The sequence below is a fragment of the Phacochoerus africanus genome, chromosome 8 (genome assembly GCF_016906955.1).
Source record: "Phacochoerus africanus isolate WHEZ1 chromosome 8, ROS_Pafr_v1, whole genome shotgun sequence".
Lineage (NCBI taxonomy): Eukaryota > Metazoa > Chordata > Mammalia > Artiodactyla > Suidae > Phacochoerus > Phacochoerus africanus.
This window is the reverse complement of record NC_062551.1, coordinates 60,033,065-60,174,606: the sequence shown is the minus strand read 5'-3', so window position 1 is coordinate 60,174,606 and position 141,542 is coordinate 60,033,065. Positions and strand designations below refer to the sequence as shown.

The following is a 141,542-nucleotide window of genomic DNA, read 5'->3' as shown; positions in this document are numbered from 1 at the left end:
GCACTGGCACACAGCAGGGGACAGAGGTGGGACTCCACGGCTTATGGGTTCTGCTGTGTGACCTGGGCAAGTCACTCAACCTCTCTGAGCTTCACACCCTCATATCTGAAACAGAGAAGGTGAGCACCGCCCTCAGGACTGCGTGGGGACAGACGGACCATGCTGACAAAAGGATCTGGGGGTGCTGAAGCCAGGCTGTGTCAGCTCAGCCCGAGATTCAGGTCACGGGGTAGTCAGCTGCATCCACACCACAGGCCCCCCAGGCTGGGGAACAGCCCTGGATGACCTCCTGGGAGAGGACACTCCGGGATGGTCTCTTCTGGGCCCTGCCCCACCCCACCCACCACGCCCCTCAGCTGACCTTAACCTTTCACCGCAACGAACAGCAACTTTCCAAGAGCTCTGAGTGCTCCCCGTCAATGACTGAACCTGAGGGTGGTCCTGGGGACCCCTGAACTGGCAGCTGGTATCAAAGTGAGGGTGGCCTGGGGGGACCCCCCCGAACTCTGCACACCATCAGAACTGCCTGGTACCCATCCGTGTCCAGACTGTTCCTGAAAAGGGCCAGAGAGCAAAGGTTTCCGGCTCTGTGGGCCCTCTGGTCCTCGTCTCAGCTGCTCGGCTCTGCCCTGAGGACAATGTGGCCACAGGCAACTCATACATGATGGGCGAGGCCGCGCCCTTCGAAGGTGTCACACTAGAGCCCCAGAGGCGGGCGATCCGGCTCAGGCTGCAGTCCGTGGACGCCTGGGGCGCAGCTAAAAAACGAACTCTACCCAGAGAGAGGTCTGGCCTTTGCCCTCAGCTGCCAGGAGGGGACCATTCAGCATGTCCTGCCTGATAGGACCTCACTGGACCTGCTAACAAGGTAATTTATGATGGAGGCTTGGGCCACACGGTATGTGCTTGGTCCTCCAGGGGCTGGAGCGCCAGCAGCTCCAGGTGCTGAGGTTCGGGGAGCACCTGGCTGGTGACCATCCGCGTGTGTTGCCATGTGCTGTCCCCAGGAGGGGACGACAGCAAGCTCCATGGGTGGAACTCTGCTGGGCCCGGCCCGCTGCCCCCTCCTTGGCTGACTGAATCGGTGTCCCTCTGCTGTGACCAACAGACACCACAAGCACAAAGCCTTCAGCGAGCTGAGTCCCTGCAGTGCACTGTCGGCCCCGAGGGACGTCAGGGACCCCAACCTGCAGGTGGAGTCGGAGGGTGGACGGTCCCCTCCAAATGTCACCGCTGCTCTGGCCCTGGCCCCTGCCTGGGTGTCCCCGCCTCCACCACACCAGGACCTCAGGGCCCCAGGCACCGGTGAGTTGTCTCAGTGGAGCTGCCGACCTGTGGCCCTTGGGAGGGGAGGCTACAGGCCCTTGGGACGTCTGGTGCAGGCCCTCCCGCCGGCTGTCCCTGCTCACCCAGAGCTCCTCCAGCAGCGCCACGGCCTCCTCCCCACTCTGGGGCTGCCGGCTGCACACCCAGGCCTGGAGGTCGGCAGGCAGGGCGCTCAGGAACTGCTCCAGCACCAGCAGCTCCAGCATCTGCTCCTTGGTGTGGACCTCGGGCCGCAGCCAGTCCCGGCACAGGGCGCGCAGCAGGCCCAGCGCCTCGCGGGGGCCCGGAGCGTCACCCAAATGGAAATGGCGGAAGCGGTGCCACGGCGAGTCCAGGGTCAGGCCCTCGGTGGCCTGGCACTCCTGCTTCACGGGCTGCATGGCCAGGACCTCCATGGGGCCTGCGAGACTGCAGCGCCTGTGGGGGGAGTTCAGCAGTGAGAGCCCAGCTCCATCCATCCTTCCGGAACCCACCGGAACCCACCCTCTCCCTCCATCTGTGCGCGCAGCAGACCCCCACACAGGACCCCTGTGCCTCAATGCCCCCCTCGCCCCACCCAAGGTGAACCGCTTGCCTTGCCAGCCACACCATCCAAGGGGCGACCACCCGGCAGGGCCTGTGCAAGGGGTTACACCCAGCACACAGCGGGCGCTGGAGAAAGGGCGATTGTGACTCCGCTCAGGGACAGACAGGTTCACGCCCTGGATCCGCCCCTCCCTGGGTGACCATGCGCTCCCTGCCCTCGCCCTCCCTGCAGCTTCCCCGTGAGGACTGAACAAGAAGGCACATGGAGGAGTTCCCGTCGTGGCTCAGTGGTTAACGAATCTGACGAGGAACTATGAGGTTGTGGGTTCAATCCCTGGCCTCACTCAGTGGGTTAAGGATCTGGCATTGCTGTGAGCTGTGGTGTAGGTTGCAGACGTGGCTCAGATCCCAGGTTGCTGTGGCTCTGGCGTAGGCCAGTGGCTACAGCTCCTATTTGACCCCTAGCCTGGGAACCTCCATATGCTGTGGGAGTGGCCCTAGAAAAGACGGAAAAAAAAAAAAAAAAAAAGGCACATGGAGGACTGGAACGGGTCTGGCACGGTCACCAGCAGCATCGATGCTCCGTGATGTCCCAACCCCAAGGCAGACAGCCTAGAACACATACTCCAAAGTCCCCAACCTCTTCCTTCCTTCCTAACTGCTGCGGACACAGCCATGGCCCCGTCCCCGGTTCTTACATGGAAACTCTACTCCCAACATGGCTGTGTGTGGAAATGGGGCTTTTAGGAGGAAATGGAGATCAAATCAGATCATGAGGGGGGTCCTTCTTCAATAGGGCTGGAGGCCTGACAGGAAGAGATCACTCCATCCCCTGTGAGAGCCGCAAGCCAGGGAGGCGGCCCTCACCAGAACCCACACCCGTCCACACCTGACCCGGGCCTCCTCGCCTCCAGAACCTCAAGAAGTCAGTGTCGGTGGTGCTGTCACGCTGCCCCCCGGGCCAAGGCGCTAATGGGCCCCCAATCAGGTCCCGGTATTGGGAAATGGGACAGGCTGCAGGGGGCCCCCACATCCGCTCTCCCCTCTCTCCTTTCGCAAGACCCTTGCCCCCCAGGAAGCTGTGTGCCCTCACTTCCTCTTCCAGGAGTGACAAAGACGCACAGGGGCTTCAGCCATGAGGGTGACACGGGAGCCCGAGGTGGCAGCCCTCAAGCTGAGCGATGTGACCCCAGGGGAGACACCTGGAGACATTTTTGATGGTTAGATGGGGGTGGGGAGAACGGTTGCGGGCATCCAGCAGGTGGAGGCTGGGGATGCGGTAAAGAGTCCTCCTGGGCTCAGGACGGCTCATGGCAGACAAGGACCCAGCTCCAAATAAACCCCGGCCCAGAGCTGCAGTTCTGGAGATCCTTCTGGGGCACCTCAGGGCCAGAACTGTTTACCTACTAACACAGAAGGTCACTGGCCTCTTTCACTGTCATCCTCTCCTGAGTGTAAGGTGGCGCCCAACAGAGGTCACAGGTGCACAGCAAAGGCAGATGTAAGAATCCAGCTGTTCTAGACAGTGAGGGATGTGCCAAAAGACGATGCCATGTTTCCAGCATTTCATTTGGGAAAACGTGGTTATTTTTCATTTAAAAATGTTATTTAGGAGTTCCTGTCATGGCTCAGTGGTTAACGAATCCGACTAGGTTGGGGGCTCGATCCCTGGCCTTGCTCAGTAGGTTAAGGATCCGGCACTGCCGTGAGCTGTGGTGTAGATTGTAGATGCGGCTCGGATCCCGCGTTGCTGTGGCTCTGGCGTAGGCCGGCAACTACAGCTCCAATTAGATCCCTAGCCTGGGAACCTCCATATGCCGCAGGTGCAGCCCTAGAAAAGACAAAAGAAAAAAAAAGTTACCTCCCTAACATGTTAAGAGCTGATTACTGCTATTTTTCAATGCAGTAATATTTTGAAACTTTCTCTACCTTGAGATACATACCAACAGATATAACTTCCATAAACACAAGCATCTTTGTGGGGGGGAGGGGTCCTAAGATAATATTTTCACATATAAAGGGGTCCTGAGTTAAAAACCTATGAGAACCACTGGCCTGCAGCCTGTCTGTTTAAATGAAGTGTTACTGGCACACAGCTATGTGTGTCTGCTGCACATTATCTTCTAGACTGAGGCCCATCCTACCGCAGGGCCTTTGCACCTGCTGCCCCTCCCCCCCATCTTGGCTCAGCAGGCTCCTTCTCACCCCCAAGGCCCTGATGCCATCCTTTCTTCCTTGGAGAGCCGCCCCAATCACCCACATACCCTCCCCTGCAGCTACTTTCACGTTGCCCTTATTAATTCTATCTCGGCATTTAACACAAGCGGGTTTTCTATCTGTGTGCCGTCTTCCTTTGCTGGGATTTAGGCTTCATGAGGAGAGACCACTTACACGGAACCTGGCATGCTGGCTGGCACTGAAGGAAAACCAGGTCCTGTGTGACTTGCGCTACCACCCCCATCCTGCAAATGGAAAAGAGCCTCTAGACCAGTCACCCTGCTAGTGAGCGGTAGGTTTGAACTCGTGCCTGTCTGTCGGCCCAGCCTCCCACTTCATCCTTCCATTTAAGGACTGACTAGCCTGGGAGTGGCAGGAAAATGGTCCCAGAAGACCTGGGCCCAAGCCAAGTCTCGAAAGACACAGAGAAGCCTGCTCTGCTGGGAGAACCGTCCCTCTAGGACAGGAGTGGAGTCTGACCTGAGTGAGTGAGGCCCCGGGCAGCGAGGGGAAGGGCCCGGTGACCTCCGGGAGGGCCAGAGGCACCCACGAGCCGGTTGACCACAGGGAGCTCCTGAGACCCCCGTCACCTGGCTCAGGGTCTTCCCTGAGAAAGCATGGCCTATCAGAGGTCACCCCAGGCAGCCACTATGGAAAATAGGTCGGAGGCGCCTCAAAAAATTAAAAACAGAAACACCCTTTGATCCAGCAATTCGACTTCTGGGTATGTATCCCCCCCCCCCCCAAAAAAAAGAAAACACTAATTCAAAAAAATACATGCACCCCACCCCCGCCCCGCTCATAGAAGAATCATTTACAACAGTGAAGATATGGAAGCAAGCTAAATGTCCACTGAGGAATAAATGAATAAAGAAGATGTGAGGAGTTCCCGTCGTGGCGCAGTGGTTAACGAATCCGACTAGGAACCATGAGGTTGCGGGTTCGGTCCCTGCCCTTGCTCAGTGGGTTAACGATCTGGCGTTGCCATGAGCTGTGGTGTAGGTTGCAGACGCGGATGGGATCCCGCGTTGCTGTGGCTCTGGCGTAGGCCGGTGGCTACAGCTCCGATTGGACCCCTAGCCTGGGAACCTCCATATGCCGCAGGAGCGGCCCAAGAAATAGCAACAACAACAACAACAAAAAAGACAAAAGACAAAAAAAAAAAAGAAGATGTAAGATATACACAGTGGAATACACACACACACACACACACACACACACACACACACACACACACACACACACACAATGGAATATTATTCAGCCATAAAAAAGAATGAAATCGGAGTTCCCATCTCGGCTCAGCAGAAATGAATCTAACTAGTATCCATGAGGTTGCAGGTTCGATCCCTGGCCTGGCTTAGTGGGTTAAGGATCTGGCATTGCCGTGAGATGTGGTGTAGGTCACAGATGCAGCTCAGATCTGGTGTTGCTGGGGCTATGGTGTAGGCCAAGAGCTACAGCTCCGATTTGACCCCTAGCCTGGGAACCTCCACATGCTGTTTGTGTGGCCCTAAACACACACACACACACACACACACACACGAATGAAATCCTGTCATCTGTGAAAGTATGGATGGACCTTGAGGGCATTATGCTAAGTGAAATAAATCAGACAGAAATGTATAATTTCCCTTATATGTGAAATCCATCCCCCCACAAAAAAAGCAAAGTCATAGATACACTGAACAGACTGGTGGTTCCCAGAGGTAGGAGTGGGAGCTGTAGGCAAAATGGGTAAAAAGAGTTAAAACTCACAAACTTCCAGTTATAAAATAAATTCCTGGGGGATGTAGTGGACACCTTGGCAGTCACAGTTAACATTATTGTTGCATATCTGAAAGCTGCTGAGAGAGATGTTAAAAGTTCTTATAACAAGGAAAAAAATTCCAGGAGTTCCTGTTGTGGCGCAGTGGTTAATGAATCCAACTAGGAACCATGAGGTTGCGGGTTCGATCCCCGGCCTTGCTCAGTGGGTTAGGGATCTGGCGTTGCCATGAGCTGTGGTGTGGGTCGAAGACACAGCTTGGATCCCTCGTTGCTGTGGCTGTGGTGTAGGCCGGCGGCTACAGCTCCAATTAAACCCCTAGCCAGGGAACCTCCAAATGCTGCGGGAGCAGCTCAAGAAAAGGCAAAAGGACAAAAAAAAAAAGAAAAAACTCCGCTATTATGTCTGGTGATAGACGGTAACTAGACTTACTGTGGTCATCCTTTTTCAGCATATACAAATATTAAGTCATTTGTACACTTGAAACTAACATGAGAGTTCCTGTTGTGGCGCCGCAGAAACAAAATCCCACTAGAATCCATGAGGACGTGGGTTCAATCCCTGTCCTCGCTCAGTGGGTCGGGGATCTGGCATTGCCATGAGCTATGCTGTAGGTGGCAGAGGTGGCTCGGATCTTGCGTTGCTGTGGCAGTGACGTAGGCCAGCAGCTGTAGCTTCAATTTGACTCCTAGCTTGGGAGCTTCCACAGGCCACAGGTGTGGCCCCTACAAAGCAAAAAAAAAAAAAAAAAAAAAGGAAAAGAAAAAAGAAACTAATATAATGTTATATGCCTATTCTAGCTCAATGAAAAAAAGTAAACTCAACAAAATACATTCAATAAAGGTCACTCTGGAGTTCCTGTCGTGGCTCAGTGGAAAGAAACACATCTGACTCGTATCCATGAGGACACAGGTTCGATCCTGCCCTTGTTTGGTGAGTTAAGGATCTGGTGTTGCTTTGGCTGTGGTGTAGGCCAGTAGTTACAGCTCCAATTCTACCCCCAGCCTGAAAACCTCCATATACTGTGGGTGTGTCACTACAGAGACCAAAAAAAAAAAAAAAAGAAGTCCCTCTGCTGTGAAAACCCATCCCTGTTATCCACTGAGGGTCAAGTGCCTCCGGTAGCTGTCACAGTGCCCTGTGTTGTCTCCATCAAAGTACCTGTAACACAACTGTCTATGCCCACCCAGCTGGACCGGGGACCCCGGATGCCTACGATCACCACCAAGAGGCCTGCATCTTACACTGTCCCACCCATCCCTCCCAAGAGCCCTGCTGCAAAGAAGAGAAATGGGCAGAGAATGGCAGAGGCAGGATTTGAGCCTGGAACTGTCTGACTCCAGGGCTCACAGTGCTGCAACTACTTAATGGCTAAAAGACAGACCCTGACCGGCTGTGTAGCACCGGGAAATCTCTCAGTATTACTGTGTGGCAATGGCTGTGTGTGTGTGTGTGTGTGTGTGTGTGTAAATGAGTCACTTTGCTGTCAGTGGAAATTAACACAACACTGTAAACCAACTCTACTTCAATACAATTTAAAAAGAGAGAGACCAGGCTCTGGCTCCCACTTTCAACCCTACCCCCTTTTTTTTTCCTTTCATGGCTACACTCACAGAATATGGAAGTTTCCAGGCCAGGGTCCGAATCCAAGCCGCAGCTTTCACAACTGGGAAATGCCAGATCCTTAACCCGCTGAGCCAGGCCGGGGGTCACACTTCCCAAGTGACCTGAACTGCTGCAGTAGGATTTTTCTTCTTTTTTTTTTTCATTTTTGGCTGCCCTGCAGCATGTGGAAGTTTCCAGGTTAGGATCAGCTTTGAACCACAGATGTGACCTATCCTAAGCTGCAGCAACACCAGATCCTTTAACGCACTGTGCCTGGCCAGGGATGGAACCTGTGTCCACAGAGGCACCACCAATCCCGTTGCGCCACAGCAGGCGCCCCTGGACGATGCCATCTCTCCATGGTGCGACCTTGGACTTGTGACTGGCCTTCCCTGGGCTTCCTTCGCCACCTGCAGTATAGGTCTAACAGTAGCTTTCCCAACAGGGGTGCCAGGAGGATGAATCAGAAGGAAGCATTCAATGAAGACCTGCCTGTCTCCCCTGCGTTTCCTACTCTTGCACTAGCGCTATGTGGGGCTGGATAACTGCGTTGTAAGAGCCATCCTACAATGTTTGGCAGCATCGCTGGCCTCTTCGCAACAGATGCCAGCAGTATCTTCGCAACTGTGACTCCAGACAGCGCTACAAGTCCCCTTGGGGATGGGGGGGTGGCACAGTCGCCCCTGGTTGAGAGCCACCGGCCCAATGGACAAATATTTACTCAGGGCAAAGGGCTCTGGAGCAAATCCCAGTTCTGCCACCTCCCAGCTCTTCGTCCTTGGACAAGGTACGACGCCTTTCACACAGAGTTGCCCTGCCCGGGGTGTAAAATGGGAAGAGGAGTCCTACTAACCCAAGAGTCGCGGTAAGAATTCAAGATGTGGGGAAAACAAAGATGCTGAGAACAACACTCGGCTGTGCTAACCAAGCCCCCAACCGAAGCGAACCTTTCCTGTTACTGTTACTTTGTGAGGTGCTGGGGATACCGCCATAAACAAAAACACCTGCATTACACCGAAGTTCGAGCTGGAATAAGGGTTAAAACAGGAAATAAAACTGGGTGACTGGGGCTGAGAGGGAGGAGGGCAGCTTCAGATGATAACAAGACCAAACACAGCCTTGAAGCGCTGCACGCCCACGAACCTAATCCCTTGCAACAAGCTAGGCGGGGGGGAACCCTCCATCGAGACAGAAACAAGGCAATTCGTCTCATCCGCAGGAATCTCACAACTCCATGAAAGTGCGACCGAACTTGTACTGACACGCACGAGGGGAGCCACCTGCACCCCGCCCGCGTGAGGACCACCCCCCCGCCCCGCCCCGCCCCGCCCCGAGCCCCTTTCCGCAAACCTCTCTGACCGGCTTGGTCCTGCGCCCCCAGACTCCATCGCAGGGCCCAGCTCACCCCCCTCGACCCTCCCCCGCCCCCTCCCTCAGTTTCCAACTCTCCCCGGCGTTCTCCGCCTCCGGGGCCCACACCCCCTCCTCCTTCCGGGCCCTCCCCCTCCCATCCGCGCTTCCCTCCCCCTCCCCCTTCATCCTGGCCCCCTTCTTATTCCCTCCCGCCAACTCTCCCGTCCCTCCCTCCTCCAGACCTCTTCTCCCCAAAGCTCGCCCAGCTGCCCCCCTCCGATCCCTCCCTCCTTTCCTCCCTCGCTCACCTTACTCTCCCGGGCGAGGCCCCCCAAACCCCCTCGCCTCCTCGCACATGCGCACAGAGCTCATCAGAACTCCATGCCCCGGCAGGCTTTGCGCCAAACTCATCCGTCCCCCTCCCTTCAACACTCCCAGAGACCCAGGGATCTGTTCCCCTCAACGGCCCCGCCGGCCTCACCTAGAACTACATCTCCCAGGAAGGATCGCAACAACGGTGGCTTTCTATTGGCTCTCGCCGTGGCGACCCACTCACGCCCATCTCCGAATGGCTCCACCAGCACCAGAACTACATTTCCCAAGATGCACCGAAGCCCTTCCAGCGACCTATTGGCCCTCGCAAACATGGCCTCTCTTACCGCGCCAGGGTTTTTTGGACTACATTACCCAGAACGCACTGAGGCCTTCCCATTGGCCCGGGCCTGGGCCCCAGGCATGCGCAAACGTGCCAGGATGAGCAGCCGGTGGGCGGAGAGGGGGAGGAGCTATGGCGGCGTTTCCATGGAGACCGAAGGAGGCGCGGAGCGGCAAGCCCTCGGGAAATGAGGGCCCCCAGGCCCGAGGAGCGGGCGGGCGAGGAGGAGGGGCCCAGGCCAGAGTTCTGCACCAATCAGGGCCTACAGGGTGCGTCTCCTTGACAACGGGTCAGGTTTCACCCCTCCCCCATCCGGGCAGAACAAGTGAGTGAGGTGGGAGAAAGGAGCCGGATCGCGGTATGAGGCTGCAGCCGGCTGGAGGGGAGTGTGTGGTTCGAGGGCCGACCCAGGCACCTTGCTCATCCCTTTGGAGAATGGCAGGCGGTCTCTGGCCTCCGTTTCCCCCGTGTGAGTCGGAAGGGTGCTGCCTGCACGTCCCCGACGCACCCTCGTAGGTCAGGGTCTCAATCTGCACGTCCCAACAAGGGCAGGAACTCAGAAAAGATGAGTTGCAGTTCGATGCACAGACAGTTCCAGGCCTGAGGACAGTACAGGAGCTGCTTGGACCTAAGGCTGTGATTGCCTCCTCCCCACCTCGTCTCCTCGGGGCAGGGTGAGAAGGAGACTCCCCCGCCCCCACCTTCTGGACTGATGTGCAGACAGGGTGTGACGGTGGCTGGCACATCACAAGCATTCATTAGCTGGACAAGAACTTTTCCCCTGGTTTCACAAGTGGTCAGTGGCTGAGTCAGAACCTCCTGTCCGAGACTGGGTGAAAGCCAACCCCCTCATTGTCACCCAACCTACCCTGGCCCACCTCTCTGCCCACCTTGCCTCTCCTGCCCAATGTGTTCCAGCCACACCGGAGTCTTTGCTGCTCCAGAAACACGATGTTCTTGTTCCCACTCACATCCGATTGCCCACTTGATGTCTCCACTTGGATTTTTGAACAGGCATCTCAAACCATAAGGTGGGCAGAAGGGAATTTTTGCCCCTCCCCCCAGCAAAGAATCTTGCTTTTTCCCCCAGTTTTCTACCATGTTAGATGATAAACCCATCATCCATACAAATGCCCACCCCAAATGTGGAAGGGTCGCCTGTGATTTTCTTTTTCCATCACCCTCTTCCAGGGTGGGGATTCATGAGTGAATACATGCAAAGCACTTAGAACACTGCTTGGCAGAGAGTAAGGAGTCGGTCAATAAACATTAGCTCTTTTTTACCTACAGCTGAGTCACTAATAAAAGCAAGCCCAAGGAGTTCCCTTCGTGGCTCAGCAGTAACTAACCAACCAGGATCCATGAGGTTGCGAGTTCGATTCCTGACCTAGCTCAGTGGGTTAAGGATCCTGCGTTGCCAGAAGCTGGGGTGTAGGTCGCAGATGCAGCTCAGATCTCCCGTTGCTGTGGCCGTGGTTTAGGCCAGCGGCTACAGCTTCTATTCGACCCCTAGCCTGAGAACCCCTATATGCGGCGAGTGTGGCCCTAAAAAGCAAAATAAAATAAAAATTAAAAAAAAAAAAAGCGAGCCCAACCCAGGTGCAAATTTGACTCCCCTACTCCCCACCCCAACCAGCCCAGCCACCATGTAATGAAATAGCTTATTTCACCAAAGAATGCCCTCAACTCGTCACCTGTCACATTCCTGTGTCCTGGGCACCAATTATAAGACAGATTAAGGAGTTCGCTGGTGGCCTAGCCAGTGAAAGATCTGTCCTTGTCACTGCTGTAGCATGGGTTCGATCCCTGGCCCAGGAACTTCTGCGTGCCACGGGATTGGCCAAAATAATAATGAGGAGGAGGAGGATGTTGAAAGACAGATGCTGGGCAGGCTCAGAGGATACAGGTGTGGTCAGGGTCCACGGAATCCGGGCCCATCCGGTTTCAGCACCGCTCAGTGGGTGTTTTCAAGGTTCAGAAAGCCATCCAGCACCCCCTAGCTTCCACACCCAGGACGACCAGTTAAACAATGCCTTCATCTGAATTGGGGGTGACCTGGCACAGAGTCCCATGGGAATAGTGAGGGCCCAATAAGGGGCGGTGCTGATTGGCCTAAGCCAATCGGACAATCCGTTCTCCTCGCCAGCGATTGGCTGAGGCCCATGGGTGTGACATCATTCTGACCAATGAAGTGTGAAGGCAGGTTTGTGGGGCACCGGCTGGAGAGGTATCCACGCCAGTTGTCCTTCTGCGTTGTCCTGTGTGTGTGTGGGGGGGGGGCGGGTGCTGGGGGGGAGACACTTTAAACTCGCCTGGCATGGTTAAACTGCAGAATGACTGACTCTCGCTGGAGCTCCCCTACCTCCAGACACCTCTCTAGGTGAAATAAGTCCCCTCAAGCCCTTTCGAGTTAAGCTGTCAAAACTCACACACATAACCAGGGCCAGTTCCAAGCAGTTGCAGCCTGTACGGATGCACAGAGCCTCGGGCTGAGTTTAATGCTCTCCTATGGCCCTCTTCAAATTCTAACGCTTTAACCATAGGGCGCTGCACGTTAAGTAGCCATTCGTGCAACATCACCTCTGTGATTTATGTGGAATCCACACTCCACCGCTGTTTCTCCAGCATTCAAGGGTTCCGTAATTATTGGTGAGGAACAGAAGGAAGGAAAGACTGAAGGAAGGACTCCCTGGATGTCCTCCTGCCACGTCTAAACCTGCTAATCTTGCACATCCTTCATCGATCAGCTCAGATGCCTCCTCCTCCAGGAAGCCTTCCCAGACCATGTCCTCTGCGTGGATGAAGGGCCTCACTTGAGCTCCCATGGCGCCCCTTCTCTCTCCATCTCATGCCTCCACACTGTGTGTGTGTGTGCACCCCGTGCACCCTCTGGGGAAGAACTCAATAACACAGACCCGGGCCTGCTAGCTCCCAGCTTGGGGGCTGCTCCTGAAAGAGCGAATAAGCCTTGAAAGAAAGTGGTTCTTACCCTACTTCCCAGGCCTGAGGGCGAGAATCCCTTTGGCAGCAACTTTAACCATACCTACCATAGCACTTCGGCTCCTTTGTAGCACCAATATAATTATTACTCAAAATAATAATTAACGTTTTCTCTCTGAATGTTGTTCCAAGCAGGGAGATCCTCCAGGGTGGGGAGCGCTTGGGTTCACCTCTGGGGCTCCAGCTCCGAGCACCCGGAGGCTCAGGTAATATTTATTGGATAAACAGGTGTTGGATGAGCTGACGAACAAGGGAGAGGACGAGTCCTGGGATGCAGGAATAACGTGTCCAAGTGGGCTGCACCCCACAGTGAGGGCGAGGCGCGGGGTGGGGGCAGATCGGAGAGTGAGTCATCTTCGGGGATGAATAATGAAATTAGGAATGAATGGCTTAATGATGGGGTCTGCACTGCCCTCATTGTGCTACTTAGCCCACTCCCTCACAGGCTCACCCCATGAGAAGGCAGAGCAGATCAAAGCATCAGCCCATTTTACAGTCCAGGTAACCGAGGCTCTCGAGGTAAGGGCACTTTCCCAACGGACACAGCAAGGGAGAGTCGGGGTGGGGCTACACCCGGGTTTTAAGACCAGCAGTGGGTGTGGTGAGCTGCATCTCCCTCTCACGGAGGAATTTCAGGATTTTCCGAGGCCCTGGCGCAGCCCCAGGGGCAGATTCTGCCCTGGCCTGAGCACCTCTTTTCCTGGACAGGCGACAGGGAGCAGGGTCTATGGCAGGAGGGAGTCAGATTTATTTTCTCACCATTTTGGAGGCTGGAAGTCCAAGATCAGGGTGTCAGCCAGGGCGGTTTCTTGAGAATATGAATTTGAGGTATTGGTTGGGGTAGCACATTTTATTTTTTATTTATTTTGTTATTTTTATTAATTTTTTTTGTCTTTTTGCCTTTTCTAAGGCCGCTCCCGTGGCATATGGAGGTTCCCAGACTAGGGGTCGAATAGGAGCTTTAGCTGCTGGTGTACACCACAGCCACAGCAACGCCGGATCTTAGCAGAGTCTGCGAACTACACCACAGCTCATGGCAATGCTGGATCCTTAACTAGCTGAGCGAACCCACGCCCTCATGGTTCCTAGTCGGATTCGTTTCCACTGCACCACAATGGGAACTCCCGTTAGCACATTTTAGAAAGCAGGCGAGTTCACAGATAAGGAACCCACGTATCATGTGGATCGACTGTTTTTTTCCTAAATAATTTTTAGAAAGCTCCCCTGTGGCACAGCCAGCGGGTTAAGGATCTGGCATTGCCGTTGACTGCGGTGCAGGTTGCAACTGCGGCAGGGGTTCAATCTCTGGCCAGGGAAGTTCCACCTGCCTCTGGGGGCAACCAAAAAAAAAAGACTTTTTTTTTTTTTTTGAGTTCCCCCTGTGGTGCAATCGGATGGGCAGCATCTCTGCCGTGCTAGGAGGCAGGTTCCATCCCCTGCCCTGCACCGTTGGTGAAGATCTGACGTTGCTGCAGCTACAGAGTCTGCTGCAGCTCAGATCTGATCCCTGGCCGGGGAACTCCATATACCAAAAAGAGGAAAAAAAAATTTTTTTAAAGTTTCATTTGTCGAGAGAGAATCTCAACCAGACCTGGAAATGATGTTCTCGTATAAATATGAAACATAGATCTCTGTGGTAAGTGGCCTTTTCCCAGTGCCACTTACGGGATGCTGAGGCCAGGGCAGTAAATGCCTCTTTGGGGAGTCAGGGAGATGGGAGTGAGCTCAGAAGCAGAACCAACAACAAAAAGCATCTTCTGTCCCATGATAATGTCAGGAAAAGCTCCCAGACATAAATAAACATTTATTTTTAAACGAACTCCTTTGGCAACAAGACAATGTTCCTTATAACCTCATAACCATTTGGAATTTATGCTGAACTTTTTATAGCTCTGGGAACAACTCACCACCACCCGAAGAGGAAAGTTTAATGGGTTTTATAGTTTGTTTGTTGACACCGATCTACTCCCTCTCCGACTTCTCCTTAACTTTCTCTTGACATTTTGCAATTGCCAAAAGCGGGTTTCGCTGGAAATGAACTGACATCTAAAGAAGCTTCACATAATTTTGAAATTCCGTAATGAGGATCATAATACAATTTGTAATGAAATACATCAAAATATTATTAGTTTTATATTTAAGGAGGCTTTGGGGGTTTGCTTTGTGGTCTTCACCACTCTAGGCAATCTTTTTTTCCTTGGGTGTCAAGAGTTTTAGGAAGTCCGGGGTGTAGCCCATTCAATCTCATTTGGGGATTTTAATTCTTTAGGAGATGTCTTTGGAAAACCCTTTAAGAGACGCATTTCACTTTCAAAGAAGTACATAATTAGGTTTTCATATTTCCTTTAGAAAGGGAGCTGCTATGGTCTGAATCTTGGTGTTTCCCGCACATTCGTGTGGAAATCCTAATGCCCACCCCTTGGTACGAGGAGGCAGAGCCTCTGCCAGGTAAGCAGGTATGAGGGTGGTGCCCTCAGGTATGGAATCAGTGCTTTTATAAAGGAGACCCCAGAGAGCTTGCTGAGCGCTTGGCCACAGGTGAGGCCACATGGAGAAGGGGCCGGTTATCCATCAGGAAGCGGGCTCTGCCTGGAAGGATTCCATACTGGGGCCTTGATCTTGGACGTCCCAGCTTCCAGAACTGTGAGCAATAAATTTCTGTTGTTCATAAGCCACTCAGTCCGCGGTGTTCCGAGTGAAAGCAGCCCAGACACATGAAACCAAGAATGATGCATTTGTGCGTGTGTCCATATCCCTGCTTATCTTCCATGTCTAGCGTCTCCTTCATGGGGTTAATGTGACAATTAGATGAGATACTGTACGTTGGAGCCCCGCCGAGTCCCACTGGGTAAATTTTAGTTGAGGTTTTTTTTGTTGTTTTATTGTCGTTTTAGGGCCACACCCGAGGCCATACGGAGGTTCCCAGGTTAGGAGTTGAACCGGAGCTGTAGCTGCTGACCTACACCACAGCCACAGCAATGGCAGATCCAAGCAACGGCAGGACCTACACCGAAGCTCATGGCAACGGTGGATCCTTAACCTACTGAGTGAGGTCAGGGTTCGAACTCGCATCCTCATAGATCCTAGCGGAGTTTGTCACTGCTCAGCTACAACGGGAGGGTGTGAACTCCTCAGACAGTGATGAAGACAGCATGAGATGCCTGCAGAGCATCCAGCACACCTACTGGTTGCCACCCTGGACCCTTCCTTGAGACCTTCGTTATTCTCCCCACACCCACGCCCTTCCTCTGGCAACTACACCCCGAATTTCTGTGGAGCTGAGCAGGCAAGCTCTTCCCCTCTCCCCACTCACCTGGTTTTGGGGAAGCTGGCTCCATCACCAGCAATAGGAGTGATCATGTGACTCAGGACTGGCCAATCAGAATATCACCCACCCCCACCCCACCCAGTGCAGCTACTGTGACTGGCTCAGGCGACCCAATCAAATTCAACCATCAGGATGGGACATGTGCCAGGACAAGTAAGAGAAAGGCAGGCACCCAGTTTCCCATCTAACTTTTAGGGAGGTAAGAGTAGGTTGGAAACTATCTTGCCACCATGAGGATGCCTAGAGTGAAACAAAACAGAAGCTAATAGAGCCAAAAGGTAGATGGCAAGAGACTAGGGCCCCATGTCACAATTGGAGCCCCTGGATCAAACCACACCTGAAGGTGTCTATACATATATATGGACTTTTGGTATTTTGATGTTGTACAAGCCAACACAATTTTCTCTGTCTCTCTCTTTGCCTTAAACCTGTCCAAACTGTTTCTGTTTCACACAACCTGAACCCTAACTGTTACAGATCTCCTAGTTTATGATCAGATTCCTGAGGACTGGAATCCTTGAGATTTGCGCCAATTGCATGGAGCAGCCACACACCTGGTTTACAGAATTCTGAAGTGTGAGGACCACAGGAGGCCTTCAAGGAACCCCAATCAATGACCTGTGTCCCCTACATGGGATTGCCAGACTTGGCAAATAAAACCATAGGACCCCCAGTTCTATTTGTTTATCAAGTAAGCAACAAATAATTTTTTTTAAGTATTGGGACATTTTACACTAAAACGTCTCCCATCCAATTTGACAAGGCATCCTATAGTTTCTTTGACACTAGCCTGACTCAGATTTTCACGTGAGTGAGGATCACTTGATGATTGGGTTAAAATGCAGATTCTGGCTTGGGATCCACATGTCTTTTCTGTGCCTGGCTGCCGCCTGAGGCTGCAGATTGGAGACCCACCATTTTTTTTTTTGATCTTTTTGCTTTTTCTAGGCTGTTCCCTTGGCATATGGAGGTTCCCAGGCTAGGGATCCAATAGCAGTTGTAGCCGCCAGCCTACGCCAGAGCCACAGCAACGCGGGATCCGAGCCACATCTGCAACCTATACCACAACTCATGGCAACGCTGGATCCTTAACCCACGGAACAAGGCCAGGGATCAAACCCGCGACCTCATGGTTCCTAGACGGATTTGTTAACCACTGAGCCACTTCAGGAACTCCTGGAGGGCTGCACTCTGAGGAAGCATCTGCATGGCCTCGTGACACGCGTTAACTGAAATAAAGCTCTCAGTGCCATGTCCAGCCACTGGGAAAACCCAAGAGATGGTGGCTCCTTGTCATGATAATTATGACAACTGCAAAAGCGTGTGTGTGTGTGTGTGGGGGGGGTGTCTTTCCCTGTATCTCAGGGGACTTCTCAGCAGCTGTACTTTTAACAGCTGCAAACCCTCCAATGGCCAGTCTGCCTGGCACGGCTGCACCTGTCACTTGGCCATGGAGGAGAAAATATCAGAAGGTAACACGTGAACGGGTGTGTAAAGGGCTCCAGCTTGGGAGCTGTTCCCCCGGCCCTGCACCCCAGAATCCCTCTGAGCACCATACCCCCAAGGGCGTTTGTATCACTTCGCCCAACCTGTCTTCATTCATTCAACACTGACCGAGGCTTGCAATGCACGGTGCTGTGGGGGGCACGCTGGGGTTTTCATTACAGAAGCAGAACCCCAGGGGGAATTTGCTGAGGCCACAGTGGGAGTCTCCTGGGAGGGGTCCAGAAGAGCTCAACGAGAGGGAAGCAGAGGAAACCTCCAGAAGGTTGGGGGTGATGGAGGACACTAGGTCATCCCCTCTCGCCCCTCTCGCCTCTCCCTGTCGATTGTTTTCTCCTCCTGCAGCTCGGCTTCCTCCACATGGTGAGAAGCCAGGCTGCCATCAGCTCCCAAGCAAGCCTCTCACATCCCAGCGAGGAGGACAAAGGCTTTCAATGCCCAAGAGGAAAATCCCGGGGAAGGCGGCTGGGTGGCTCCGCTTGGGTCAGGTGACCGCAGCATCCCTCGGCAAGCGCGGACACCCTTCTCTATCCTGACGGGGAGCCTTGCTGTCGTTTTTTACAGCCTGGCGTCTGAAAACCCTGTATTGGGGTAGGCGGAAGCCTCCATAACAAATACACCCATAGGTCTGAATCCGTTAGGGCTGCTAAACCAAAATAGCACAGACTGGGAAGCTTATGAAAGACAGAAGTGTATTTCTCACGGTTTCGGAGCCTGGCAAGTCCAAGATCAAGTTCCTGGCGGGGTTGTGTTCTGGTGAATGCCCTCTTCAGGTGTGTAGATGGCACCTTCTGTCTGTGTCCTCACAGGGTGTAAGGGGCAAGGGAGCTCCCTGGGTCTTTTTGATAAGGACACTGGTTCCAATCCTGAGGGCTGCACCTGCTTCACCTCTTCATCTACCAAGGGCCTCAGCTTCCAACACCATCACCTTCGAGGCTAGGTTTCAACCCACGAATTTGTGGGGACACAGTGCAGGCCATTAAACCATACATTACAATGGGACATTGGAACATGGTTTTTTTTTTTTTTTTTTTTTAATTTTATTTTCCAGGGCTGCACCCACAGCATAGGGACGTTCCAGGCTAGGGGTCGAATCGGAGCTACACCTGTGGGCCTACGCTACAGACACAGCAATGTGGGATCCGAGCTGCGTCTGCGGCTCACACCACAGCTCACAGCAGCGCCAGATCCTTAATCCACGGAGGGAGGCCAGGGATCGAACCTGAGTCCTTATGGATGTCAGTTGGGTTTGTTACCACTTAGCTATGACGAGAACTTGTTTACAAACTTAATTGTGGTATACACACATAAAACTTATCATCTTAACCATTTTATTTATTTTTTGTCTTTTTTTTTTTGCCTTTTCTAGGGCCACACCTGCAGCATATGGAGGTTCCCAGGCTAGGGGTCTAATTGGAGCTGTAGCCACTGGCCTTCACCACCACCACCACAGCAACTCGGGATCTGAGCCGTGTCTGCGACCTACACCACAGCTCACGGCAATGCCGGATCCTTAACCCAATGAGCAAGGCCAGGGATGGAACCTGCAACCTCATGGACTTCCTGCAACTAGGAAGTCAGATTAATTAACCACTGCGCCACGATGGGAACGCCCATCTTAACCATTTTAGAGTGTGCAGTTCAGGGGCATTAAGTGCACAGTATGGTGCAAGCATCACCACTGACCTCTCCAGAGCTGTTTTCATCTTGCAGCACTGAAACTCTATTCCCATGAAACATTAACTCCCCTCCCCCTCCCCTAACGCCTGGAAATCTCCATTCTACTTTCTGTCACTATGACCTTGACTGAGCACCTCATGTAAGTGGAATCACAGCGTATTTGTCCTTTTTTGTGACTGGCTTCTTTCACTGAGCCTAATGTTCTCAAGACTTATCCATGTTGTAGCCTGGGTCAGAAGGTCCTTCCTCTTTAAGGCTGAATACTATGTCATTATATGTAGATGCCACATTTTGTTTATTATTCATCAGAGGAGGCTTAGGCGGTTTTCTTCTTTTGGATGAATGCTGCTGTAACTTGGGTGTGCAGATCAGACATGTATTTATTTCTTGATCATGTGACAGTCTTGGATGGACGTTGGGTATTGGATGATGGAGAGTGTCTCCATGAGATGACTGTTGAAGGACCCTGTGTTTTGGGGTGGGGTGGGGTTCCACCATTCCCTAGGGCCTTGTTTTCATCTGTATCCAACCAACAAGAGGGGAAGGCATATGGAGCAGGCATGCTCATTTCTTAAGAGCCTTGGCCTGGAAACTGCCAGTGTCACTTCCACTGCTATTCTATTGGTGGGAACCAATCACAGATCCACACTTAGATGCCAAGGGGACTGGGCAATGTAGTCCGTGGGTGGGAAGTTGCATTCCAGGCATCCATCCCTACATTGAAAGGGAAGAGCAGGTTTTGTGGTGAATGAGCCATCTCTCTCGCAACCCTGTCCTACGTTTAGGAAACATTCCAATAGTATTGGTTTGGTTGTCTTACCAGAGATTTGGAATTAGCAATGGTTTACATGAGATAGAAAGCAATTTCTCTCTGGTAACGTCTCAGCCAGTGCAGCGCCTCCTTGTCACAAAGGCACCAAGCCTCGATCTTGCTCCTTCTCGCTTGTTTCTCGGCCATCCTCCACATATGGTTTCCATCTGGGAATCCAGATCTTGCCATTGGGTTCTCAGTTCTGCCAGGTGGAAGGTGGGTAACCGGAAGGTGGGAGAGGGGTAGCTGTCCCCTGCACCAATCGGGCCGTTGCAGGCAAGTCCTGAGTGATCTGGTTCAGAAGAGCACAGACGGGTGAACTTTCTTATACTCAGGTCTCATGGGGTCAAGTTCATACCCATGATAATAATCCATAGGTACTGCTATGGTGATAGCACTTTCTCTCCAGTCTAAGACGCATTTAAAATTTTACTTTTGAAGGATTTCTGAAGGTTAGACACAGACACATCTTACTATTTACGTGTGCATTTTGTACAGTATTTTTTCTTTTTTTCTGAAAGGATGTTATTGAAGCAACAATGCACATCTTATGATTGATGCTGAACGAGACTTGAGGACGGACATACAGCCGCGATGGCAGTAGAAATGATACCAACAGTAAGTAACACTAATCACTACCATTTTCACTGAGCGCTTACGATGAGCCAGGTATCGAAGTAAACAAAGGTACATAGATCGTCTGGTTACACTGAAGCTTCAACAGGCTGATCTTGCATCTACATCTTTGTAACTTCCAAGCCTATGACTGTTTCAGCGATGGCGATAAGAAAATTGTTATAAACAATAAGGAGAATTCATCTGTCGCTTAGGTGAGAGCCAGCCAACTACAGACCCGGGAAGGGACCGGGAGAACCTAGCCTGTAAGGATACCTTGGTCTAAACAAGAATTTTAATAAACATAATACTGACAAAAACAGCTCACATCTAGAGAGTGCTTTACAAAGGGCCTGCCGCACATGCCCGGGAGTAGGTGAATCCGTAGCTGCTCTGATCCACATTCCGTTATAAGAGGCAGTATGCATAGGTACGGTTCAATACAAGACCTTGGAGCCAGACTCCACGGGTTCGAGCCCAGGCTCCGCATTCTCGGTCTGTGACCTTCCCCAAGGTATCTGCAAAGGGGACCAGGTTAACAAAGCCCTTGCAGGCGCACAATGTGTTATCGTTGCTTTAGACCGGAGGAAATTAAGCGGTGGACGCGACATCGCGAGGAGCCTGAAGCGCTCAGTCCGGTAGGGAAAGGACCAGGATGGCCGACGAGGGGCCCCTCCGAGCGCGCGGGCTCCGGCCACTGCGAACAGCGTCGGCAGGGAAGGGGTTACAATGATAGAGACGACGGGAGGATCCGGAGCGGCACGAGCGGCCTCCGCGGCCACCCTCCCCGACGCCTCCCCACCCGGGGCTGACGCGAGGACACGACCGCGCAGGCGCGAGAGCCGGGCGTGGGGGCGGGGGGCACCTCCCTAGACACCCGGAAGTCTCCGCCTAACGGGCCGAGCCCGCGCCTCCTGTCCTGGAAGGGGGCGGGGCCCGAAGCCCCTCAGCGCGCGGCGCCATAGAGCATGGACGGAGGACCCGGGTCCTAGACGCGTCCGGAAGTGGCTCCCTGGGGCGCCCGCTCCGCACCATAGAGCTGGGGGGGCGGCGGCTAGGGGGTCGCCGGGCTCGCCTCCTAGAGCGGCGAGGACGGGGTGGAGGCTGGAGGGGGGGAAGGGGAGGGGGGGGAGCGGCGCGGGCGGAAGCGGCCAGGAAGGTCACTTCCGGCCTGGGCGCCCGTCCCCCTGACCCCAGGGTCTGAGTCGCCGCTGCCGCCGCTGCCACCATCCGCAAGGGAGGAGAGAGGAGGAGGAGTGCGGCACGGCGGCCCCGGGACCGAGGAGGTGAGGGGAGGGCGCGAGGGCGGGGGGCGTGCGCCCGGGGCTGGGTGGTCGCGCGCCTCGGGGCGCCGGGCTGCCGCCGGGGGGGGCGGGCGGGGAGGCGGGAGGCGAGCGCGACTGGGCGGGCCAGTGCGCGTGCGCGCCGCTGGGGGGGCGTGAGTGGGCGCGCGGCCGGTGACGCGGGGCGGGGCGGGGGCGCCGGGAGGGGCTTCGGGGAGCGCGCGGGCGCGGGAAGGGGGGTGCGCCCGGGGAGCGCGCGGGCGCGGCGCTGGGGAGCGCGCCCGGGCCGGATCGCGCGCCGCGCCAGGGGCTCGGGGGGCGGGGCCGCCGCGTCCCCCCAGCCTACCCGGCCGGTCGTGGCCGGAAGTGGTGGCGACTCCCGGGGGAAGTTGAGGCCCCGGTGGGGGAGGGGGCCTCGTGGGCTCAGCCGGCCTGACCGGAAACGGCAGCCCCAGGACGGGCTTGTCTTGGCCCCCCGCTTGCCCCCACTCCTTCCCCTTTTCAAAGGAGTCTGGTCCCGTTGCCGCCCGGGGCGGGCTGCGTGCGGCCTTTGATCCGGCCGGTAATTACGGGCGTTCCGGCCGGTGGGAGGCTCATTCATTCGCCCCAGCGCGGGGGCGGCAGGAAGCGCGTGCGGCGGAGGGGAAGTGGCTGGGCCAAGGTCAGGCACCGCGTGACCCGCGAGGCAGGGCGAGGAAGGCGGCCGGGCACGATGGCCACCTCAGAGCCTCTTGGGCGTCGAACCGCGCTCCCGTATCCCTGCCCCAGTCTTGGCCACAAAGGGGTACGCCCCAGTTTGTAGAGATGAGTGCCTCTCGGGACCACGGGGCCAGGCAAGCTGGGGATAGCGTGATCAGACGGAAAAGTGAGCCACGGCGAGTGTGGACAGAGGCTCTTCTAGTGCCGGCTCAGTGCTGGGCACCACGGACGAGGAGAAGAACAAGGGTCCGGAGGGGGCGGGCCCTGAGGGTCCTGGAGGCATCCGTGCCCCTCCCCTTTCCCGTGCCCATCCAGGTGGTCGAGGGAGCCAGGAAAGACACTCCTGCCAGCCAGTCCAGAGAGGCAGTCGGCGTTTTAGGAAGGGACTGAGTTGGTTTGTGTTTTCCATGTGGTTCTTGGTGCCGGGCCCTGCGTTGAGCTGTCCTGAGGATCCCACTGGGTGTTGGGTTGGGCCTCCCCCGGGGGAGGCAGTTGCTCTTGATCCGGGCTTATCTCCTCTGTAAGACTGTAAGCCTCTTGGGTTAAAGGCAGCTGGCGTTCACCTACCTGCCTCTGCTGCGGTCCTTCTGGTCCTGCCTCAGCCCCAGAGAACATTCAGATCAGATTCCTCCTGTGTTAGCTGTCTTAGCCCTTTTCCTTCTGGAAGCCTTCCAGATCTAACCCCTGCCCAGCGGAGCTGGAGAACAGGAAGGGTTTATCGTGGTGCTGGACCCAGGAGCGGCCTGCAGTGTGTTAGTTCAGAGCTCTGGGGTCAGACAGACCTGGGTTCCACTCCCAGCTCCACCATTTCATCCCCTTTGTGACCTCATAGCACTAGTAACTTCTCAGTTTCTGCTCAAATAGAGCAGGGTTGGTAGTAATAGCATTGACCTTGGTAGGAACGGAGCCAGAGCAGATCTCAGGGAAGGGTGTTAAGTGTGCAGAAAGGCTTCTGGGCCTTCCTGGGCTCCGTCTCTTCCAGCCGCGTGACCTTGGACCTGCCACTTCCCCTTTCCCAGGCTCTTTTTCCTCCTCAGTCCCCCAAGGTGGAGCGCACAGCCGACCATCCCCTGGATAAGGCCAGTCCATCAAGGCCGCCGCACACGGCCGGGCCTGGCGGGGTGCTCTGCTGTGAGGTGGGAAAGTATCACTTGGCCCAGGTTTCCTGAAGCTCTGCTGGGCGGCGCTTCTTGTCCTGGAGCAGCCCAGAGAGATGTGCTCGGAAGGCCCCCGGGGGATGTTTGCCAGGACAGCCCTGGGAGCCTGGGGCCGGGAGGGTGGGCCTTCTGGCCAGGAAGGATGTCAGGGGAGTCTTGAAGGACAGAAGGGACTTGGCCAAGAGAACCCTGGGACTCAGGGGAGCACTGGGCAGGCAGTTCATGGCCTCTAGCAACTGCCTGGCTGCCCCCTGCTGTTTGGTGGTCACTGATGGGCACCGGTGCTCAGACGTGGCTCCCAGCCCCCTAGACCCCACTGTTCGTCCCTTGGTGCTGCCTGAGGTCTCCTGCCTGCCTGCCAGGGCACGTGCCAGGCACTGCCCCTGGGAGTCGGCGGTGGCCCTGGCCTCCTGGTGGAAACACACTGCAGATCTGACCCTCTTGCTGAGCACTTGGCAGGCGTCTGGCCCTGTGCCTGGTACTCACTGTCCTAAGCCCTTGGATGCTCTGGCGTGGAGGTGGTCACCCCCGTCTTAGGGGGTGGGACGGAGCCCGAGGCCCCACAGCAGCTCAGGAGCTCGGACCTGTGTGATTCCAGACCCCGGGCCTTTACCGTGGTGCTCTCACCTCTGTGGACTCATTTCTTTGGGCCAGGCCTGGGTTCTCGGGGAAACAGGCTGTTCTGAAGGTCTCTTAGGTGGGGGACTCTGGGCCCCGCCTCCAGTGGGGCATGCTGTCGCGAAGATTTATATATGTGGGGGGCTGGCTCAGGGGACTCTGAGGCCCAGCCTCTCATTTCAGGTGTCACTTTCCCAAGTGGTGGGAACATGGGTGGCGAGTGCTGAGATCCAGGTGTCGGGAGTCCTCCCTGACTCATGAGGCTGGTGTGGGAGTTGGGGTTGTTCCGCTCTGGTAGCCAGGGGTGGGGAGGGCCCGGGGCTGCTCCCCCCGGCCAGCTGCCTGGGCCCAGAGTCCTGAACCCGCCTTGGTGGGGTTTCCCCAGCTCTGTCTGCCTGGCCTTTGGGTGCACAGAACACTGGCTGCTCTCACGCCGACTGGGGAGTCCTGTGTGGCTGGCCTCACGGAGATGCAGCAGACGTGGCCCCAGCCTCGAAGCTCAGAGTCGGGCAGGTCAGAAAGCCGAGGATCCTGGGGCTCTGTGGGCGCGGTCTGCCAGGAGCTCGACCCTGCCTGCTGGGTGGGGTGGGGTGTGGGGGAGTCTGGTGGGGTGTCGGGGAGGCCACAGGGGCGAGTGAGCCGGGGAGGTCCTGTGACAGTGGAAACAGAGGGAGCAGGTACCCGCGTCCTCCATGGGAGGGAGGACATGCCTGGGAGTCTGCCCACCCATCTGGTCTTGGCACTTCTGCTCTGTGACGTTGGCTGAGCCACTGCACTTGTCTCAACGTGGCTTCAGGTCTTGGGCAGCGATTACTAGGCAGTACTAGGTGCCTGGCTCCTCACTGAGCTCGTTGCATTTACCTCATTGATTCTTGAGGTCGGGGCTTCAGAGATGAGGAGGCCTGGGTGAGCACCTGCCCAGGCTGTGTGGGGGGCGGGGGGTGGGGGGGTGGCGGAGGGACCGATTCCGACCTGGCAGCCAGCCCTCCCTGTCCAGGGGGGCTGGGGAATCGGGATTACGGACCTGCTACCCCCTGTGCCTAGTCTGTGATGTGTAGGCTGTGCTGGACTGTGAGCGGGTCTCATTTGCTGAGCTGAGGTGAGGTGAAAACCCGGGAGGGCTTCCTGGGTGAGGGAGGTGCCGTTTTCCTGGGCTCTGGCAGTGGGGCTGCAGGCAGCAGGTGAGCGAGGTGGAAGGCACCGCTGTGCAAATGCCAGGGCGGGAGAGTCTATGCCCACCAGTAGGTGCAACTCTTTTTTTTTTTCCTGTCCTGAAGAGTGTTTTTGTTTGTTTAAACAATTTTTAGTCTCTCTCCAACATTCAAAAATGTTCACAAACGTTTCTGAATATCTAGAAGTGCTGGCTGGTGGCAGGTGGCCAGTGTGGGGCGGTGGCTGCAGGCCCACCTGCAGGTCAGGGTTCCAGGGGTTGTGGAAGTTCTCTCTTTGGATGGGGAGTCGCGTCTGGGGCTGTGGGTGTCTGTCCTGAGCTCACTCTTTTTCCTGGTGAGCCTGGCCCCTGCTGGGCCCCTGGGGGGGGGACTTCAGAGGATTGGAAGCAGGGGTGGTTGGTGCCCAGCCTGAGAGCGTGGGGACCCCGAGGGGGCCATCGGGAAGATAGAGCAGTGAAATAGACTTTCCTTGAGGGGGCCTAAGCAGAGAAGAGGGAGGGAGACAGAGGCAGGAGGGGCCTTGCTCAGCCCTGTCCCGGCAGCTTTGGGGATCCTGCGAGGGAAGAGCCGCCTACCCGGCTGACCCCAGGCAAGAAGAAAACACCTGCGCATCCAGTCCTTGGAAAGTTGCCCCAAGCAACCCCTCCGTACCCGCAAAGGAGGCACAGGATCCCGATGGCGTCGCAGAGACGTCCCCCCAGGTCCGACGCGGGGAGAGCCCTGCAGGCCCAGCTGGGGGCCTGGGTGGCCCAGGGGAAGGAGGGTCCTGGAGTGAGGGGTGAGGAGGCCCAGAGGAAAGGGAAGTGGGGTAGGAGCTGGGTGGAGGGGCTGCTGAGGAGGGGAGGGGCCTGGGGGTCCGAGGCTGCCCTGTGGAGCCACCTGGCTTGTCTGCAGGGAGCTGGTGTACACAGGAAAGGACACAGACCCCTGGGAGGAAATGAGGCCCATCCCAGGTGGTGGATGCTGGGATGTGGCGGGGCTTGTCGAGCCAGGGAGGTGACATTGGAGCGGGCCCTGAAAGGTGAGAAGACAGGTGGAGGACCGGGAGGGGAGAGGGAGGGGCTGGAGGAGGAAGTGAGTTTGCCGGAGGCCAGAGGGGACTCGGGGTCTGGGGAGGAGTCTGGATTGTGGACTAAGCGCATTGGGCACCTGTGCCCGGTGGTTTAGGCAAGGGGTGATGCGAACGGAGCTGCCTTAAAAAAATAGCTTTGTTGAGGTATGACTCCTGTCTTGTCCGACCTGCCCCCTCAAAGCCTGCCGTTCATTGGTGGCTCACGTGTTCTCGAGGACGTGCAGCTGTCACCACATTGATTCTGGGGCTTGCTCGTCATCCCCCAGAGGTGTGTACCCACCCCTGCATGGAGCCCTGGGCCCCACTGGTCTGTGTTCTGTCTCTGGGTTTGTCTGTCCTGGGCTCTTCATGTGATTGGACTCCCACGGCATGTGGCCTCCGTCTGCCTTCCGTCCACGTGGTTGCTGCCTCCTTTGCAGGGCTGAATAATACTCCAGCCGCGGGGGAGCACGTTTGCATGTCTGCTCTTCAGGTGATGAGCTCCAGTTTTTGGCTGTTGTCGTTTATGTTTCTGTGAACCTGTGGGTATAAATTTTTGTGTGGATGTGTTTTCAGTTCCCTTGGGTACGGGGCCAGAAGCAGAGTTGCAGCTCATATGGTACTTTTAGCTTTAATCTTTGGAGGAGCTGCTCAGCTCTTTTCCATGGCGGCTGCCCCCTTTCGCCGTCTTGACAGCCATGTACCGGGGTTCTGATTCCTCCACGTACTCGCCAGCACTCGAGTCTGCCGTTTTTCTTGCCTCTGCCCTGACGGGTGTGCCGTGGGGTCTCGCTGTGGTTTGGTGACCATTCCCCTGATGGTTGATGATGCCGAGCATCTTGTCCTGTGCCTCTCAGCTCCTTGTGTGGTGTCTGGTGAGACGTCTTTTCTGACCCTTTGCCTGTTTTGAGTCGGCTTGTTTGAACTGAGGAACTTGAAAGGAGTTGGCCTGTGGTGCGGGGAGCAGCCTTTGGAGGGTCCTGGGCCTGAGTGCAGGCCCCCAGAGGTGGGGGTTGGGAGGGGCGGGGAGGAGGGACAGGGCGGGGAGGAGGGGGGGACGGGAGGCCCGGGAGCTCCGGAAAGGGAGGGGCAGCACAGCGGTGCTAGTTGCTGTCCCTGGGGTCAGGGTGAGGCTGAGACGTAGCCCCTGGACTTGGTGCCCAGGGGTTGACTAGTGGTTGGGGGATCAGGGGAGAGGTGATGATCACAGCTCAGCTCTGACAGCGGAGGGAAAGCAGTCAGAGGCGAGAGGTGAGGGCGGCCAGGGAGAGGAGACGGGAGCGGGCCCTCGGGGGAGGGCCTGGGGGTCCGGGGTCGAGAGAGGAGGAGAAGGGGCCCACCGAGGGCCAGTGGGACAGCCAGTGGGACAAGGGGGCAGGTGTTTCCTGCAGCGAGAAACCAGGGAGCCAGGGCGCAGAGCTGGTTGGGGGGGAGGAGGTGCGATTGGCAGCAGAAGAAAGAGCCGGGTAATTGGTGGGCAGGCTTCCAGAAGAGGTGGGCGGGTCCAATAACAACAATAATAACAATAATTTGTCTCCCGGTTAATAGCAGCCGCAGCCGGGGCCGTCAGCTTGGGGCGCTAATTGGATTGCTCAAGGGCCTGGCCGGGGTGGGCCTTCATCTCTGCGGAGTGGGGGGCAGCAGGGTGAGGACAGGGCCACGGCAGGCCCCCTGGGGGCTGCGGGGGAGACGGGTGGGAGGCCGAGGGAGGGCAGGACTGCTGCCCTCCGCCTCGGAGGGCCTCAGATTCCAGTCAGGCTGCTGCGGGCATTGCCCCTTCTCCAGAGGGCGGCTGGGTCCTGAGAGCTGGGGAGGGGGCTGCAGCTTCCCCCGCCCCCCTGAGATCCTGCGCTAGGGCCCTGAGTCCCCAGGACAGGACTGGAGGCCTCAGCAGCTGATGAGTGCTTGAGTGGGTGGGAGAGAGGGGGCCTGGGTGTGCCTGTGGCTCCTCACAGGGATCGCATGGGTCCCTCGACGTGCGCTGCCCGAACCTCACGCGGTTCCAGCAGTACCAGCCGAGGCCAGAGAGGCTGAGCTGCGTGCAGGACCCCAGAGTGGAGCAGGGCCTGCACCAGGGCCTGGCCTGTGAGCCCAGAGCCATGGTAGCACCTTCAAGGTGCCAGCTGTGTTCTCACTGCGGCTGGTTTTAAATCTCCCTGGTAGGTGGTGGAACCTCCCTCTGCTCAGGCCCAACACCGAAATGCAGAGTGGACTGTCCCCAGCTGTCCCCAGGTCCCATGTGTGTGTCGTGCCGGGCAGCCCCTGACTGGCAGCTCTAGTGGGAGAGCCCCTTGACCCCTCAAAAGTCAACTTGAGAAGACATGTCTTTCTAAAGCCTCCGTAAAGTTCTGCCTACTCGGGGTTTCCTGCCGTGTTTGGACCCCTGGCTGGGTCTCTGTGGCCCCTGCCCCAGCCCTGCGGCCTCTCATACCTCATCTCCTGCCAGGGCTGGGTCCGTAATTTTGGGGGGTGCAGTGCAAAATGAAGAGGTGAGTCTCTTGTGCCGCAAGCACGGAAAAAGCTTGTCCTTTCTTCTGAGGGCTCTTGACCCGTCCTGGTGTTTCCTGTCCAGCCCCCCTAGTGCAGTGACCTGGGAAGTGCAGACCAGCTCCTGCCCAGGCTTCGCCAGGCACCAAGGCTGCAGACCCTCAGCCGGCTCCCCCCTCCCAGCAGACTTCAGGCACAGAACAGGGGTCCAGAGATGGAGTGAGCGATAACCTCAGGACGGCCTCCCTGTGGGTGGCCCTGCTGCGGCCCCGCAGGGCCCTTCCTTCCCCGGCTAGTCCCGCTCGGCCTCCCTCAGGCCCACTTCTCCTTTCCCACCTTTAGGCCTTTCCTGGGTGTCCCTGTGGCCCGGGGGGCTTTGCCAAGTCCTAGAGCCCCTGTGCATCCCGGGGCAGACTGTGTTACCCCTTGGAGAGTAAGCGTCCTAGGCCCCCCAAGCCAAGAGCAACCTCGAGGGCATGTGTTGGTTCTCAGCCACCAATGCCAACCTGAGCGTAGGCATGGCGGGTACCTCTCTCTTGGAGGACAGTTTACAAGAGGGTCTCGGTGTGGCCTTCCCTCACCTTCTTCCCTCCCGGTCCTACCGGTCCCACCGAGAGGCCTTTTCCCGCCGCCTCTGGGGGAGCTAGGATCTTCCTCCGCCCCCTGAGAGCTTCCGGCTGGACGAAGGCGGATTAGCGGGAGAAAAGCATGTGAATTGTATTTTCTCGAGCGTGGGGGGCCCTCCGCAGGAAAATCCCGGACCCAGCCGTGTGACCATGCTAGGGTGGCCCCGCGGGGGTACCGGGGGCCTGGGAGATGAAGGACAGGGCCTGTCACAGACCCCTGAGCTGATTCTTCCTCCTGGTGCAGGGAGGGCGCTTGGCCTCCCGCCTCCTGGGGAAGGGGGGTCAGAGAGCCTTGAACTGTGATCTGTGTGCAGAGCAGCCTGGGCGGAGGTCCCGGACTGAGACCTGCCCTTCCCTCCCCCCCTCCCCTCCCTTCCCCTCCTTTCCCCTCCGTGCTCTTCCCACCCTGGAAGCCCCGGTGTTGGTTCCCTCACTGCCTTCTGGGCAGCGTGCTCCCGGGGCTCTGTAAGGACCTATGCGGGCATGGAAATCTGGCCGCCTGACCCTCCCTGTCCTCCATCCCCTCCCCCTAGAGCCTGCAGGTTCCCTGGGGGGAGGATGGGCAGGAGAGGGTGGGAGGAGGCCGGCCCAGGCCTTCTCCCTGCAGGAAGCTGGCCTGAGGTGGACATCGGCCTGGGAAGTCCCTGTTTGTTGGCTTGCAGGCGGATTGTTCCAGTGGAAGCACGTGATAACCGCCTGGCAAACGAGTTTCGACACCGAAGGCTCCAAGCAGCCTCCGTCCTGCCTCCTCGGCCCCCTCAGCCCTTGGCGACGCTTCCTTTTCGTTCTCTTGGGCATTTCTGATGTTGGCAGGGTTGGAATCCGAAGGCCCAGAACAAGTTTTTAGGTCTGTTTCCTTTTTACCTGAGAGAGAGCGTACATACCGTAAGGTGCAGTGTCGTGTCTTGTGCAGTCGAGTGGACTTTAACACACTCACCACGTTGCGCCTCTGTTACTGGTCTGTGCTTCCAGGGCATCGTCATCAGCCCCACACGGCCCCGTGCCCACAAGCTGTCCCTCCCCAGCCCACTGCTGCCTGGCTGCCCCTTAGCTCTGCCTGGGCGCGTCCTGGCGGTGGAGCCGCTCTGAGTGGCCTCGGGGCTGGCGGTTGTCCCCTGCTATGCCCGGCACGGCTGGGATGTCCCCCCTGTCGTGCCTGTCTGCTCGTGTCTCCTGGGCGAATGCCCGGAAGTGGGATCCCGGTGTCACGTGGTAGCCTGGCTCTCAGGCGGGACCAGCCAGGCTCTCGTGCAGCCGCTGCCCTGGTCTGCACACCCGTCCTGCACGCGCGTGGTTTTCATGCTCACCTGTAATCTGAGGGCCCGCCCAGGGCTGCACCCTTGAGCGCCACTGGCTTCCCCGTTGTGCTGCACAGTCCTTGTGATCATCAGGAAAACACCCAGCTTTTAGTCTCGTCCCCTTCTCACCCACAGCAGCACCTGCGGGTGGAGAAGAGTTGGGACGTTGACACAAAGGAAAAGAAAACGTCACGATGGTGCTTCTTGGCGTCCTTGTGGCTCAGCGGTAACGAGCCCAACTCGTGTCCACTAGGACGCACGTTCGATCCCTGGCCTCACTGAGTGGGTTAAGGATCCAGCGCTGCCATGAACCGTGGTGTATGTCGCAGATGCGGCTTGGATCTGGCGTTGCTGTGGCTGTGGTGTAGGCCGGCAGTGGCAGCTCCAATTGGACCCCTAGCCTGGGATCCTCCATATGCCACAGGTGCGGCCCTAAAAATCGGGAAAAAGATGTCTCTTTCTGTTATTGGTGGGGGCACCACTGTTTCTGTGGCCATGACAGCACCTGGACCCGCTGCCACGTGGGCTGTGATTCACTTCTCACACTTTCTCCCACCGCGGCTGGCGAGTGCTTTCCGGTTCTTCCCCTGCTTTAGCTGAGTTTTGCTGCGCTGCACTTTTTTTCCCCTGTATGAAGCATTTTCCGAGGTTTGGGTTTTCCCCGCAGATTAGCTTCTGAAGTGGGCTTCCCTGGGTAGGGGCGGTGGGCTCGGCAGTGGCATCACCCAGACCTCCATGTCACCTAGCTCCGGGCCCCTGGGGTGGGGGCTCGGTGGGTCCGAGGGCCAGCCTGTCCTTCCTGTGTGGCTCTTACTGCTTCCTGCAGTTGTCTTAGAGGGTGGAGCGGTCAGAGTCGGGGGGCAAGTCTCAGAGTTTGGGTCACTGCCTTCTGTTCCTCGAGCGACTGTTCTGTCCGGGCACCACCCACCACCACCTCTTCACAGCACCTGGCTGCACCTGATGCTGCTGCGGGGCACCCACGGGTCTCAGCAGGGTGCCAGTGTTGTGGGTCGGCAGAGGAGGCTGGGCAGCGCCCTCCCACGTCCTGAGGACTGAGCTGCCAGGTTCTTAAGCTGGCACTGCTAGTGCTGTTCCTGCAAGGGACCCCAGGATCTGGCCCCTCTGGGACCGTGCGTCCCAGTTTCCACACCTGTAGAACAGGTGTTGTAACGGTGCCTGCCTGGAGGAGAGCCTGCACGTCTGCACGTTGGCTGGTTCCCCAGTCCCTGCCTGGCCCTCAGGGCCCTGCCTCTCAGCCCTCCCTCTCCCTCCGCTCCTCACTCAGGCCTGCTCCTGTGGCCTGTCCTCCTGGGAGATGCCCCTCAGATCCCCCAGGGGAGCTGTCTTCTTCCATGTGTGTCTTCTTGGCACTTCCCTTGTCAGAAATCACCTGTCCTTCCTGTGTTTGTCTGCTGTCTGCCTCCTGGGCTGGCAGGGACCGTCCCGCAGGCAGGGGCTGGTGCCTTCCTGTGGGGGGCAGGGAGAGCAGGACTGGATTGAGCCCCCAGCCAGCCTGTGGCACGTACCTTCTCATCCGGCTCAGACACGGCCTGGGCCTTGGCTAGGTGTCTCTGCAGGTGGGTCCTGTCACCTGCCAGGGCAGTGACGCTGCTCCCGTTGGTTGTAGAGGGGGCGGCGGAGGCTGGCGGGAGGTCTGGTCATGAGAACCGGCCCAGGGAAGCCTCCGGGTGCTCTCCTCCCGGCTCCCAGGACCCCCCCTGTCTGCTCCCCACTCAACGTGCTCACTTCTGCACGTGCCCCCAGGGCCCTGAGCCTCGGACCAGAGCCTGTCCACCCCCTGCCAGCCTCACCTCTGCCCACTTGCCCTTCCCAGGAGCTGCTGGTTCAGGCCCCCCACCTTCCCACCCCCTTGCTCAGTGTCCCTTTTCTTGGTGTCCTGTCCCTGCTGGGGTCCGGGGGGTACTGGCCTCAGAGGCGGCTGGTCTCATCCTGGCTTGTCTTGCCCTTGGATTGTGCCTCATGAGGGTCTTGTCGTGGTTCCGCCAGCGTCAGGATGGCAGGGCGGGCGGGAGCGCGGGCTCTGCATCCCTTCCCTGCTCCTCAGGGCCGCCCCCTCTGCCCTGACGGCGGCGGGTGGCAGTCCCACAGAGCCTGGGTGCAGGGTCGCGCGGGGCCGCCTCCGGCAGGGGCCTCGGTCCATCTTCCCCACCAGCCGTCTCTGGTGACTGTGCGCTTCCCGGCCTCCAGGACGGGGCGAGTGAGAGCACTGAGGGCCAGGCCGGCGTGTCAGGCTCTCACCGGGTGGTTCTGGGCAGACGGCCTGCCTTTGTGTCCCCACACAGTGCCCGGAGGCCTCTGAGTGGGCACGGCCGCAAGTGTTCAGTCCTCAACCCCGCAGGTAGGTCTGCACCCCCGCCGGCGCAGTGGGCTCTCGTCAGTGCCGGGACAGCGGGGATTCAGGGGAAATGGCCAGGCTTGTGCCTGGGCCGTGTGGTGCTTGGGCCTGGTGGCCCTGTTCCCAGCGGCCAGTCCCCCACGTGGAAAGGGGGATGCAAGAACCGTGGGCTGAGAAGTCCCCCGAGCTGCGTGCATTCAGACAAACGGGCCTTGGCTCAGACCTGAAGGGGCCTGAACACCAGAAGAGCCACCAGGGCCCCCTTCAGGTCCCAGTCAGTTGTCGGGAAACCTGCCTGATTGCGACGTCACACCGAGGATAGGGCCCGGAGGGAGGCAAGCCCTCGGTGCGCCCAGCCCCAGGCTGTGGCGAAAGCAGAGCCCCCGGGGCTGAGTGCCTGCCCAGGCTCACCACCTCGTGCAGAGTCCAGGACGCAGGGCAGAGCTGGGATGCGAGCCCCTGCTGGGCGGCCGCTGTCTGTGCGGTCCTCCTTGCCCAGGTTGTGTGTGGCCTTGGGTTGGCCCCTGGTGCAGTGGGGAGAAGAGATCTCTCCCTCGTCCCCCAGGCACCCAGCGCCATGCCTCCTGCCTCCTGGGCCCGAGCCGGGCACTCTGAGCTCTCGGGCTGATCGGAGCCCACAGAGCACCCCCCCCACCCCGGCCCTCCATCCAGCCAGTGTCCTGTAAACTCTGTCCTCTGTCTCATCCCCTTCTAACAGGGACCCGGACATGGAGCTGCGGGAAGAGGCCTGGTCTCCGGGGCCACTGGACTCTGAGGACCAGCAGATGGCCAGTCACGAGAACCCAGGTGAGGTGGCCTTGGGCGGTTCCTCCCTGCCGACCCCGGGCCTGCTCCTGGGCCCCGGCTTCCTTGGTCCCCTTCCCCTCCGTGGCCCCGGGACCCCCATCCTCCTGGGCTCAGCCAGGCCATCTCCTGCGCTGTGGTGCCTCCGGGTCCCTCCCCGTGTCCCTGGAGCCTGCGGGCTGCGTCCTCCCCACTCTCATGGCCTGGCCTCTGCCCCCCAGTGTCCTGGATGCACTGCCCAGTGTCTCCCAGGCAGGAGACACTAGATCAGGGTGGCAGACCCACATGCCAGGGGGACCAGGACGTAAGGGCTAGGGACAGCCTGTGGTATATGGGGAGTGACAGCAGCGCAGAGGAGGGCTGGGGCCGATTGTGGGGGGAGAGCTGGCTTTTATGGGACTTTATCTCTCTGGGGTTTTATCTTTCACCTTTTAAGTATTGACAGCATGTGTTATTTAATAAAGCGTTGTTTGGGCTGAACGAGACTCAGCCCTGAGCCCTTAGGGACTAGGCATTGCTTGCCAAGCCCCCCCCCGACCCCCGAGCCCCCGCTGACCCCTGCCCTCTCTCGAAGCTGTGTCCCCGTCTCCAGGGGCTTTCACGCAGGGCGCCTGAGAAATAAAGTGTGGACTTTCTTACGCTGCTGTCGATGCGTCTTCCTGTGGGCATCATGTCTTCGTGCGTCCCGGCACGGGCTCAGCCAACCTTTCTAGCCATCCAGGGCCAGAGGGGAAGCGTTTGTGGCTGGGCAGGCCTTGTGCCCTCGCAGCTGGAGAGCGGCCACAGGCAGCATGGAAACGAGTGGGTGCAGCCGTGTGCCGATAGAATTTTATTTATGGAAAGGCCCTGGGTTTGCAGCCCTGGTGCCAGCGTCCCGAGCCGTCCGTCCAAGAAGGGTCATGGGGGGTAGGTTTTAAAAGCCCTCGTCCCTTCTGTGATCCACTTCCAGGGTCTGCAGAGGGAGGGTGAAGGGTGGTTGCAGAGGAGGAAGCAGACTTCAGGGCTGATGCTTTGCGGAGGGCGCAGGGCCCGAGGGGCGCAGGCCCTCCTCTCTGCAGCGGGGGCTCCCGTGGCCCCCCCTTCCCCACGTCAGCCCACCCCCACCCCCTGGCCTGCCCCGGTCTCCGGCCCCTGGCTTTCAGCCTTCTCAGGCCGGTTTGAGGGGGCTTCCCTTGGGGCATTTCAAAGGTCAGTGATGCAGGGATGGCCCTTCCCGTTGCCTGGCCTTGGCAGTGGGCAGCACTTTGTCGTCTTTTTCCTGCCTGTGCCCCGTTTTTTTTTCTGGAGTATTAAAAAAAATCCCAGACACGATGTCATTTCTGCCATAAATTCTCCAACAGTTGCAAAACGCTCATCTCGCCTGACAGGACATGGCTCCTTGGTGCCCTCTCCTGCCCAGCGGGTCCCGGCTCCTCTCTCTGCCTTTGAGTGAGGTGGTTTCAATTTTATGAGCCATCCATCAATTCAGTCTTCTTAGGAATCCTCGAAAAAGCACAAGCGGGTTCTCGTGTCGCCTTTGTCCAGCCCGCTGTCCCCCCCCCCCGCCTGCTCCTCGCCCACCAGAACCTTTTGGGACTCTGTTCCAGCCCTTCCCTACCCTGGTCCCCCCTACATTGTGACACCCTTTCTCTTAGCCCATGAGCCATGTGGCCTGGATGCTTCTGTTGTCCTGGGCCTGCCCTTTTGGGTCCCGCCCATATGGGGAGCCGCCTGTGATGGGACGGTGCCCGGCCCCTGCCCTGAGACCTGCTGGCCGCTGTGGGGGCAGTGGGCTCGTTCTGGCTGCAGCTCCCGTGCGCTGTTTCCCTCTGGCTTGTCAGGGAGGACGAGGGGCTGGGGGGGCAGGGCTGTGAGCACTTCTGTGTGCCCCCAGCTCGCTGCCAGCCATCCTGGGCGGGGCCTCGTGGAGTTCTCACACCCTGCAAGGCCAGGGTGTTGGTCAAAGGGTGCCGTGCAGTGAGGCCAGGCCATCACCCAGGGTGAGGCAGGCAGGAGCCAGTGCAGGGGGCCCGGGGGCCCAGACTGCCTGCAGGCCTCAGCCAGAGTCTGTGGGGCGCTGCCTCCCGGGAGGATTGACCCCGACCCTCTGCTTGGAGGCGCCTTCTCTTCAGGGTTCCCAGGGTGAGCAGGCAGGGGTGCAGGTGGGAGAGCCGTCCGGGCTCGTCTTGGGGCCTCAGCTACACAGTGTTCAGAATGAGGGGCGGTCCAGAAAGCGAATGAAAAACTTAAAAAAGACATCCCGATCCTGAGGCGAGAAGGTCTTCAGCTTGGCTGACCCACGAGGCGCAGGGTTCGAGCCTCCCGCTGCCGAGCCTGCCTCACACATCTTGAGAGTAGCCCCGCAGGGTGGATTCACCTGAAGTGCCCCATCTGAGCTGGGATGACAGCGGCCTGGGATCTCCGCTGACCTCCCCCTGCTGCCCCCTAAAAACAGCCATTGCATACGGCAAAATCCACATCCCCTGGCCGCACAGATAGCACCCCTTAGGTGGGAGACCCCAAAATTCTGCTGGGTGGGGACGCCAGCAGCCCAGCCACTGTGGTGTTGGCACGGGCAGGAGGGGGGACGCACAGATGGCCCTTGGGTGTTCGCCGGAGGACCTGGGGGTGGTCACACTGAGCCAGCAGCTGGATTTGGAGGTGTTCTGTGCAGAGCGGGAGCGGGTGCCACAGCCGCCAGGGGCCCATGGCTTCCTGCCACCACTTAGGTACAGCGCCCTGCAGGCGGGACCCATGAAGAGCAGAGCCTGCCAGGAGGGGATTCAAAATGAGTGGGACCCTTGTTCTTGACCAACGGGGGGCACAGAGAAAGGCCACATAAAAATGCAGGCGGCTGCAGAGCCGGGAACCCTGGGAGAGCAAGTCACACACTAGGAAGAGGGAGCTCTGAGAAGCCAGAAACCGCCCAGAGCTTAGCCTCTTAGAAGTTCAGGGAAACTTCCATACAGAAATGATCACGTGTTCCCATTGTGGCTCTGAGGGTTAAGAATCTGACAGTGGGAGTTCCCATCGTGGCGCAGCAGAAACAAATCCGACTAGGAACCATGAGGTTGCAGGCTCGATCCCTGGCCTCGCTCTGTGGGTTAAGGATCTGGTGTTGCCGTGAGCTGTGGTGTAGGCCGCAGATGCGGCTCGGGTCTGACGTTGCTGTGGTTGTGCTTTAGGCTGGTAGCTGCAGCTCTGATGTGACCCCTAGCCTGGGAACCTCCATGTGCCGCAGGTTTGGCCTTAAAAAGAAAAAGGAAGAACAAAATCCCCCAATGATTGAAACAGAAAAATACGGAATTCTGTCCTTCTCCCCCCCGCCCCACAAAACTATTAGGATAAAAAGAAAAGGGGCACGGTAGGGTCTCCACAGGCAGGGAGGATAGTCAGAGATGCCCCCCAGACAGGTCAGGCTTGTTCAGAGTGACCTGGGCACGACAGCTCAGACCAGGGGGCAGGACTCAACAGAGAATTAGAAGTACAGACAAATTCATTTCAAAATGAAGTAGAAGGAGCTGAGGGCTGAATAAAAATAACACGTTAGGAGTTCCCGTCGTGGCTCAGCGGTTAGTGAACCCGACTGCTATCCGTGGGAACATGGGTTTGATTCCTGGCCTCGCTCAGTGGGTTAAGGATCTGGCATTGCCGTGAGCTGGGGTGAAGGTCGCAGACTCGGCTCGGATCCCGCGTTGCTGAGGCTCTGGCGTAGGCTGGTGGCTACAGCTCCGATTTGACCCCTGGCCTGGGAACCTCCATATGCCGCGGGAGCGGCCCAAGAAATAGCAACAACAACAACAACAACAAAGACAAAAGACAAAAAAAAAAAAAGTTAAAAGGAGGAACATTAAAAAAAAAAAAAAACGAATACAGATTAAGGCAGAGTTAAAAAAAAAAAGTGCTGAAGTAAAGAAAACCCCTTGAGGAAGAAATCCAAAATAAAGAAGAGAATAAATGGTAGAAACTGCAGGTTGAGAAAACGTTCCTGGAATGTAAAAGTCGGTTATTGGAGGGGCAAATCCCAAATCCGCAAGCATCGCTTCTGAGGGATAAGACATATTCCGATCAAGTCACTGGGCTTTAAAGGAGGAAGAAAATCCTTCAGGGCATCTCGGCACAAAGCAGGGAAGGCAAAGTAGGCGGGATCGCCGGCAGAAAATGCAGTTGTGTTGATTCTCCCGGGAGGAGGTGAGCCCAGGAGCTCAGGCAGGAAGACTGACCCCCACGTGCGAAGGGTACAGATGAACTCGTTCGCCAGCAGGACCTGGGCAAATAGCCTTCCCGTGGGCCCTCCCCCGAGTCTGGGGGCAAGGGCGCCTCGGGCAGCCACGATGGCAAGACACGGATGGTGAGGAGCGGGGTCAGGCCTCCTGGGGTCTGGCTGTGACATCAGTGAGGGGAACGGGGTGGCACGAGCAGAGCTAAGTGCACCTGCTTTCTGAGCAATCGGACTTGGCAGTGGTGGCGTTAGAATGGTTGTGTGGGAGCTCCATGATGTGGGGGTCAGTGGGTGAGAAAGCACCCCCTCCTGAGAAGGGAGATTCCACTGTCACAGAAGAGACTGAATGATAACCGGCTGGGCGGGATTCGTAGGGGGAGTATCAGAGCTCATAGGAATTTAATTAAAACAAAACGAAAAATGAGTTCCCGTTGTGGTGCAGTGGTTAACGAATCCGCCTAGGCATGAGGTTGTGGGTTCGATCCCTGGCCTCGATCAGTGCATTAGGGATCTGCCGTTGCCATGAACTGCGGTGTAGGTCACAGATGCGGCTCAGATCCCGCGTTGCTGTGGCTGTGGTGTAGGCCGGCAGCTACAGCTCCGATTAGACCCCTAGCCTGGGAACCTCCATATGCCTCGGGCGGGGCCCTAAAAAGACCAAAAAAAAAAAAAATCCAAAAACCAGAGCAATGACCTTTTCCACGTTTTGGTTTTGAAATTGTTTCTCACCAAAAGAAATGAGAGCCCCTTGGAGAAACAGCCGCCGGCAGGTCTGGGGCTGGGAGTGTGGATGAGCCTGGGCACCTCATTAGGCTGGACTGGGGAGAAGCTGTCGGAGGCCACCTGGGTCCCGGCCAGAGCCCGCGGGGCCCACTGGGGGCTTTGCTCCCGCAGGCAGGAGGATGATGGCAGTGGGTGGTACCCACCAGATCCATTTAAAGCCATGAACTCATTGTGGCATTAAGAAGGAAAGCCTGCTCGGATACCTTGAAGGATGATGGGGCACCAGTCCATAACCTTGAAGACTGGGCAGATGAGGGGAAGTGAGGTTTATCCTGCCGTGCCCACAGGAGCGTCACCCCCTGGGTAAACCAGCCAGTGATGAGGGAGAGTCTCTAAGAGCTATTCCAGCTGCTCCACGCAGAAGAAACCACAGAACAGCCCTGTTTTGCACCACGCAATGAATCAGTAGATGCAAGGGTCAGTGGCTTGGCTGTTGACATCACCAAAAGAGAAACAGGAGTTTCTTGGTGCAGTTAAGGAGCCATGCTGTGCCTTGGATCTTGCTTGTGTCAAAAACAAACAAACAAAACAGAGAGAGAAGCACTAGGTCAGCAGGTATGCTCAGTAAGGAACAGAATGACTGCAGGGGCCGGCTGGCTGCTGACAGTCAGGTGCAGTCAGCAAGAGTCCCTCTGGCTCAGTTCTTCCAAAGGAAAATTGTGAGGAAGAGCAAGAGACTGGGGGACCTGTGTATTAAAAGAGCAAAGTAGGAGTTCCCATCATGGCTCAGCGGAAACGGATCTGACGAGCGTCCATGAGGACGCAGGTTCGATCCCTGGCCTTGCTCGGTGGGCTGAGGATCCAGCATTGCCGTGAGCTGCGGTGTAGGGTGCAGATGCGGCTCAGATCTGGCGTTGCTGTGGCTGTGATGCAGGCCAGCGGCTGCAGCTCCAGTTCGACCCCTAGCCTGGGAACCTCCATATACCTCAGGTGTGGCCCTAAAAGGACAAAAAACAAACCAAGTAGTGGACCAAACTGCGTAGTATCTGGGGATGCCTACTTGGGATGACAGATTCTGGAGGAGACGCAGGGGATGGTGAGGGCCCAGGTCAGGCTGAGGGTTGGCGGGTGAGCTTTGGACAGGGCTCGGAGGGACTCCCAGTGGGTGGCCAAGACCTGTGTCTTGCCCTGCATCTGTCTTACTGTCTTGCGGTCAGCTCTGCATGTGTGTGGGCCCTCTGAATGTCCTGTGTTTTACCATAACAAGGAAAAAAGTTAACATCCAATAAAGCCACAAGTCCCGCCCTTCCCCAGAAGGTCCACCAAGGGGATCTGCCATAGGGCGGGCAGGAAGCTGCATGGGTGGCAGAATCCGCCCAGGGCCCAGAGCCCGGGAGCCAGCGCCTGCAGGGCCTGAGCTGAGCCCTTGGGTGAAGGACAGTGGGATTTCGGCACCTGCTGCCTGGGACACCCCTTCCCCTCCCTCGAGGGTGCCGTTGCAGCCATCAAATAACTGGTTATTTTTATTGACTGAACCCTTTGTGTTGGTCACTGTGGTCTTTTTTTCCCGGAATTCTTGAATCCTTTTAAAGATGACGCTGTGAGCCAGCGACGTTGCCCCGTGAGAAATGCGAGCCCGAGGGAAGCAGCTGACTACCTGACCTGGGGTGTGGCAGGAAGCGGGGTTCTGCAGACCCAGAGAGCCGCCTGGTACACCAGGTGCACTGGAGGAGGAACCAGGACCCCGCAAGTAGAGGATCTGCCCCCCAGAGTGACCGGACCTTCCAGCCAACAGTTTAACCCTTGCTGGAATAGTCCACGTGTAGACGGAACACCGCAGTCACTTAGCCTAAGGCTGCAGTGGAAGCCCGCGCCCTCTGCACCCTCCTCAGCCCTGCTTGCTGCCGTGCCTCTACCCGCGGGCGCCTCGGGCTGCCTCTCCCGGTTCTGGCCAGGTGCCCTGCCTCTCGCCCCTGCTTTGCCAGTTGTACATCTAGTGCAATCACCAGCGGCTCCAGGAGGTTGGCCCCCTGCCCCCTTCCAGCGCACCTGATGTAGTCACAGGCGTTTGATAGGTTCGGGTGCGTTGTGTTCAGTCCTGTGGTCCTAATTGTGAATTCTCACGGCTGACTCACACGGTGTATTGTTAAACTTCCCCTCTTGACAGCTTTTACAACAAAAGGTTTATTTTAATCAAAGGAGTGCAGAGTACTTAGAATGAGTCAAGAGGGAGGGCTCATTTCCCAAATAGAGCAAGCCTCCTGCCCGCCCCACCCTGCTGCCCGGACGCCCTGCTCAGATGGCCTTCCAGTTCCAGTTTTTTTTTTTTTTTTTGTCTTTTTAGCTATTTCTTCGGCCGCTCCCGCGGCATATGGAGGTTCCCAGGCTAGGGGTCGAATCGGAGCTGTAGCCGCTGGCCTACGCCAGGGCCACAGCAACGCGGGATCCGAGCCGCGTCTGCAAACTACACCATAGCTCACGGCAACGCCGGATCATTAACCTACTGAGCAAGGGCAGGGACCGAACCCGTAACCTCATGGTTCCTAGTCGGATTCGTTAACCACTGCACCACGACGGGAACTCCCAGTTCGTTTTTTATTCTCGACTCTCTCCACCTAGTGTCCTAGGAGTCCATGTCTTGATTTGTGCTGACACATCTCTTGAGAAGTGGCCCCCACCCCTACCTGAATTTTTTTTTTTCCTCCGCTCTGTACCTGTCCCGATACAGGCCCTGTTCCGGAACTCCTCGCGGTGGTGTAGCGGTTCTCAAAGTTTGGGTGCTGAGAACCCCCGGGGCGGGGGGCTCGTCGGTGGCGGTGCCTAGGGCTGGGGACATTGTCATTCAGCGATGCAGGAGCTCAGGCTGGCCGCCTGGGGACCCAGACTAAAGACCCGAGTTCCGGGGAGCCTGCGTTGCGGGACTGAGCTGCAGTGATGCTTCTCGAGTGCATAGGACCTGGCTCAGCACATCGCAGCCCTTGCGTATGTGCCAGCGTTATCTCAGGGCCATGTTCGAACACTTTGTTCCCGGCCTGGTGCTGGGACACAGGGATCCGACCGCTGTCCTTGTGGGCTCGCAGGCTGGGGAGAGGGAGTGGCAAAACCGAGTTGAAATCCTGATTCACCTTTGAAAGAAACCTGAGGGGAGCTCCTGGGGGCGGGGCCGGAGAAGAAGGGCGGGGCCGTGCCGGCGGCCTGGGGGCGGGACCTGAGGCTTGTGGGCGGGGCTGTGCCCCGGGGGTGGGGCGCGGAGGCCGGTGGGTGGGACCTGCCCCAGGGGGCGGGGCCGGAGCCCAGGCTTGCGCCCAGGCCTGAGGGCCCTGCCCTGACCCCATTGTGTAGTTCCTGCCCAGTCTCATAGAGCTGGGCAAGCTGGGGAGGAGGCAGGCTCTCATTTCGCCTGGGAGACTGCTCAGGCCAGGCACAGTGCAAATGTATTAGAGGGTTTTTTTTTGTTGGGCAGAGGGCCGGCGTTGTCCCTGTGGTGTCCTCGGTTTGCAGAAGCCAGGACCAAAGCCCCACGTTCCTTTACTGTCCGCACTGGGCATACGGGACCCACAAAACCAGGGACCAGGGTGAGGATGTCGGTAATAGGGACTGCGGTATTTGGGGACTGCGCTCCCAGTTAATGGGTGTGTGTGTGTGTGTGTGTGTGTGTGTGTGTGTGTGTGTGTGTGTAGACTTCGGTGACCCCTTTAACCAGTCCTGGGGACTGCGCTCCCAGTTAATGGGGGTGTGTGTGTGTGTGTGTGTGTGTGTGTGTGTAGACTTCGGTGACCCCTTTAACCAGTCCTGTTCCCCCTTCCTCTTCTCTCTTCACCTGCAGCCAGGATCGGCTTCCGAGAGCCCAAATGTGACACCATCAGTTACAGGCTTGTACACCTACAAGGTGCTGCAACCTGTTGTCCCTGGGCCAAGGTGCACACCGCCCCGCCGCGCTGTCCCTGCCCCCAGCCTGGCGCTTTGGGCTTCAAGAAGCATTCCTTGCTAAGAGCCTTCCCTGGACCTCCATCCCTCACCCTCCTTCATGGCGATTCCTTTAACACATTTTTGGAATCCCCAGGACGACCCGCGCATCGCTCTAGATGTGGGGGAAACAGCCATGAAGGAGGGAGAAGACCTAAGGGGTGGGTAGTTAATGCTTCGTAAAATGCCAGGGCGGGGTCGATGCTCGGAGGGAAACAGGAGGGGAAAAGGCACTGATGGGGCCCTCTACTGAGGGCCAGCTCTGGGCAGAGCTCTGCGTGGCGCGGCCCGCCCGCCCCGCGAGGTCAGTGCTGCCACCGTCCGGTTAACAGGGCAGCCTGAGAGGGCGCGCGGAGGAGAGCGAGTTCCGGGGGCCGTGCACCGTAGCAGCTGGAAGAGCCCCCAGGCCGCGCTCGCACGTGGCGCCTCTGACCCGCCTCCTCTCCCGCTCTTGCCTTCCAGTGGACATCCTCATCATGGATGACGACGACGTCCCCAGCTGGCCCCCGACCAAGCTATCCCCGCCCCAGTCGGCGCCCCCGGCCGGCCCCCCGCCCCGGCCCCGGCCGCCCGCCCCCTACATCTGCAACGAGTGCGGCAAGAGCTTCAGCCACTGGTCCAAGCTGACGCGGCACCAGCGCACGCACACGGGCGAGCGGCCCAACGCCTGCAGCGACTGCGGCAAGACCTTCTCGCAGAGCTCTCACCTGGTGCAGCACCGGCGCATCCACACGGGCGAGAAGCCCTACGCCTGCTCCGAGTGCGGCAAGCGTTTCAGCTGGAGCTCCAACCTCATGCAGCACCAGCGCATCCACACGGGCGAGAAGCCTTACGCCTGCCCCGACTGCGGCCGCAGCTTCACGCAGAGCAAAAGCCTGGCCAAGCACCGGCGCTCGCACAGCGGCCTCAAGCCCTTCGTGTGCCCGCGCTGCGGCCGCGGCTTCAGCCAGCCTAAGAGCCTGGCGCGCCACCTGCGGCTGCATCCGGAGCTGTCGGGGCCCGGCGTGGCGGCCAAGGTGCTGGCGGCCAGCGTGCGCCGGGCCAAGGCCCCGGAGGCGGCGGCGGCGGCGGACGGCGAGATCGCCATTCCGGTGGGCGACGGCGAGGGCATCATCGTGGTGGGCGCGCCAGGCGAGGGGGCCGCGGCGGCCGCAGCCATGGCGGGCACGGGGGCCAAGGCGCCGGGACCCCGCTCGCGGCGCGCCCCGGCCCCCAAGCCGTACGTGTGCGTGGAGTGCGGGAAGGGCTTCGGGCACGGGGCCGGGCTCCTGGCCCACCAGCGCGCCCAGCACGGGGACGGGCTCGGGGCGGCGGGGGCCGAGGAGCCCGCGCACATCTGCGTGGAGTGCGGCGAGGGCTTCGTGCAGGGCGCGGCGCTGCGGAGACACAAGAAGGTCCACGCCGTGGGCGCGCCCTCGGTCTGCAACCGCTGCGGACAGAGCTACTACCGGGCGGGCGGGGAGGATGAGGAGGACGAAGACGAGGCGGCCGGCGGGCGGTGCAGCGAGTGCCGCGGCGTGGAGGGCCGGTAGGGGCGGGGGCCCGGGGGGGCAGGGCCCCTCGGGCGTGGCGGGGACGATGGCGCAGGACCCAGAGACCCGGGGAGAAGCGGACAGAGGGCAGCCGCGGACCGGCGGTGCGCCCGTCTCCCCTCCCTTGCGTTCCCAGAGGTGCAGCAGGCCTGGGGCGGGGCGCCGAGGACACCCCCTCGCCGCCCGGCCCCTCCCCGCGCCCGGCCCTCCGGCCTGGCCTGCCGTTCGTAGGTTCTCGGCCGAACCCGAATTAGGACGCTGTGTGAGAACTAGAGAGACCAAGAGGCGACAAAACCATGAGCGAAAGACCTTTTTCCCCTTTCTCTTCCCCCACCGACTGGGGGTGTTGCGAGGATGGCGAGCAATCCGACCCCTTCTACCGGAGGGGCCCCAGAGAGGGAGGGAAGAGGGGTCCTTTTTCCTTGTAGAATTTTCTTTGAATCGTACCTTCCCCGGCCCCGCCCACCTATTATTTTCTCTTCTCCCCTGCGAGTGCCATCCTTTCCCTGGCCCCAGCCCTTCCTCCCCTCCTGGACCCGGAGCCGCAGAGGCGTGCAGGAGCGGAACTAGCCCGTGTCCCGAGCGTACCCCTCAGAGAATGGGGTCCGGTCTCTTCCCTGGTCTGGGCGCGGTTGAAGGAGGGGTGCGGGGGCAATAAATGGCACTATCCAATTGTCCCTGCTGTGCGTGGTTCTTGAGTTCCGGAGGGAGAAGGGCCGGAGGGTAAATAAAGGGGGCGCTCCCCACCGGGCAGTTGCGGCCGGGGGTGGGGGACCGGCCACGGGCCAGGCATCTGGAGAGAAGCAGCTGGCTGAGCAGCTGCCTGGTCAAACTGGGTGTTGTCCTGGAAGGGTGGCCCGGCCAGGTCGCTGGCAGTGGGCTGGGCCCCAGCGGAGTGGCCACCGTGTGTCCAGGCTGGCCTGGCGTATGGACAGGCTTGCGAGGACCTGGGGCGGTTGTTTGGAGAAGGCCCTCCCACTGCACTTTTCAAAAGGAATCCCACAGTGGGCAGCGAGGCGAGGAAGCTGGAGGTACACAGGCGGGTCCCCACCTGCTGGTAGGCAGTTCACCTTCCAGCTTTCATCTGTGTCCCCCACCAGCCCCTGCAGCCCCTTCCTGCATCCCACCGCTTGGAAGACTGGGCCTGGAAACTGCATCGGTCTCCCCCCTGCTCAAATCCCACAGTGGGGGCGTCACATCTCACTGCAGAGGAGGCTGGAAATGTGCCTGGCCTGCTGCTGATGCCCAGTGTACCGCAGAGAAGGAAGACGGATTCCACCGTCTGACAGGCGAGCTTGCTGGGGGGCTGGGTGGGCGTGGGTCGGGGTGGGAACAAGGGCGTGGGAGGTGTTTTCTGGCGCTTGCCGTTTTCTGGACTCTGCGCTAAGGGCCAGGTGGACCTCGTCTCTGGAGTCCTTGGAGCAGTCCTGGGAGGCGAGGACTGCCTGCAGGTCAGTCCTCAGGTTGGGGCTCTCTGCTGCCACCTCCAGTGTCTGGGGACCCACCACTGGAGTCCTGGGGACTGTGTTTCTAGGATCTTGGGAGGCTGCAGGCGGATGTCCTGAGGGAGGAAGGGCCCTGCCAAGGGGTTCTCAGCCTGGCTGAAGGGCTGTGGCCGGACTCCATGTCCCCTCTGCCTCGGCAGGAAGAGGGGGTTCCTAGCAGAGGGGCCGTTGAAGGAGGAAGCGCAGTTTCCACTTTGAGCCTTGAATCTTGCCCCGGCGCTCTGCTGTCCTTGAGCAGCTGGTGACCCTGTCCCCTTTGGGGCCTCAGGGTCTCACCTGGAGAACGAGGGCTACAAAACCGTGGTCATGGACGGCCACCTGGTGGGTGGGGACGTGACTCCAGGAGAATATATTTAAACATCTTGGGTGTGACTGTAGCTCAGAAAAGCAAGTGGCCATTGCCTTGCTTGAAAATGGGGTACTTCGGTTGAGTGTACTTGGAGTTCTCCGAGCACCACCATCAACGTGGGAGGGGTGACCGTGTCTATTCTAGGACTGAGCACGCCCCTTCCCTCCTGCAGGAAATCCTGCTTTTCCTGGCCATCCTGCCACGTGGTTAGTTTCCGGCATCACTTCACCGTGGTGCCCGCGTGTTTCCGCCCTCATGGCCCCCCTAAGAGGCTCCCCTGCGAACCTCCAGCTCAGCTTCTCCCGGGTCTGGGAGAAGGGCATGCTCGAGGGCCGGTGGCCAGAGAGAGGCCGCCCCTGTCTGCAGCTGCTGCTCCTTGGAACGTGGACCAGATTGCCAGGTCTTCTGCTTTTTCAGGAGATAGCTATCTGAAGTTACAGTTTTTAAAATGGGAACTCCCTAATTGCTTAAAATATTGGCATCTGACTCAAATTTTTTTTTAAAGTCCTGAGGGAACCAACCGAAACACGTGTGTGGCCGATTTTGGTCAACAGCAACCTTCAGTTTCCAATGCTGTTTTTGGGATCGATTAAAGAGCATTACGTTCTCTCCAGTACATAAGTACATATGCAAGTAAAAATTTAAAAATAGAAAAAATAAGGCGACTTAGAAAAATATGTGCGCTGATGGCTGTGTTAATTAACAAGACGGGGAAACCCTTTCAGAGGGTATACATATTTCAAAGCACCGCAATGCACACTCTAAATATCCACTACAGTTTGTCAGGTGCAAAACCTCAGGGAAGCTGGAAAAAAAAAGTAAAATGAGAAGATCAAGGTTTTGGAGGCTCACATCAGTAAATTGGCCTCCTTTTTGTGATCTTGAACCAGAATTTAAAATTGGAAGAGTTTATGTTAAAAAATCTAGATTTCTGTCTTCTCTTGGAACAATCAGAAGTTCTGGCAACATGTTGCATGAGAAAATTGGCCAGAGGCGTGTGTGTGTGTGTTTGTGTGTGTGTGTGTGTGACTTTCAGAGTGACACCCCTAAACAACCCAGAGGTAGGGGTATCATTGTGCCTGGTTACAGCACCCCCAAGCAGGGTCTTTAAGTGACAGACCTGAGGCATTGTGGGGCTCCCTCTCTGATGATGGAGTTGGTCCTGGAGGTGGAAGATTTTCATTGGGATAAACTGCGTGAAAACCGGGGAAGGCTGCAGTGCCCACAGTAGCCAGGGGTCTGCCAGTGAGTCAGGTCCAACCATCTTCAAGCACTTGTTAAAAATGCAGATTCCTGAGAAGAACCCCTCCCCCTTCCTGGATTCCGATCCCTCACGTGGAGGGTAGGGCCTGAGAACATGCCCGGTGATGAGCTGTCCTGGTGATTTGTTTTTTTAAAAAGGTTTATGGAGGTGGAGTTGATGGACAAGGCTGTGATCCTGTCTGCTGTGCAGCAAAGTGACTCGGGGATCCATGCACACACATCCATTCTCTCTCAGATTCTTTTTCCTTATAGATGATCGCAGAATATTGGGTGGACGCCTCTGAGCTTTACAGCAGGCCTCTGTTGGCCAGTCATCCCATGTACCTCAGTGTGCATCTACCAGTCCCAGACCCCTGCCCCACCTGTCCCCTTTGGTAACCCTAAGTTTGTTTTCAAAGTCTGTGAGTCGCTTTCTCATCTGCACGTGAGCTCCTTGGTATCCATTTTTGTCTTGGTGATTTTGATGACGCCCTGGTGAGAGGCCAGGTGTTCCAGAATAAACAGACTCCCGATGCTGAAGGAAGCCCAGCTAGCTCTCCACTGGGAACGGAGGGGAAACGGGAACCCCTGCTCTGCGTTCGGATCCCCGCTCTTGCGCTTTGACTGACATAAGGGTGTAGGGGGCATTAGACGCCTGGGACCTGCCCCCAGGGATCCTCAATGTCTTGACAGTGTACTGTTTCCACTGGAAACGAGCAGTGGAATTCCAGCCGTGCGGGTGGACAGCACTGGAAAAACACCAGCCTCCCCTGGACCAGGCACTCGATGTCCGGCAGAGCCTCGTGTCTCGTGTATTCATTCGCTCACCTCTCCCTCATTCGCCCAACAAATACTCATCGGATGCTTGGTGCATTCAGGCAAAGAAAGAAATGCATGTTCTTTTCTCAGGGAACTTGCCCCTGCGTCCTTGGCATAATTCTCCCTAGCAGCTGCTCCCCCACTGTGAAGGCGATTAAGTCCAGGGCAAGCAACGTGGGCCAGCTCTCCAACCTCGTGACCCACAGTGGTAGCAGGAGTGGGAAGTACATTTGCAGTTGTTTCTTTATTTCTGATGTTGGCACAAAGACCTTTGCTGGTGAAACTGGTACAGACATACCTTGGGGGTATTGTGGGCTCAGTTCCAAGCCACGGCAATAAAGTGAATATTGCAATAAAGCGAGTTGCACAAATTTTTTTTTTTTGGTTTCCCAATGGATATAAAAGTTATGTGGAGTTCCTGCTGTGGTGCAACGGGATCGACGGCACCTTGGGAGCTCTGGGGTGCAGGTTCAATCCCCAGCCTGGCACAGTGGGTTAAGGATCTGGCATTGCTGTCGTGGTGGCTTAGGTTGAGACTGCGGGTCGGATCTGATCCCTGGCTCAAGAACTCCATATGCCTGGGGGCGGACAAAAAAGACAGAGAAAGTTATATGTTGTACACTATTCTGTAGTCTCTTAAGTGTGCAGTAGCCTTATGTTTGAAAAACAACACACATACCTCAATTAAAAAGTACCTTAGTGTTTACAAAATGCTGTCATCTGAGCTTTTGATGAGTCGTGGTCATAATGCCACAGCTCACGGGTCACAGCTCAGCATCACAGACATAATGATAAAGTTGGAGACAGGGCTAGAATCACCAAAATGTGAGCCAGAGACATGAAGTCAGCAAATGCTGCTGGAGAAATGGCACCGACAGACTCCATTCAGGGTTACCGCAGACCTCCCATTGGTGAGAACTGCAATGTCTGGAGTTCTCTTGGGGCACAGCAGGCTAAGGATCTGGTGGTGTCACTGCAGCAGCTTGGGTCACTGCTGTGGTACACGCTCAATGCTGGGCCTGGGAACTTCCACAGGCTGAGGGCGTGGTCAAAAGAAAATTGCAGTATCTTCCAAGCACAGTAAAATGAGGTCTGCCTGTACCAGGAGACAGTGCAGTTTGCCAAAGACCGCAGTTTGCAAAGGGGCAGAACTGAGATCTGAACCCAAAGCCCCAACACTGGTTCTTCTTCCACTGCGGGGACGCGTCATAGACAACACAGGCGCAGTCTGCCCCCTGGAGCTTGCCTCCCGTGAGGATGGCGGAGCGGATTCTGCCAAGATCCTGTGGTGGGGAGGGTGGAATGGACAGTCGTTCTGAGAGGTGGGCTCTCAAGGGCCTGGAAGCCAGATAGATGTGGGGAGAGAGAAAGGGGCTTCACTACCAACTGGCTTCTCAGGCTGAAGGCAGCGTTTCTCTGGGTGGGTGTATGTCTGCCGTGTGTCCCCACGCTGTGACTCTGTTAAGGGAATGCTTTAATTTTTTTTTTTTTTCCCCTGCAGCATGCAGCGGCTTGATGTGAGGGCTCAGTTCCGAGACCAGGGCTTGGACTGAAGCTGGGCTGCAGCAGTGAACGTGCTGAGTCCTAACCCCTAGACCACCAGGGAACGAAGGAGTGCTTTTAAAGTGGAGGACAAGGCGCCAGACAGGAGGCAAGGCTCATCAATAGACCAAGAGAGAAGCTGAACTAGAGCAGCTGAAAACTCCCAGGTCCAGGGGAAGCAGCAGGGGGGTGGGATGGGGGAGGTCAAAGGGTGCAGACGGAGAGGCAGGACCTGGGCTCTTTCCTTTGTTAGGGTCAGCGGTGGGAATGCTTTGCGGGTTGCTGGGCCAGGGTGGGATCGGCCAATTCCAACCCAAAGAGTGTGGTTTTTGGTGATCCCCTCAGGGCTCTTACCTAAGGGGCACAGGAGGCGCACAGGTGCTGGGGGTGACGAGGGACTTGCTCGGGCAGCTGGGGGAGTCTTTTCCGGAACCTCCACCCACTTGTGGCTCTGCTGGCTGCTGTCTCAGGCATGAACTGGCACGAGGGGGTGCATGTCGGATTCAACGCCCAGCCCTGCCCCCGTCTTCACAGGCAAACCGACGGATGGGAGGCAGCAAGTCACTTCACGAAGGTCCCCAAGTGTGTTCCGGAGGGTGTCGGTTCCGGGGAAGACGGGCACCTGAGGTCAGAAGTCTCCTAGTGCAGAGAACAGTGCTGGGCACATGGTAGGGGCCAAGTTTCGAACACACTCTTTTGTTTTCCTTCGGGGGGGTTTCGCTGTGGAGGTGGAGCTCCGGGGTTGGCCATACCACCCCACATCGCTTGAACTTGGGTGGTCAGGACACCTGCCATTCATAGAGCATCTTGGGGCTGGGGAGCTGCAGGTCATCCTGAGAGAAGTGACTGTGGCGTGTGTGGGCGTGTGTGTGCAAACGTGCGTCTCTGTGTCTTTGTATTGTGTATGTGCATGTGTGTCTCTGTGTAGTCGTATTATTCCTCACTCACCTTTTCCTTTCCCTTACTCCCAAGGAGGTTGGGGCGGGGGGGAGCGTTTTTTTTCTGGCCCCTTCGATTTCCCTTCCTCTCCTGCCTGATGGGGGGGAAGTCTATCCACACATCCCCCACCTCCTCAGCTCCCGGTCAGGTCCTTCAGCACCACGGACAGAGCTCACCGCCAGCACGTGGGTCGTGGAGCCCAGCTTCCGGCCACAGGCATCACTTCTAAAGCCTCCCGCACATCTCATGAGGCGTAGCACCCCTTACCCTTTACAGATAAGGAAGCAGAGGCTGAGGGGAGCTGGTTTTCCCTAGACTCTCCCAGCTAGTAGGTCGCAGAGCTTAACAGCGTGACCTGAATGCCCACACTCAACACGGGGCTGTAGTCCATGGAACGCCTGTCAAATAGATGCGGCCGCCAGTGAGCAAAGAGAAAAGACAGTTTTGATGGATGAAGCAATTAGGACCGATTGCGGCTGTGCTAGGGGATCTGTGTCAGGAGCGGATACATTTGGTCACAAATGAGATTTTTAACAGGAGAATAGAGACCCGGAGGAAGAGGTTGCTTAGTGCATCTCTTGCAGCGGTTCCCAGATTTCTCATTCCTCCACATGCCCCCCTCATCCGACACGGTCCTTTTTGACCCTCAGTGACACATGAGTGCGTTTAAAACTAATCTGTCGAATGAGAGCGCAACACGCACTCTGTTCTGCCACTTGCCTGTGTTTGTATGTATGTGCCTATCTCCGTATCTATATGTCATCTGTGTACCTTTTTCTTCTTTCTTTTTTTTTTTTTGGCTGCACCTGTGGCATGCAGAAGTTCCTGGGCCAGAGACTGAACCCGCACCACAGCAGTGACAATGTCAGGTCCTTAACCTTCTAGGCCACCAGAGAGCTCCAGATTTTGTGTATTTGTTACGTGAAGCCACCTGCCCAAGATCTGTTGCTGTACGGTGGTTCCCAGTGGGATGGAAAAGCTGCCCAGAGCCCCATCTAGTCCCATAGCTTCTCCACCTGCCTGTCTGGTCTTGGAGCTCAGGGCCCCTCCCTCTCCTCAGCTGCATTCCCCGGTGTTAGGTAAATCCATGACAGTTTAGCCACAGCCTTCTGGGTGTTGACTCTGCCATGCAGAAATGTTCTCAGCAACCTGGCACGGGAACTCCCTGCTCCAAGGGGAACAGGGGCCTCTAGGAAAACGCTGGTCTCTGCCACCGCCATCTGGATTCTTGAGAACAGCTCGGCATTGTGAAAGGATGACATTTTAGGATGAAGAGTAAGTAGTACAGTCTATCATTCAGCTTACCACTTAATACATAGGTCTGCACTAGAGCCTGTTTTTTGTTTATTGAAGCAAAATGCACACAGTGTAAACTAACCATTTTTTATACTTGGTAAAATTGTTTCACCGAAAAGTAACAAAAGAGTTCTCTTGTGGCACAGCAGGCTAGGGAGCTGGTGTCACCGCTGTGGCTTGGGTCGCTGCTGTGGCATGGGTTCGATCCCCACCCCAGGAACTTTCACATGCCACAGGTGTGGCCGAGATTTACGTAACCACCCCCACCCCAAAACAAAAAATTAACAACAGTAAAATATCCTAGACTGCATTACATTTTCTCCTTTATAGAAAAGTCTAAGTGACCTCCTCATGACCTTACCCAATCTGAATCACCCACAAAGGCTGCACCTCCCAAGGCCATCATGTTGATGGTGGGACTTCAGCATATGTAGGTAGGGAGGGCACCAGCATTTAGTCCCTAACAGTCGCAGAAGGAGCTTTTTAAAAATTAGCTTTCTGGATTCTTCTCTCTCCCTCTCCCCCCACCCTCAGCTTTCAATCATGGTCCCTAATGATGTGGGGAAAAGAACTGAAGAAAATAAATTTGGCAGACACGGGCATGCCCAGGCCACAGGAGCCCAGACTCTACTATTTGTTTTCACCAAGAATTTAAGACCTCTGCAGCTATACTTTTTTTAAGTCGACTTTCTTTTTTCGAGTCACTCTGGGCTCATGGCAAAGTCGGGCAGAAGGCAGAGGCTCCTCATACAACCTTCCCACCCCCACGCACAGCCTCCCCCACCCAGCGGACCCCCACTTCCCACACATCGGAGCAGGACATTTGCTACAATTAAACCTACACGGACCCCTCCTCATCCCCCAGAGCCTAGAGCTCACCTGGGGGCTCATTCTTGGTGGTGGTACATTCCGCAGGCTTGGGCAAAAGTGTAGTAACAGCCATCTGTCATTATGGTACCAAGCAGAGTCGTCTCACCCCCCTGAAAACACTGCGCTTCACTTGCTCGACTCTCTCAGCCCCTGGAAACCACTCATCTTTTTTTTTTCCTGCATCCGCTGCATGTGGAAGTTCTCAGGCCAGAGACTGAACCCGTGCCACAGCCGCAACCCAAGCTGCTGCAGTGACAACGCCAGGTCCTTACCCCCCTGAACCACTAGGGAACTCCCTATACATAATTTTTGACAGTTTTTTTCCCCTCATGGTCTATCCCAGGAGACTGGATAGAGTTCCCTGTGCTGTACACTAGGACGTCATTGCTTCTCTCTTCGAAATGGCATAGTTTCTATCTACTATCCCCCAACTCCAGGTCCATCCCACTCCCTCCCGCCTCCCCCTTGGCAACCACAAGTCTGTTCTCTATGTTTGTGGGTCTGTTTATGACGATAGGCTCATTTGTGCCATATTTTAGACCCCACGTGTGAGTGATGTCATATGCTATTTCTCTTTCGGGCTTCCCTTAGCATGAGAATCTCTAGTTGTAACCATGTTGCTGCAGATGGCAATATTTTGTTCTTTCTTTTTTTAATGACTGAGTACGTCCAGGGCTTTAGCGCCACACCCCCAATGATCAGGACGGTGACCTGATGCTTTTTCCAAATGCTTAGTGTTTATTTGATTCTCTTCCCAAGCCCCTGGGTAGGACAGACATCTCATACGTACTGAGGGCACGACTTGAAGATCACACACCTGCATCAGAGACACAGGCAGTGACCAAGGTCAAGTGGACACGTGAGTATCACTGTCTCTGAGAGCTTTTTGTGAACTGGAACTCATTGCCCTCCTTTGAGGAAGAACTGGGCAGAGCTGGCCCCGGAAGACAGATTTTAAGTTTCCTCCATCAGAATGGGTGTGGGTAGGAGGGCTTCCTTGGATTCAGTTTTTCCACCAGTATCTGTCATCTTCAGCAAAAGAATACCAATGGTCACCAATAACCATCTGTGGCTTGAGTCGCTGCAGCTCCTCCAGAAGCCTTCTCATTTGAGCAGGATACTGCCATTTCCACAGCCTGGGGAGGCAGAAAGGGGCCTCAACACTCTGGGGATTTACTTCTGACATTTCCCTCTTCCTCAGAATTCCTGGACACCCCATTGGGGGACTGAAGCCTCCTCTTGTTGTGAAAGAAATAGCGTGTTTCTCACAGGCTACAAGTGCCTTGCAAGGGAACCCAGAGGTGGCACATGCCGCCCTGAGGTTTTACAGGTGCCCGCCCCTCACAGCAGGCTGAAGAGGCCAGTGCCATCCCTGTGGACTTACCCAAGCATCTGTAGATCACAGGTGGGCTGTGCGAAGGCTGAGCACAGCTTTGTCATTCCTCCGAGACTGAAATTATTCTGCATCAAGTTCAGGCTCGTCAGGCGCTCACTGCCAGAGAGGGTGGAGGAGAGGGCCTCACAGCAACCCGAGGTCAGCTCACACGCCTCCAGCCTGCAAGGGCCAACACATGCAAGGCGTTGCCCCCGGATCTGTGGGCCTTCCTGCAACCCCTATCTGACCTCTGGTGCAGCTCTAACCATTACAGGGGAATACTACTCAGCCATAAAAAGCACGCAGTCCTGCCATTTGTAGCAACATGAATGGGCTTGGCGAGTATTATGCTTAGTGATGTCATTCAGACAGAGGAAGCCACACACCGTATGCTTTCCCTTACTGTGGAATCTAAACAAATCAAACGAACAAATACAACAAAACAGAGTCATACACATAGAGAACAAGGTGTGATTACCAGTGGGGAGAAGGGGGGGCGGGGACAACAGATTAGGAGGTACAAACCCCACGTGTAAAATAAAGCAGGAGTTCTCTTCTGGCGCAGGAGGTCGGGGAATCCCACACTGTCACTGCAGTGGCTTGGGTCGCTGCTCTGGTACTGGTTTGATCCCTGGCCCAGCACAGTGGGTTAAGGATCTGGTGTTGCTGCAACTGCGGCTTAGGTCTCGACCGTGGCTCGGATCTGATCCCTGGCCTGGGAACTTCTTTTACCACGGAGAGGCCAAAAATTAAACAATAAGAAAATAAACAGAGAGGTGAGGAGTTCCCGCTGTGGCACAGTGGGTTAAGCATCTGACTGCAGTGGCTGAGGCCACTGTGGTGTTGCTGGTTCGATCCCTGGCCTGCTGCCATGGGTGCAGGGATCTGGTGGTGCTGCAGCTGTGGCACAGAGTGAATCCCTGGCCCAGGAACTTCCATGTGCCGTGCGTGTGGCAATTAAAAAAAAAAAAAAAGTGATGAGCTCTAGCCGTCAAGTTTCTCATTTAGTAGCTCCGGGAGGTACTCCAAATTTTCTTTTCTAACGAGCTCCCAGACGGTGCTGCTGCTGTTGCCATGGGCTCTCCCTTTGAGAGCTTCTGCATGGCTCGATTACGGTTGTGGAAGGCAGGCAAGGTCGAGGGTGAGAGAGCCTGTAACGAGGGGACAAGGAGCAGGCACAAGGCTTGCCAAGCAAGTGACATCACCTGCAACTCAAAAGGCAAAAGAAGGAAAAGCTGGGGGAGCAGAGGCAGGAGGCACGGATGCCTGAGTAAGAAACTGCACATCCATCACTCTGGCGGAGAGAAGGGGCGGGACGGACCTGAGACTCGGAAAGTCAATCAGATGGCAGAGTCGGAGGTGGGGTTCAGGATGCAGGACCTTATCCTAAGAGCAGTGCCAAGCCAAGCAACATGGCTGGGGGCATAGCGGTGGTGTTGCAGGGTTCTCCTGCTTCAGAGATGCATGCCAAGGTATTTAGGGGCTGACGGTCAAAATCTAGAACTTGCTGTGACATACTTCAGCGGATGGAGTGGAATTGTTGATGGCTGTCAAAACAAGGGGGTGGCTGTATAGGTTTTAAATGTCCCCATCATTCTAGCTTTGGTGTCATGTGGGAGTTTTCGTGATGGAATGCAAAGTCTGCAGGACGCCGCTCAAGTGGTCTCAGCTGCCTACAGCTAGACAGTGAGATGGGAGTACATGAAGACTTAGTTGCTTTTTTGTTTCAGGGGGCAGGTTGCTTATAAAATGCTATCTAAGCATTTACGTGAACAGAGAATCTCTAGGAGGGAGGCTGCGGCAGCAGTGAGGGGGAGTTAGTGCAATGATGTACAAGGAAAGTTTTCACAGACAAGATGCCAGGTGAGGTTAACCTCCGATGCAGGAGGGGTGCATCCTGCATCGTTGCAGAAAGAAGGGAACGTGGGTGCAGAGAGACAAGGGCTCGCCGATGGTTGTCTCAGTTGTAGGAGGTGAAGCCAGCTGTGAAGCATGAGAAGGTTCCCAAGTTCCCAGAGGATGCAGGTGGTTTGAGATCCTTGTGGGAGGGAGTAGGGAAGCCAGTTAACTGGAAATACCTAACAGAGGGGAAAGTGAGAAATGGACATCCAAGACCAGACTGCACGCAAAACCAGCCTTCCCTTGCTTGTCTTGCCCCCTGCCCCCGGCTGCACATCTCAGGTACGCAAGTGCAGGCGCTGAGAGGGTGAAAGGTTGGGCTCTTCAAGGCTTGTAATATTTCTAGATGGAGGCAGCCACACAGACAAGAAGATCAGAGTCATAGATCTTGGGAGCTAAGAGATGAAAAGGAGCTGGACCTGGGCAGGACGGCCCGGAGAGAAGCAGAGGGGAGAGGAGGGAAGTGGCGATGAGCCTGAGGACGAGGTGCGGCTTAGAGAGGGAGGTGGGTCCCGGGATGAAGCCCCAAAGAGGGATGCTATGCCCCTGCCCCAGCATCACGTGGGCTGTCAGTAGCACACGCATGACGCGAGCACATGGTGGGGACTTTGTGAAAGGCAGCCAACGCCCATTGGAGGGCAGTCCAGCATCCTGCAGCCAGACCTCAACTTATCCCCATCACTGCAAAAGGAAATGCACGCCCATTCAGCAGACCCTCCTGCCCCCCGAAACGCCGACAGACAGACCTCAGACACGGCGGGTTTGGCTCCAGGCCACCACAATGAAGTGGGTATCACGATGAAGCCAGTCACGAGTTACTGTGTTTGCCAGTGCTTATGAGAGCCATGCGGACACTGTCATGTCGATTATTAAGGGCACAATAGGATTATGTCTAAAAAACAATGGAGATGCTTTAAAAATCAGGGTAAAAATGCGCACCATCTGAGCAGTCAGTGAGTTAGGGTAGTTGCATCCGAGCTCTCTGCTCTGGGAGTAACACACAGACTAGTAGACATAAAACAGGTAAACAGGGACCTACTGTAGAGCCCAGGAACCTCTACTCCCTATCTCACGAGACCTCACACCGAAAAGAACCTGAAAAAGACCCAGGTGTGTATAAGTGAGTCACTTTGCTGCACCCTCGCAATGAACACAGCCTTGTAAAGCAACAGTCCTTCAACTCGAAAAGTGAAAATTTCTTTTTAAAAGGCTCACGGGTCACAGATCACCATAACAAATGCAGTAGTAACGAAAGAGTTTGAACCACTGCAAACATTCCCAAAACATGACAGATACAAAGTGAGCAAACGCTGTTGGGAAAATGGCACCGATACACTTGTTCCACCCAGGGTTGCCACGGGTCTTTGATTTGTAAAAAAAATGTACTCTCTGTGAAACATAGTAACATGAAGCCTCCCTGCAATCTGCTTTCTGCCTCTGTGGATCTGCCCACTCCAGTTGTATCACAGGAGTGGAATCATATGACATATGACCCTTTATATTTGGCGTCTTCCACTGAGCCTGGTGTTTTCAAGGTTCATCCACATTGTAGTCAGTGTTAGTGCTTCCTTCCTTTTTTATGGCTGAGTAATATTCCACTGGAAGCACTGGCACACTGTTTTACCAAACCTGTGGGCAACTCGGATGCTGACTAAAGCTTGAGAACCACCTGCATTATCACTTGCTTTTTTGGTCCCTCTTCCTCACTAGACCCTGGATGCAGCCACGCTCAGATCTATATACCTCTGTACCTCTACCATTTGGCACTGTGCCCAGCGCGCATGGATTTTCCAAAAACATGAATCTACTGAGTGCTCACTACCTCCACATCCTGTTCTCGAGCACTTGCTCTTTCATTCACCCCCGTAAAGGAGCCCAGTTGGAATTTACATCCCGGCTGGTGACTCGGCCAAGGTTGTATTCTGTCGAGTTTGATGGGCTGGTGAAAATCTGAACATGGTCTTTGTTCAAGCGACTTCATGTCTGTAGCCACTTCCTCTGCGTCCAGCCCTCAAAGGGGGTGATCCCAGGAACGTACCCAAGTCTCCTCAGAGAATTCTTCTGCTTCAGTCCCTCGCACAGCACTTCAATCCCATTGTCGCCCAGGGCGTTGGCGGCAAGGTCCAGGCTCTGCAGGTGTTTATTTCTTGTGATCACGTGGGACAGGCTCTTGCAGCAAGTGGCAGTGAGCTGGCACTTCACCAGTCTGCAAGAGGGGGAGAGATGGAGAGATACTCAGAGAGATCGGAGACAGAGAATGCCTGCAGCTTTTGAGGTGAGTGCCACAGCGGGATAATGTCCAGAAACATTAGCAGAGCTTCCCCTCATGCCTTCCTAACTGGTAACCTTTCTGTCCACCCCTTCAACAGCACGGAAGAGTGGATCATCTCAGGGGAGGGATAATAGGGGAGGGAAAGAGGTATCTCCGGAGGCATCTTTAGAAAAAGAAATGAGCCTATCAGAGCTTCTTACCACCTGAAGATGGGATTAAGATTCCCCATGGAGAGGAGAGGAAGAGAGAGAGAAAAAAAAAACATGAGTGGAAACTCATAGGGTCCTTGACAAAGGGACGGAGCCCTGAGAGGGAGGAGGAGGACAGAGGTCCCTGAAACGCCAGAGAGGGTCCCTGAGGAAAGGATCTGTTCCCAGGAGTGGGAGGTGGGGGACGGAAACGACCCACTGTGTGGACACGGGACAGTTCACCGAGCAGAGATGATGGAGGTGGTGACAGAGTCTCCTACCCCCGATGCCGTGTGCCTGGCACAGGGCCATCCCGCTGGGTCCGGCTCGGTGCGGCCTTCACATCGAGAGTGCGGAAGGTCTCAGGCGTGAGGATCAGGTGGGAATGACCAGGTCTGGGCCAACCCTGACGGCAAGGACCAGGCAGCCGCCCAGCATTAAATCCAATCCCAGAGAATTGGCACCGCCAAAGAACCAAGCTTAGGATTCTAGTCCCCCAAGCCGGAGGGCTCAACATGCCGGTTTCATGACAATAAATAGAATTAATGGTCAGGGTCTACTCAGAGGTTTGTGCACTACCATCTCCACCCAGTTCCTTTCATCGGTTTATTCGGAGGGAGGGACAGGTCTCAAAAATGGCCCCACATTTTGGTCCATTAACTCTGCCTTTAACCTGGATCTTGAGAAAAGGCCAATGAGCACACTGAGGTTTATAAGGTACCCACAACTAAAACGCTGGACATAGGCTAAGTGTCCAGCTTTAGGGGATTTAAAATGTTACGATGCATCAGGAAGTGGAATGCCCTATCATGCTTCATTTACTCTGATGTTCTGCTCATTGGCAAGGACAGAATGTGAGACCAAAGGCAGGGTTTAGGCTTGGGAGTGTCTGTGCCCCCTGGCATATGATTGGGGAGGGGAGGGGGCTGCAAAATATTTAAAAACCCTGTGCCTGCCACATGGTAAGAATGCTGCAAGTGGTAACTGCTGGGATCCTTTCTTGGTGACACATTCCACGTGGCTTACGCATCCAGGAGACATTTACCAAAATATTAAGAGAGATCATGGCTTGGTTGTGAGCTTAGAGATTTATTTCTGCTCATTGAGGTCTTTTATTTTTTTCTAGTTTTTTTTTTTAAACAATGCAGTATTCCTCTTGCACAGAAGTGTTCCAATAAAGGGGTGAAGAAATTTGAGCCCCAGAAAGAAAAGGGATGGAGAGAGAGACAGCCACCCTGCTCCATCTCCATTTCACATGCAGAACGACGAACTGAAGATGGGTGCAGGGCAAGAAGATGTTCTGGAAAGTGAAGGGGTTTTGGAAGTCAGGGTGCCCTAGAACCCCACAGACCCTGCCATGGGGCTCCCATTTAGAATACTTTCTCTCTCCTTCCCACCCTCACTGTGGTGTCCACACATCAACTTACCCCTAGTGTCTGCTGGAAAAAGTGACCATCAGTTGACCCTAGAACTAATCTGTGGTTCCAGCTCTCTCTCTATTTTTTTTTTTTTTGGTCTTTTTAGGGCTGCACCCGTGGCATATGGAGGTTCCCAGGTTAGGTGTCAAATTGGAGCTACAGCTGCCGGCCTACACCACAGCCACAGCAACGTGGGATCTGAGCCTCATCTGTGACCTACATCACTGCTCATGTCTATGCTGGATCCTTAACCCACTGAGCAAGGCCAGGGATCGAACCCACGTCCTCATGGTTACTAGTCGGGTTCGTTAACCACTGAGCTATGACGGGAGCTCCCCCATCTCTCTTGACCTAGAGCCTCAAGCCCCGCCCCCTCCCTGTGAGAGTTCGTCCCCAAGACGCAGGCGCACTTACTCGAGGTCCTGGAGATGGCACGACGGCTCCATCATGACCTCACACAGAAGCTTCATCCCATCATCCTCCAAGGGGTTCACACTGAGGCTCAGATGCGTCAGGCGTCGGTTGCCCATAAGTGCAAATGCAAGGAAGCCACAGCCAGCCACATCCAGGTTGCAGGCATTCAGTCTGCAGGGCACACATGGGGAAAGAGGACAGTCAAACACAGTCCCCGCTGGGACCCCCGGGGAGCAGCTTCCCTTGGCCTCAGTCTGCTCCTCCTCTGCGCGTTGGTGATGGGATGGCTGCAGTGTGCTAGGCAAAATGTGTGTGCTGGATGCTAGCGAGATCCATCTCTTTAACTTTCCTCCATCCTCTCTCTGGGAGCGTCCTACAGCTGTGTAACCACAAACCATTACCACGAACTCTGAGGCTTGAAACATTCCAAACTTATCTCACGGTTCTGGAGGTCTGAGTCTCACTGGGCTCAACCTCAAGCTGTCATGTCAGCAGGGCTGTGTTCCATCTGGAGGCTTGAGGGGGACCACCTGCTTCCCTGTGCTTTCCAGCTGTGTCACCAGCCCCTGCCCTCTGATTCTGCTACCTCCTTCTTTCCCTTTGAAGAACACTCATGGTTACAGTGGTGGGAGTGGGGGGCACGGAGATAATCCGAGAGCATCTCCCCATTTCAAGATTCTTCACTTACCACATGGCCAAGTTCTTTTTACCTTGGCATAGTCTTAGGTTCCAGGGATTAAAACACGGGCATCTTGGAGGGGGGTGTGGGGGAGTCACTCTTCTACCTACCCTACCAGGTATCTCATCATTCATCCACTGAGGAACCTCAGAACTTGTCCTAAGGTAGACATGGACATCAAAGGTAGAGCCTTTAACAGATTTGCTGGCTACAGGTACACATTAAAAAGTTTCACTCATAGGAGTTCTCGACGTGGCGCAGAGGAGGCGAATCCGACTAGGAACCATGAGGTTGCAGGTTCGATCCCCGGCCTCATTCAGTGGGTTAAGGATCTGGTGTTGCTGTGAGCTGTGGTGTGGGTGACAGATGCGGCTTGGATCTAATGTTGCTGTGGCTGTGTCATAGGCTGGTGGCTGCAGCTCCAATTAGACCCCTAGCCTGGGAGCCTCCATATGCCGCAGGTGCGGCCCTCAAAAAAGGACAGGAAAAAAAAAAAGTTTCACTCATAGGAAGGTATGGGCGGACAAATGATCAACAAGCTAAGTGGCAGAACGCAACGGGACAGGACCCCAGTGGAGCAAGGCAGAGCTGGCTGTCGGCACTGAGCCGGAGTGACCATCACTGCTTCTCACTGTCAAACCAAGATTCAGCGTAGAAGAGTCATCTGGCCACACACAAGGGCCATTTTCAAATCTGTGTCCAGGATGCCTATTGTACAAGGGGGCCTATTGTACTAGGGGACACAGCATCCCCCAGCTGTGGGCGTGTTGGTCACACAAGACTTTGTGGCTGTTCGTCCCGCGTCATCAGCGCCATGGTCTGAAGATCCCATCACGTATCCAACAGCCCCCTCCAGGCATCTACCCTGTGTAAACTTAGCGCCCACATCCGTGTTCCATCTCAGGCACCAGCAACCAAGAGTGTTTGCCCAACACAGGTGCTTCATAAGTAGTCCAGCCTTACTATTCATGGATTATGGATTCCTGAATCTGCCTCCTCCCTCAAACCTGTGATCCCTCAATCAGTCCTCACAAATCAGCGCAGCACAGAGCAGAGAAAAACTGGAATTGTCCGGCTGCACGTGCTTGCAGCTGAGGCGGAACTCACTTCAGCCTCACATCATAAGCGAGTACCCTCTTTGTGGTCCAATCAGTGCCACTTTTTTTTTTCATTTTTGTTGTTTTTGATGCCACTTCAAATGGCACCCAAGCATAGTGCTAAGATGCTGCCTAGTGTCCTAAGTGTGACAGGGTTGGGGATGTGCCTCATGGAGAAAATATATGTATTACACAGGCTTGAGGTACAGGCATGAGTTATATACAGTGCTTTTGGCTGTGCATTAACGTTAATGAATCAATAATATATATTAGATAAGACTGAGCACAATCCCATGATGCAAAAGAAGCTACTCACAAAACAGAATCAGACTTACAGATTTCAAAAGCAAACTTACGGTTGCCAAAGGGGAAATATGTTGGGGAGAGGGGTAAGTTAGGGGGATGAAACTGACATATATACCTACTGTACAGAAAATAGTTAACTAACAAGGACCTGCTGTACAGCACAGGGAAATCTACTCGATCCTCCGTAAAATCCTGCATGGGAAGAGCATCTGAAGAGGAATGGATATGTGCGCGTGTATAACTGATTCACTTTGCGGTACACCTGAAACTAACACAACTGTAAGTCAACTACACTCCAACACTGTTTTTTTAAAAACCCAGAAACACACAAAACAAAGTTCTGTATGGATTGGCTGAAGGACATGCTGTGACCAGAGGCTCCCAGGAACCTAACCCTGTGCTCCCCAGGAGCAATGGTTCAGTCCTTATTCATGGCACCTTCACAGAACATGTCTGCCACGAATCATGAGAACTGGCAATATTTTGATGAAAGGTGGACTTCCCACCACCACAAGGCAGCACAGAAGCAGAGATGGAATTTTCCATGGAGGGAAGAAATCTTGTAGTTATCAGTAGGGACGGGACTTATTAGGTCCCTTTATCCTGATAATTTCCACACCTCCCACGGCTTTGCATTCCTTGTAATAAAGCCATGAATCCCCGTGGGGCAGTGGGCAGGACTCACATCAGCCTCTGCAGACTGCAGTTGGGAAGTTTCATGGCTCGACCCAACAGGTTCACGCCTTCGCTCCCCAGGCTGTTGCTGGCCAGAAACAGGTGTGTCAAGCTCTGGTTCTTGGTGAGGGCTGAGGCCAGATCCTGGCCGTCGGCAGCTGTGAGGCCACAGTCCCCAAGTCTGCAAGGAGAGAGTCCAAGAAAAGAAATAATGTCTATTCTTTTTTTCTTTTTGTCTTTTCTAGGGCTGCACTCATGGCATATGAAGGTTCCCAGGCTAGGGGTATAATCGAAGCTGTAGCCACCAGCTTATGCCAGAGCCACAGCAATGTGGGATCTGAGCCACGTCTGTAACCTATACCACAGGTCACGGCAACACCGGATCCTTAACCCACTGAGCAAGGCCAGGGATCAAACCCGCGACCTCATGGTTCCTAGTCGGATTTGTTTCCACTGAGCCACAACAGGAACTCCAAATGACGTGTATTCTTAAGTTCCCATCTCTCCTCCTGTGCAAGGAAGGGAGGAAAGCTTCCCCCCATGGCAGATGCATGCTGGCCTGTGAGGCCACATCCCATCTGCATTGAACCTGCAGACTCAACTCCACTGCTTTGGTCCAGAGATGCACCTCTCAGGATCGCAGGCGATGAAATCTGCCATCACCCACTGGGGGCTGCACAAGGGCACTGTCAGTCTACTCTGCTTTCACTCCCCACATGCCCTATGGTGTGAGGTCTTCCAAAGACGAGAGGCCTTCCTATTTAGAAGTACTGACATTTGGAGTTCCCATCATGGCGCAGTGGTTAACGAATCCAACTAGGAACTATGAGGTTGCAGGTTCGGTCCCTGCCCTTGCTCAGTGGGTTAACGATCCAGCGTTGCCGTGAGCTGTGGTGTAGATTGCAGATGCGGCTCAGATTCCATGTTGCTGTGGCTCTGGCGTAGGCCGGTGGCTACAGCTCCGATTAGACCCCTAGCCTGGGAACCTCCATATGCCACGGGAGCGGCCCAAGAAATAGCAAAAAGACAAAAAAAAAAAAAAAAAAAAGAAAAAAGTACCGACATTTAATACAATGTGACCCACAGACATACACTAAACATATACTCCATCTCTTTATCAAAGTTTCAGAAGAAACAGCACTTGAAAATGAGAGTTCAACTGTTGGTGGGAATGTAAATTGGTGCAACTACTATGGAAAGGCGCTTGGCAGTTTCTCAGAAAACTAAATACGGAACTATCGATATGATCCACATGATCCTGCAGTCCCACTCCTGGACATATGTTGGGAGAAAACCCTAATTTGAAAAGATACATGCACCCCTATGTTCATAGCATCACTATTTACAATAGCCAAGACGTGGAAGCAACCTACATGTCTATCGACAGAGGAATGGATAAAGAAGATACGGTACACATAAACAATGGAATAGTACTCAGCCATAAAATAGAATGAACTAATGCCCTTTGCAGCAACATGGATGGACCTAGAGATTATCATACTAAGTGAAGTTAGTCATAACGTGAACAGACAGCATGTTTTATCACTTATGTGCAGAATGTAAAAAAAGGATACAATTGAACTTATCTACAGAACAGAAACATACTCAAGTTGAAAAATTTATGGTGGAGTTCCTGCTGGGGCTCAGCAGGTTAAGAACCCAACTAGTATCCATGAGGAAGCAGGTTCAATTCCTGGCCTTGCTCAGTGGGTTAAAGGACCCGGCATTGCTGCAAGCTATGGTATAGGTGGCAGATGCAGCTCAGATCCAGTGTTGCTGTGGCTGTGGTGTAGGCCAGCAGCTGCAGCTCCAGTTCGACCCCTAGCCTGGGAACTTCCATATGCCAATGGTGTGACCCTAAAAAGAAAAAAAAAGGGGGACAGGCTTGGGGGAGGGATGCATTGGGGGTTTAGGACGGGCACATACACACTGAGGTATATGGAATGATTGGCCAATGGGGACCTGCTGTGCAGCACAGAGAACGCTGCCCAATATTCTGTGATATCTATGAGGGGAAAGAATCTCAAAGAATAGATGCGTGTGTGTGTAACTGAATCACTGTTGTACAGCAGAAATTATCACCACCTTGTAACTCAATTATACGTCAACAGAACTTACAACAATGAACAAGAGTTTAACAGCGCTTCTATCAAGAGGTGGTGACAAAGATGAATGAGGCACTGCTCTAAGCGCTTTAGATGCATTTGCACCCAGCAGGCACGGGTGCCGTGTCACTGACGGTGGTTTCTTTCCACAAAGGATGAAGCGCTGTCTGGGTTGGACTTGAAAGGGATCAGGACAGGCTGCCTCAACATATGCTACTGGGGCTTAAAGATTATTTTGAGCTGAAAGCAATTTAGAAAAAACAAACACGGGAGTTGCTCTCTGCTCTGCACCTATCTGCCCAAAACCACACCATCTATTTCCTCCCCTTCTGTACCAAGGAAAGAATGACCCTTATCACAGTGATGGAGACAGGACTGAGCTAAGTCTTCCTCTAATCTCGATTTTCCATTAATGTCTTCCATATACTTTCCAGTCACTTTCCCATAATTTATCAATCCTAGATGCCCCCAACCCCTTTTCTCTGTCTAGTCCTTCTTCCACAATTCATTACCTCTTGTGAAAATGGCATATAAGCTGAGCTCCTGAGTCTAAATGCTTCTTAGGTTTTCCACTTCCTTTCTGTGAAGCCCCCATGCCCAGTGAAACAATTCACATCCATGCCATCTGCATGCCTTTTCTCCTGCTCATCCGCCCATTGTCGGTTTAATTTGCAGGCTCCAGACACTAAACCTAAGAAGAAAAGTATTTTCCCCTCCCCTGCACGTTGCTGGAAAGAAGTTACATTACCTTCTGCTTTGATTTTTTTTTTTTTTTTAACTCTGGGCTTTAAAGGGTAACTTGTGCTGTTTCGTTTTCAGCTTTTGCTCTGATTTTAGAAGCAAACTTGAACGGACGAAGGATGCTCGTGCCACAGCATGCTTTGGGAGCTGGAGGGAGACACAACCTTGCCCACATTGTAGGGTATCAAGCAGGAAATTCCCAGGTAACAGATCAGTTCCCCAGGTATCAGACGGGAGCTCATGGTTTCGTTGTGCCTTTTATTCCCCGTGACTTCAGACAGGGGACTTCCCTTCTTCTGGATTCTATTTTCCTTATCAGTACGTGGGAGGAAAAAAAATTCCTCCCTGGTAGGTTGTTTGTGAAGATGGCATTAAAGGAGCAGAATACTTGGCACAGAGCCTGGCGCTTAAAGATGTCACAGGTGGCAGCTTAACCACAATCCCACGACTTTCAAGGACAGCGGCACTGGTGCCACATCGAGTTTATAACACGTTGTCTTAACTATAATCAGGGAGTTCCCGTCGTGGTGCAGTGGTTAACGAATCCGACTAGGAACCATGAGGTTGTGGGTTCAGTCCCTGACCTTGCTCAGTGGGTTAACAATCTGGCATTGCCGTGAGCTGCGGTGTAGGTTGCAGACGCGGCTCGGATCCCGCATTGCTGTGGCTCTGGCGTAGGCCAGTGGCTACAGCTCCGATTCAACCCCTAGCCTGGGAACCTCCATATGCTGAGGGAGCGGCCCAAAGAATTAGCAAAAAGACAAAAAAAAAAAAAAAAAGAATGCTGTACATTGGATCTCGCGGACCTAGTCCTCTTCTAACTGCAAGTTCATGCCTTTGGCCATCATCTCCCCCTTCCCCCAACGCCCAGCCCCAGGAAACCACCATCTGCTATGTTTCTTCAAGTTCAGCTTCTGCTTTGATTTTCTCTATCCGTTTGGGGTCAGGAGCAAAGACACAGATGTTACATTTTGGGTCTTTCTCAGACTCCTAGGAGGTCCCGTATTATGCGCTCTGCTTATGCTCCCGCCAATTTCCCTCCCCCTTCCCCCCCCCCCCCCCCCCCCCCCGACCTGGATGGTCTCAGTTAAGCCAAGATAACCGGGCAAAAGGGTAACTCACATCAGCTTCTGCAGAGTGCACTGTGTAGACCTCAGGGCATCGCAGAGTGGCTTTATGCTCGGGTCTGTCACCTTGTTTCCTGCCAGGCTGAGGGACTTCAGGCTGACGGATGTAACAAGGACTTGGGAAAGCGCCAGACAAGAGCTGTGGGTTAATCCACAGCGATCCAACCTGCAGACGGGCAATGTGACACACGGACTCATGGCTCCCCAGCAGCAACCGTTTCCCCTCCCTCACGGCCCTGCAGCTGCTCTCTCCACGTGGTGGCTCCTGGACGCTGTTTCCCTCAGCCTCGGGGGCTGGGCACGTGCTGTTCCTGTTTGGGACACCCCTCCCTCATCCTCAGCCCCAGGTCTTTGGGTGGTTCAACTTTTCATCCAGGTCTCCCTAGGGTCATCTCTTCTGAGTGAGTCTTGCGGCTTTATTTAACTGTACCTGCCCCGCCCTTCCCAGGCCCACCCCTCTCTCCCCAGCATTATTTCCGTCTTAGCAATGCTCCCTGGCTGACATTGCCTGCATTTGTATTTGTACTTATAAACAAACTGAATGGAGTTCCTGCTGTGGCGGATGCCGGTTAAGGATGCAGCACTGTCTCTGGGGCCGTGTGGGCTTGATCCCTGCCTAGTGCAGTGAGTTAAGGATCTGGGGGTACTGCAGCTGATTGGATCCCTGGCCCTGGAACTTCCATTCGCTGTGGATGTGGCTAGAGGGAAAGAAATGTATCTGACAGAACACTGTGTAAGTTTAATGTGTAAACATGTTGCTTTGATACATTTATATGCTTGCCAGTGTACCATTAGCTCCTACCACCATCGTGTCATATAATTACCATTTTTGGGGAGAATAATTAAGATCTAGTCTCCCAGCAAATGTGATGTTTGTAATGCACTATTACGGTCCGCGCTCATGATGAGCATTTGCTCCCCAGGACCTGTTTTATCGACTAGTCACAAGTTGGTAGCCTTAAAGAGTACATACCCTCAAGGTCTGCCTTGTCACTTGAGCTGCAGTGGTGCAAATGGCACTGCCATCGGAAAAATGGGGATGGCCGTGCTGCCAACCACAGCGGCAGTTGTGAGGGTTAGACGTGCCTCCACAGCAGCAGCCCAGGCTTTGCTCTACCCGTGCGAACCTGTTCTTCTACCTGGATGCAGGGCTGGACCACCTTTCCCAGGCTGCCTTGCAATGGGTGTGATCGCAGGACACACCCGTTAGTGAGTTCCTGCTAAAAGAAGTGACTGGACCCACATCTGGGTCAGGTCCATCAACCTCCAGGTGTCCCCGAGCTGGCCCTGCTTCCATAAGCAGACCGTCTGTGCCCAGGAAGATCCTGGAAGCTGCGTATTAACGGTAGAACCTGTCAGCCCATGTGGGAGGGCCCCTCCCATCCATCCCACCCCCTTGGTCTGTTTTTACACAGGCAGTAAATGCCCTTCTATTCTGTCTCAACCATTTATATTTTTGCATCTTTGTCTCCCAGTACACTAGCACATGGAAAGTGGCATCAACGATCTGCTCTGGAGACTTTTACATGGACCTTTTAGAGGTCTCCCAGCGTAACAGGCATCTGCTGTGGGAGTGCAGGTGTGTTTTCTGGTTCACTAGTTTTGCCTCCACGCCTCCTGGTGCCAGCCAGAGAGTATCACGCAACCGGAACTTAGTCCGCCTGGTCAGCACATTCCCCAGAGCCCGCGAGACAGCGTTTGCAACATAATCTGAGCTCAGTGTTGGTGGGATGGAAGAAAATGAATCTCCCATTGAGCCTGGCATCAAAATCCCTCCCCATGTGGTCCAATCTGTCTTTCAAAGGCACCTCCCACTTCCAGAGTTAGCCCATCACCCCAAGACTTTTCTCCCTCCGATGCATCTTCAGGGGCGTTACATGGAGCTGGTGCTGGAAACAAAGCAGTTCCAGGGTCTGGGAATAAGCAGTGAAGGAAAGAGAACACTCCTGTCCTTGTACGTTACCCGAAGGTAAACTCACTAGGGCTCCCCGAAATAGGCTGTCACCTCTCCCCATAGACTTCGAAGGTGTCTCTTTCCTTGGCTCCAAATGGCCTCACTCCCTCCTCTCTTTTCTGATAAGGTGTATTTTACATATTCTTTGAATCCAAGCTCTAGTTACCTATTTGTGAAGGAGAGACAGAGAGAGAGGGAGGGGGACGGAGGCGGGGAGAGAAGGGGACGGGGCGGGGGGAGGGGTGGAGAGGGGGACGGGGGGGGGCGCAGAGGGGGGAACGGAAGGGGGGAAGAGAGGGTGAGGTAGGGACAGAGGGGGAGGGAGAGGCGATAGCTGCTTCCTTTTCATTCCCAGGGGTGGTTAAAAAAATCCCACACGGTATTGGGCAGACGCAGCTGCATTTCCATCCTGTAAGGACGTCTATGCTCTGACTTCCTTGGATTTCTGTTTTTAAAGGCACACTTTTCAAGTTAATATGTGGAGCAAAGCAAGCTACTCTTCCACAGCTGCGGTGTGTCAACGAGCTAAGCTGAACAGACCTCGTGCTCATCTGCCTCGGAATACACCAAAAATCACCCAGGAGGCAGTGTTTGTCTTTCGTCCCGGCACATCTCATCAGCCACACACATGCCCACGCGTGACAACACAGGGCTCAGAGCCCCCAAATGGCCACGACCAAGATGTCCCAGGACTGGTGAACCCCTACACGAGCTGAATATAAATTTTTGGTGGTGAGCACTCTGCAGGGTTTACACAAGTAGACAGAGAAGGTTGTACTCATGAAACGTCTATAACGTTTTAAGTCAAATGTTCCTGCAACTGAAAATAAACAATTTCGTAGCCTACATAAAAGGGGTGTGTGCCAGAAAAAAAGGAAAGGTATGTAAGGGGGCCAGAATACACACCACACCAACCTCACCGTCTTCACCATGTGCACTTCAGGGGCAGTCCTTATCCACACACCGCCGTGCAACCATCACCACCAGCCACACCCAGACGCCCAGCTCTCTGTAATATTTTAGCAGCTTTTCTGTGGATGATCACGTCACCGGAAGAAGGAAGAACCACAAAGCCCTGAAATCCAAAGAGGAAAACCACACCTGGGACGTACCTCAGAGACTCCAGCTGGCAGTTGGGGTGCTTTATGGCTTCACAAGCCATCACAACGTCTTCCTCCTTCAGGCGAGTGCTTTCCAGGTCCAGGTATTTAATCTTACGGTTGATAACGAGCGTTACCCAGAGGTGACGGAGACCGGGGGTCACCTGGGCACTTTTAAATCTACAGTGGAGAAAAGAAAGTATGCATCAGACATTTCAGTGTCATTTAATTATATCCTGATTTTCCCGCCTTACTCTTTCCCCATGTCCACTCTGATCTCTCTTTGCATTTACAGTTGACTTTTGAACCCCATGGGTCTGAACTGCTGGGGTCCATTTTGACAGATTTTTGAAATACATAAACATATCTAAAATATGGCACAAAGGATCCTCTCTGCAAAAGAGAAACTGCAGTTTCCCCTGTGGTGCAAAGGGATTGGCCGCGATCTCTCTGCAGCACCAGGACGCAGGTTTGATCCCCAGCCCAGCACAGTGGGTGAAGGGAGCTGGTAGAGGTCACAGCTGTGGCTTGAATCTGATCCCTGGCCTGGGAACTCCACATGCTGCAGGGTGGCCAAAAAGTAAAACAAACAAAAAAGTGGATATTCAAAAAAAGAACTGTTAAAAAAATACGCCCCTCCTCCCCCAAAATAGAGAACAGACTTGTAGTTGCCAAGGGGGAGGGGGAAGTTGGCCGGATGGGGAGCTTGGGGTTGGTCGAGGCGTGTTACTACATTTCCGAGGGATAAGCAGTGAGGTCCTACCCCGTCCTTTGGGAGAGACCACGATGGAGGAGAACCTGACAACAGCATCTGTGTGTGACGGGGTCGCTGTGCTGTCAGCAGGAATTGACAGCACTGTCAGTCAACTATACTCTAATAAAAAAAAAAATGCAGGTAGACCCCTGTGTCCAACGCTTGCATTAAAGTGGAGAGTTTACTCCTTAGGTGGGCATAAGATGAGGGACATTTCGTATGCAATTAATACGGTGTTTGCTTTCTTATTCCCTCTTCGCTTTGCTTTCCAAGAGTGCTATCACCACACAGGATGCTTTTCTCGTCTCTCGTAGCTCCAGAAACTGCGTATCAGCCCAAGGTCACAGGTACGTGCTTTTTAAACATCTAACAGTGTTTTCAAGCTTGTTGTTATGAACATGACTGTGATCTTGTGCACAGAAAAACTGTGTAACAAGTCTGTGTATAGACTGGGCTACTCTGAAACAATCGCACTGCTGCCTCTTCATTGTCCATGCATCAATCATTGTGCCTGCAGACAGACAGGCATTTCTCTCTCCCATTATCCTCTCACTTTTGATGCCTAGTGTTACCTGTATTTATGTACAGACGTGTACATGGTACACACAGCATCGAAGGTGGTGTTGTGGATGGAGGTACCCACAAATGATGCACCGTGTAAGCAGACGACATAAGCTCACCGTATCAATAAATGCAGTACCGTGGAGTTCCCGTCATGGCTCAGCAGTAACAAACCCAACGAGTATCCACGAGGATGTGGTTGGATCCCTGGCCCCGCTCAGGGGGTTAGCGGATCTGGTGTCGCCATGAGCTGTGGTGTAGGTCACAGATGTGGGTCAGATCTGGCGTTGCTGGGGCTGTGGTGTAGGCCAGCAGTGGCAGCTCCGATTCGACCCCTAGCCTGGGAACCTCTACATGCCACAGGTGCGGCCCTAAAAAAACAAAACAACGATGAAAAAAAGCAAAACCATAAAAATACAGTACTGTAAAAATGTACTTTCTCTTCCTTATGATTTTCATAATGACATTTTTGTCTAGCTTACTTTATTGAAAGAGTACAGTATATAACACATATAACATAAAATATGTGTTAATTGACTGTTTATGGATAAGGCTTCTGGTCAAGAGTAGACTATGAGGGGTTAAGTTTTTGGAGAATTAAAAGTTATGTTTGGATTTTTGGCTGCACAGGGGCAGGGGTTGGCACCCCTAATACCTCCATTGTTCAAGGGTCAATTGTATTTCATTTTAAAGCGAGAAATCCTTGAGCACCTATGATGCACCAGGCTCTGAGGACAGGTTACTAAGTGACGCTAATATTCTGTGCCCTGTGGAGCTTAACCTAGTCTGGGAAGACATTTACACGAGTCCCAAGAATTATGCTTAAGAATGAAATATGTTACAGTTTAAGACTAGAGCTATGGATGTGTAGCCAAGCTTAGGTTGAAGAAAAAAGTCAAATGCTAGACTCCATGCAATGAGATATCATTTGGATTAAAAAATTGGTATGTGGCTATATACTTCTAACTGCATGGAAAATTTAAAAAAATATATGAAAGTAATTAGGGAAACAGAATGTTGAAGAGGCCTCAAAGAACTTAAAATCCTTCGTATTTCCTGCATCTCTCCATCATTATCAGGTATTATTGTTGCAGGACAAATACATTGGTGACATAGATTAATGCAAATTATAGGAGCAAAGTAAAGCAAAATAAACAAGAGTTTAAAACAGGGGCAGCTAGTGGGGAGGGATTCCTAAGGGAAAAACGAGATAGCTGCTGACAAGAGAAGTTAAGTTTGGTGCAGGACTTAAGATGAATAGGGCGCTATTCACTATTCTGGCATCACCAACCTCCTTGGCTCAGCGTAGATTAAGGAAATGAGTTAGAAAAGGTAGACGTAGCTGGAAGGGGAAAATGTTTGCAACCAAGACCTTGACTTGGTCTAGTCTTGAGCATCACATGTGCTTTGCTGGGTCTTAGAAGGCAAAGCAAAGAATAGAACCTTTGTGGAAGTAGAATGAGCCCTACATTTCCTACTGTAGGTGTCCAGTTAGTACCCTGGGGTCTACAACAGACCCAGAACTTATATCAGGTATTTAAATATTTGTTACCTTATTAATCATCCTAAAAGCATTACAGACTGGAATAAAGTCTCCCATAGATCATGCCCTTTGACCTTGCTATTGCCTCAAGTTCTATCATTTGTTGCAATGAACCTCCCTCACTTTTTTCTCCATTAACCAACTCCTATTCATCCTTCAAGAACCCAAGTAAATGAACCCACCTCAGTAATCCCTTTACAAGATCTTGAGGCATTCCCCACTGTGACTTTGGGAACTTGTTCCTCTACCTTCCACAGAATTTATTCCCTCTGAAAACATTTTATAGCTTGCCTTCCTAAACAGGTGGGAGAGGAAAGCTGTGACACGGCCATGCAAAAGGGCATGTAGAGGGGTTGAGAGGCCTTACATGAGATTCTTTATTTTACAGGTTGGTTGCCTCAGCTTAATGCAGAGGGTCTTCATGGCCTGTTCACTCAAGATGCTGCCACTCAGGTCGAGATGTTGGAGGTTTGGGTGGGTGCTGAGCACAGAGCAGAGATCTTCCCAGTGTTCATCAAGGGTCTTGATCTGCAGCCTATATTAGAGAAGAAAACAAATATTTCAACTCATACAACAGCAAAAACAAACAACCCCCCCCCAAAAAAAATGGGCAGAAGCCCTAAATAGACATTTCTTCAAAGAAGGCATATGGATGGCCAGCAGGCACATGAAAAGATGCCCAACACACTCATTATTAGAGAAATGCAAATCTAAACCACAATGAGGTCCCACCTCACACTGGTCAGAATGGCCATCTTCAATACATCTACAAATAATAAATACCAGGGAGGACCACGGAGAAATGGGAATCTTCCTTCACTGTTGGTGGGAATGTAAGTTGGTACGACCACTGTGGAGAACGTTATGGAGGTTCCAGGAAAACAAGGGGGACAAAGAAAAACGGAGCAGGGGCCAGCTTGTAGTTCTGATTGATTGACAATAGGCTCTACTGGCAGTTTATGTTCAGAATGTATACATGGAAATTGCAAAGAATTTGCCTCATACAATCAAATAAAAATCAGCTGCTACCTGGATTTCATTAACTGCAAAAAAAAAAAAAAAAAAAAAAAAAAAGAAAGAAAGAAAAAGAAAAAAAAAGAAAACTAAATATAGAAGTACCATATGACCCAGCAATCCCATTCCTGGGCATATATCCAGATAAAACTTTAATTCAAAAAAGCACATGCACCCCTCTGTTCATTGCAACACCACTCACAATAGACAAGACATGGAAAAAATGTCCACTGACAGATGAATGGATTAAGAAGATGTGGTACCTATATGCAATGGAACACTACTCAGCCATAAAATGAACAAAATAATGCCATTGGCAGCAACATTGATGGAACTAGAGACTCTCATACTGAGTAAAGTAAGTCAGAAGGACAAAGACAAACACCATATGATATCACTTTTATGTGAAATCTAAAATATGGCACAAATGAACCTGCCTATAGAAAAGAAACAGATCATGGACATGGAGAACCGACTTGTGGTTGCCAAGGGGAATGGGGAGGGAGTGGGATGGACTGGGGAGTGTAGGGGTAATAGCTGTAAACTCTGACATTTAGGACGGATAAGCACTGAGGTCCTGCTGTACGGCACAGGGGAACTATATCCAATCTCTTGGGACAGAACAGGATGGAAGATAATATGAGACAAAGAATGTATGTATATGTATGACATTGTCAGTCAACTATATTTTAATTACAAGAAAAAAATTTTCTTCCACAAGATGGATTTAACAGGAGCAACTGCCATAAAAATGCCAGAGGAGAGAAAGCAGTCGGTGAGGGCAAGATGGGGATGGTTTTAGAGGCTCTGAGGCCAGTGTGGCAGAGGGCATCTCATGCTCTGGGGGAAGGCTCTCCTATCCACTCTGCTTTCAGGCATCTCTGCATCAGAGGGTACACCTCCAGCTTTCCAGTAAGGCTGGAACGTCAATTCTCACTCCCCCTTGATTGTCAAAGGGTGCAGTCACTCTGGAAAACAGTGTGGAGTTTTTCCTCCAAAAATTAAATATAGAACTACCATGTCATCCAGTGACCCCACTTCTAGGAATATACTCAAGAGAACTGACCTCAGGATCCCAAAGAGATATTTGTATTCCATGGTCGCAGCCTATAAAAACAACCTAAGTGTCTGTCAATGGATAAGCACATAAAAGAAAACATGATCTCTGTGTCCACAATGGAATATTACTCAGCCTTAAAAAAGTAAAGAAATCCTAGTTCCTGTCATGACGCAGTGGAAACAAATCCGACTAGGAACCATGAGGTTGCAGGTTTGATCCCTGGTCTTGCTCAGTGGGTTAAGGATCCGGCTTTGCCATGAGCTGTGGTGTAGGTCGCAGACACGGCTCAGATCTGGTGTTGCTGTGGCTCTGGTGTAGGCTGGCAGCTACAGCTCCGATTCGACCCCTAGCCTGGGAATCTCCATGCGCCACAGAAGCGGCCCTAGAAAAGGCAAAAAAAAAAGACCAAAAAAAAAAAAAAAAAAAGGAATCCTGCCAGTGGCAACAACAGGGGTGAATCTAGAGGACATTATGTTCAGTGAAATAAGAAGTGACAGAGAGACAGTGTGGCCTCACACTTAGCGATTCCTTTTTTCTTTTCTGGTCATACCTGAGGCATGTTGAAGTTCCTGGGCCAGGGATTGAACCTGTGCCACCTCAGAGACAATGCTGGATCCTTAACCCACTGTACCACCGTGGGAACTCCACATGTAGATTCTAAAATAGTTGAAATCATAGAAGCATAAAGTAGAATGACAGTTGCCAGAAGCTGGAGGTGGAGGAAAGGAGGAGATGCTGGCCAAAGGGTACAAAGTTTCATTCGTGCAGGGTGATACTTTCTGGAGATGTAATGCACAAGTCTGTCTAGGAGGTAGCCTTAAATGTTTCCACCACCCACACAAAGAAATTGGTAACTACATGAAGGGGGACAGGTGGGTGGATTCGCTTAAAGGATGATTTAAGGTCCATCAAAACACCACGTCATACATAGGTGCAATTTTTACCTGTCATTTTTTTTTTCTTTTTAGGGCCACACCTGCGGCATATGGAGGTTCCCAGGCTAAGGGTCTAATCAGAGCTACAGCTGCCGGCCTATGCCAGAGCCATAGCAATGCCACATCTGAGCTGTGCCTGTGACCTACACCACAGCTCAAGGCAATGCCAGATCCTGAACCCACTGAGCGAGCCCAGGGATCAAGCCCTCATCCTCATGGTTCCTAGTCGGATTTGTTTCCACTCCCCCAGGACGGGAACTCCTCTGCCAATTTTATCTCCCCAAAGATGGAAAGAAGAAAAGAACAGGTTGGAGGCAGGGACTCACCCGTGGGGCGCCCTGGACCACGCCTCAGCACCTTCATCCTTTGGGATCCCTCTGACATCCAACCGGATTTTCTGTACATCCCGGCCATGCTGGAGACAGAAAGAAGACACTACGAAGTCCATCGCGCGGTGTACCGGAAGCCACACTTCCTGGAGGCCGGTCAGCGCCACGCGAACCAGCTCCTCGTCTTGGGTCTCGAAAAGGCAGTGGAAGGCGTCAAGGAAGTCTAGTGGGGTGATGGTGTCAGCGTGTTGGCCCAGTAAAGAGATCCAGTGGAGAAGCCCCTGCTTTGCCACCAGGGGGACGGGACATCCGAGAAGGGCTTCCAGTGTCCCCGTCATGCCTTCACTCACGAGGCCAAACAAGAACCTCTTCACCTGGACCAGGTGGACGCTGAAGTCGATTTGTTTGAGTTCCATCAAACTCTTCATGTTCCCGGTGAACAGAGGGAAGGGGTCGTGCTTGGTTTCCAAGCCTTCCAGGATGTAGTACAAGGCAGCGCAGAACTCCTGGAGGCTCAGGTGCAGGAAGGCATAGCACTTCTGGCTGCGGGTATCCTGGACCAGGATGCTCCCATGAACCAGGGCCGAGAGCTCGGGCTCCTTCAGCCCGTGCATGGCCAGGTCCTCGCTGGGGAACACAAACTTGGTCTCCCACACGCCCTCCACTGCCAGCCTGCACAAGCCCTTCAGGGCGGCTCTCTCTTCCTGACTCAGACAGCACCGGGATGCATCTTTTGGGGTAAGCTGATGGAACAGGAACGTGGCATACAAGGCCGTGAGGGTCTGGCAAGCGGGAAGGCTCTTCCCTGGAGCCTCCTGCAGCTTCAGAGCCTCGCCGATGAGTGAGCATGCGGCGGACGCCTGGCACTTGTCCCACAGTTCATGGTTGTCCACCACCGAGGGCAACCAGGCTGGCCCCTGTGGATGGTCATGCTTCCCATGCGCGAGAAGCACCTGCATCCTTTTCTGCACCGAGAGTCCCTCCACCAACAGGTAACGGGGAGATAGAAGCAGGGGCTGGAGCTTCTCTATGCCCCCGTCTCTGACCGTGATGATCAGGGAGCACTCAGGAAGCAAGATTTTGTTTAGCAGACGGCGCAGCAGGAGGGACGTGGGCTGCTTTTCTGCCCAGTCGCCACAGAGATGTGAGTTGTCGTCTTCGAGGGCCAGGTCCAGGTTCTCGCACCCGTCCACCACCAACAAGAGCCTTTCTGGTTGGGACAAGATCTCTTCCACAGACACCTGGGACTCTGGCCACTCCCTGGCGATGAGCTCTGCCAAGCTGCTCTCCCTCACCCACTGCATCTCTCCGGCCCTGAGAAAAAAGCCATAGGAGAACATGCCCGGGTAGAGTTTCCCCTGCGCCCACCACAGCAAGATCCTTCTGGCCAACGCCGACTTCCCGACGCCTGGCTTTCCGTGCAGAACCACCGTGTGAGGCCGGAAGCCCCCCTGGTCTGGGCTAAAAGCCCCCGACAGCAAGTGTGTCTCTTGACGGTCAAAGGCAAAATGCTCCGAACCGTGGGGTGTGTCCAGCTCCGGGGAGAATCTTGTCATCACATGTGTCCTGTAGTTCTGTTGGTCATCACTGTGGCCTGAGTCAGACAGGAGAGGGGTGAAGAACAGGAAAAAGTTTGAACAAAGTCTGGATTTTATTTTAATTTATTATTATTAGTTTTTTTGGCCACAGCATGCAGCAGCTGGATGTGGAATCTCAGTTCCCAGACCAGGGACTGAACCAGGGCTGCAGTGGTGAAAATGCTGAGACCCAACTGTGAGATTCCCCAGGGAACTCCCAGAAAGTCTGGATTTTAGTAAAACAAAAAGGCAAAACAAAACCCTAGTGGAACCCAAGTCAGACAGTCTACATCTGTGGGTCTTTTGTTTCTTCCTAGCAACGTCCTGATACCTAGTTCTGTCTCTCCTTCAAAGATCTCTTCCTCAGAGCTTAAGAATGTTCTTCAAAATAGCTGTGTTCCTTTAACTTGATGTATCTTTCCAGCACTTAATACCTGAGACGTTACACTTGTCTGCTTATTGTCTCTCTCTCTCCCCAAGTCGTCTATGCAGGGGAGCTCCCTTTGTGGCTCAGTGCTTAATGAAGCTGACTAGGATCCACAAGGACGAGGGGTCCATCCCTGGCCTCACTCAGTGGGTTAAGGATGCAGCGTTGCCGTGAGCTGTGGTGTAGGTCACAGGCTCAGCTCAGATGCTGTGTTGCTGTGCCATAGGCTGGCAGCTGTAGCTCCAATTCAACCCCAGCCTGGGAACTTCCATATGCCATGTGTGCGGCCCTAAAAAAGAAGAAGAAAAAAGCAATCGTCTATGCAGGGATTTTACTTACCATAGTATCTCCACTATTTGTAACAGTGCCTCATGTCCTGTGGACACTCAACTGTGTCTTTTTTTTTTTTTATTATTTCCCCAATACAATTTTTTCCCCACTGTACAGCGTGGGGACCCAGTCACACATACATATATACACCATTTTATCTCCCATTATCATGCTCCATTGTAAGGATCTAGACATAGTTCTCAGTGTGACACAGCAGGATCTCATTGTTAATCCACTCCAAAAGCAATAGTTTGCATCTGTTAACCCCAAGTTTCCAATCTCTCCCACTCCCTGCTCCTCCCACTACCCCAGGCAACCACAAGTATACTCTCCAAGTCCATGATTTTGTTTTTGTCTTCATTTTGGTTGCATCCACTGCATGTGGAAGTTCCTGGGTCAGAGATCGAACTCACACCACAGCAGCAACAATACTGGATCCTTAACCCACTGAGCTACAGAAAACTCATCTGTGTTAAATGAATAATCTACCCCAAACACGCACATGTGGTTTCTGAAAGACCAAGAGGCTTGGGGGTGCAGGGGCTGTGTGTCTGGTCCTGAGCTCCAGACCTCAGGGGAGGCATGCATGCCCAACTCCAGCCCAGGACAGCCAGGCTATGATGGAGAAGCACCTCCGTGTGATGAGGAATTCTGTGCTGTTTAAGGAGGCAACACAGGAGTTCCCGTCGTGGCTCAGTGGTTAACGAATCCGACTAGGAACCATGAGGTTGTGGGTTCAATCCCTGGCCTTGCTTGGTGGGTGAAGGATCCAGCGTTGCTGTGAGCTGTGGTGTAGGTCGCAGATGTGGCTTGCATCCCACGTTGCTGTGGCTCTGGCATAGGCCAGCAGCTACAGCTTCGATTCGACCCCTAGCCTGGGAACCTCCATATACCGCGGGAGCGGCCCAAGAATTCACAAAAAAAAAAAAAAAAAAAAGAGAAGGAGGCAACGCAGCCTTTGAGGTGAGACAGATCCTGCCCGGAACCCTGAGCTCTACAGCGTCTCTGTATTGGACCAAGCTGCCTCATTCTGTGGCCCTCCATTTCCTCACCTATGAGACGTGCATCTCCCTCAAGTGCTGCAATGACACATTTAAGGGAAAAAAGTGCATCTGACATTTATCAGCAGAGGGCCTGGCAAAGATGATCTGTGGCCACTGTTTTCTTTACAAACCATGATTCTTTCAACATCACTTTCTATTTTATTCCCAACATTTGTCATAAACGACAATTCTTTTTTTTTTTGTCTTTTTGCCTTTTCTTGAGCCACTTCCGTGGCATATGGAGGTTCCCAGGTCCAATCAGAGCTGTAGTCTTCAGCCTACGCCAGAGCCACAGCAACGCAGGATCCGAGCCACGTCTGCAACCTACACCACAGCTCATGGCAACGCTGGATCCTTAACCCACTGAGCAAGGCCAGGGATCGAACCTGCCACCTCATGGTTCCTAGTTGGATTCGTTAACCACTGAGCCATGACGGGAACTCTGATAAATGACAATTCTTTTATGCATTTAATTGCTTAGACCCTAGCTTCCGAGGTGAGTCCATGAGAAAAATACCTTATCATTTTACCTCCGTGCCTGTCACTTCTCTTAGCAGCCTCTGACTTTCAGCAGATATGCAGCAATGACACTGTCCTCTAGACATCAAAGTTGCCAGGAGCCTACATCTTAAACCTTCTCAGCGCAAAAAAGAAATGGCAACTATGTGATGGGCTGGAGGGCTTAGCTACCACCACAATAGTAACCAAGGTGCGACATTTCAATGTATCGAATCGATGTGTTGTGCACTTTGAACTTAAGCAGTGTCTCCTGTCATTTATGTCTCAATATAAATAGGAATTTTTCCTGTGCATTTGTGGATTTGTCTATCTCGGGTCCCTTATATACGCTGATTCTACCATTCTTTTTGTTTGTTTGTTTTTTTAAAGAACAAAAACATCAAGACTCTAAACAAGTGTGTGTGACACTTACCAGCCCTACATCTCTACAAAAAAAATTCTGTTAAGCTTCATTGTTCTGCATCAGGAAAGTCATGAACAGATCTGGATTAAACTTGCAAGCAGCAGACCCTCTGAGGTCTGAACAAAATATCTGCTGAGCTCAGACAGATGCATGGTCTTCAGACAGGTCAGACCTGTGCCCTTGGGTTGTAGATTTTTATAGAGGTATGGGAGCTCCAGGAAGATGGACTGCCATTGAACCCAGCCTTTCTTGGCTTCCTCCTCAGCCACCTTTAAGACATCCATGGATTCAATGACCATGTCTATGTTTAAGGGTTCACCATCTCCCTCTCCAGTGCCGACTTCTTCCTTAAAAATCCAGGGTCTCACTTGTAATTACTTGTACTGTTGCTTAACACTCTGCCCTGTACACATGTATATTTTAAAACAAAAGATTGATTATTAAATATAATTTTACTAAAAAAAAAATCCAGGGTCATATGCCGAATGCACTTCCTTAAGGGATCTCCAGTTCAATGCTTTAAAAATTCATTTCAGCTTTTATCTGCAACAAAAACTTACTCCTGGTAAATTTCCTGGAAGTGATAATTAGAAAAAGGGCTTCTACTTGTGAACTTTATTGGTGTATAGTTGACTTACAAACTTGTGTTCGTTTCATGCACAGCAGAGTGAATCAGTTACACATACATCCCTTCCTTTTCAGATTCTTTCCCATACAGGTTATTACAGTTCTGAGTGGCCTCTCCTGAGCTGTGAAGTAGGTCCTTATCCCCTGTTTTACATATAGTGGTGTGTATTGTGAACTTACTTTGGAACAGATACTTGGCTCATTTCTTTATTCATAAATCTACTTTTAGCTCCATATCATCCCTCTCTGGGAGTTTGTTAATGAGTAAGATGGGGATTTTAACACCTCCCTTATGAGGTTGGTATAGAATTCCATGACGTGATCACAGAAGGTGAGAACAGTGCCTGGCCCATAGCAGGTGTTCTATAAATGTCATCAATGTTGATATTTATTACTACTCATCCCGTCGAAGAGAGACAATACTGGCAGCTGTTAGGCTTTCAAGTATCTGCCCAATGAATGAAGAAGTAATTCACACCGGCCAACATAAATTATGCTGTGCAGGTGGAATCAAAGCTGAGGTGGAGGTGATTTCAGAGACTATGATTTCCATCACTGACTCCCAGCATTAGCATCCATCAGGGTGTCTGAACCAAAAGGTGGGAGCCTTTCCTGAACCTTTGTTTTTCTGAAAACCCCAAACAGCAAAGTCTCCTAGATAATCTCCAAGTAGCTTATCAAGGTAGTAGTATCTTAGCTGACACGAAGCATCTTCCCCCAAACACTTCCTTGGAGATAAATGTTAACAGCAGCCTTCTTCGCACATGTCTGTTCTTCCATGCCTCCCCCCACTCACCTGGCACTTCTTCCAGACTTGGACCTTGGTCAGTCTTTGCTGGTATAGAATCTTCTGCTATTTCAGCCAGTAAATATTCTGCAATTGAGAGCAGGTGCGAAAATGACTCAATAAAGCCATGACAATTACCCAAATTAGGGATGAGCCCAATCCCCTGCCCAATCACTGAGGGCAGCCAAGACTAGTCTCACCATTTATTCCCTGACGAGCCTGCAGTGAAGACAATGTAGACAGACCGTGGTGCTCCAATACCACCCGCACAGTGAAGAAGCAGAGATTCATTTATGGTAAAGCGTGTCTGATTCTGAGCAGGTAAGTGTCCACTGCAGTCCCATTTTGGCTGCGTGACCTTGGGTACCTCCTATGAGGTATCTATTATGGTTATTGATAGCCATAAACTCCTAGGCTTATCTTCCAGAGTCATCTTCAACTACTTAATTTCTTATTTGATGCCTGGGAGTTGTCCAAATAGAGGTATCTTCAACTCATGAGTTTTTTTATGAGAGTTGATTTACACTACTATGTCCATTTCTGCTGTACAGCAAAGTGACCCAGTCATATATATATATATATATATATATATATATATATATATATACACACACACACACACATTCTTTTTTTCACATTATCTTCCATCATGTTCTGAGACTGGATATAGTTCCCTGTGATGTACAGTAGGACCTCATTGCTTATCCATTCTAAATATAACTGTTTACATCCACTAACCCCAAACTCCCAGTCCATCCCACTCCCTCCTCGCATCCCCTTGACAATGACAAGTATGTTCTTCATGCCTGCGAGTCTGTTTGTTTTGTAGATAGGATCATTTGTGCCCTATTTTATATCCCACATGTTAAGTGATATCATTTGGTATTTGTTTCTCTTTCTGACTTACTGCACTTAGTATGAAAATCTCTAGGTGCATCCATGTTGCTGCAAATGACACTATCTGGTCCTTTTTTATGGCTGAGTAGTATTCCATTGTATATCATGTACCACAACTCACGATCTCTAATGCCGACTGCTTTCCCTCGTCCCCCTGCTCCATCTACTTGCTGCAAAACATCTCTTCCAGTGTTTCCTGGGAGGGGGCAATGGAACTGCATCCTCCCAGGGGCTTGTGCCAGCAACTTGGGTACCATGCTTGCTGTGCTATCTCCTCAGAAACTGTTATGTCTGCTCACAAAACATCTTCCAATTCCACTTACACATTTTCTTTAACTGCCATCACCACCCTAGTCCAAGCCAGGTATATTTCTCCTGTGGGATGCCAGAAAGGACTCCTAACTGGTCCTAACTCACATTGGTTTGTGACTCATTGTGGCCCACTCACCCCCTCAGCAACAGTGTTGATGTGGGCATGTGATAGTGTTCAAGGGGCAGGGGTCCATGCAGTGTAACTGCTTAGGCTTTGCTATTAAAATTACTCTCAAAACGCTGTCTGACTTCCAGCCCATCTCGCTATCTTCATCTCCTGCCATATCCTCTCCAACTTGTCACAGTCTCTCAGCCTTCTTTCTCTGTTGAAGCCTTCTAATGCTATCTTTTGCTCAGAATGTTCGTCCCTACCCAACTGGCTTGGTTCATTCCTTTTCTTCCTGTTTGTCTCAGCCGACACCTTACTTCTCCTGGGACAGGATTCTATGCTTCACTTTCCTCTCAGGTGGAATAGGAACCTCACACCTCTTTTTTTTTTTACACCATCCGTTTAAAAATTGACCGTTTCTCTCTCTTCCCTACTGAAGCAAAAGCTCTAAATCTCTGGCATGTGACACATGAGAATTTAAAGATCAGCTAAGAGCATGGTATGTCAGCTTGGTCATCTATTAGTTGATGAACTTGGTAGAATCTCTATTTTAGCTTCTTCCCTGGGGTGCCTGTTTCGTTGGGAGGGTTTGAGAAGGAATAGAAAGGCATATGGCAGTTTCAACATGGCATCTGAACTGGGGGATTGAATGGTCAATTTCATCTATTATTTTAATTTTATAACATCCATTCCCTTTGCATAATACGAACGTGTTTTCCACCCCAGGGCCTCTGGTGAAGCTCAGAGGGAATAGTTTCTCTTCAAGTTCTTTGCAGCTACAGTTGAAGAACTACATGGCAGCATGCAGTACCTGTAAGTCCTTGGCAACAGTCTGATGCCTTACACCTGGGACGCTAAGGTTTTGTCCACGATTGAAGGAGGGAATTCCTCCTTATAAAAGAGAACTCTTTTCTTTACCTTTCTCCTAAATACCTTAAGATAACTATCTCATTTGATCTAAGCACACTGTTCTAATAGGGGCACCAGTCATCTGAGGAAGGTCGATCCTTAGAGAAGTCCCTTTAATCTTAGTCCTTCAATGTGGGGCAAGAAATAAGGGAGACACCTGTTGTACCACCATCGGCCTTCTCAAAAAAATGAAAGAAGTTTTGTTAACCACTTTCTATACCTTATCGAACCATTCCAACCACACATAGGTGCATCATAGTGACAGTCCCCAGATGTGCAATCTAAGGGTCAGAGCAGGAGGGCATTTGCCTGAGGTCTCACACGTGGTGACATCAGAGCTCAAGTGTGGCACTTTTGACCCCAAATCCTGTCTAAAGGATTCCAGCAAATTTTGTCCAGGTTGAGGGTCTGTCTATCCATTTCTTCTCCTTCACTGTCTCCCAGGATGGAGAGGACTCTACTTTCCAGCTGGGGAGGTGGATCACTGAGGTAGCTCCTTCTCACAGCTCAGATGCACCTTGTGGAGGTGGCCCCACGGAGAGAACAAGGATACCCTCCCCCTTCCCGTGGGAGCTTGAGGTCACCTCCCTCTCTTCTACCCCTAGACCTGCCCCGAGTCACACTCACTTTTCATCTCATCCCTTGCCATCTCAGAGAGTGCAGACAGGTGCATCTTTTCAAAGATGTCGATGGAGATCTTCCAGGCAAAAGAGTCTTTGTAATGCTCATGCAAGAGGGAGGTGAGATGCTCTGAATTGGCATCATCCACTTCGGCCAGGGGGAAAGAGCATGTTGCAAGTTCTGATGTGCTTTCCTTGAGCCATTCCTTAAATGTCTCAAACTCTTCTTTGCCTAGCTGCTTGAAACACCACTGCAGTCCATAGGTGGACAACGAGGATAGTTTGGCGTCTCCCATCTTAATGCAAGGCTGAGAGCTCAGGTTTTGATGGAAAGGGGATTCTTTGGTACACGAAGCACATAGGACCTGTGGGGAAAGTGACATGATTCAAAAAGGAAAGTTGCCTCAAAGTCATTCAACCAGCAAACCCTCCTACACGGTTGGTGGGAATGTACATTAATACAACCACTATGGAAAACCGTACAGGGGTTCCTTTACAAACTAAACACGGAACTACCACATCACACCCAGCAATCCCACTCCTCAGTATGTACCTGGAGAAAACCATAAGTTGAAAAAATACGCACACTCTAATGTCCATTGCAGCCCTATTTACAAGAGCCAACACATGGAAGCAACCTAAATGTCCATCGGCAGAGGACTAGAAAAAGAATATGTAGTATAGACATACAGTGGAATATTAACTCAGCCATAATAAAGAAAGAAATGATGCCACTTGCAGCAACACGGATGGATGTAGAAATGATCATGCTCAGTGAAGACAAAGACAAATGTCCTATGATATCATTTTTTACATGGAATCTAATAAAAAATACAAAAAGAATTTTTCAGGAACATGTTTTATTCCAGTAAGTCTAAAATAAATATATTAATAAATAATCTAGAGGCTTTTTTTTCAATCTCAAAAATTCCAAATGATTAAACGGACCTAGTTGGTACTTATCATATATATATATATATATATTTATATATTTTTTTAACTGAGGAATAATTTCGTTTATCACATCTGTAGTTGTATAATGATCATAACAATCCAATTTCACAGGATTTCCATCCCACGGCTCAAGCACATCCCCCCATCCCCCAAAACTGTCTCCTCTGGAGACCCTAAGTAAAAAGAACTTGTTTATAAAACAGAAACAAACTTGCAGATTTTGAAATCAAACTTAGGATGTAGCTGAGGGGCAATGTTGGGGGAGGGATACATTGGGAGGTAGGACCTGGCATATATAAGCTACTATATATAACGAGGACCTACTGTATAGCACAGGGAACTGCACTCGATATTCTGTAATAACCCACATGGGAAAAGAATCTGAATAGGAACAGTATGTGTGTATGCGTAACTGATTCGCCTTGCTAGTAACACCACGTTGCCAATCCAATATACTCCAATAAAATTTAAAAAATAAATACGAAAAAAATCCAACAACAACAAAAAGGATATTGCACAATAAAAAAACTTTAAGGATTCAAGTCGATGCCAACTTGCTTCCTCCCCCGAGGAGAAAGACTAGGAGGCATGTGTTTGCTGGACATTCCCTCATGGGGCAGGTGAGGGGTCTGCTTTGAAAGCCTTCACGTCAGGCAGGATCAAGATGGCGGAGGCGTAGGGCGGGGCGCTCACCTGCGCCCCCAAACTCATCAAAAACCCGTCCACATGGGGAGTGATGCATACACCACATCTACCGAACGCCGGCAGAGGACCCCAGACCTCCAAAACGCGCAAGAAACCCTTCACCTAAGGGGGAAGAACACAAGGAAAAAAAAAAGAGAGAGAGGAAAAGGCATCATGAGGGCAGCAGCAGCCCTGAAAGGGAGCCGAGAAACAGGAAAAGAACGCTCGCCCTGGGAAGCCACCTGCCTGACACCTCAGAGAAAAATGCAGCAGCTGGACCAAGGACGGCAAAGCAGAGAGGGAGCCGCACCGAACGTCTGCACCCCCACGCGGGGGGGGGGGCACCCCAGCGTGAGACGCTCCGGTGGGGGGCTGGGCGCTGAGATGCAGGCTCTGGAGGTCAGTGCTGGCAAGAGGACCAGGGGTGGCTGTGTGGGGACAGCCTGAGGGTCGGGGAGGAGGCCTGGGTCAGCGGGAGGAGCAGGGCGCCACTGCTGGGGAGGGCGGGACCTCCGTGGGAATCCCTTGACCTGCGCATGCGCAGACTCTCCACGTGCGCGCCCTTGTGCAGGTACAACCTGCTGCAGCGTTTGGGAACTCCTGAGGTGGGCGCCCCCCCTTCCGTGGAACAGACTGTCTTAACTGTAGAAGCAGGACGGATCAGATGACACAAGTGCCTTCCACGAAGTCTCCTTCCCCCCACCTCCCCAGATTGTCAGTTCAGAGAGGTGAGCCGGTAAAATAAAGTTGAAACATTCTATAAGAGGCTCTTCCAATCAGTGCAGATCAATAAATAGTTTTATTTATTAAAATGAGCAAAGGATTTGAACAGCTCAAAAAAAAAACAAACCTCTGGATATGCTAATTATTTGTTTACTTTTTTGCTTTTTAGGGCCGCACCCACAACATATGGAAGATCCCAGGCTAGGGGGCGAATTGAAGCCACAGCAAAGGGAGATCCTAGCCTTGTCTGTGACCAATGCCACAACTCACAGCAATGCCGGATCCTTAACCCACTGAGTCGGGCTGGGATCAAACCCACGTCCTCATGGATACTGAGCCAGCAAAGGAACACCTGTTCTTTTCATTATCTTTTCCCGTAACGATTGTCACAGAAGTGCTGATCTATTTTTGATGAACGTGTCCATCGGTGCCATCTCTTTGGAGGGCAATTTGGCAACAAGTATGCGTTTTTGTGTTTTGTCGTTTTAGGGCTGCATCCACGGCCTATGGAGGTTCCCAGGCTAGGGGTCAATCGGAACTGTTGGTGCCGGCCTATGCCAGAGCCACAGCAATGCCAGACCTGAGCATCGTCTGTGACCTACACCACAGCTCACAGCAACACCAGATCCTTAACCCACTGAGTGAGAGCAGGGATGAAATCCACAACCTCAGGGTTCCTAGTCGGATTCGTTTCCGCTGCGCCTCAGCAGGAATTCCAAGTACTCGTTTTAAATGCAGTTATTATTAGCTAGTCTTGTTCACAATAGCAAGACCGAAGGCCTTTCAGGAGTTGATCAATAAGAGCTGGGTTCACTCAAGCACTGAAGCACTTTGTGTCCTTAAAAAGGCTCAATCATCAACGTGGGCTGGTGCCTCAATCCATAGGAACTTAACATAACACTCGCTGCCCCACCCCGCCCAGTGTACCCACTCTCCTCCGGGGCTGAGCATAAAATGGATTGAGGGGGTTGAACTAATGGATCTGAGAAAGGACATAATTTAACATTTTCCCATATTGGTTTGCTTTGCAAAATACTAAAGCTATCGCCCATTAAAAAATCATGTTAAGGAGTTCCCGTCGTGGCGCAGCAGAAACAAATCTGACTAGAACCATTAGGTTGCGGGTTCGATCCCTGGCCTTGCTCAATGGGTTAAGGATCTGGTGTTGCCTGAGCTGTGGTGTAGGTCGCAGATGCAGCTTGGATCCTGCGTTGCTGTGACTCTGGCGTAGGCTGGCAGCTACAGCTCTGATTCCACCCCTGGCCTGGGAACCTCCATATGCCATGGGTGTGGTCCTAGAAAGACAAAAGACAAAAAAAAAAGTTAATAGAATCTAATAGAAATACATACATTTTACTAAAACAATTGAGACCTTACCACCATGACTCATCTATGAAAAACGGAAAAAAAAAAAAAAAAAGGAGGTGAACATTACTTATGGAGAGACAAAGTTTATGGCTGGGTCACTCAAAGCAGATGCCTTGAAAGCACTTTCCTCAACATTTCTATACAACATTTACGTAACATATTAACCCTACTGGGAAAATATTTCTAAAATGCACTAAAAGGTTACATCCTAACCACAGAGCAGCTAACATTCCCTAGGTTAAATTAAATGAAAATGATATAGAGAGCAGACTTGTTGTTGCCAAGGGGGCAGGGGTGAGGGAGGGGGAGTTTGGGATTCGCAGAGGCCAACTATTACATTTAGAAAGGATACACAACCAGGTCCTACTGAATAGCACAGGAACTATATTCTCTATCTTATGATAAACCATAATGGAAAAGAATACACACACACACAAATTACTTTGCTTACGGCAGAAATTAACACAACATTGTAAGTCAACTATACTTCAATAAACTACATTTTAAAAATACATGAAAAATTTCCTAGGTTTATTTTTCCCTCTAACATAAAACCACCTTGATACAGGGAGATTGAATACATAAAACAGGGAGTTCCTGTTGTAGCTCAGCAGACATGCATCTGACTAGGATCCATGTGGACCCAAGTTCGATCCTTGGCCCTGCTCAGTGTGTCAAGGATCTGGCGTTGTTGTGGCTGTGGTATAGGCCGGCAGCTACAGCTCCAATTCGACCGCTAGCCTGGAAACCTCCATATGCTGCAGGTGTGGCCCTAAAATGATAACAAACAAACCAACAAGCCCCCAAACCTCCCCATTATTTGAGTTAGGTGACTAAATGAATACAGGAAGCTTGTTTAAAAGAGAATGCATTTCAGGTTGTCAAACCCAAACAGTATCGATCCACCATTTGAATTAAACATTTGCTTCACAGCACAAAGCCATCCACCAGAGAGATTACAGGAGCCAGAACACCGTCCAACCCTCAGGGGTAGTTACCACATCACTGTGGTTTAGAGACGGGTATTTTTAGGGTGAGATTGAGAAGGTTTCTATGCTCGGAACTAAGAGCCATGGAAGTGGAAGAAACAAGTGCTGGAGGGGGTGTGGAGAAAAGGGAACCCTCCTACACTGTTGGTGGGAATGTAAACTGGTACAGCCACTATGGAAAACAGTTTGGAGATACCTTAGAAATCTATACATAGAACTTCCATATGACCCCACAATCCCACTCTTGGGCATCTATCCGGACAAAACTCTACTTAAGAGACACGTGCACCCGCATGTTCACTGCAGCACTATTCACAATAGCCAAGACATGTAAACAACCCAAATGTCCATCGACAGATGATTGGATTCGAAAGATGTGGTGTATATATACACAATGGAATACTACTCAGCCACAAAAAAGAATGACATAATGCCATTTGCAGCAACATGGATGGAGCTGGAGAACCTCATACTGAGTGAAATGAGCCAGAAAGACAAAGACAAATACCATATGATATCACTTATAACTGGAATCTAATATCCAGCACAAATGAACATCTCCTCAGAAAAGAAAATCATGGACTTGGAGAAGAGACTTGTGGCTGCCTGATGGGAGGGGGAGGGACTGGGAGGGATCGGGAGCTTGGGCTTATCAGACACAACTTAGAATAGATTTACAAGGAGATCCTGCTGAATAGCATTGAGAACTTTGTCTAGATACTCATGTTGCAACAGAAGAAAGGGTGGGGGAAAAAAAGTAATTGTAATGTATACATGTAAGGATAACCTGACCCCCTTGCTGTACAGTGGGAAAAAAATAATAATAAATAATTAAAAAAAAAGAGTGTGTTCTCTTTTAAATCCCTTTTCAGGAGACGTAGAGCATCTCGTGTAAACTTTGTATCAACAGTATCAATCTATAAAGATTCCTGCATTACTGTAACTCCGAGGGTATTACTGTCCTCGCTTTCCAGAGTGGAGAGCTGATGTTCTGAGGAGGAGAGCTTGCTCTGCTTTAGGAAGGAGCATGGCCAAACCCATTTGACTCTAATTCTCCATCTCCTCTAATATACTCTGGAGGGAAACCCACATGTTAAACCCCCAAGACAGGCGAGTCGAGGGGCGGAGAGTCCAGGTGGAAGGAATAAGGGGGGACAGGCTGATGGACCCCCTTCTCCCATAAAATCAAGGCGGGGTTGGTAAGAAGGCCAAGGCCTTCCAGGAGAGGCAAGAGGGTAGGTTGGAGGGCTAAGTCAAGTCGATGGTCAGAGCTAATTTCTGGGAACAAATGACTCATCAGAGCTCCGTTTGTCTCTATCCTATAGGTACTAATTCCTGCAACACCTTTCTACACAGGTGTCTTGAAAAATCCCATGGAAACAGGTAAGACTCCAGGGCATGAAATCAGACCCAGTTTTGAATATTGATGTGCTTCTTGGTGCTCCAGGAAAAGCCACTTAACTCCTTTGTAACTCAGTTTCCTCACTTGACCAAGAACCCTCTCAGGACTGTGCAGCACTTCAATGACCCTGAGCTGCTGTTATCACCTTATCTGCAGAATTTACAGAGTAATTTGCCCAGACTCCTTTAAGACGTGGAGCAGACTTCTGCTGATCTCCACCCTGCTCTGTGAGCTCAGAGCACCCCAACCCTACCCTTTATTTCAGACCTAGAGCCTGGAAAGGGTTGCGAGATGTATGGAGGAAATACCCGAGACACATGTGTTAGAGGTGGACCTTTTCATGAAAATGGGGAGATGGGGCACTTCCTTCTTGCTAAGGACACCTTTGGTCCCTGGGCTCCTGCTAGTTTATACGGAGAGGAGGAGGGCAGAGCGTAGGGCTCACTGAATGGGTTCCCACCAGGAATGGAGGAAAAATGTGGAGAGAAAGATGTGGGAACAGGACAGAAGAAAACACTCACCAGCTCGCCTCCTCACCCCCAAGACTAGATCCCAGCTGGCAACGACGGGGCAATGGGTCTTTGGGGAATCCTGGGCTGGTGACGTTGTTGCCGTCCATTGGCTGCCACAGCTCCAAACAGCCAGGGTAGATGTGGGGCAGCTGCTTTCTCTACCTGTATGCTCCACCCCCTTCCCACCTGTCAGGTGAAGATGCTGCATCACCCTTCCTAACCTGTGCCCAGGCCCTCTGGACAGAAACAGCCCTCACCTGGTTGCCCCAGAGCAAGGATGTGTGTGTCTCTCCTGATTTTACCTGACCTGGCATTTACCATTCTTGAATGATGCTGCTCTGGTTTGTTCAGTTGACTTTCTCCATGAAACTTATCCGGACTCCTGTGAGCTCATAGTATGTATTCCTGTTTGTGATCAAATAAATCCCCTGCCTTCTAAAGTACCATCTTAACACTGCTAATGATCAGGAAATGCAAATCCAAACCACCTTGAGCGCTCACCTTATACCTGTCAAAATGGCTATCATCAAAATGAGCTCATGTAACAACTGTTGGCAAGGATGTGGAGCAAAGGGAACCCATACGCCCTTTTGGTGGGAATGTAAGTGGGTGCAGCCACGGTGGAAAACAGCATGGAGACTGCTCAAAAAGCTAAGAGTAGAATGGCCATATGACCCGGCAGTTCCACTCCTGGGTATGTACCTGAAAACAAAACAAAGCAAAAACACTAATTTCAAAAGATCCACGCACCCCAGTGTTCATACAGCGCTACCTACAATAGCCAAGATAGGGAAGCAGCTTGAATGTCCATCAATAGATGCATAAGGAAAATGTGGTATATATGAACGGTGAACTACCCCTCAGCCATTAAAAAAGAATGGAATTTTGAAGTTCCTGTCGTGGCTCAGTGGAAACAAACTCAACTGGTATCCATAAGGATGTGTGTTCCATCCCTGGCCCCACTCAGTGGTGAGCTGAGGTGTAGGTGGTAGATGAGGCACGGATCCAGAGTGGCTGTGGCTGTGGTGTAGGTTGGCAGCTGCAGCTTGGATCTGACCCCTAGCCTGGGAACCTCCATATGCCACACCTGCAGCCCTTGTCAACAACAACAACAAAAGAATGAAAAGTTGCCATGTGCAGCTACATGGATGGTCTGGGAGGGCTAGGTGAAATAAGTCAGGCAGAGAAAGACATAAATACTGTCTGATAGTCGCATGTGAAATCTGAAAGATACAACAAACGGGTGACTACAACAGAAAAGCAGACACAGATACAGAGAACACGCTAGTGGTTACCAGTGAGGGGGGAGGGTAAACAGGTGTTGGGGAGTGGGAGCCATAAACCATTGGGTGTGAGATGGGCTCAAGGAGGGTTTGTACAACACGGGGAATAGAGCCAGTATGTTGTCCTAACTTTAAATGGAAAGTCACCCTTGAAAACTGTCTAAAAAATAAAAAAGGGCTCATCTTGGTGAATAGTAACAGCAGCCACTTTGGGCCTCAAATCTCTACATTAGTGATTATTTCCCAAAGCATTTATTTGCCCCAGCCTTCTTGAGGTAACTGTCAATACTGTGTAGATTTTTTAAAAAAAATTATAGGAGTATGGTTGACTTATGACGTTGTGTTAGTTTCAGGTGTACAGCAAAGTGAATCACACACACACATGTACATGCCATCCTTTTTCAGATTCCATCTAGACTCTCACAGCGTATTGAGTAGACTTCCTTGTGCTGAAGGGGAGGTCCTTGTTACCTATCAATTTAGTCCATAGTAACCCTGTGTAGGTTTAAGGTGTACATGTTGATTTCACGGAGGTATTGCAGTATGATTTCTACAGTAAGGATATCTCCTGCTTGGACCATTCTCAGACTTCCCTGCAGGTTAGACCTACTTGGAGGAACTATTAAAACCCCTTGTGTTGGAGGCCACACCCATTCCAATTAAGGCAGGGTGTCCGGGGCTGGGAGTCGGGTGACAGGGCCTTTATGGATCCCTGTAACACAGGGTGCCCCAAAGAGGGGAACCCACATCCTATTTTCAGCCCCGCTTATCTCAAGGCATATTCCCTCCTTGTTTTAGCTAAGTGGGGGCTCCTCTGGGGAATGGGTCAGCAGGTGAGTTCTCTGGCTTGCCACCACCCACCTCTTAGCCTGCTGACCCCAGGTGAGGCCTTTTGGGAAGTTCCACCTCATTCACCATGAATCCTCTTAGCAGTCTGTGGTCATCAGCTTCAGCTGTGAAACTCTGCATTCTGGAGAATATTCTTTTTTTTTAATTTTTAAAAAAAATTCTTGCTTAGAGTCTGATTTTGTTATTCTTCCTCTTGCGCTTTTTCTTTCTCTTTCTTTCTCTCTTGCCCTTCCTTCCTTCTTTCCTGCCCTCCTCCCTCCCTTCCTTCCTGTGCCTGTGGCATGTGTAAGTTCCTGGGCCAGGGATCAAACCTGTGCCACAGCAGTGACAATGCCAGATCCTTAACCACTAGGTCACCCGGGAGCTCCTAGAGTCTGCCTTTGGATGGACCTTTATTTTTGTCTTCCCCTTAAGAATGGAGTGGGTGTGGGGCAGAGATTCTGCCCGCTCTGACTTCTGCAACAACACTTCTTGAGAGAGATGAGAAACCAGTGTAGGTCATACCTGGCCATCACTTTGTGTAGAAGCAGCAGCCTGTTGCTATAGAAAATAAGCGTACAATTGCTTTCTAGGTGTCTGAGTGCTAAATGCTGCCCTGGCTATGTTAGTCATGAACTAGTTTGCTAGGACCCCAGACAGGTCAAGTCTGCCCTGTGATGGGCTGCTCTTCCTAGATGTTGGTCAGGAGGCCGCCTGCCTAGTCCTACTACATCAAGGTCAAGGACACGACCTGGGCAGACAGTGCAGGAAACCACCCTCTGGAGCTTCCCGTCTGGATCCAGTTCAGTCAAGTACAGGCCAAGAAACACGTTTGCTTCACTTTGTTTTACTCTATTAATGGGTTAAATGTCCTCAAAAGAAGTTGCAAGTCACACCTCGCTTTTTACAAAAGAGTTCCTTCTTGGACAAAACTTTCATTCAAAGACATACACGTACCCCTATGTTCGTCGTAACGCTATTCACAAGAGCCAAGACATGGGAACAACCTAAATGTCCATCAAGAGGTGGGAATGGATTAAGAAGTTGTGGTACGTATACACAGTGGAATACTACTCAGCCATAAAAAAGAATGAAATAATGCCATCTGCAGCAACATGGGTGCAACTAGAGATTCTCATCCTAAGTGAAGTCCGTCAGAAAGATAAAGACAAACACCTTATGATATCACTTACAGGTGGAATCTAAAACATGGCACAGATGAACCGATCTACAGAACAGAAGCAGATTCACAGACATGAAGAACAGACTTGTGGTTGCCAAGGGGGAGGGGGGAGGGAGTGGGATGCACGGGGAGTTTGGGGTGAGTAGATGCAAACTGTTGCATTTAGAATAGATAAGCAAGCTCCCACTGTGGCACAATGGAATCGGCAGCCTCTTGGGAGCTCTGGGACACAGGTTCAATCCCCAGCCCCGCATGGTGGGTTAACCATCCAGCATGGATGCAGCTTTGGCTTAGGTCTCAACTGTGGCTTGGATCTGATCCCTGGCCCAGGAACTCCATATGCCATGAGGTGGCCAAAAAAGAAAGAAAAAAAAAAGAATAGAATGGATAAGCAGTGAGGTCTTGCTGGATAACACAGGGAACTATGTACCATCGCTTGCAACAGAATATGATAGAAGACAGAAGAAAAAGAATGTGTACATATGTGCGACTGGGTCACTATGCTGTGCAGCAGAGGTGAGCACAACACTGTAAATCAACTCTAACAAATAAACCAATGAGTTTCTTCAACAAGAGGTGACTTCCCTTTCCCTTTACTGGCTGCGTCATCTTCCCTGGACCCTTTTCCAAGGTCAGACATTTTCCTTCGTATCAGTTGAGGTACAAGTCCATTTGCAAATCAGTAACGCTTGCAATGTTTTCAAATTGCAGTCATGCACACTTTTAATTAAATTCTCCCCAGCACTCCCGTAGGTGAGTCAGAGATTCCTGAGACAACATTAACATGACACATTCCAGACATCTCAAAGCCAGGAGTAGAAGGGGGCTGGATCTCCCCCTGCTGTGTTGCCCCCAGTGCAGTGACACGTCTATGTCTGACACATGACCCTCGGAATCTCCAAGGGAGCTGTTTGGAGGTCATGCCCTACACCATTTCCCCAGGACTAACCGAGCCCTTCCAGACTCAGAATGGCCCACAGGAGACAACCACCTCCCAGTTTTTCATTAGGGGAGAAAAGGCCATCCAGGGGGTCCCCTGATCAATTCGCCCAGGCCACCTCAGCACAGTACTCAGAATTCCAGTCTTGAACTATCTGCAGGATTTCGTTCTTCACCACTGGCCCCTCCAGCCTTCGCATCATATCCACCCCATCACTCTGTTTCTTCTCCCTGTGAAGGAAGACCCGCATCTTTGGTTCTCTTAGGCTTGGGGTTCTCTTGCAGTATGCCTTCTTGGGTGGAAATTTACAGCCCAGGAGATCGAGACCACTGGTGCAGCTCTCAGGGGCTCAGGGATGAAGCCCAGGCACCTTGGTCCCACCACTCACGAGTTGTGCTAGGTTCTTCCTCCTGTTACATGCTTGCACGGCCCCTCTCTCAGGGGGCTATGGTGGGTCTGGGTGACCATTAGAATAAAGCAAGATTCAATAATAAATGGCAGTGGCTGTTTTGGACCCTTGTGCTCCCTTTCTCCTTCCCTCCCTCCCTCTCCCATCACTTGTTCAAGAGGGATCCAGCTGCAACATCAGGAGCAGCGCTGCAGAGAGCAACTGAGGTCTCCTGCTGACAGCCACGTGGGGGAGTTGGAGGCTGGTCCTCTAGGGCCATCAAACACCTGTCAGCACCTTAGCTCAGCTCATAAAAGACCATGAGCCGGATCACCCAGTTAAACTGCTCGCATACTTCTGACCCTCAGAAATTTTACAAGAAAATAAATGTGTGTTGCCTTAGTGAGCATTGAGACCCTTTGTTACAGAACTGTAGCTAATAGGAAAATGAGTATTGCTTTAGTAAGCATTGCAATAATTTCTTACAGATTAATAGATAGCGAACACTCCAGGTGTCCTTATAACCTTCACCCAGAATCCACCCCATCACAGTCTTGGGTGCTGAGCTAAGTGCCTGACAGGTGTAGGTTCTTCCAATTCTCATAGCATCACCACCGAGGAGGAGGCCAGCCCAGGATGGAGAGAGAGACTCAGAGAGGTCTACTGAACCGTTCACAGCCCCAGAGCTGGTAGGTGCTGATCACAGACTCCAGTGTTTAAGACAAAGAGAGAATGTGCAGGAAAGAAATGATGTAGGAGCAGACAGCAGAATCCAGGCCAGTTTGCTCATTACCCCCAAGCCAGGCTAGAAGCAGAAGTTGGGGTTTTTCCACCACGTGAAGGAAATTAAGTCCCCAGGAAGTGGGAGAGGGGTGTTCACGACATTTGCCAACAGCATTTTGGGTCCAGAAGCTCACTCTTGAGGAGGCACTTTCCTTGGGCTGTTTTTCCTATGCAGGGAACCCAGCAGAGACTTACAGAATGACCTTGACTTTGCCCTTCTTCTTCTGAGTGGTCTCGCACAGGAACCGTACGCCATGGCATTGAATGTCATTCTTGCTCAAGTCCAGGTATCTCAGGCTTTGGTTGCTGAGGAGCATGGAGGCCATGGCCTCGCAGCAGCTGGAGGTGAACAGGCAGTTTTCCAGTCTATGTGGGAGAGAAACAGGCAGAGTCATCGGAAAGCTCAGCCCGCCCAGCTGTTCACAGCCTGGGACTCACACTCCAAGGGCAGCCAGTCATTTCATGCCTGGTAGGTTTTTTCCAATGTTCATTTACTTAAGTCTTTTTATTGGTGTGTACTGATTTACACTGTTGTGTTAGTTTCATGTGTACAAAGTGATTCAATTATACATGTATACTTATCCATGCGTTTTCAGATTATTTTCCCATTTAGGTTATCACAGAAGATTGAGTAGAGTTCTCTGGGCTAGACAGTAGATCTTGTTGATTCTGTATTTTATATATAGTGCAATGTCTACGTTAACCCCAAAATCCTAATTTATCTCTGCCCCCCCGCAACGTTTCCCATTTGCTAGCCATACATTCGATTTTTGAGATCTGCTTCTGTTCTGTAATTAAGTTCCCTGGAATCATTTTTTATGAGATTTTAGATTCTACCACATGTTAAGTGATATTATACCAAATAGTTTTTTTTTTTAAATTCAAGTGTAGTTGATTGACAATATGGTGTTAGTTTCTTTTGTTCAGCAAAGTGATTTCTGTTATTTGTATTTATGTTCTTTTTCATTTATGCTCCTCTGGAAACTGATTTCATACTTGAAAATATATTTCACTCAGCCCAAGAGAAATCAGTATTTAAAACCCAAGACTAAAGTTCTGCAGTACAAGAATTACGACCTCCAGTGAAAACTCAATGCGCTTCCAGTAGTTAATTATCAGTTAAAAATGGGAAAGCCATTATCAGGACGAATCCTAGGAATTACAGCTATGACAGAATGTTATTTAAATGCTCTGGACTTACGTGATATCACTTATATGTGGAATATAAAAAATGCCACAAGAGAGTTTATTTGCAAAACAAAAACAGACTCACAGATATAGAAAACTAACTAGTAGTTACCAAAGGGGAAAGGACAGAGGGGAGGGACGAATTTGGGGTATCACATCGAGGGATACAAACCATTATGTATAAAATAGATAAGCAGTAAGGATATATTATATAGCATGGGAAATGAGAGCCATTATCCTATAATAACTTTTTTTTAGAATCGATCTATCAATTCTATTTTTTTTTTTGTCATGCCCATGGTGCGTGGGAGTTCCTGGGCCAGGGATTGAACCTGCACCACAGCAGCGACAATGCTGAGTCCTTAACTTCTAGGCCACTGGGGAACTCCTCCCTAACTCTCTCCTTTTTATTTAAAAAGTTTTTTTTAATAGTTGATTTACAATGTTCCATCAATTTCTGCTGTACAGCAAAGTGACCCAGTCATGTATATATACATTTATATAAATAAATGTATATATACACATTCTTTTTCTCACATTATCCTACATTATTTTCCATCACCCAACTCTCTTTTTTTGTAATGATTTTTATTTTTTCCATTATAGTTGGTTTACAGTGTTTTGTCAGTTTTCTATTGCACAGCAGGGTGACCCAGTCACACACACATATACATTCTTTTTGTCACATTATCCTCTATCATGCTCCATCACAAGCAGCTAGATACAGTTCCCAGTGCTACACAGCAGGATCTCATTGCTTATCCATTCCAAAGGCAATAGTTTGCATCTATTAACCCCAGATTCCCAGTCCATCCCACTCCCTCCCCCTTGGCAACCACAAGTCTGTTCTCCAAGCCCATGAATTTCTTTTCTGTGGAAAGGTTCATTTGTGCTGTATATTAGATTTCAGATATAAGTGATATCCTATGGTATTTGTATTTCTCATTCTGACTTACTTTACTTAGTATGAGAGTCTCTAGTTCCATCCATGTTGCTGCAAATGGCCTTTTTTTGTTCTTTTTAATGGCTGAGTCCTATTCCATTGTGTATATATACCACATCTTCCTAATCCAATCATCTGTCGATGGACATTTAGGTTGTTTCCATGTCTTGGCTATTGTGAATAGTGCTGCAAGGAACATGTGGGTGCACGTGTCTGTTTCAAGGAAAGTTTCTTCTGTATATATGCCCAAGAGTGGGATTTCTGGGTCACATGGTAGTTCTGTATTTAATTTGCTGAGGCACCTCCAAACTGTTTTTAAAATGTTTAAAAGTATAGTTGATTTATAATGATCTGTCAATTTCTTCTGTACAGTACAGTGACCCAGTCATGCATATATATATATATTTACGTTATATACACACACACACAAATGCACATTATTTTTGTCACATTATCCTTCATCATGTTCCATCTTGTTCCATCTTAACAGACACAAGCTGAAAACCACTCACATGCTGATAAATAGTGAAACAATTAATTCAACAGTTAGATGTTTGAAATAATGTTTAAAGGGGTATAATCTGTAAAAACACTGAATCACTATGCTGTACACCTGAAACCGATATAATATTATCAACTATACTTCAGTAAAAAATAAAAGCTAACATTTCTGAGTGAAAAAATGATCTAGACTTAGAACCCCAACTTTGCCAGTAGAAAGCAGAAAACGCAGTTAGAAAAGAGGTAAAAATAGTTTCAGCCTTTGTTGTCAGAGAGATGTTTATACATCTTTTCCTAACATTTAGGGTAACCACTAAAAAGCATTAAAAATAGGATGAATCTTTTCAAATCACTGGCTAGTATGCATGTTAGCATAGAGACCTTGTAGAAGAAGGAAAAACAATATAAAATGAATCTCTAAGCATTAACAATGATTTCAGAAGACTCGCCATCTCAGGTATGAGTCTAAAACTAACAAGCTTTTTAAAATCTTTCACTGAAGAGAAGATTTTGCCTAGAACAATGGTCCTTAAACTCTGGCATACATGGGGATCACCTGGAAGTGTCTGTGAAACATCACAGACTGAGGAGTTGGGGGGAGGATGCCAGGGGAGCGGGGGGACCCTCAGGGCACCATGTGATCCAGCAACCCCACTTCTGGGTATGGACCCAAAGAAATTGAAACCAGGGTATTGAAGAGATATTTGTACTCCAATGTTCACTGCAGCACTATTTACAACAGCCAGGATATGGATGAAACCTAAGTGTTCATCAGCAGAAGAATGGATAAAGAAGATGTGGTGTGTGTGTGTGTATATATATATATATATATATATATATATATATATATATATAATGGAATATTACTCAGCCATGAAAAATAATGAAATAATGCCATTCTCAGCAACATGGATGGACCTTGAGGGCATTGTGCTCAGTGAGTAAGCCAGACACAGAAAGATAAATGATGCAAGAATTGCCTTTCCAACACCTTTCCACATGAAGAAGTTCCTAGTCCAAGGATGGCACTTTGAGAACCACTGCTCTGAAACTTCCAAGCCCAACCAAATGGAAGGAAAATATTAGAAATGAAAAGCATGCTCATATATTCCACCCTGAGAATTTTACAGACCCTTGGTCTCCAGGAAGGAAAAGGGGACAACTTACTCTAGAACCTGTAAGCCAGAGTCAGGGTCCATCAGGGGCTGACAGAGCATGATAACCCCATCGTCCTTCAGGCTGTTAAAGCCAAGGTCCAGACTTCTCAAGGTTTTGTTCTTATTGAGAGCAGAAGCCATATTCTGACAGCAATCAGAGGTCAGGGCACAATTTCTCAGCCTGCAAATGAAACAAAACAAAACAAAAAACAAATCCAGGCATAAAACAACCAAAGCATTCTTGCCTTTTTTTTTTTTTTTGGTATAACAGCTTCATCGAGCTCTAATTAACATGCCATAAAGTTCACTCATTTAAAGTGTATGAACCATTAGTTTTTAGTGTATTTACAAAGTTGTACATTTACCACAATTTTAGAACATTTTCATCACCCCCGAAAGGAAAAGGCTGAACTTTTTGGCAATTATTCTTCATTTCTCCCCACATCCCATCCCATCCCACCCCACCCCAAGCAACCACTAATCAGCATTCTCTTTCTGTGGATTTGCCTATTCTGGACATTTAATATAAGTGGAATCATGCTATATGTAGGCTTTTATGGTTGGCTGCTTTCATTTAGCGTAGTATTTTCAAGATCCATCCAGACCATAGCATGTATTAATATACACTTCATTCCTTTTTATGGTTAAGTAATAGTCCACCATGTGGACAGTCCACAGCTTCTTTAACCATTCATTCATCAGCTTTTGGACACTTGGGCTGTTTTCCATTTTCCGGCTGTTACAAAAAACTCTGCTATGAATACTTGTGTGCAATTTTTTTGGGTGCAGATTTTGTTTGCATTTCTCTTCGATAGATCTAAGTGTGGAATAGCTAACTTAGGTTACATCTCTGCTTAACCTTTTGAGGAGCTACCAGACTGTTTTCCAAAGTAGCTGCTCCATTTCCTGCTTCTCTTGGGAATGCTGAAAGCATCAGTGGGTTCAGGGGGTATTGTGTGTCACTTTGGCATTTCTGGTTTTATAAGCCAGCATATTTCTTTATTGTTTAAGGCAGTCTGAGTTTATTTTCTGTTGATAACAGCCAAAGCACCCTGACACTTAAGGGAAATCATTTAAAAATTTCATGATAGAGTGAGATAAACACCAACAGGATATCATTTAGTGTGCATCTTTGTCCTCATTGTTGAATTAGCTACATGCCCTACTTCTAAATGCAAAGTCAGGTCACATTATGTTATTCTTATCTCAAAGGCATAAATAACGCTCACTCCCAACATCTAGGAGTTAGGGGAACACATTATATCAGAGTTTCCCAAACTTTGTCCATTTATGCCATCTATACCATCTTAATTTTTCCACATCACTCCTGTTCTTCAGTAAAATTTTCAATGCAGTTGCTCTCATGCTAGCAACTGCTTAGAACATAGCTTCACCAAGATAGGGCACAATGAAAGGAATGTGACACAATCTGCTGTTCAAATGGAACTGCCTCAGTGAAGAGTTCTTGCAGTGATGAAAAGGTGTCTGTATCTCTGACATCTAAAGTATCCTGCAATAAATCAAAACTACAATGAAGTCCCACCTCACACCAGTACTGGTCAGAATGGCCACCATTAATAAGTCCAGAAATAACAAATGCTGGAGAGAGGGTGGAGAAAAGGGAACCCTCCTTCCCTGTTGGTGGGAATGTAAATTGGTACAACCACTATGGAGAACAGTATGGAGGTAGCTCAGTTAACTAAATATAGAACTACCCTCTGACCCAGCAATCCCACTCCTGGGCATATATCTGAACAAAATTTTCATTGAAAAAAATACATGCACCCCTATGTTCATCACAGCACTATTCACAATGGCCAAGACATGGAAACAACCTAAATGTCCATCAGTGGATGAATGGATTAGGAAGATGTGGTACATATATGCAATGGAATACTACTCAGCCATAAAATGAACAAAACAATGCCATTTGCAGCAACATGGATGGAACTAGAGACTCTCATACTAAGTGAAGTAAGTCAGAAAGAGAAAGACAAACACCCTATGATATCACTCATATGTGGAATCTAAAATATGATACAAATGAACCTATCTATAAAACAGACACAGACTCACAGACATAGAGAACAGACTTGTAGTTGCCAGTGGAGAGGTGGGAGAGAGTGGGATGGACTGGGAGTTTGGAATTAGTAGATGCAAACTATTGCATTTAGAGTGGATAAGCAATGAGGTCCTACTGCATAGCACAGGGAACTGTATCTAGTCTCTTGGGATAGAACAGGATGGAAGACAATATAAGAAGGGATATATATATATATATGTGTGTGTAATACACACACACACACACATATATGAGATGGGTCATTTTGCTGTAAAGCAGAAATTGGCACAACATTGTAAATCAACTTTACTGTAACACAACATTAAAAAAATTCCTGCAATGCCTCTGTGAGTTCGTTCCTGGGTACCTCGGCTCACCATCTGAGGATTCTACCCCTAGATAATTTGTCCCCAAAGCTGAGATCATCGCCACCCTCCTCTTTATTATGCTTTCTTCCAGCATCGGTCCCATTCCTCCTTGATAGCAGGCATGCAATAAGCATGCTGCACAAGCAAGCATAGGTATCGTGGCTTCTCTCCATCGCCCGGTTCCACTCCAGGGAGTACCAAGAAGAGGACATTTGAGAACTTACACCAGCCTCTGCAGAGGATGTCGAGTGTGTTGCAAGGCATCCCAAAGCTGCTTTGCCCCATCATCCTTCAAGGAATTTTTGGCCAAGCTGAGATGGGTCAGATTCTTGTTACTCTCCAGTGAATAGATAAGACTTTTACAGGAAAGTAATGTGAGGTCACAATTCTCCAACCTGCCGGAAGCCACAAACAGACAGGATGCAAGTGAATTCATGCCCTTGACTGAGTTTTCTTCATCTCATGCTGAGAAAGAAAGATTTCCATCTGGGCTTTCCTTCTAGATGCAAACCCCGCATCCTGCTTCTGTTACCACCTCACAGGGCTTCCCAGATTTAAAGGAGAGGAGAGCAACCTGGGTGTGATAAGGGACTGGGATCAAGAAAACAATTACCTAGCGGGACAAAGAGGGAAGAGAAAGGGACCAGCAGCGACTAAAGAGTAAATGGAATACCTCACTGAGTCACCTTGCTGTACACCTGAAACTAACCTAACATCGTAACTCACCTTTACTCCAATAAAATAAAAAGCGAGTGACAGATATGGAGGTGACATGAGAAGAGACATCATCTCACAAGTGAAAGAAAAATAGAAAGATGCATCAAAGGCACGAGTAGGCTCCCGTATTAGAAAAACTAAGATGTCTAAGAATATTATGAAAACTTTTTCGTTAGCAGTGAAGGAAGCACAAATGCAAACAGTAAAATATCTCATATTGCAATAGCTTTGGTGACAGATGGTAACTAGACTTATCACGAGCATTTTGTACTGCAGAAAAATATCAGCTCACTGGGGTCGCACACATGAAACTAATATTGTAAGTCACTTGTACTTCAGTTAAAAATAACAAAATGGTATCGGGTCCCAAACAAACAATAGTGTGTCCTTTCCTGCTCAACATATTGGCAAAAGCAGCAGCAAGAAGAGTGACTGTGACATTCCCATTGTGTCTCAGTGGGTTAAGAACCTGACACAGGATCCATGAGGATGTGGGTTTGGTCCCTGGCCTCACTCAGGGTGTTAGGGATCCAGTGTTGCTGTGAGCTGTGGTGTAGGTCACAGATGCAGCTCAGATCTGGTGTTACAGTGGCTGTGGTGTCGTCCAGCGGCCACAGCTCTGATTTGACCCCTAGCCTGGGAACCTACATATGCTGCAGATCCAACTATAAAAAGAGAAAGAAAAAAAAAAAAAGAATAGTGACATTAAAAATAATGGAGCTGGGGGAATTTTCAGACACACAACTTGTGGGGCTGCACATGGGTACCAATGCTCTGGGAACAAGCCTAGTAGAACCGACAATAAATGCTCTCCACAACATAGCAATTCTGCCAGAATGTTCCGTGTGTGTGTGTGCACATGTGTGTGTGTGTTCGTGTGTGTAAAAGCAGCCCAAGCCTCAGCAGCAGGCAACATGGACACCTACACCGTTGCACATTCATACAGATGTTATCATCCAGCCCTGAAGAGGAATGGACTACAGAAACAACTAAACCCAGATGAATACTCACGCTGGTTGATTGGAACAAGAACACCTGCTAGATGAGGCCACTTCTGTACAAGTCTACACAGTACAAAACTGTGATCTGTTTAAGGATCCATGTATAGTAGAGTAAGGAGCCTGGTCCACCTGATTCCAGATGGTTATTTGGGGTGGGGCTGGGGTGGGGGCCACGGGCTTGGGAATTAATGTGGTCGGTGAGGAAGGAGGATTGTGCTGGTGAGGGTCCCTCTCACAAACTGGAGCATGGATAAGCCAGGCTACTTATAATGATATATTCTGGGATCTTCAGGGGAAATATGAACTTCTATGTGGATGTCTCTTTGTTTCTGTCTCTGTCTCCCTCTCTGTCTCTCTGTCTGTTTCTCTGTTTGCCTCTCTGTCTGTCTCCCTCTCTGTCTGTCTCCCTCTCTGTCTGTCTCCATCTCTGTCTGTTTCTCTGTCTGTCTGTCTGCCTCTCTGTCTGTCTCCTCTGTCTGACTGTCTTCCCCTCTGGCTCTGTCCCCCTCTCCCTGTCTCTGTCCCCCTCTGCCCCCCTCTGTTCCCCTCTGTCCCCCTCTGTCTGTCTCTGTCTCCCTCTCTGTCTCCCTCTCTGTCTCTCTGTCTGTCTCCCTCTCTGTCTGTCTCTCTGTCTGACTGTCTTCCCCTCTGGCTCTGTCCCCCTCTCCCCCCCTCTGTTCCCCTCTGTCCCCCTCTGTCTGTCCCTCTCTCTCTGTCCCTCTGTCCACCCTGGATCAACACTTCATTGTCCTATCCATGTCATTCACAACCACAAGACTTCATTTTGTTCCATTACACGATTCCCCCCGTTCTTATTTTTCTCCTAGAAATGCTCAGTCTACCAAATGAATGAGCTGCAGCATGACATGCACAGGAAGACTTACGCCAGCCTCTCCAGTTGGGCCACTGCCAGGTGGTGACATGGCTCACCCTTCTCCAGGGAGCTACGTCTCAGCATCAGAGTCTTCAAGTGAATGTTACTTTTGAGATTCCTCGCAAGATCGGCCCAATTTTTAGGGGAGAAAGGGCAATCTTCCAACCTACAGAAGCCACACAAGAACACTGAACCCTAGCTGCTGGGGAAAGGGGTGCTCACAGAGCCGCGTGGACCCCACCCACCACCTCCCATCCTTGTTATTCCCCCGAGTGACTCCAGGGGTGATTTCCATGTTCCCCGAGAAATCCCACCTCCGAGGCACCATTCGAATGGCAAGTTATCAGTACAAAATGATACACGCTTGGGGCCATGACACACTGGCGTGGGCGAACTGCCAGGCTCTGATTCTGAGCCAGGGGCTGGCGTCTGCCCTTGAAATACAACTTCTCGCCTGTATTTGCCAAACCATCTTCAAGGTAAAGAATGCGATTCAGTCACGGGAGAGAACGCTTGCTAAGTCAGACAGCTGCCTCGCCGCAGAGTGAGGTTTCCAGCGCCAGCTGGCCTGTTCGTAAAGACCTGTTAAACGAAGGTTCTTCTGTTGTACGGTCTTAACGTGATGTAACTTGTCTTTGAATTCCTCTTCACCAGAGACAGAGAGTCCTTGTGACTGAACAGACAATCCGAGCGCCAGGGTTGTCTCTCAGGCTGTCCCAGGTCTTACCTCAGACACTGCAGGAAACACCGCGGATGTTTCAAGGTATGGCACAGAAACTCCATGACCTGGCACCTCACCTCCGTGGCTTGTATTTCCAAGGATCTCAGGTGCTGATTTTCCACCAAGACTCTGATTAAATCTTCGTTCAGCATGAGGGGACTCACATGCCGAAAGCTGCAGAGGTAAGAAGGGTTAGGTTATCCCAGGGTCCCCTGAGAACATTAGTTCTTCTTTCTTAAACAGCTTTATTGGAGTATAATCAACATAGCAAAAAACACACCTCTCATAGATCTGATGCACCCAATTTCAAGAGTTTGGACCTATTCGTACAGGAAACTCTCACCACAATGAAGGTGTCTAAATTCTTTTCTCTCCTTTAGCTTTGTTGAGATAGAATTGACATGTAACAATGTATCAGTTTAAAGGGTCCACCTGTCGATTTGACACATTCATGTCTCACAAAATCATTACCTTTGTCGCAGTAGCTAAGGAGTCCTGGTCACGGACTTACAATTTTGTGGTGAAAAATGTTGAAAATCTACTTTCTTAGCAGCTTGTGTGTCTATGACACAGTATCGCTAACTCCAGTGGCCATGCTATGCCACAGACCCCCAGAACGTATTCATCCTGGAACTGGGAGTTTGTGCTTTCTGACCAGCATCTCCCCTCTTGCTCCTTGGTTCTACATTGAGTTAGTCCATATGTGCGCGAGGACCCTTTCTGTGCAGCCCAGCCCTCTAAGCTGGGTTCTCTTCTCAGCTCAGTCTTGTTGGATGATCTTATGTCTGTCATCCAGCCTCCCACGGCTTCAGTTTCAGGTCCCCAAGAGAGAGCGCATGACATTCTCTGTGTGGGACGGTTATGAGAATGAACAAACGTGCTGCCCGTAAGAGACTCTGCACAGGGCTCGATATATTCAGGAAGGCATGAAAAATGGGAACTAAGAACAAGACTAATAACGGGAGAAAGACGAGGTCAGATACTGGTCAGGGGCCATGTGACATCAGGGGCGCTACTTCAAGGAGTTTTGGGAAAGTATTGAGTTTCTGGGTTTTAAAAACCACAGAAGAAGAAATATATGATAGTAGCTAGGAGAACACACCCTCATGCCATACACAAAAACAAACTCGAAATGGCTTCAAGACTTCACTATAAGACACGATACCACAAAACTTCCAGAAGAGAGTCAAGACAAAATATTCTCACATCGTACCAGTGTTTTCTTAGGTCCGTCTCCGAAAGCAATGAGAATTAAAGCAAACATAAACACAGGGATCCGGTCACGCTTGCCAGCTTTGTCACAGCAAAGGCCACCGTAAACAAACTGAGTAGACAGCCTATGTATGGAATGGGAAAAATACTTGCCAACGATGTGGCTGACAAGGGCTTAATTTTCAAAATATACCAACAGCTCATACAACTGATTCTGGAACCAGTAATTCTGGAGTTTAACTCTGTATTCCAGTTGCATATCAGCTGTGTAAACTTGTGTCCCAGTTTCCTCATCTGTGAAATGGGATAACCTGCTTCTTAGGACGGTTGTTGGGTTTTAGGAGCACTGAAATGCAAAGCTAGACCCAAGACAGCCTAGCAGATGGAGACTTGCTACATAAAGGCCTGTTCTGTTTTCTGCTGTTGAAGTTCATGTTGCAGTGATGTTATCGTCCAGTTCTCTCAGAATCTGCAGGTGGATTTTTTTTTTTTTTTGCTATTTCTTTGGGCCACTCCCGCGGCATACGGAGGTTCCCAGGCTAGGGGTCTAATCAGAGCCGCAGCCACCAGTCTACGCCAGAGCCACAGCAACGCGGGATCTGAGCCGTGTCTGCAACCTACACTACAGCTCATGGCAACGCCAGATCGTTAACCCACTGAGCAAGGGCAGGGATTGAACCCGCAACCTCATGGTTCCTAGTCGGATTCGTTAACCACTGCGCCATGACTGGAAACCCCCCCCCCCTTTTTTTTAAGGTGGATTTTTCTAGGGTGGTTTTAAAAAAGGGGCCCTTGGGTCAAGCTGTACACGCATTTTTCATTTTGTAGAGACTGCTCAGCTACCTCCTCTCTTCCCTCCTTCACAGAAATCTTAAGCCTCCCAACCCAGCTCCAATTTACCTTCTTTGGTGAGGCTTATAATATGCAGGGGCCTGCTGCTCTGCTGCCTTAGGGAAGTGTGGTGTGGTGATTGAGAAGGCAAGACCCAGACCATCTGAGAGAGAGAGCGTTCCCCAAGCCAACCAGCTGTGTGACCTCAGAAAAGTCACTTGACGTCTCTGATTCTCACTTTTAAAAAAAGTTAGGATTGGCGTTCCCACCAAGGCACAGTGGGTTAAGAATCCAACTTCAGAGGAGGCGCGGGCTGGATACCTGGCCCAGGAACTTCCGTATGACACAGATGCATGGATAAAAAAATCAGATAACAGGACTCTCGCCAGAGGAAAGCAGTAGGAAGCCATACTAAGTGCCTGTTAGCACACGACCGTTTGGAGAGTAACGACAACGAAGATTCTTAGTCTTTGAGGAACCTCTGTACCGCGCTCCATGGTGGTTGTACCAATTCCCTTCACTTCCTCACCGACACTTACTATCACTTGTGTTTCTGAGGGTGGCCATTCCGACAGGTGTGAGGAGAGATCGCATGGTGGTTTTGGTTTGCATTTCTCTCATGTTTAGTGACATTGATCATCTTTTTACCCGCATGCTTTTTTTTTTTAAATAAACCAACTCACTTACATGTGAAATCTAACAAGTAACAAAACTCAGGAGTTCCTGTCGTGGCGCAGTGGTTAACAAATCCGACTAGGAACCATGAGAACGCGGGTTTGATCCTTGGCCTTGCTCAGTGGATTGAGGATCTGATGTTGGTGTGAGCTGTAGTGTAGGTCACAGACGGGGCTCAGATCCCACGTTGCTTTGGCTCTGGTGTAGGCTGGCAGCTACAGCTCTGATTTGACCCCTGGCCTGGGAACCTCCATATGCCACGGGAGCAGCCCTAGAAAAGACAAAAAAGACACACACACAAAAGTAACAAAACTCACGGAAAAAGAGATCAGATTTACGGCTGTCAGAGGCAGGGGATGAGGGAACTGGGTGAAGGTGGTCAAAGGTACAGACTTCCACTTATAAGATAACTAAGTCCTGGGGATGGGAATTCCTCAGGCTGACTGGAGTTAACCATCGTGTGTGGTCTATTTGAAAGCTGCTGAGAGATGACACACTTCAATCAAAAGGAAAACAACTTTTTTTTGGTAATTATATGTGATGACGGATGTTTATTCAATATACCATGGTCATCATTTTGCAGTATCCATATGCCACATCAGTGTGCTGTCAGCTTAAGCTTGGACAGAATGGTGGACGTCAATTACATCTCACTACGACGAGGACCAAACACCCCTGTGGATGTGGATGACTTTGGCAAGTCTGGCATGAGCAGAGAGGGGATAAACAAGCCGAACGGGAAGCTGGCTGTCCCCACGAAATCCCTTCCAACTAGGATCTCTTTTATACTCACATCAGCTTCTGGAGCTTACAGTGTGGGTGTGTCAGCGCTGAAGAAAGAACCATCAACGAGTCAGCATCCACGGTGCTGTGTGTCACAGCCAGGACTTCCAAGTTCTCAAGGGTCTTGAAGATGGAGCAGAAATCTTGCCACCAGAGGGAACTCCTTTCATGGCCTTCTGATCTGGGGGCACAGAAGGGAGAGAAGAGGAAATGGCTCGTCGTTAGAGATGAAGCTCGAGCAAACCTACCAGCAAAACTAGGGATGGGGTATGAACACAGACCCCTTTATGACTCATGTAAGATGCCCTCATTTAAAAAAAATGCCCAGCAGAACTATCACAAGAAGTTCTCATTTCACGCCAGTAAGATTCATGGCCTCACGTATATTTTCCCTCGATTTAGGAAGTAAGGTTGGCTGCACTTACTGCATGCAGAAGTTCCTGCGCCAGGGATCAAACCCATGCCATGGCAGCGACCTGAGCCACAGCAGTGGCAACACTAGATCCTTAGCTGCTAGGCTACCAGGGAATTCTAGGGAATTATTTTTTAATCCCTTATGATTTACATGGGGCTAGAAGTTAGAATGCAAGGTATAGACCATATTCCTTCTCTGTGCTTATGAAATTGTTACTAAAAAGAAAAGAAAAAACAAAAACAAAAACAAAAAACCCGGGAGTTCTTGTTGTGGGGCAGCGGAAATGAATCAGATGAGGAACCACGAGATTGCGGGTTCAATCCCTGGCCTCGCTCAGTGGGTTAAGGATCTGGTGTTGCTGTGAGCTGTGGTGTAAGTCGCAGACGTGGCTCGGATCTGGCATTGCTGTGGCTGTGGTGTAGGCTGGCCTCTACAGCTACGATTTGACCCCTAGCCCAGGAACCTCCATATGCCGTGGGTGTGGCCCTAAAAAGACAAAAAAAGACAAAAAATATAGGAGCAGAACAAGGGAGTATTATTATTATTTTTTTTGGGGGGGGTTGGGGAGGACAAAATCCCAAGTCAAGCGCTAACTCAACACGTAGAGCAGTTTGGCTGTGGGAACACCTTGGATTTCCTCCTTTATTTTTCCCCATCACGGAAAGCTCTGTTGGATAGCACTTCCCTGGAGACAAACAGGCTTATGATATGCAGAATTAGGGGTGACAGATGAAACAAAGTCCCCACATATAGGGGAAGGGAGGGTATGCAGCCCAGAGAGGAGGAATTCTCCCCGTTTTAGCACAGAAATCTGCAGCCCAGGAACAGCTTCTGTTCTGTTTTTAAGACCCAAAGTCTCAGGTGCAAGGGATTCCCCTCAGGACAGCTGGTCACCCGAGATCCTGGGAGATGGGAGGTCAAGTGCCCAGTTGGACCTTGAATCCACCAGAGCAGCGATTCCAGCACTTACTCAGAGCAAGGAGGGGAGTCTGTGTAGAACTGGCCCGCTTTGGTGACAATCAGGTTAACAGTCAGTTCTAACACCTGCAAACGTCGACAGCGCTTCAGGCAAAAGGCAGACACCTGCATGTCTTTGTTCCTGTTGACGACCAAAACGGCTCTGCGACAGTCGCTCAGGGTCTCACTCACAAAGGCCTCCTCCTGGATTTCGTGCAGACAGTTGAATAGCTGCGGGACCCCGTGGTGTAGGGTAGGCAGGTCACTCTCGTGGGGCAAGGATGCCGTTTTCAGCAATTTCTTCTTATTACCCCAGGACACTTTGCATCCGAACCGCTGCTCCACGGCGAGGGTACATGTTTCATTGAAAAGGCCAAATAAGAAAAGCGCCATCTGGGCGAGATGGTTTCTCTTTCTCCCGGGATGCGCTATCAGGCGTAGGATGTAAAACTGGTCCAAAGCGTGGAAGTTCCTGAGTCTTTTCGGGAAGCAGAGAACATACAACAAGGCAGCAAAAAATTCCTGGAAGGTCAAGAGGGTGAAGGCGTAAAGGTCCTCCTTGCCCGCCACCCTTCGAAAGATGCTCAGGCCAAGGAAAGTAGCGACGTCCGTTTCATCCAGCTTGGCCAGCTTGAGGTGTGTCTTATTAAACACCCATCTCCTTTCCCACATGCCCTCTGCGGCCAAGGAGCACAGGCCTTTCAGCTGTTCTTGGTGGGTCTTTTGGGAAAGGTGTTTGGCCTTGGTTGGAAACAAGCTGGAAAGATAGTGGACGAAGACAGCGGTGGCGTTTGGATAGGTCTGTGGGAGATTGGCCCCTCTCCCCATCTGCTGCTTCAGACAATAACACACCAGCCAGCAGATCACGGGGACCTGGCACATGGAAAAGAGAATCGTGTTTCCCATGACAAAACCCAAGGCTTCCTCGGCTTCGTTCTCATTTCCGAAGTACGTCCTGAAATACCTGGTTCTCTCAGGCACGCTAAACCCCGTCAGGGTGATCACGGAGGGGCATTTCAGAAAGGGACTCACGTTCTTCCAAGAGGGGAACCTCAGGAAGATCAGGAGCGTGGCCTCAGGAAGCATCCTTTTGCTTAGCAAACTAGTCAGGAGGACAGACCAAGGCAACTTCCGGTTCCAGTCTTCACTCAGGTCCTCGGGTCTATCCGTGAGGGTCCACGTGAGGTCCTCGAAGCCGTCCAAGAGCAGCAGAAGTTGGTCTGGCTTGGATAGGATTTTAGATGCCAGAGCCTGGGTCCCAGACAACTTACATGCAATCAGCTCGCAGAAGCTCTGCTCATCCACCTGGTCTGAGTCCCGGCAGTGGATGTAGAAAGCGAACCAGAGCTTGTGGGGGTAGAACCTGTTTTTCGCCCATGCTGACATCACCATTTTGGCCTGGCTTGTCTTCCCAATCCCGGCGACCCCTTGAAGGACCACGGTCTTAGGCTGTCTGCCTTGAGGTCTTCTGGGAAGAAGGAGACAGGGTAGGAATGTTTCCTCCCTGCAGACGTCTTGATAAAAGAAGTCCGTGTGGTTCCCCGGCCAAGTCGTCCTGTCCAGCAGGGTTGAATACTCATCCATCACACGTTGTTTGTACTCCTGTATTTTACCTGGATGAATGAGACGGGAGAAAGTCGGGATGTGACAGTCGTGGTTTCAGGAACTAACAGAACAACCAGAAGATGAGCCCTGATGTCTATATCCAGCCCAGGACACACGGGCATCGGTCAAGTGCTTTTTCTGACAGCACTACATTAATTAAGAAGCTGCAAGGAACTTGCCAACAACTTCAAGTGGCATAAACTAAGCAAGATCAGATTTTCACCTAGGAGATGGTGGCAGGGGAGAGGAGGGTTGTAAAGCTGTCGAAATTAGCCCAGTGACCCCAGAGCTTCTATCAGTATCATAATTCTAGTAGGTCTTTCTTCCTATTTCTTAACTCTCAGAAGATGGCTGGAGTAGCTTTTTCTATGTTATGTGATTCCTCTGTGGGCAGAAGGAATATGCCTACAGCTCCTGTCTGCTTTTATTCATACAGACAGAAATACTCAGGACCTGTCTATATATGTCTCATAGCCCAGAGCAGTCACAGTAATCACCCCAACATCAAGGGAAGCTGGGGGAAAACGTCTTTCTTTTTCGTAGGGCTGGGCACACTTTTAGTTCTCAATAAAATAGGATTCCATTCGCTCAGGAGGAGGTAGCATTAGATGGGGCATAGGGAGTTAACAGGATCTGTCACAAACTTTTATCTCAGTTGGTGATTCTCTTTCTTCCCTCACCTCGCCTAGAAATGTTGCAAATTAGAACGCATGTCTGGTTCCAGCCGTAGTCCTGGTTGACAGGTTGAAGGAAGCTTAACCCAAGTCTGAGATCTACCTTCTTATTAGCGTTATGGCCTTAAGTCATGGGACCTTTGCTCCTTGGTCTTGTTGTCTCTAAATTTGAGTATACAGGATTCCAGCACAGCCCTTAGGGTTAAAACTACCTGCCCTCCAGGGTTGGTTGAGGGAGTGAAATTGGGCTTGGTAAAGCCTAGAACGGGTGACCCCATAGTCCATTCCCTGTGTGTTTCCATGGATGATTAAAATGTTTTTCCTTTGGCCTTGGGTTCCTTTTGAGCTCATCTCTTTACACAACCCCACCAAGAAGGCTGTTTTCACACGCACCTAACTTGGCTTCTTTCTAGAATTCTACTTTTTATGGTTGAGGAGAGTGGAGCAGGGGAAGGAGGTATGGATGAAGATACCTGCCGTATTTGCCCACCCACCGACCATTGCTAGTCTGGCAACAGCCCTCCAGCTGTTCTTGGGTGGACCACCCCTTCCCACGCTGGTCTGTTCCACTGGATGGAGGCTGGCCCGACCATCACACTGTCTGGTCAGTGCAGGAGTCAGTGTCCTCCAGCCAGAGCATTTTACCATTTCATTCACTGAGGTATTCACAGCCTCAGTTCATTCCAGGGCGTCAGCTCCAGGACTAGCGTTGGCAAAAATGAGAAACTAAGCATTCTGCACCCTGCCCCCCGCCCCTGCTGATGTTTGCTAAACAGATGGAACTAACATGCTTAGGGCAGCTGGTGGCAGAGATGGCCACTGTGCAGAGGAGGGACCGCTCAAGGCTGGATGGCACAGAATGAGGAAGAAGTGACTCTCAAAGGTGCAGCTTGATCCCCTGCATCCAGCTGGCTGGTGGCTTGCCTTCCTTCTCAGGCGAACCCACAACAACGCCTTTTTTTTTTCTTTCTGAAGTTCTGATTCACGAAAGAGACCCCAGTCAGACTAATTTACAATCTGCCTCATCTTAGGCTCCAAGCTTCCCATTCCAACCCTCAGCCCACTTCCCTCCAGGGTGTGCATGAGGCTGGCACCTACCAGATTCATCCTCCTCCAGATTCACTTGCATGTCTCTCGGCTTCAGGGTCTCTGGTTTCAAGTTAGGTAAAATGTCTGGAACAGAAGAATAAAGGAGCCGGTCTCACTGGAACTATGAGGCTCTCAGAACAAGGAGAGCGCAAGCACGGTGGAGACAGAACCGGGGGGAGTGCAGTGGAGACAGAATGGGTGGCGGGACCTTTTATGGTAATAGCAACCACACTGCTGGAGAGTCGCACTTGCTCACTCACTTAATTCAGGGAGAAGAAAACCACCTAGACCTCCCATGGCGACGTTAGAAACTGGGCAAATGGTGCTGTGGTACAATGTGCTGAGAAGGGTGATTTTTAAAAATTTTTGTCCAACCAATGGCATGTGGACGATCCCAGGTCAGGGACTGAACCCATGCCACAGCAGTGACTGGAGCTGCCGCAGTGACAACATCTGATATACATAATTAATAACACTTATGTATATCCCAGCCAATCACTGCACTTACACACATATATGTAAAGTACATAAACCCTTTAATATACGTGTAAGTGCATTTAAGAAGCAATCTAAATGTCCATTGGCAGATGATAAAGAGGACGTGGTACATATATACAATGGAATACTATTCAGCCGTCAAAAAGAATGAAATCTTGCCATTTGCAGCAACATGGATGGACCTAGAGATTATCATGCCAAGTGAAGTAAGTCAAAGAAAAACAAATATCATTTGATATCACTTATATGGGGAGTTGAATAAAATGATGCCAGTAAGCTTATAGAAACAGACTCAAAGATTTTGAAACCAAATTTATGGTTGCCAAAGGGGAAATGTGTGTGTGTTTGAGGGAGAGGGAGAGGGGAGGGAGAGGGAGAGGGAGAGGGAGAGAGAGAGTTTAGAGGGTTGGGATTGACATACACACATTACTACATATAAAACAGGTAACAGGACCTACTGTATAGCACAAGGAAATCTACTCATACTGTATGATAACTGCTATGGAAAAGAATCTGAAAAGGAATGGATAAACATGTATGTGGAGTTCCCATCGTGGCGCAGTGGTTGACGAATCTGACTAGGAACCATGAGGTTGCGGGTTCGGTCCCTGCCCTTGCTCAGTGGGTTAATGATCCAGCGTTGCTGTGAGCTGTGGTGTAGGTTGCAGATTTGGCTCGGATCCCATGTTGCTGTGGCTCTGGCGTAGGCTGGCGGCTACAGCTCCAATTCGACCCCTAGCCTGGGAATCTCCATATGCTGTGGGAGCAGCCCTAGAAAAGGCAAAAAGACAAAACAAAACCAAACAACAACAACAAAAATGTATGTATAACTGTTTTACTTGGCTGTACACCTGAAACTCACACAACTTTGTAAGTCAACTATACTCCCGTACAATTTATTTAAAAAATGAGGAAAATTTAAAAAATACGATATGATCCTCTTTGTATTTTAGAGGCAGGACCATCCTTCTCCTCCGATACCGACTTTCTTGGGCAGACGGCCAATATGAGGGTCCAGTATTTAATTCTCAGTCCCATCCCCACCTTGTGCTCACCGTTCAGCTCCATCTGTACCCGGAGACACAGCTCCGTCTGGTTCATCTTGGAGAAGATGTCATGAGTCACATCCCAAGCTAGTCGTCCCGGGAAGCATTCCGTCAGGAGATGAGCCACCTCCGCCCACCTGGCCATCTGCACCTGGTCCCATGTGATGGGGATGGAGCCTGGCCTGGGGATCTCTTCCAGCAAAAGCTGCTTGAACCTTTGTAGGTTCTCCTTGCTTAAATAAATCAAGTACAGCATGACCCCATTTTTGAAAGGGAACGTGGAGGAGGAAGAATGTGAGAAGAAAGGAGAGGATGTGGAGAAAGGAGAGGGGGAAGGAGAGGAGGAGGAGCAGGAGGAAGAGTCAGAAGTCACATCACACATCTTTACTCAAGGCCGAGGGCTTCAGCAGCCGTGGTAAAGGTGACCCGTGGGAAGAGAGCGAAGATGGGACCTGTGGAGACACGACATTATAAGAAAATGAAAACCACACCCAAGAGGACATATTTATTTAACCCAAGTTTGGTGGCTTAAACCACGTACTAAGCATCCTATGGGCCTCCTTTCCTCAAAGATTCTCTGACTCATGGAAAAACCCAATGGCCCACCCAGCATTTGGCCTCAGTGTTTAGACACAGATCCACCTTGTAGTTTTATTCTCTGTGCCACGTGTCAGCAAGGTAATGGTGGGCAAATTACAGAAGGTTTTTTGCCTCTTTTCTCATCTTTGATTCTGGGATCTTATCATATGTGTTCATGGGCTTGGTGGATTCTCAAAGAAATACACTCACAAGCACATTTACAAGAGTGCCTGGTACACGACAGCGAAGAGCTACTCAGGGCTTATACCATGATTATTTTAAAGACTCAGCGGGAATTTATGAAAAGCACCTGAAATCAAAGGTATGTGCTACATCTCCTCCATCTTCACATCTTTTGTCTTATTTTTTTTTAAACAGCTGCACTTGCGGCATATGGAAGTTCCCAGGCTAGGGGTTGTATCTGAGCTGCAGCTGCCGGCTTACACCACAGCCACAGCAATGCCAGATCCAAGCCGCATCTGCGACCTACCCCACAGCTCATGGGAGTGCCAGATCTTTAAACCATTGAGCGAGGCCAGGGATCGAACCCGAATCCTCATGGATAATAGTTGGACTCTTACCCCACTGAGCCACAAGGGGAACTCATCTTTTATCTTCTCTCATTGTGCTTATTGTGTAAAAAAAGTGTTATGGAGGAGAGAAGAGAGAAAAAATGATGTCACTGGCTGGAGAGGGGCTTTCATCTTGGTCTCCCTGCTATTAACATACTAATGGTAGGTAATAGTGTGTGACATAGTACTAACATACTATTGCTTCTCTGAGTTTCATTTTATTTTAATTTTTGGCACACATCTGCAGCATGCAAAATTTCCTGGGCCAGGGACCAGACCTGAGCCACAGCAGTGACACTGCCAACTCCTCAAGCCAAGGAGCGACCAGGGAACTCCTGAGTTATCTTTTATTATTATCATCTTTTTACTCTCATCCCCACCATCTCAGAACTCTCTGGATACTTCCCTTAAGTCATCATGTATTGGGCAGGGACTCAAAGTTTTATCTCCTTCACCTCACTGCAACAGCTCTGGATACGTGTAAGCTCCCTGTGGGTAAAAACCAACACTTAAAATGGCCACTCAAGCTTCACCCCCACTCTGGATTCTGTTAGTTCTTGTCCCTGAGCACCAAAAAAGGCCTACATCCAAAAAAAGAGAGAAAGATCTCAAATATGCAATCGACGTTGACACCTCGAGGAGTTAGAAAAAGAAAAACAAAGCCCCCTTGGACCTGGCGAACTCAGTAACTGTAAGAAAGTGAGAGGATGTGCAAAAAATAGGAGGTAGAAAGGGGGGATTAAAAACCCCACTCACCCCTGAACGGAATTAGGCTTCCTGGCTCGTTCCTGCCACAGACATCTCCCAAAGCAGGAGGAAACGCAAGTGGTCTCCCCAATCTTCCACCTTAATAGGCTCTGGGGATCCGGGCAATTGACACGCTCCCTTCCCATTGGCTGGGGCTGGCCATTTCCACTCCTTAAGGGCACAGATTTGAGAGCATTGAGCATCCTCGGTCCGTGTGTGGGGCCTCAAGGCTTGTTCCCACAGGTGCTTCTAACTTAAGAAGGGACTGGTGCCCGACCTCTTAGATTCAGAAGGACGCATAACTTCAGAGAGTGATGGGTTTGGAGAGCTCCCGGGACTCACGGAGGGCTACCTATGCCATCTGTCCGAAGGTCCTGCATCCGACGAAAAACATCAAGAGCGATTAATTGCACAATCTTGTTCACATGTGCATCGCCCCTCTTGGGAGGGTAATTTTACTGAGCACAAGGAGGGTTTCTGTACCACCAGGACCTGATGGAGATGCCACAGCAACAGGCTTTGTCGAAAGGGAAACCCAGAGACAGAGCCAGCAGGAAAATCTCTCTCTCACACCCACAAGTACACACACCCGAACACCCACATGTCAGGCATCGTTCTCCCGTGGAATCTTTGTGTTTTCTGATATTTCATCATGTCATCTGTGCATATAGTTTAATCTCGTCCTTTCCAATTCTTAGGTCTCTAATTGCTTCCAAATCGCTAACTTACGCTTAAAATTAGTTGCAGAGGTCAATTGCCTGGACCCCCAGACCTATTAAAGTGGAAGGCTGGGCAGACCACGTGCTTTTGCTTTCTGCTTTAGGAGATGGTTGTGATGGAAAGAACCAGGAAGAGGAATTCGCTTCAGGGGTGAGTTAAATTAGTTAAAATTACTCATGTAATTGGCTAATACTGCCGATAGGACATTACATAGCGTTAAGCCTGTCTTGTCACATTCCTGGCTTTAGGGGAAAAGCTCTGGTTGTTTGTTTATTTGTCTTCTTAGGGCCACATTCATGGCACATGGAGGTTCCCAGGCTAAGGGTCTAATCGGAGCTGTAGCCACCAGCCTACACCACAACCAAGCCATGCCAGATCTGAGCCGTGTCTGCGACCTACACCACAGCTCACAGCAATGCCGGATCCTTAACCCACTGAGCGAGGCCAGGGATGGAACCTGCAACCTCATGGTTCCTAGATGGATTCGTTTCTGCTGTGCAACAGGGGGAATTCCCAGACAAATCTCTGTGTTTATGATTGTTTGGTTTCAAGGGTGGTTTTCCTGACCTTGGGAGGAGAAATGGTCGCTAGATGTACTGGCTGCTGTGATTTCAGCTCACAGGGTCTGGAAACCTCTCAACTTCCGATGTTTGGAAGGCCCCTCAGATGGTAGGAGAGGTACTCAGAGCAATGGGCTTGGCTGAACTGGATGAGACCATTTACATCAGGGGAGCAGGGTTTTTGAAAAAAAATTTATTGAAACATAGTTGGTTTACAGTGAGTGTTGTGATAACTACTGCTGTACACCGAAGTGAATGTTATACATTTATCCACCTCCATTCCTTTGTGTTTTTTAAAAAATTTTTATTAGAGTGTAGGTGATTTTCCAATATTGTGCCAGTTCCTGCCATACAGCATAGTGACCCGGTCCTACACATATATACACTCTTTTTCTCATACTCTCTTCCATCGTGTTCCGTCTCCAGAGACTGGATATAGTCCCCTGTGCTATGTACAGTAGGATGTCAAGCATATCCATTCTAATGTGGGATGGATGGGGCGTTGGGGTTGGTAGATGCCAACCATTGCACGTCCACCTGTTTTCAGCCTCTTTACCCGTGTAGATCATCACAGAATATTGGGTAGAGTTACCTGTGCTACAGAGCAGGTCCGCCACTGGCCTGTCATTGCGCATCAGTGTGCAAGTGCCCATCCCAAACCCCTAATCCCTCTGTCTCACTCCTTCCAGTTTGGTAACCATAAGTTTGTTTCCTAGGCCTCTGAGTCTGGGTCTGTTTGGTAAGAAATAACGGATGGCGTGGTTTTTCATTAGAAACCCAGCTCCGCCTCTCCTCTCCCAGCCAGGCGTGATGGACACCTGGAGAGAAGCCTCGGCCGTGATCTGCAGCAGCTGGGTCTTGTGGCCTCTTGACCAATCCCGAGTTAGGCTGGGACGGAGGGGGTGGGACGCCCAGGACAGAGCTGATAGGCGTGCGAGGGACCCCAGGGCCAATCACAGGCTGAGGGAGGGGTGGAGTTGGCTCCTCCTCTGAGGGTCCCGCATCGGGTCGGTGGAAGCTTGTAGGAGGTTAGACGTCTGGCTGGTAAGTGATGTCTCCTTTCTCTGTGGCTTCAGTCCTTTCTGCGGCTTCCCTCCACCTGTTGGAATCTTCTGGCATCTTTCCTTCCTTCCTTCCTTTGAGCTTCGAGGTATGATTGATATATGAAAAAACACTGTACCTACTTAGCACATAGAACCAGATGAGTTTGAATATAGGCTCACACCACAATCAAGGGAATAGATTTAGCCATCATCTCCAGAAGTTTCTGTGTGTTTGTGTGTGTGTGTGTCTGTGTGCGTGTGTGTGTGTGTGTGGGGGGGGGGGGGGGACATTTAACATGAGACCTACCCTCTTAACAAAATTTTAAGGGTACAACACAGTGTGGAAGGCTCGAGGCACCTTGCTGTGCCGCAGATCCCCAGAACTAATTCATCTGGTGGAACCGAAGCCTTCCATCGTGGGGTACACACGCAGTAGGACTTTAGTTTTCCTTCGATAAAGAAGGAGACCCTTCCACTTGTGACAGTGTGGATGAAACCAGAGGAGGTTTTTCTCCGTGAGGTAAGCCAGCCCCAGAAAGGAAATGCTGTGGGCTTCCATGTCGGTGAGGTACAGAAAAGACTCACACTTTGGAAGCAGATGCGAGGCCTGTGGTCCCCAGGAGCTGGGGAGGAGAAATGAGAAGTCGCTGTTGCTGGCGTTTCTTAATCAGCAGGCATCTCTTGCACCTGTGTCCTCCCGTTGAGGCTCCCTGCTTGCTTGGCCCGGGACATTGTCCGGGTCTTTGAGAAATGCCAGCTGAATGTCTCCCTCTTGTATTCCCCCTCCTGGGTGTGGGCACCTGTTGTCCCTGACCAGTGCCCTGTTGGCCTCTGTGCACCCTCCCTGCCTGAGTCGGAGGCAGCCTGTGACCCTCAGGATGGCCTTTCCTGGTCTCCGCTTGCTCTGTGCTCAGTACAATCTCATGGCCCCTTGTCGGAGCCCTTCTCCTCAGGACAGGCGACACCTGGTACTAACGAGGGTGGGTCCTCATGGCGCAGGGACCCCCTGGTGTGAATTTACCTGCTCACTGAGGTGTGCTTGGAACCTCGAGTCCATCCTGGGATGCTTTCCCTGGTCATTCCTGGGCTTGCACAGAGAGGTGGAAAATTGTGTCCCCTGCCACAGGCTCCCAGCTGAAGCCAGACCAGGCAGTGCTCTGCCTTCTTGGTTCAGTGCAGCTCTCAGCCTCTCAGAAGCATCCTTTCTTTGGGTCTATTTGGCGCCACTTTTGGGAGTGACATGGCTGTTGAACACCCCAGGGGTAGTGCCAAAGTGCAATGTAATGTCCCCAAGCTCACGAAGGCTGTGATGTGCCTCGCGGAGAAATTGGCATGTGAGAGATGCTTCCTTCCAGCATGAATTCCAGTGTTGTTGGTTGGCCATGAGGTCATCGTTCATGAGTAAACTCATTAGAATTGTCTTACCCTATTGTGTTACTTTCAGGTGTACAGCAAAGGGATGAAATTAAATGTATATATATACATGTGTGTGTGTGTGTGTATGTATCCATTCTTTCTCAGATTCTCCCCCCGAGGATATTACAGACTATTGATTAGATTCCCCTGTGCTATACAGCAGGTCCTTGTTTATTTTCTATGCGGTAGTGTGTATATGCTTCTCCCAACATCCTAGTTTATCCTTCTCCCCATTGTTTCCACTCTGGTCACTAGAAATTCGTTTTCAAAATCTGTGGGTCTGTCTTGTAAATAAGTTTATGTGTATTTTTTTTCAAAATTAGACTCCATGTATAGATGGTATCCTTTATCCATACAGAGGTGATAAAACTGATTCTCTTTGACTTAGTATCATGATCTCTAGGTCCATCTATGGTGCTGCAAATGGCGTTATGTCACACTTTTTTATGGCTGAGTAATAGTCCATCGTGTGTCGGTACACACCCACACACCCACCCCACTTTATCCTTTGCTCTGTCATTGGATACTTAGGTTGCTCCCATGTCTTGGCTATTGTGAATTGGTGCTGCTGTGAGGATAGGGGTGCATGTATCTTTTTGAGTTGACTTTGTTGACTTTTCTCTGGAGATATGCACAGGATTGGGATTGCTGGATCACGTGGCAGTTCTGTTTTTTTCCGAGGAAGCTCCGTACTGTTTGCCGCAGTGGTTGTACCAACTTACATTCCCACCCACAGTGTGGAAGGGCTCCCTTTTCTCCACACCCTTTCCAGCATTTGTTATTTGAAGACTTTTTTCTCTTAACGGTTTTCTTTTCCTTTCGTTTGAAAAGTGTTATTGGCGTATAGTTGATGTACGAGGTAGTGATAATTTCTGCCTTACAACAGGGTGTGTCGGTTAGATGCACAACCACTGTGTTTCAGACTCTTGGACCACATAGGGTTATTAGAATATGGGGTAGAGTTCCCTGTGCTACACAGCACGTCCCTGTGGTCGGTCCCTTCCATGTGCCTCAGAGTGTACATGCCCATCCCAAACCCTGAGCCCATCCCTCTTCCCCCACCCCCAAGCACTCCGCTTTGGTAACCGTAAGTTTGTTTCCCTAGGCCTCTGAGTCTGGGTCTGTTTGGTAAGAAGTAACGGATGGCGTGGTTTTTCATTAGAAACCCAGCTCCGCCTCTCCTCTCCCAGCCAGGCGTGATGGACACCTGGAGAGAAGCCTCGGCCGTGATCTGCAGCAGCTGGGTCTTGTGGCCTCTTGACCAATCCCGAGTTAGGCTGGGACGGAGGGGGTGGGACGCCCAGGACAGAGCTGATAGGCGTGCGAGGGACCCCAGGGCCAATCACAGGCTGAGGGAGGGGTGGAGTTGGCTCCTCCTCTGAGGGTCCCGCATCGGGTCGGTGGAAGCTTGTAGGAGGTTAGACGTCTGGCTGGTAAGTGATGTCTCCTTTCTCTGTGGCTTCAGTCCTTTCTGCGGCTTCCCTCCACCTGTTGGAATCTTCTGGCATCTTTCCTTCCTTCCTTCCTTTGAGCTTCGAGGTATGATTGATATATGAAAAAACACTGTACCTACTTAGCACATAGAACCAGATGAGTTTGAATATAGGCTCACACCACAATCAAGGGAATAGATTTAGCCATCATCTCCAGAAGTTTCTGTGTGTTTGTGTGTGTGTGTGTCTGTGTGCGTGTGTGTGTGTGTGTGGGGGGGAGGGGGACATTTAACATGAGACCTACCCTCTTAACAAAATTTTAAGGGTACAACACAGTGTGGAAGGCTCGAGGCACCTTGCTGTGCCGCAGATCCCCAGAACTAATTCATCTGGTGGAACCGAAGCCTTCCATCGTGGGGTACACACGCAGTAGGACTTTAGTTTTCCTTCGATAAAGACGGAGACCCTTCCACTTGTGACAGTGTGGATGAAACCAGAGGAGGTTTTTCTCCGTGAGGTAAGCCAGCCCCAGAAAGGGAAATGCTGTGGGCTTCCATGTCGGTGAGGTACAGAAAAGACTCACACTTTGGAAGCAGATGCGAGGCCTGTGGTCCCCAGGAGCTGGGGAGGAGAAATGAGAAGTCGCTGTTGCTGGCGTTTCTTAATCAGCAGGCATCTCTTGCACCTGTGTCCTCCCGTTGAGGCTCCCTGCTTGCTTGGCCCGGGACATTGTCCGGGTCTTTGAGAAATGCCAGCTGAATGTCTCCCTTCTTGTATTCCCCCTCCTGGGTGTGGGCACCTGTTGTCCCTGACCAGTGCCCTGTTGGCCTCTGTGCACCCTCCCTGCCTGAGTCGGAGGCAGCCTGTGACCCTCAGGATGGCCTTTCCTGGTCTCGCTTGCTCTGTGCTCAGTACAATCTCATGGCCCCTTGTCGGAGCCCTTCTCCTCAGGACAGGCGACACCTGGTACTAACGAGGGTGGGTCCTCATGGCGCAGGGACCCCCTGGTGTGAATTTACCTGCTCACTGAGGTGTGCTTGGAACCTCGAGTCCATCCTGGGCTGCTTTCCCTGGTCATTCTTGGGCTTGCACAGAGAGGTGTAAAATTGTGTCCCCTGCCACAGGCTCCCAGCTGAAAGCAGACCAGGCAGTGCTCTGCCTTCTTGGTTCAGTGCAGCTCTCAGCCTCTCAAGAAGCATCCTTTCTTTGGGTCTATTTGGCGCCACTTTTGGGAGTGACATGGCTGTTGAACAACCCCAGGGGTAGTGCCAAAGTGCAATGTAATGTCCCCAAGCTCACGAAGGCTGTGATGTGCCTCGCGGAGAAATTGGCATGTGAGAGATGCTTCCTTCCAGCATGAATTCCAGTGTTGTTGGTTGGCCATGAGGTCATCGTTCATGAGTAAACTCATTAGAATTGTCTTACCCTATTGTGTTACTTTCAGGTGTACAGCAAAGGGATGAAATTAAATGTATATATATACATGTGTTGTGTGTGTGTGTATGTATCCATTCTTTCTCAGATTCTCCCCCCGAGGATATTACAGACTATTGATTAGATTCCCCTGTGCTATACAGCAGGTCCTTGTTTATTTTCTATGCGGTAGTGTGTATATGCTTCTCCCAACATCCTAGTTTATCCTTCTCCCCATTGTTTCCACTCTGGTCACTAGAAATTCGTTTTCAAAATCTGTGGGTCTGTCTTGTAAATAAGTTTATGTGTATTTTTTTTTTCAAAATTAGACTCCATGTATAGATGGTATCCTTTATCCATACAGAGGTGATAAAACTGATTCTCTTTGACTTAGTATCATGATCTCTAGGTCCATCTATGGTGCTGCAAATGGCGTTATGTCACACTTTTTTATGGCTGAGTAATAGTCCATCGTGTGTCTGTAACACACCACACACACCCACCCCACTTTATCCTTTGCTCTGTCATTGGATACTTGGGTTGCTCCCATGTCTTGGCTATTGTGAATTGTGCTGCTGTGAGGATAGGGGTGCATGTATCTTTTTGAGTTGACTTTGTTGACTTTTCTCCGGAGATATGCACAGGATTGGGATTGCTGGATCACGTGGCAGTTCTGTTTTTTTTCCGAGGAAGCTCCGTACTGTTTGCCGCAGTGGTTGTACCAACTTACATTCCCACCCACAGTGTGGAAGGGCTCCCTTTTCTCCACACCCTTTCCAGCATTTGTTATTTGAAGACTTTTTTCTCTTAACGGTTTTCTTTTCCTTTCGTTTGAAAAGTGTTATTGGCGTATAGTTGATGTACGAGGTAGTGATAATTTCTGCCTTACAACAGGGTGTGTCGGTTAGATGCACAACCACTGTGTTTCAGACTCTTGGACCACATAGGGTTATTAGAATATGGGGTAGAGTTCCCTGTGCTACACAGCACGTCCCTGTGGTCGGTCCCTTCCATGTGCCTCAGAGTGTACATGCCCATCCCAAACCCTGAGCCCATCCCTCTTCCCCCCACCCCCAAGCACTCCGCTTTGGTAACCGTAAGTTTGTTTCCTAGGCCTCTGAGTCTGGGTCTGTTTGGTAAGAAGTAACGGATGGCGTGGTTTTTCATTAGAAACCCAGCTCCGCCTCTCCTCTCCCAGCCAGGCGTGATGGACACCTGGAGAGAAGCCTCGGCCGTGATCTGCAGCAGCTGGGTCTTGTGGCCTCTCGACCAATCCCGAGTTAGGCTGGGACGGAGGGGGTGGGACGCCCAGGACAGAGCTGATAGGCGTGCGAGGGACCCCAGGGCCAATCACAGGCTGAGGGAGGGGTGGAGTTGGCTCCTCCTCTGAGGGTCCCGCATCGGGTCGGTGGAAGCTTGTAGGAGGTTAGACGTCTGGCTGGTAAGTGATGTCTCCTTTCTCTGTGGCTTCAGTCCTTTCTGCGGCTTCCCTCCACCTGTTGGAATCTTCTGGCATCTTTCCTTCCTTCCTTCCTTTGAGCTTCGAGGTATGATTGATATATGAAAAAACACTGTACCTACTTAGCACATAGAACCAGATGAGTTTGAATATAGGCTCACACCACAATCAAGGGAATAGATTTAGCCATCATCTCCAGAAGTTTCTGTGTGTTTGTGTGTGTGTGTGTCTGTGTGTGTGTTGTGGTGTGTGTGGGGGGGAGGGGGACATTTAACATGAGACCTACCCTCTTAACAAAATTTTAAGGGTACAACACAGTGTGGAAGGCTCGAGGCACCTTGCTGTGCCGCAGATCCCCAGAACTAATTCATCTGGTGGAACCGAAGCCTTCCATCGTGGGGTACACACGCAGTAGGACTTTAGTTTTCCTTCGATAAAGAAGGAGACCCTTCCACTTGTGACAGTGTGGATGAAACCAGAGGAGGTTTTTTCTCCGTGAGGTAAGCCAGCCCCAGAAAGGAAATGCTGTGGGCTTCCATGTCGGTGAGGTACAGAAAAGACTCACACTTTGGAAGCAGATGCGAGGCCTGTGGTCCCCAGGAGCTGGGGAGGAGAAATGAGAAGTCGCTGTTGCTGGCGTTTCTTAATCAGCAGGCATCTCTTGCACCTGTGTCCTCCCGTTGAGGCTCCCTGCTTGCTTGGCCCGGGACATTGTCCGGGTCTTTGAGAAATGCCAGCTGAATGTCTCCCTTCTTGTATCCCCCCCTGGGTGTGGGCACCTGTTGTCCCTGACCAGTGCCCTGTTGGCCTCTGTGCACCCTCCCTGCCTGAGTCGGAGGCAGCCTGTGACCCTCAGGATGGCCTTTCCTGGTCTCGCTTGCTCTGTGCTCAGTACAATCTCATGGCCCCTTGTCGGAGCCCTTCTCCTCAGGACAGGCGACACCTGGTACTAATGAGGGTGGGTCCTCATGGCGCAGGGACCCCCTGGTGTGAATTTACCTGCTCACTCAGGTGTGCTTGGAACCTCGAGTCCATCCTGGGCTGCTTTCCCTGGTCATTCTTGGGCTTGCACAGAGAGGTGGAAAATTGTGTCCCCTGCCACAGGCTCCCAGCTGAAGCCAGACCAGGCAGTGCTCTGCCTTCTTGGTTCAGTGCAGCTCTCAGCCTCTCAAGAAGCATCCTTTCTTTGGGTCTATTTGGCGCCACTTTGGGAGTGACATGGCTGTTGAACAACCCCAGGGGTAGTGCCAAAGTGCAATGTAATGTCCCCAAGCTCACGAAGGCTGTGATGTGCCTCGCGGAGAAATTGGCATGTGAGAGATGCTTCCTTCCAGCATGAATTCCAGTGTTGTTGGTTGGCCATGAGGTCATCGTTCATGAGTAAACTCATTAGAATTGTCTTACCCTATTGTGTTACTTTCAGGTGTACAGCAAAGGGATGAAATTAAATGTATATATATACATGTGTGTGTGTGTGTGTATGTATCCATTCTTTCTCAGATTCTCCCCCCGAGGATATTACAGACTATTGATTAGATTCCCCTGTGCTATACAGCAGGTCCTTGTTTATTTTCTATGCGGTAGTGTGTATATGCTTCTCCCAACATCCTAGTTTATCCTTCTCCCCATTGTTTCCACTCTGGTCACTAGAATTCGTTTTCAAAATCTGTGGGTCTGTCTTGTAAATAAGTTTATGTGTATTTTTTTTTTCAAAATTAGACTCCATGTATAGATGGTATCCTTTATCCATACAGAGGTGATAAAACTGATTCTCTTTGACTTAGTATCATGATCTCTAGGTCCATCTATGGTGCTGCAAATGGCGTTATGTCACACTTTTTTATGGCTGAGTAATAGTCCATCGTGTGTCTGTACACACCCACACACCCACCCCACTTTATCCTTTGCTCTGTCATTGGATACTTGGGTTGCTCCCATGTCTTGGCTATTGTGAATTGTGCTGCTGTGAGGATAGGGGTGCATGTATCTTTTTGAGTTGACTTTGTTGACTTTTCTCCGGAGATATGCACAGGATTGGGATTGCTGGATCACGTGGCAGTTCTGTTTTTTTTCCGAGGAAGCTCCGTACTGTTTGCCGCAGTGGTTGTACCAACTTACATTCCCACCCACAGTGTGGAAGGGCTCCCTTTTCTCCACACCCTTTCCAGCATTTGTTATTTGAAGACTTTTTTCTCTTAACGGTTTTCTTTTCCTTTCGTTGAAAAGTGTTATTGGCGTATAGTTGATGTACGAGGTAGTGATAATTTCTGCCTTACAACAGGGTGTGTCGGTTAGATGCACAACCACTGTGTTTCAGACTCTTGGACCACATAGGGTTATTAGAATATGGGGTAGAGTTCCCTGTGCTTACACAGCACGTCCCTGTGGTCGGTCCCTTCCATGTGCCTCAGAGTGTACATGCCCATCCCAAACCCTGAGCCCATCCCTCTTCCCCCACCCCCAAGCACTCCGCTTTGGTAACCGTAAGTTTGTTTCCTAGGCTTCTGAGTCTGGGTCTGTTTGGTAAGAAGTACGGATGGCGTGGTTTTTCATTAGAAACCCAGCTCCGCCTCTCCTCTCCCAGCCAGGCGTGATGGACACCTGGAGAGAAGCCTCGGCCGTGATCTGCAGCAGCTGGGTCTTGTGGCCTCTCGACCAATCCCGAGTTAGGCTGGGACGGAGGGGGTGGGACGCCCAGGACAGAGCTGATAGGCGTGCGAGGGACCCCCAGGGCCAATCACAGGCTGAGGGAGGGGTGGAGTTGGCTCCTCCTCTGAGGGTCCCGCATCGGGTCGGTGGAAGCTTGTAGGAGGTTAGACGTCTGGCTGGTAAGTGATGTCTCCTTTCTCTGTGGCTTCAGTCCTTTTTCTGCTTCTGCGGCTTCCCTCCACCTGTTGGAATCTTCTGGCATCTTTCCTTCCTTCCTTCCTTTGAGCTTCGAGGTATGATTGATATATGAAAAAACACTGTACCTACTTAGCACATAGAACCAGATGAGTTTGAATATAGGCTCACACCACAATCAAGGGAATAGATTTAGCCATCATCTCCAGAAGTTTCTGTGTGTTTGTGTGTGTGTGTGTCTGTGTGCGTGTGTGTGTGTGTGGGGGGGGGGAGGGGGACATTTAACATGAGACCTACCCTCTTAACAAAATTTTAAGGGTACAACACAGTGTGGAAGGCTCGAGGCACCTTGCTGTGCCGCAGATCCCCAGAACTAATTCATCTGGTGGAACCGAAGCCTTCCATCGTGGGGTACACACGCAGTAGGACTTTAGTTTTCCTTCGATAAAGAAGGAGACCCTTCCACTTGTGACAGTGTGGATGAAACCAGAGGAGGTTTTTCTCCGTGAGGTAAGCCAGCCCCAGAAAGGAAATGCTGTGGGCTTCCATGTCGGTGAGGTACAGAAAAGACTCACACTTTGGAAGCAGATGCGAGGCCTGTGGTCCCCAGGAGCTGGGGAGGAGAAATGAGAAGTCGCTGTTGCTGGCGTTTCTTAATCAGCAGGCATCTCTTGCACCTGTGTCCTCCCGTTGAGGCTCCCTGCTTGCTTGGCCCGGGACATTGTCCGGGTCTTTGAGAAATGCCAGCTGAATGTCTCCCTTCTTGTATTCCCCCTCCTGGGTGTGGGCACCTGTTGTCCCTGACCAGTGCCCTGTTGGCCTCTGTGCACCCTCCCTGCCTGAGTCGGAGGCAGCCTGTGACCCTCAGGATGGCCTTTCCTGGTCTCGCTTGCTCTGTGCTCAGTGACAATCTCATGGCCCCTTGTCGGAGCCCTTCTCCTCAGGACAGGCGACACCTGGTACTAATGAGGGTGGGTCCTCATGGCGCAGGGACCCCCTGGTGTGAATTTACCTGCTCACTCAGGTGTGCTTGGAACCTCGAGTCCATCCTGGGCTGCTTTCCCTGGTCATTCTGGGCTTGCACAGAGAGGTGGAAAATTGTGTCCCCTGCCACAGGCTCCCAGCTGAAGCCAGACCAGGCAGTGCTCTGCCTTCTTGGTTCAGTGCAGCTCTCAGCCTCTCAAGAAGCATCCTTTCTTTGGGTCTATTTGGCGCCACTTTTGGGAGTGACATGGCTGTTGAACAACCCCAGGGGTAGTGCCAAAGTGCAATGTAATGTCCCCAAGCTCACGAAGGCTGTGATGTGCCTCGCGGAGAAATTGGCATGTGAGAGATGCTTCCTTCCAGCATGAATTCCAGTGTTGTTGGTTGGCCATGAGGTCATCGTTCATGAGTAAACTCATTAGAATTGTCTTACCCTATTGTGTTACTTTCAGGTGTACAGCAAAGGGATGAAATTAAATGTATATATATACATGTGTGTGTGTGTGTGTATGTATCCATTCTTTCTCAGATTCTCCCCCCGAGGATATTACAGACTATTGATTAGATTCCCCTGTGCTATACAGCAGGTCCTTGTTTATTTTCTATGCGGTAGTGTGTATATGCTTCTCCCAACATCCTAGTTTATCCTTCTCCCCATTGTTTCCACTCTGGTCACTAGAAATTCGTTTTCAAAATCTGTGGGTCTGTCTTGTAAATAAGTTTATGTGTATTTTTTTTCAAAATTAGACTCCATGTATAGATGGTATCCTTTATCCATACAGAGGTGATAAAACTGATTCTCTTTGACTTAGTATCATGATCTCTAGGTCCATCTATGGTGCTGCAAATGGCGTTATGTCACACTTTTTTATGGCTGAGTATATTCCATCGTGTGTCTGTACACACCCACACACCCACCCCACTTTATCCTTTGCTCTGTCATTGGATACTTAGGTTGCTCCCATGTCTTGGCTATTGTGAATTGTGCTGCTGTGAGGATAGGGGTGCATGTATCTTTTTGAGTTGACTTTGTTGACTTTTCTCTGGAGATATGCACAGGATTGGGATTGCTGGATCACGTGGCAGTTCTGTTTTTTTCCGAGGAAGCTCCGTACTGTTTGCCGCAGTGGTTGTACCAACTTACATTCCCACCCACAGTGTGGAAGGGCTCCCTTTTCTCCACACCCTTTCCAGCATTTGTTATTTGAAGACTTTTTTCTCTTAACGGTTTTCTTTTCCTTTCGTTTGAAAAGTGTTATTGGCGTATAGTTGATGTACGAGGTAGTGATAATTTCTGCCTTACAACAGGGTGTGTCGGTTAGATGCACAACCACTGTGTTTCAGACTCTTGGACCACATAGGGTTATTAGAATATGGGGTAGAGTTCCCTGTGCTACACAGCACGTCCCTGTGGTCGGTCCCTTCCATGTGCCTCAGAGTGTACATGCCCATCCCAAACCCTGAGCCCATCCCTCTTCCCCCCACCCCCAAGCACTCCGCTTTGGTAACCGTAAGTTTGTTTCCTAGGCCTCTGAGTCTGGGTCTGTTTGGTAAGAAGTAACGGATGGCGTGGTTTTTCATTAGAAACCCAGCTCCGCCTCTCCTCTCCCAGCCAGGCGTGATGGACACCTGGAGAGAAGCCTCGGCCGTGATCTGCAGCAGCTGGGTCTTGTGGCCTCTTGACCAATCCCGAGTTAGGCTGGGACGGAGGGGGTGGGACGCCCAGGACAGAGCTGATAGGCGTGCGAGGGACCCCAGGGCCAATCACAGGCTGAGGGAGGGGTGGAGTTGGCTCCTCCTCTGAGGGTCCCGCATCGGGTCGGTGGAAGCTTGTAGGAGGTTAGACGTCTGGCTGGTAAGTGATGTCTCCTTTCTCTGTGGCTTCAGTCCTTTCTGCGGCTTCCCTCCACCTGTTGGAATCTTCTGGCATCTTTCCTTCCTTCCTTCCTTTGAGCTTCGAGGTATGATTGATATATGAAAAAACACTGTACCTACTTAGCACATAGAACCAGATGAGTTTGAATATAGGCTCACACCACAATCAAGGGAATAGATTTAGCCATCATCTCCAGAAGTTTCTGTGTGTTTGTGTGTGTGTGTGTCTGTGTGCGTGTGTGTGTGTGTGTGTGGGGGGGGAGGGGGACATTTAACATGAGACCTACCCTCTTAACAAAATTTTAAGGGTACAACACAGTGTGGAAGGCTCGAGGCACCTTGCTGTGCCGCAGATCCCCAGAACTAATTCATCTGGTGGAACCGAAGCCTTCCATCGTGGGGTACACACGCAGTAGGACTTTAGTTTTCCTTCGATAAAGACGGAGACCCTTCCACTTGTGACAGTGTGGATGAAACCAGAGGAGGTTTTTCTCCGTGAGGTAAGCCAGCCCCAGAAAGGAAATGCTGTGGGCTTCCATGTCGGTGAGGTACAGAAAAGACTCACACTTTGGAAGCAGATGCGAGGCCTGTGGTCCCCAGGAGCTGGGGAGGAGAAATGAGAAGTCGCTGTTGCTGGCGTTTCTTAATCAGCAGGCATCTCTTGCACCTGTGTCCTCCCGTTGAGGCTCCCTGCTTGCTTGGCCCGGGACATTGTCCGGGTCTTTGAGAAATGCCAGCTGAATGTCTCCCTTCTTGTATTCCCCCTCCTGGGTGTGGGCACCTGTTGTCCCTGACCAGTGCCCTGTTGGCCTCTGTGCACCCTCCCTGCCTGAGTCGGAGGCAGCCTGTGACCCTCAGGATGGCCTTTCCTGGTCTCGCTTGCTCTGTGCTCAGTACAATCTCATGGCCCCTTGTCGGAGCCCTTCTCCTCAGGACAGGCGACACCTGGTACTAACGAGGGTGGGTCCTCATGGCGCAGGGACCCCCTGGTGTGAATTTACCTGCTCACTCAGGTGTGCTTGGAACCTCGAGTCCATCCTGGGCTGCTTTCCCTGGTCATTCCTGGGCTTGCACAGAGAGGTGGAAAATTGTGTCCCCTGCCACAGGCTCCCAGCTGAAGCCAGACCAGGCAGTGCTCTGCCTTCTTGGTTCAGTGCAGCTCTCAGCCTCTCAAGAAGCATCCTTTCTTTGGGTCTATTTGGCGCCACTTTTGGGAGTGACATGGCTGTTGAACAACCCCAGGGGTAGTGCCAAAGTGCAATGTAATGTCCCCAAGCTCACGAAGGCTGTGATGTGCCTCGCGGAGAAATTGGCATGTGAGAGATGCTTCCTTCCAGCATGAATTCCAGTGTTGTTGGTTGGCCATGAGGTCATCGTTCATGAGTAAACTCATTAGAATTGTCTTACCCTATTGTGTTACTTTCAGGTGTACAGCAAAGGGATGAAATTAAATGTATATATATACATGTGTGTGTGTGTGTGTATGTATCCATTCTTTCTCAGATTCTCCCCCCGAGGATATTACAGACTATTGATTAGATTCCCCTGTGCTATACAGCAGGTCCTTGTTTATTTTCTATGCGGTAGTGTGTATATGCTTCTCCCAACATCCTAGTTTATCCTTCTCCCCATTGTTTCCACTCTGGTCACTAGAAATTCGTTTTCAAAATCTGTGGGTCTGTCTTGTAAATAAGTTTATGTGTATTTTTTTTTTCAAAATTAGACTCCATGTATAGATGGTATCCTTTATCCATACAGAGGTGATAAAACTGATTCTCTTTGACTTAGTATCATGATCTCTAGGTCCATCTATGGTGCTGCAAATGGCGTTATGTCACACTTTTTTATGGCTGAGTAATATTCCATCGTGTGTCTGTACACACCCACACACCCACCCCACTTTATCCTTTGCTCTGTCATTGGATACTTAGGTTGCTCCCATGTCTTGGCTATTGTGAATTGTGCTGCTGTGAGGATAGGGGTGCATGTATCTTTTTGAGTTGACTTTGTTGACTTTTCTCTGGAGATATGCACAGGATTGGGATTGCTGGATCACGTGGCAGTTCTGTTTTTTTCCGAGGAAGCTCCGTACTGTTTGCCGCAGTGGTTGTACCAACTTACATTCCCACCCACAGTGTGGAAGGGCTCCCTTTTCTCCACACCCTTTCCAGCATTTGTTATTTGAAGACTTTTTTCTCTTAACGGTTTTCTTTTCCTTTCGTTTGAAAAGTGTTATTGGCGTATAGTTGATGTACGAGGTAGTGATAATTTCTGCCTTACAACAGGGTGTGTCGGTTAGATGCACAACCACTGTGTTTCAGACTCTTGGACCACATAGGGTTATTAGAATATGGGGTAGAGTTCCCTGTGCTACACAGCACGTCCCTGTGGTCGGTCCCTTCCATGTGCCTCAGAGTGTACATGCCCATCCCAAACCCTGAGCCCATCCCTCTTCCCCCCACCCCCAAGCACTCCGCTTTGGTAACCGTAAGTTTGTTTCCTAGGCCTCTGAGTCTGGGTCTGTTTGGTAAGAAGTAACGGATGGCGTGGTTTTTCATTAGAAACCCAGCTCCGCCTCTCCTCTCCCAGCCAGGCGTGATGGACACCTGGAGAGAAGCCTCGGCCGTGATCTGCAGCAGCTGGGTCTTGTGGCCTCTCGACCAATCCCGAGTTAGGCTGGGACGGAGGGGGTGGGACGCCCAGGACAGAGCTGATAGGCGTGCGAGGGACCCCAGGGCCAATCACAGGCTGAGGGAGGGGTGGAGTTGGCTCCTCCTCTGAGGGTCCCGCATCGGGTCGGTGGAAGCTTGTAGGAGGTTAGACGTCTGGCTGGTAAGTGATGTCTCCTTTCTCTGTGGCTTCAGTCCTTTCTGCGGCTTCCCTCCACCTGTTGGAATCTTCTGGCATCTTTCCTTCCTTCCTTCCTTTGAGCTTCGAGGTATGATTGATATATGAAAAAAACACTGTACCTACTTAGCACATAGAACCAGATGAGTTTGAATATAGGCTCACACCACAATCAAGGGAATAGATTTAGCCATCATCTCCAGAAGTTTCTGTGTGTTTTGTGTGTGTGTGTGTGTGTGTGGGTGTGTGTGTGTGTGTGGGGGGGGGGGGGGGGACATTTAACATGAGACCTACCCTCTTAACAAAATTTTAAGGGTACAACACAGTGTGGAAGGCTCGAGGCACCTTGCTGTGCCGCAGATCCCCAGAACTAATTCATCTGGTGGAACCGAAGCCTTCCATCGTGGGGTACACACGCAGTAGGACTTTAGTTTTCCTTCGATAAAGACGGAGACCCTTCCACTTGTGACAGTGTGGATGAAACCAGAGGAGGTTTTTCTCCGTGAGGTAAGCCAGCCCCAGAAAGGAAATGCTGTGGGCTTCCATGTCGGTGAGGTACAGAAAAGACTCACACTTTGGAAGCAGATGCGAGGCCTGTGGTCCCCAGGAGCTGGGGAGGAGAAATGAGAAGTCGCTGTTGCTGGCGTTTCTTAATCAGCGGGCATCTCTTGCACCTGTGTCCTCCCGTTGAGGCTCCCTGCTTGCTTGGCCCGGGACATTGTCCGGGTCTTTGAGAAATGCCAGCTGAATGTCTCCCTTCTTGTATTCCCCCTCCTGGGTGTGGGCACCTGTTGTCCCTGACCAGTGCCCTGTTGGCCTCTGTGCACCCTCCCTGCCTGAGTCGGAGGCAGCCTGTGACCCTCAGGATGGCCTTTCCTGGTCTCGCTTGCTCTGTGCTCAGTACAATCTCATGGCCCCTTGTCGGAGCCCTTCTCCTCAGGACAGGCGACACCTGGTACTAACGAGGGTGGGTCCTCATGGCGCAGGGACCCCCTGGTGTGAATTTACCTGCTCACTGAGGTGTGCTTGGAACCTCGAGTCCATCCTGGGCTGCTTTCCCTGGTCATTCTTGGGCTTGCACAGAGAGGTGGAAAATTGTGTCCCCTGCCACAGGCTCCCAGCTGAAGCCAGACCAGGCAGTGCTCTGCCTTCTTGGTTCAGTGCAGCTCTCAGCCTCTCAAGAAGCATCCTTTCTTTGGGTCTATTTGGTGCCACTTTTGGGAGTGACATGGCTGTTGAACAACCCCAGGGGTAGTGCCAAAGTGCAATGTAATGTCCCCAAGCTCACGAAGGCTGTGATGTGCCTCACGAAACAAATAGATGTCAGATAAAGTTATTTTATTTTAATGCAATATTGTCATCTATAGCCTTTTTTTTCATTTGTGTAGCCATGACTCAGTTATAGATAAATTCCAGACTTCTCAGATTTTTTTGCCTTATTTTAGTACATAAGTTTGAATGGATTCCTCTCAGCTATACTGTAGGTCCTTGTTAATAATTTTATATATAATGTGCACACATTAATGCCAGCCTCCTGTTTTGTCTGTCCTCCCCACATTTCCCCTTGGGTAACCATAAGTTTGTTTTCAAAATCTGAGTCTGTTGCTGTTTTGTAAATAAGTTCATGTATGTCACTTTAAAAATCAAATTCCACTTCAGTGGTATCGTGTGATGCATCTTTTTCTGTCAGACTTAGTTGAGCATCTCTCTTTGTATCCATGTTGCTGAAAAGGGCATTACTTCATTCTTTTTAATGGCTGAATGGTATTACATCGTACATATAGAGCACATACTCTTAATCTATCCTCTCCCGACGGACACTCAGTTTTCTTTCATGTCTTGGCTGTTGTAAATTGAATAAGGTGTCTTTAAAAAGAACCATACATGAAACAACCTAATGTGTTGATTGACAATTGTTGTGACCAGAGGCTTGAAAGACCCTAATTCTGTATTTTCTGTGGAAGCAATCATGCTACAGTCACTAATCGAGTGTTCTGGGGATTGATAAGTCATGAATACTGTGAATAATGAGAACTGAGTCTCGGGTATACTTGCAGTGGGAAATGATACACTCAGTGAGCACCTCATGTGCACCCCACATACCTGGGAAGGTAGGATAGACGGAGGCAGATGAGGACTTTGTAAACACACATCTTGACAGCCCACATGTGAGCTTGTGAGATCTGCTCATTCTAGCCCGAAGGAACTAATGTCACACTGTGACTCTGGCTGATAACATTGTATCACGTAGTGGAAATTGAGAAGCTAATGTCACACTGTGACTCTGGCTGATAACACTGTGTAATGTAGTGGAATTTGAGAAGCTAATGTCACACTGTGACTCTGGCTGATAACACTGTGTCACGTAGTGGAATTTGAGGAGCTAATGTCACACTGTGACTCTGGCTGATAACACTGTGTCACATAATGGAAATGAGCTGAGAGGGTGAACATCAGTGTCTCACTGTACATGAGATTGCAGATGTAAGTGATATCAAATGGTATTTGTCTCTTTCCTTCTGACTGACTTCACTTAGTATAATAATCTCTAGATCCATCCATTTTGCTACACATGTCATTATTTCATTCTTCTTGTGATTGAGTAGTTTTCCATTCTGTATAGGTACCACTTCTTCATACATTCCTCTGTGGATGGACGTTTAGGTTGCTTCCACATCTTGGCTACTGTAAGTAGTGCTGCAATGAACATTGGGGTGCATGTATCTTTTCAAATGAGAGTTTTCTCTGAATACATGCCCTGGAGTGGGATGGCTGGATCCTAAAACTTCTACATTTAGTTTTAAATGAACCTCTATGCTGTCCTCCATAGCAGTTGCACCAATGAATATTTCACCAACACTGTAGGAGAGTTCCCTCTTCTCCACACCCTCTTCAGCATTTATTGTTTGTAGACTTTTATTTATTTATTTATTTATATTATTACTCAAATGAATTTATCGCATCTGTAGTTGTATAATGATCATAACAATCCAATTTCACAGGACTTCCATCCCCCACCCCCAGCACATCCCCCACCCCCCAAACTGTCTCCCCTGGAGACCGTAAGTTTTTCAATGTCTGTGAGTCAGCATCTGTTCTGCAAAGTTCAATCTGTCCTTTTCTCAGATTCCACACATCAGTGAAAGCATTTGATGTTGGTGTCTCATCATATGGCTGACTTCACTTAGTATGATAATTTCTAGGTCCCCCCATATTGCTAAAAATGCTGGTATTTCATTCCTTTTAATGGCTGAGTAATATTCCATTGTGTATATGTACTATATCTTCTGGATCCAATCCTCTGTCGATGGACATTTAGGTTGTTTCCATGTCTTGGCTATTGCAAATAGTGCTGCCGTAAACGTCGGAGTACGTGTGTCTTCACGAGTAGTGGTTTTCTTTGGCTAGATGCCCAGGAGTGGGATTGCTGGATCAGATGGTAGTTCTATTTTTAGTTTTCTGAGGACTCTCCATACTGCCTTCCACAGTGGTTGCACCAACTTACAATCCCACCAACAGTGTAATAGGGTTCCCTTTTTCTCCACACCCTCTCCAGCATTTATTGTTGGTAGATTTTTTGAAGATGGTCATTCTGACTGGTGTGAGGTGACACCTCATTGTAGTTTTTTTCCCTTTGTTTTTACAGCCACACTTATGGCATATGGGAAGTTTGAGGCCTCGGGGTTGAATCAGAGTTGCAGCTGCAGGCCTATGCTAAGCCATGGAAACGTAGGATCTCAGCCACATCTGCGATCTTTGCTGCACCTTTCAGCGATGCTGGATCTGTAACCCACTGGGCAAGGCCAAGGATTAAACATGCATCCTCGTGGACACTATGTTGGATTCTCAATCCACTGAACCACAATGGGAACTCCTCATTGTGGGTTTGACTTGCATTTATCTAATAATTAGCAATGACGAACATCTTTTTATGTGTCTGTTTGTCGTCTTTGGAGAAATGTCTGTTTAGGTCTTCCATCCATTTTTCATTTTTTTTTTTGTTACTGAGTTGTATGAGCTGTTCATATATTTTGGAAATTAAGCTCTTGCAACAGCATGGCTTGCATATATTTTCTCCAGTTCCATAGGTTGTCTTTTTGTATCATTTCCTTTGCTGTGGAAAATCTTGGAAGTTTGATTCGATACTTGTTTGTTTTTGTTTTTATTTGTTGCCTTTTTTTATTTGTTTTTACTTGACCTAAGAAAACATTGGTACAACTTATGTCAGAGAATGTTTTGCCTATGGTCTCTTTTAGGTGTTGGAGGGTGTTTTGTTTTTATATATGAGTCCTGAAGCCATGTTGAGTTTATTTTTGTGCATGGTGTGAGGATGTGTTCTCGTTTCATTGATTTATGTGCAGCATACAGTTTTCCCAACAGCCCTTGCTGAAGAGAGTTTTCCTGTTTGATACTCTGGTCTTTTTGTGGGAGATTAATTGACTGTAGGTGTGGATTTGTTTCTGGGCTCTCTGTTCTGTTCCACTGATCCATATGTCTGTTTTGGTGCCAGTACCACACTGTTTTGATCATTGTAATTTTTTAGTATTGTCTTAAGTCTGGGAGAGTTATGCCTCCTGCTTTGTTGTCTTTCTTCAGGATCTTGGACATGTCTTTTGATGGATTTTTTTTTTTTTTGGCTAGTAGGTTGGAATGGAATTGCAGGGTATTTATGCTGCACTTCTACAAAGTAGATGTGTTTTTAACCCTCTCACAAGTATTGTATGGGCATTCCAGTTACTCCACATCTTTGACAGCACTTGGTGATGTCAGCCCTTAGCATTTTAGCCACATGGGTGGTAAAATTATTTCATTGAGGTTTTAGTGAAAATTTTCTGTGTCATTTGGTTAACCTCATTTATGGGGTTCCTGTTGAAGGGTTCTGACCACCTACTAAATACTTTTATTTCATTTGGTGGGTGTAGAGTTATGTCTTTATAGATCTCTCTTTCACTTAGGTCAGATTGATTAATGATGTGATTCAGATAGTTTATATCCTTAAATTTTTTTCCCTCCTTGTTCCTTTCATTATTGGGACATGTGTTTATATCTCCAATTAATCATTTTAGTTCTATTTTTATTTTATATATTTTGAAGCTATACTATTTGGAACATAAAATTTTAGACTTGATCAGTCTTCCTATTGGATTGATCCTATTAGAAAGTGTGCTCTGGGGAGTTCCCATCGTGGCGCAGTGGTTAACGAATCCGACTGGGAACCATGAGGTTGCAGGTTTGATCCCTAGCCTTGCTTAGTGGGTTTAGGATCCAGCATTGGTGTGAACTTTGGTCGAGTTCACGGACGTGGCTTGGATCCCACGTTGCAGTGGCGTAGGCTGGCAGCTGTAGCTCTGATTGAACCCCTAGCCTGGGAACCTCCATAAGCTGTGAGTGCAGCCCTTAAAAAAAAAGGCAAAAAAATGTGCTCTGTATTCTGTAATAATTCTGCCTTAAAATCTACTTTAACAATGATTTGGCTATACCCATTTTCTTCTGCTTAGGTGGTGTACCCCACATTCCCCCCATTAATTTAGTTTAAATGTTTTATACTCTGATACCTGAAGTGTACCTTTTATTTTTAATCTAGTTTGACAGTGTTTTTTAAAAATTAGAGCGCAGTTGATTTACGGTGTCATGCCACTTTCTTCTGTACTGCATGGTGACCCAGTCATGTATATATACACATGATTTTTCTTATACCATCATCTTTAGTTAGTGTTTAGGCCACTTATGTTTATATAATTGCTAACACATTTGCTATTTATTATCTTGATACTTGTTTTCCAACCTCTGTCTTCTGTGCTTATGCCTTTCTTGTCTATTTTTTTGAATACAATTGCTTCTGTCATTGATTGTTTTCTTTAACTTAGCTACATATTCTCTTACTTTTCCTTAGAGTAGCTGCCCTAGAAAGCTCAGTGTTCACCTCTGACCAGTAGTTCACCCAAGGTTACATCCTGATTTTCTGACCAATACTCAAATTTCGAAATAGTTGTCTGTGGGGTGCTTTGCTTTCATCCTTTGTGTTACTGGTCTCATATTTTACTATCTATGTTATAAATTCCATGAGTTGTTGTCACTGTCAAGGGTCCCTATTCTTGCACATTTATTCGCACACCAGCCACTTCTGTGCTCTTTGTTCCTTTATGTGCTGCCATAGTTCGGTCGGGAACAGTGGTTAGGGGGTTTTAGTGGCATCTGTGTCTGCTGACAGTGCCTTCTGTATCATCGTTCGTGCTGAACTGTCCACACGCCCACAAACATGATGATGTTTATAACGAAGCCTCTGAAAGAACTATAAAGTAGAAAACCATCAAAGAAAGGAGCTCTTCATCCAGCGTTTATTTCTCATGTCCTTACTCTATGCCAGACACAGTTTGGCCCTGGGGACGCAGAGTTACAATGTGTTGAAACAAAGAGGGAGTTCTGGAGAACTCTTGGTCACTAAGGAAAGGAGGCCATCCCGGTCCCCTGCACTTTCAAATTAGTCCACCCTCTTCTGTACAGTCCTTATGTTCCAGCTGCTAAACGCCTGTTTCGTATATTGTCAGAGTAGAAGGTCTTTCTGCGAACAGTGATGTTGCATATTAAACACTGCACCAGACTTGAAAGAAAAATAAAAGATTTCCAGCTGTATGGAGATAAGGTTGACACATAGAAATTGCAGGTATT

At 50.8% G+C, this 141,542-nt stretch overlaps 4 protein-coding genes across 15 annotated transcripts in view; 1 reads left to right on the top strand and 3 right to left on the bottom strand.

Moving 5' to 3' along the window:
• Positions 1-9,354, bottom strand: part of ZNF444 (zinc finger protein 444) — a 13,476-nt gene extending 4,122 nt beyond the window's left edge. Inside the window, exons 1-2 of one of the 6 annotated variants that reach the window (XM_047790648.1) lie at positions 9,276-9,354; positions 1,410-1,743 (exon numbers count right to left, since the gene is read on the bottom strand). In XM_047790648.1, the coding sequence (XP_047646604.1) occupies positions 1,410-1,721 (312 nt within the window). In that variant the 5' untranslated portion in view covers positions 1,722-1,743; positions 9,276-9,354. The other 5 variants (XM_047790644.1, XM_047790643.1, XM_047790649.1 and 2 more) reach the window with 5 other exon arrangements.
• Positions 9,355-21,255: 11,901 nt separating this feature from the next.
• On the top strand, positions 21,256-45,036 carry ZNF787 (zinc finger protein 787). 7 transcript variants are annotated; one of them, XM_047790635.1, is made up of 4 exons: positions 21,256-21,672; positions 33,852-33,940; positions 42,688-42,988; positions 43,290-45,036. In XM_047790635.1, exons 3-4 carry the CDS (start codon positions 42,889-42,891, stop codon positions 44,357-44,359), a joined length of 1,170 nt encoding a protein of 389 aa, XP_047646591.1. In that variant the 5' UTR covers positions 21,256-21,672; positions 33,852-33,940; positions 42,688-42,888; the 3' UTR covers positions 44,360-45,036. The 7 variants fall into 7 exon arrangements, with proteins under 7 accessions (XP_047646591.1, XP_047646592.1, XP_047646594.1 ...); XM_047790637.1 differs by lacking the exons at positions 21,256-21,672; positions 42,688-42,988 and adding exons at positions 31,185-31,201; positions 32,986-33,136; XM_047790636.1 differs by lacking the exon at positions 42,688-42,988 and having other exon boundaries at positions 21,259-21,672.
• Positions 45,037-53,915: 8,879 nt separating this feature from the next.
• On the bottom strand, positions 53,916-85,385 carry NLRP5 (NLR family pyrin domain containing 5). The gene is made up of 11 exons (XM_047792403.1): positions 85,035-85,385; positions 82,190-82,267; positions 76,465-78,061; positions 73,497-73,664; positions 70,284-70,451; positions 67,213-67,383; positions 63,255-63,425; positions 60,488-60,658; positions 58,234-58,401; positions 54,306-54,476; positions 53,916-54,057 (listed from the first exon to the last, which is right to left on the bottom strand). The coding sequence occupies exons 1-11, from the start codon at positions 85,321-85,323 to the stop codon at positions 53,925-53,927; spliced, it is 3,285 nt and encodes a 1,094-aa protein (XP_047648359.1). The 5' UTR covers positions 85,324-85,385; the 3' UTR covers positions 53,916-53,924.
• Positions 85,386-95,675: 10,290 nt separating this feature from the next.
• NLRP8 (NLR family pyrin domain containing 8) lies at positions 95,676-116,646 on the bottom strand (the record flags this gene model as incomplete). The annotated part of the gene is made up of 10 exons (XM_047791392.1): positions 95,676-96,123; positions 97,260-97,430; positions 100,864-101,034; positions 103,508-103,678; positions 105,886-106,041; positions 106,603-106,770; positions 110,108-110,278; positions 111,483-113,082; positions 114,847-114,921; positions 116,391-116,646. Coding segments are annotated over 10 exons (3,069 nt in total), but the record flags the coding sequence as incomplete, so codon positions are not given.
• Between the last annotated feature and the right edge of the window lie 24,896 nt (positions 116,647-141,542).

What these genes read in the sequence shown, in the direction of transcription:
- ZNF787 (XM_047790634.1), top strand. Translation starts at nt 24,613, where the DNA reads ATGCAGCAGACGTGGCCCCAGCCTCGAAGCTCAGAGTCGGGCAG. An exon ending in CGAAGCTCAGAGTCGGGCAG is followed by an intron (nt 24,657 to 33,851) that starts GTCAGAAAGCCG and finishes CCCTTCTAACAG; the next exon opens with GGACCCGGACATGGAGCTGC. An exon ending in GGCCAGTCACGAGAACCCAG is followed by an intron (nt 33,941 to 43,289) that starts GTGAGGTGGCCT and finishes CTTGCCTTCCAG; the next exon opens with TGGACATCCTCATCATGGAT.
- NLRP5 (XM_047792403.1), bottom strand. Translation starts at nt 85,323, where the DNA reads ATGGGAGACGCCAAACTATCCTCGTTGTCCACCTATGGACTGCAGTGG. An exon ending in TGCAGTCTGCAGAGGCTGAT is followed by an intron (nt 60,659 to 63,254) that starts GTGAGTCCTGCC and finishes TGTGCCCTGCAG; the next exon opens with ACTGAATGCCTGCAACCTGG. An exon ending in TGTGATCTACAGATGCTTGG is followed by an intron (nt 54,058 to 54,305) that starts GTAAGTCCACAG and finishes CTGCCTCCCCAG; the next exon opens with GCTGTGGAAATGGCAGTATC.